This window comes from Equus asinus, chromosome 6, assembly GCF_041296235.1.
Source record: "Equus asinus isolate D_3611 breed Donkey chromosome 6, EquAss-T2T_v2, whole genome shotgun sequence".
In the NCBI taxonomy this organism is placed as follows: Eukaryota; Metazoa; Chordata; class Mammalia; order Perissodactyla; family Equidae; genus Equus; species Equus asinus.
The window spans coordinates 13,037,852-13,159,747 of NC_091795.1; the positions used below are offsets into that span (position 1 = coordinate 13,037,852).

General features: G+C 45.2%; 2 protein-coding genes across 2 annotated transcripts; both read left to right on the plus strand.

The window, feature by feature from the left end:
- The first annotated feature begins 4,932 nt into the window (after positions 1–4,932).
- On the plus strand, positions 4,933–63,384 carry RFX8 (regulatory factor X8). Its single transcript, XM_070511602.1, has 15 exons — positions 4,933–5,063; positions 11,160–11,283; positions 19,749–19,810; positions 21,375–21,461; positions 41,027–41,090; positions 45,306–45,416; positions 46,015–46,068; positions 48,418–48,531; positions 49,365–49,515; positions 51,235–51,293; positions 52,797–52,953; positions 54,263–54,357; positions 57,238–57,352; positions 59,242–59,555; positions 63,032–63,384. The coding sequence occupies exons 1-15, from the start codon at positions 4,990–4,992 to the stop codon at positions 63,206–63,208; spliced, it is 1,758 nt and encodes a 585-aa protein (XP_070367703.1). The 5' UTR covers positions 4,933–4,989; the 3' UTR covers positions 63,209–63,384.
- A 17,270-nt stretch (positions 63,385–80,654) lies between these two features.
- CREG2 (cellular repressor of E1A stimulated genes 2) lies at positions 80,655–121,209 on the plus strand. The gene is made up of 4 exons (XM_014854062.3): positions 80,655–81,372; positions 83,639–83,808; positions 112,790–112,903; positions 115,975–121,209. The coding sequence occupies exons 1-4, from the start codon at positions 80,956–80,958 to the stop codon at positions 116,120–116,122; spliced, it is 849 nt and encodes a 282-aa protein (XP_014709548.3). The 5' UTR covers positions 80,655–80,955; the 3' UTR covers positions 116,123–121,209.
- The last annotated feature ends 687 nt before the right edge of the window (positions 121,210–121,896 follow it).

Here is a 121,896-nt window from a genome sequence, read left to right on the forward strand (position 1 = left end):
TCTACAAAGTACAATTTACGAGCATTCTGTGATGCATGAAGGCTGTTCCTTCTCGTTCCACACATTCTTAGAGTTCCTCTGCAGATAATGCTGTTACACCACAGGCAGCCAGCCGTTCACGTGACCTCTGCACAAAGAGAAAAGGAAAACTGTGGGTCAGTGGGAAACAACTTCTACAGAAGTGGCATGTCTCTGAGGTGCTCCAAATCAGGGATTTCAGATCGAGAAATGGGAGAGACACACTTCGTGTGCAGTTGGGTTTTCCCATTACGCACACACCTGTGAATGTGTTGTTCCCATCAATTTCAACTAGACCATGAGCCAGACACTCAGAAAGTGAATCTAGACCAAGGAAAATGTTAATGTATGATAACGATTCAGAATCTCTCAAATAAGATTGCTTTGCTCCAGTGTAGTTTGAAAGTCTCCACGGCTTATTGGGTTAGAGCCCACTGATTTTAAGAGTCTCTTCCAGGCGAAAATGAAATATGACAGTTGTCTGCTCTCTGTAATGCTCGGTCCATGCAGATGGTAACTACATTCTACATTCTTGACCGAATCCATTATACTCATTACCTTTATTTAAAAATACATCTACTGCCTGAAGACAACTGGCACATCCACAGAAAATGAATAATTGTATGGGTTGAATGAAATTAAGCACCCCAAATTAGAGATGGTTTTGTGCAAGGATAAGGCACAGCTGGCGACCTTTTAGAAGGTGAAATGAGACTAACTGGATAATCTAGAAACCAATTAGACTGAAGTAGGCAAAAGAAATCACTGTTCAACTGAAAGAGCTATATTCTCTGGCAGAGGAAGAGAAAGCTTTGTGTGCATAAAAGGTGACATAAGGAATTGGAACTCTATTTGACATAAACTTTAGGATTTCTTTTCCCTTGTAATGGTACAGGACATTAAAGAGAAGATGCGGACCTGAGTTAGAGGGAGACTGGGCTTGTCAGGTATGAGACAGCATATACATAAGTCCGGCTGTCTCATCAGTGACTGCCACAAAACAAAGTTTTTTGTTATGTCAGTTGCAGTTAAACACTCTTTGAAAAGAAAATGAATTTTATACCTAATTCTACTTACCAGCCTATGTGGCTCTATGCTCAACCAAAATGAAAGCCTTAATTACGCTGCTAGTAAAACAGTCGTGTGCAGGAGTAAAGGTCCTTTGCACATTTAGCACATTAGGAAGGCATAAGCCTTGAATAAATCTAAGACTGTAAGTGTATTAGCACGTACCTACTCAGAGTCTGCCTCTGTGAGATGGCTGGGCAAACTAGGGACACCAGCTGTCACCTGTCACGGATGAAACTAACTGGTCCTTTGGGTGGAGGGTGTGAAATTGACCCCATGGCCTCATTTCTATAGTCTTCTCACTAACAGGCCTCAACAGCTCTGGAGCAAGGTGAGGTGATGTTTGCAGTGCATAGCATCTGATTTTTGATGCAGGAAACAGCAAAGAGACCACTGGTCAACCAGAGGGTCATGGTGTCCTGCTGTATTTCCAAGGTCTGTCCCAGTGCCTGCTACTGACTGGGGCTCAGTAAAAACGCAAACGTTATGTAATCAGCTGTGACATAATAAGGCCTCAAGTCAGCCCTAAATAACTCTAGGCTCTTCTCTTGGTTATTTCCAGTCTCTGTGGAAAAGGGTGTGCATCTTGGGAAGTTTCTGGGGTGGCAGGGAGCTGCTGCAGGACCAGCATGAGGGATGGAAGGAGCCATCCTCTTGGCTTCCACAGGCCACTGGGAAAGACCTGCACCGCTGTAGGAGGCCCAGGACATGAGCACGCAGGGCAAAGCAAAGCCGATGAAGGAGCCTCCCAGGCTCCTGCCCAAGCTCCTAAGGGACCTACCACCTCTTCTAGAAACAACCAGAGAAGGGCTGACCTCAAGAGAGCTGCCTTGGAGAACCTTCTAGATCCTTTCACCTTGTTGTCTCCCCCTGCTAATCCTCCATCACAGCTGCCATTCAGCTTTCCCCATTCAGCAGTCTCCTGGTTCTGCCTGAAACCAGCTGCTGCCAACCTGTTTCTTACCCACACATTGGCCTCCCATCTTTGCCAGGTCATGGAGTCTCTCCAGATGCCGCTTCCCTTGGATTCTGGCCTGAGAGGGGCTGATGTAGCATCAACTGTCCCCCACTGGATGGCTTTTTAAAGCTGCTAGCCCTGAACAAGGAAATTCAGCTGGGAAGATAAAGAGGGCAAATGGTGGCCCCCGTCACTTGTTGATTCTAAGTCCTTCTCATGTACCCGCGTGCCCCGCCCTACTCTCCCCTGAAAACCCTCCCCAAGCTTCAGGACCAGGCTGCTCCCTAGCACAGCTCACAGAGGAGAACCAGACGCCATCAGGGTTGGCTGCTGCGACCAGGTCCAACTTTAAGGCTCAGGCTCTTCAGTGAATCTCCTGCGATCTCTCCTCTGGAACTGCGCTTGGAGCCTTGTCCCTGATGCCCTGACAACGGTGTCCCCACTGGAGGGACAGCACCAGCCCTGGAGACCTCTGGTATGCCCCGACAACTATGTCCCGGTGCTGCTACGCGCAAGGCCGTCAACGCTGTTTGTTCAATGATCTCTGTCCAGCTTCCTAGTGGTTTTCTTCTTTTCTTTTTTTTTTTTTGACGCAAATTTTTTTTGTGTGGTGAAATATATATAACACAAAATTTACCATTGTAACCATTTTTAAGTGTACGACTCACTGCATCAAGTACATTTATATTGTGATGCAACAGTTCATACTGGCTCAACACAAAGTTGACCTAAGGGAAGCCATATTGTAGAAAACAAACCATATTGTAACTTTGAATGACCTCTGATTGACTAACCCAGACATGCTCTGTAGAGTTTATGGCTGCTCTCAGCTGCAATAAATTGACAACTTTGTTCTTGTGAGTCTTCAGGAATGTGATGACCCCCAGGCAGAGTCTATGCTGATAGACATCATCAATGACAACTGAAAGATCTGGGTATAGGGCATTACTCCAGTCTCTGATGCACATCCAGTAAAACAAAAGACTATCAGGAACTTAGACCAGATGTCTGCCCCACCTGGAGATCAGATGGATGCCCCCACCCGGAGACCAGCCCCCTATGTAACTGGCCTGTAGTCTTTGTTCTGTGAGACGGTTCTTTCGGACATTAGTCGGCCATCCTCCCCCTTGCTAGCAAGCTGTAATAAAGTCCCTTCTCTCCCACCACCTTGCCTCTCAACTATTGGCATGTCTTGCAGTGGGCAGACGCCCCCCTTCCCTTGGGTGGTAACACTATTGGGTATTAATCTTCTTCATCATCCCAAACTGAAACTCTGCACCCATTAAACAACAGCTCCCCATTCTCTCCTCCCCACAGGCCCTGCCAAACACTGTTCTTTCTGTCTCTGTGAGTTTGACTATCCCAGGTCTTCACACAAGTGGAGTCATCCTTTTGTATCTTGCTTATTTCACTTAGTATAATGTTTTCAAGGTTCATCCATGTGCAGCATAGATCAGAATTTCATTCCTTTTCAAGGCTGAATAATATTCTATTGGGTGTATACACCACATTTTGTTTATCTGTTCACCCATTGATGGACACTTGGGTTGCTTCCACCTTTAGGCTATTATGAATAATGCTGCTGTGAATATGGGGGTACAAATTACAAATATCTGTTCAAGTCCCTGTTTTCCTTTCTTTTGGGTACATACCCAGAAGTGGAAGTGATGGATCATATGGTAATTCTATTTTCAATTTTTTGAGAACTTCCTGTTTTCTATAGCAGCTGCATCATTTTATGTTACCACCAGTAATGAGCAAGTTTCTAATTTCTTTACATCCTCACCAACACTTATTTTCTTGTTTTTCTTTCTTTTTTTTTCAAAATAGCAACCCAGTGAGTGTGGAGTGGTATCTCATTGTGGTTTCGATTTTTATTTCCCTAACTACTAATCATGTTTAGCATCTTCTCATGTGCTTATTGGTCATTTGTATATCTTCTTTTGAAGAAGACATTCAAGTCCTTTGCCCATTTTTCAATTGGGCTGTTTCATTGTTGAGTTGTGAAATGTGTTTTTCATCTAGATGAAGAAATCCTCATGAGGGACTTTTAAGTCCTGACTCAGCTCTTACTCAGGCCACACACCCTACATTTATCAGCTCACTTAACAGTTACAACAACCACACCATTCCCGTGAGAGAAGAGGGGTTGGGAGAGAGCGAGCAGCTCAAGTCACACAGCGGAGACACTGACAGAAATGGCTCTCGACGGCAAGGACTGCCAGGGCCAGGCTGCAGATTAGGGGATCACTCTAGAGCAGCAGTCCTCAACCCATGCTGCCACTGGAGTCACCTGGGCCTGGCTCCCCCAAATTCCTGATGCCGCCGCCGGTCAAAACGCGCAGGACCAGCGGCTCTCAGCCCCAGGTGCACATTAGCATCACTAAACTCCGGGAAGCTCGAAAAGACTGGTTTGCCCAGGCGACCCCCCAGACCAATTACACCAGAACCTCTGGGGGCGGCGTTTGGGGGTCAATATTTTTGAGAGCTGCCCAAGCAATTCCAAAATGCAGTCCGGGTTGAAGACCACTGCTAATAAAACACTGTGACCTGATTTGAAATATATACATTGCTTTTTGTTTGTTTGATTGGTGGAAAGGTGGGAAGAGAGCCAGGTGTATTTCTGTCTTTGGATCTTTTGATCCAGGGGGAGGCGGTTCCTTCCCCGACCCCCAGCCTCACAGCAGGGTGCAGGCATGGCTCGAGCATCCTCAGCCCCCGCGCCCCGGGGGCTCCAGGCTGGCGGGCTCGGCTCCGGCGCCGCGTGCCCCCCGCGCGCACTCCGGGGCTCGGGGCCGGCGAGGTCGGCCCCGCGCCCCCCGCGCCCCCCGCGCTCCCGCGCCGCCGCGCGCCCCGCTCTAAAGTAAACACAGCGGAGCGGTGGCGGCCGGACGGGTGCAGCGCCGCCCGCTTGCCGCCTGGGCGCGGCGGCCCGGGGTTGCGCCATGGCTGAGGGCGCGCCGGCCTCACCATCGGGCGGCGCCGGCGGCCGGGGCCTGCACGGCGGCATCATCCAGTGGTGAGCGGCCGGGCGCCTGCCCACCGGGGCCGGGTTTCGAGGTCGGGGCTGGGGGCGCTCCGGGCTTGTAGGATGGAAGACGTGGGGCAAGGCAAGGGGCAAGAGTCGCTCCCTCCGCGGCCGCCCCCGGGACCTCGGGCCAATGCCAAGTGCGAGGAGCCACCGCCTGCGCCCCGGGGCCCGGATAAAGGTCTAAAAGGACAGCCGCTCACACCCAGGACCAGCGCCTTTTCATGCTGGCTCGCCCAAGCCGCGGACCGGACTGGACACACGCACACACACACTCACAGACCTGGAAAGGACTGGACACCCACCCGCCTGGAAAGGCCTCCGGGTCTGGAGTCGGCGATGGGCCGCTGTGGACTTTCCATCTGGGGGCTTCCCTGTGGGCCACACTTCCCGCGGGAAGTAATCCAGGCTGCCCCCCACCGGGGGGCTTGTTAGTGGACGGCGCTTACAGATACATCTAAAAGCACGTGGGCGTGGGCCCGGGGAGGAAATGTTTTCTCTTAGTGTGAGATGCAGACTAGGATGTTTTCTAACTTAAAGCAAAGCAATTTTTAGCTTTAACAATGCATTCCACATTGTTTGTGAAATTCACTTCTGGCTGTTTAAATAGAGGCAGAAAAAACTGGAAAGAAAAATACCCTTAGCCCTTGGGACTGATGAACTCATGGGTATGTAGCTCTTCATAAATAGGAAAATAATTGAAACCAGCCCTAAAGCCTTAGTTTATAAGGTGAATGGTAGATATCTGATGACTTTTTTTTTTAAATTTTAAGGAATATTTCTCAGGAAAGACTTTCTAAAAAAGTTAGGTGAGTGAGATAGAGAAATGAAGAGTGTGTTTGTGATTACAACCGAAAAAGGCCTAAATGATTACCCCTCCCCCCCACAAGAAAATGTTTGATATATTTTATCTTGCATAAGAGAAAAAATCAAAGGAATAAATATCAAAGCGCCCAGTCTTTCCAGAGTGTTACACAGCAGTGCACCGTTTGACTAACTTGGACCCCGCAGCATATGGGCTTCGTAGAAGAAACGACTCTGAGGATGCCTTTGTCGACTATTTCAGGTCACCATTTAGTAAATGAGAGTTTCTGGGGTTTGCATTATGCTGCAGAGACTTGAAAGAATGATTAGAGATTCAAAAAAATACCTGGACATCCTCCTAAGGTTGTTTGTGAACTGACAGAATGTAGGCTGCACAAAATGCAAGTGCCCTCAATCACTTAGGATGGTGTAGACCATTTTAACAGTGAGCCCAACAAAATGAAGTCCCATGCCAGGAATTCCTGCCCCTACACAGATCACTGACCCGCAGGGGTCATGCTCTTCAAGTTTGGGGCAGAGGGACAATGGAGGGTGAGGAGGGGCATCATTTCCTGTGGGAAGTGTTCAGTCTATGGAGCGGAATGTTGAACAGATCATTGGCACTGGTGGTTTTAACATTGGTGTTAAAACCACAGCTCCAACCAGTTCATACCCATTGGGATGGCCATTATTAAACAAACAGAAATAGAAAACAACAGGTGGTGTTGAGGATGTAGAGAAATTGGAACTCTTGTGCACTGTTGGTGGGAATGTAAAATGGTACCGTCACTGTGGAAAACAGTATGACGGTTCCTTGAAAACTTAAAAGTAGATTTACCAGGGCCAGCCCCAGTGGCCTAGTGGTTAAGTTGGGCATGCTCCGCTTTGGTGGCCCAGTTCAGTTCCTGGGCGCAGACTTACACCACTCCTCTGTCAGTGGCCATGCTGTCACGGTGACTCACATAACAAAAAGAGGAAGATTGGCAACAGATATTAGCTCAGGGCAAATCTTCCTCAGCAAAAAAATTCTGTATGATCCAGGAATTTCATTTCTGGGTATCTACCCAAAAGAATTGAAATCAGGGCCTTGAACACATATTTGTACACCAATGTTCATAGTAGCATCATGTACAATAGCCAAAAAGTGAGAGCAACCCAAGTGTTCATCAACAGGTAGATGGATAAACAAAATGTGATCTATACACGTAATAGAATATTATTCACCCTTAAAAAGGAATGAAATTTTGATACATACTACACACAGACGAAGCTTGAAAACATTATGCTAAATGAATAAGCCAGTTACAAAAGGACAAATACTGTATGATTCCACTTACATGAAGTTCCTAGAGTAGTCACATTCATAGAGGCAGAAAGTAGAATGGTGGTTGCCAGGGGCTGGGGGAGGGGCATAGAGAGTTAGTGCTCAATGGGAACAGAGCTTCAGTTTTGCAAGAGGAAAAGTCCTCTGCATGGATGGTGGTGATGCTTGCACAGCAATGTGAATGCACTTAATGCCTCTGAACTGTGTATTTTAAAATATATATAGATTTTTTACCACAACTTTAAAAATAAATAATTTTTTTAAAAACCACAACAGAGCCCCTCAGTTTGTAATCCAGAGCCTTGGCGTCCTGGAGGAATTTAGAAGATGCCCAAGGAGACCAGCTTCCTGGAAGAGGGGCAGAGGGTACTGCGTGCCAGTTTCCACAGGCTTCGAGTGAAAGACCAGGGAGGGCGCTGGTGGTTGTCTCATGGGAGAAGCACTCCTTTTTCGCATTGCTTCATTGTTTGACTTTCTGATCAGTCGCTTGATTGGTCCCCAATGTTTCTTAGAGACTTCAGGGCCATTGTCATCAGCATATGATAAAATCCTCCAAGGAAAAAGAAGGTCCTGCAGGAAGCTACACTGTCTTAAGGAGCAGCTGTAATAGAAGGTTCTGCTTCACGGATCGGAAGGGCTGCAAAAATGGCGAGAGAAGTGGTCAGACCTCTGGAAGCACAAAGGGATGAAGAGCAGCGGTCTGACTTCCCCTGCTGAGGGGTGCAGGCTCAACACGTCTGACTGGGTGGAACCCCAGGCTTCAGACCTCAGGCGAAACCCTAAGCATCGTGTAATCCCTCTGCATGCCGAGCCTGGCTATCTCTCGCCTATCGATATGACTTTTTCAAATTTCTGCAGACTCTTTGGAAATTCATAAAATGCCAATTTATTCTGAAAGGTATAGAATTCATAGTAGCTTTTGATCAGGCTGAATCAAAGGTACTATAATTCCCATTGTGCAGGGGTTCATTCCATTTTTCTTTACGACAAAAAGGAGCACTCAGAAAATGTGGGAACTGAAGGACCAGGTGTGTGTGCTCTGAAGCTGGCAATTTTCAGATTGTCCGCCACTTGAAATGAGAACATCGTGAATGTTCTCAAGATCTTAGCAATCGCCTTTGTCTGATAGTGAGACCTGGAAAATACTGTTATTATTCAGCTAAGCAAGGAATTTAGTGATCTGATCCACTCCAAACTCGGACAGGCTTTGTAATCGTGTATCACCAAAGGACATTTTGTTGGCACCGTGTAAAACCTTTGACTGGTGTCACCTGCAGGAAGTCTGCCCAGCACTGCTCCCTGCACGTTCCCCATTCAGCCTCTCCTTGGACACACATGTAGTTGTAAGTGAAGCTCAGGTACTTGGTACTCAGATATTTGGGTGCTTCTGTGCTGCTAGTCAGCCAGCATGGACGTTTTCCCTGCTTCCATTTAGGATTTGGTGGCGGATGTAAAACGGTAACAATAAGAGTTTCCATGTGCAGCCAGTGTTCTAGGCACATCAAGTACTCACTTTCTAGTCACAAAAACTCCTTGAGGCATCTCAGAGCCAGAATTTAAATCTGTGAGGTGCAAAGCCCTTGTTAATGGTCGTGATCATAATTTCCTACGCGTGTGGAGACGAAATGCTGAAGCAGCTACTGTTTGTGCTGAAGTAAAGGCATGACTCTGAACAGAGACGCTCCTGCAGGACGAACGACAGCCCGCTCTCCAGCTCTGCATCTGTGCAGTGAGTGGACGCTGACCGCCTGCCACAGGCCAGCCTCTGAGATCTGGCTGGGAACTTTGGGGAAACAATCAAGGGCACCTGGTCGGGAAGGGGGCAAATCTCCTAGAGAAGCCAGGACCAAAGCAACAAAGTCACCAAGCAGCCGCACAGGGCTCAAACCAGACGCGGCCCTTTCCTTATGCGTGTGGCAGAGAACAACCTCTTATCACAGACCTTTATTGTTATTCTTATTGATAATGTTATTTGGCCTTACATGTCCACCCGGATAAGAGTCAGACTCAGCAGTGTCATTTTGAAATAGGAGGACAACAGTTCACAGAGACCTCAAGCAAATGAATTTCTGTGACAAGGAAGAACAATTTACAAAAATTTAAACTAGAGTTCATTTTAAGGTGTATTTTGTACATTTCTTTCTGAAGGAGACTGAATCGGTAATAGAGATGAACATACAAACGTGTGTTTGAACTGAGGGTCTGTCACGTTTGCTGCAGCTCCCCAAGCTTAGCTGACACTTTTCTGTGACACTTCAGGTATAGGTTTTCATATATCAACAGGTGGCATCTTAACAAGAGAAGCACAGTGCTCACCTTGATGTGTGAATCTCCTCTTCCCCTCCATGGACATTACCCTGTAGTCAACCTGGAGCCCAGTGATCGGTCGCACAGGAGCTGTGTTTAAACCACTGTGAGGTGTCTGAAGTGTCAGGTCCCCACAGTGACATTGTGGTTGATGCTCAGAAAATCCCTTCCGTGGGCCTGTACTGGATTGAATAGTGTCCCTTCAAAATGCAGGTCCATCTAGGATCTCAGAATGTGACCTTACTTGGAAATAGGGTCTTTCCAGATGTCATCAGTTAAGATGGGATCACACTGGATTAGGGTGGGCCCTAAATCCACTTGCTGGTGTCCTTACAAGAAGAGGAGAGAGGACGCTCAGAGAGAAGGCCGAGTGAAGACGAGGCAGCTGTTGGAGTGATGCATCCACAAGCCAGGAATGTCGAAGGCTTCCGGCCATCACCGGAAGCTGGGAGAGAAGCTAGAGTAGACTCTTCCTCAGAGCTTCTGGAGGGACCCACCCTGCCAACACCTTCAGTTTGGACGTTCGGCTTCCAGAACTGTGAGAGAATAAATCTCTGTTGTTTAAGCCACTGGCCTGCGGTAGTTTGTTACCTTAGGAAACCAATCCAGGGCCGAGAGTCACCCCCCAACTCCATATGTTGATTTTTCCTGCTTCTAGAAGCCAGTGGGGTGAACAGTTGTTGACTGTGGTCTTCAGCTCTCAAGGAAAGTAAATTTAGGCCTCAGCATGCCTCATCCCAGAAAATAAACTGTGTATTATCAATAAGAAAGGAGAAGGTATATTGTTGGTAAATTCTCTGGTAAAAAAATTCTTCTATGATTAAAGATTATGCTGGCTTGCCTTACGTATTTCTTTAAAAGAATGAGGAGCAGTGTGACAGTCCATCCCCCACCACGAACGAGAAGGTTGTGATTGCGTGTCACTATAGACCACACGTTCTGACCCTTGTCACCCTCACTACTTGCCCCCACACACTCACACACCTCTTGCTGAAACAGGCACCTGGCTGTCCCCTTGAGACCGGCTGTGAGCAGTGAGCCACAGGCAGAGCCACTCGTTCCTTGCTAGGGGATCCCCACCTGCCCCAGGGCCCGGGAACATTGGGGCAGTTGGGCCCCTTAGCTCTGTACCCCACAGGAAATAAAGGAGTTGGGAAGAACTGGTCACGCATGCTCTGGGTCACAGGCACAGGGCGACTGGAAAGCTATGCTGGCTCCAGCAGTCACCTGCAGGGGTGAAAAACTCTGCGAGGGGGTATTGTCTTGTGTCTTAGTGAGTAAATACTTCCCCACTTTTTAGTTATAAAGAACTGGGCTGAAACCTTTGTAAAGGTACATGAAATAATATCTGCTGAGCCCAATAATTTGGGCTTCTTTTTAACACGCCTACACACCAAAGCCAAAACCAAAAGCAAAAGCAGAACATCCCACCATGTCAATCATCTAAAGGCCCACAATCAATATACTCGGCCCTGGGCTGAGAACAAAAGGTACATTATTGATGCTGACTGGTGAACCTTTGCATTCAATAAATTAAACATATGTCACTTAATTGGGTCCCACCCTTGTGTCTGACCATTGATCCTTACCCAAATGTCCTGCTCTAGTAAAACAGATGCCAATTTCCTCATCCTTGTCTTCCTCTCCCCCAGGTTGGTTGACAATTTCTGTATCTGCAAAGGGTACAGTGTGCCTCGCTGCCTCATGTATGAGATTTACATGGAGACCTGTGGGCAAAGTGCTCAGAACCAAGTCAAACCCGCCACGTTTGGGAAGGTAGGTTGTGAAAACGAAAATACGGTGTTCACTGAGCAAAAAAAGAGTGTGCAAGGTAATTGAGGAGAAAAGGTTAGAATTTATTTGGGCCTAGTAGGTTCTCAGTGGGTATAATTGGCTTCACGCTGAGAAAGCCAACCAGATGGTTAGCACACTTCTTCATCTCCATCGAAAGGCCATTCTGCCCTTTGTCCACACTTCATCCAGAGGGGCCAAGAAAGGTAAAGAATGGGGTGACACCCAAGAGAATGCAACTGGGGCAGCTGCAGATACTCCAGGTACTCAGCCAGGTGTGCTGCGCCGTGACTGCCCGCACAGAAAGGATGAAGCTCAGCACCATATAAGCTCGAAGAGCCACCTTGTCGTGTCAGACGACTGAGGTTTCCCACAACGTGGTTGTGCTCAGGGCACTCTGGCTCTTAAAGGTTTTCTCTGAAGGTTAAGAGCCCTGTCGGAATCTCTGCTTAGACCATGCAATATAAAGCAACGTTAGCACGAGGACCGTCTCTCTGAGACCCTCCACAGTCAGCAGATGTTCACTGAGCAGCGGCTGTGTGCCAGGCACTGTTTGAGATGCTGGGGATGCAACAACGAACAAGACAGACAAATTCCCGCCCTTATTGGACTTATGTTAGAGTCGAGAGAGACAGATAAATGAGATGAAATATGTAGTGTATTAGATGATATAAATGCTAAGGGGAAATATAGAGCAGAAGGACATCAGGGCTCTGAGTGTGTGTGTGTCTTAGGTTAGGGGAAGAGTTGTAATTTTAAGGAAGGCCTTCCTGAGGAGTAACAGTTGAGTCCAGACTCCAAGAGATGAGTCAGTGAGTATGTGATGTATAAACAAAGAGCAGTGCAGAAAGAGCCAATGCAAAGGCCCTGAGGCAGGAGGAAGCCCAAGCAGCATGGAGGCTGCAATGACTGGAAGAAGGAGATCGGAGATTTGACTAGGAGGTCAAATCAGGGAGGTGAGCAGAGCCCAGGCGTGCAGGAGGTGGACAGGGGTGTAACAGGAAATGTGGTGAGAAGGGGTTAAATTCTAGGTATATTTGGAAGACAGAGGCAATAGGATTTGTTGATGGAAAGAATTAATAGAATCAAGGGACTTAATTGTTATTAAAGTAACAATAATAATAACTTTCAATCATATAGTGCATTGAATTTATTTTCAAGGCACTTTTCCATCTGGTTTTCGGGAATAGACAGACAGCCACTCAAAAGAGGTTAAAAGGGGAATTTTTTAAAGGAAAAGGGATAGCTCATCTAGTCCAATTGCAGGAAGTTTGACGGGGCCTTATAGAATCTAGTCCAGGGCTGCCTAGTAGAAGTGTAAAAGGAGCCATAGATATAATTTTAAATATTCTAAGATGCTCACTTTTAAAGTTTTCAAAAGGTGAAACTAGTTTTTTATGATTTTTAAGTTTAATCCAGAATATTCAAAATATTATCATTTCAATATTAAATCATCAAGAATCAATCTTTAAAAATCAGTGAGTTATTTTTTCATTCTTTTCTTCATGCTAAATCTCCAAAATCCGGTGTGTATTTTGCACGTGTAGCCCATCTCAATCCTGACTAGCCACATTTGAGGTGCTCAATAGCCATGTGTGGCTGGTGGGTCCCATCTCAGACAGCCCGCGACTGGATTCTAAGTCACCAGCCTTCTCCTCTCTCTCCGTCCGATGTATCCTTAAACGACTGGGCTCCGCTTCCCTCCACTGGCCTGCTCCACGCCTCTTCCCAGAAGCCGGCTTCCTCCACGGCTTCCCGATGTCCCAATATGGCTGCTCATGTGGGGCTTCCCGTGAGGCTGTACCTGGCCTTTGCCCCGGTGCCCGACACTGTCACAGTCTGCCGGCAAGAGAGGCGCAGAGAAAGGATGTGTGGTTGGAGAGGAAACAGTTAGCATCTTTAATGCTTTGTCCTGTGTCACAGCCATTAGCTGAGGCGGTAGCATAGGAGTTAAGAAAACAAATGAGGAGTGATTAAGGTCAAGGATCCCACAGCTAGTTGCCGTGCGTGGTGGCAAATCCAGTCTCCTGAATTGTGGGTCAGACCTCTTTCTACTTGCTATTCCCTCAAAAAGATCCTTGAGTTCAAAGAGACCGTTGAGGTCACTGGTCCAACTCCACACCCAGTGCAAGATCCCTTGAAAGCACCCCTGGCTGGGAGCTTTCTAGGAGCACAAAATGCCCGCTCCGGGCAGACAGCCGAGGAGCTTAGAGCTGGGTGGGGGCAGCATGTTTCTGTGAGGAGGAAGCTGCTCGTCCTCTGGGCAAACACAGGCCCACCCCAGGATCTGTGGCTTGGCAAGCAGAGCACAGGCTGATGAAAACCCACTCGACTCCTCGTCAGGGGCCTTGGTGCAGCTCACAGCCTGCACAACCATACCCCATACCGCTCTGGGCCGCCGCCTGGCTTGGGCTGAAATGATGTGGGTGACAAGGGGCTTGCTCACCAGGCCACGATGCTGCCAATTCAATCCCCTCCTCCTTCTCTCCCTGGCTGCGTTCCTTCCCTTCCTTCTCCCTCTTTTCCAGTGGTCTTCAGGTAGACAGAATTGAGTTGGTTCGTGACCCACTCTCATCGTTGATCTGGGTGTGGCCTGATTCCGTCTGCTTATTTAGTTCTTTTTTAACAATGTGATAAATAGCTGCGAACCCACCACCCGAAATGAACCCCATTGCCAGTTCCCCCACGTCCCCTCCCTGCCGTCCTCCCTCGTGGGAACTGTCAACTGTTCATCATTTTCTTGCCTTTTTAAAAAGGGTTTTAGTCCATGTATTTGTATGCATTTCTTTCCCTTTCTTTTCTTTTTTTTTAATCTTTTGATCACCTTCCCCCATTTTGCCTACCCTCCACCTCTCGCAACCACCAATCTCTTCTCTGTGAGTTTGGGGTTTTTTGTTCTTTTGTTTTCTTTATTTTAGTTCCCACGTATAACTGAGATGATAGAGTATTTGGTTTTCTCTGACTTATTTCATATATGTATTTCAAAAAAGCATATTTTTAATTTTTGTGGCTTACTTTACAAAAAGATATCATGCTATTGTCTTCTTTGGGGACTTTTTCCACTTAACACTATATTACGATCATCTAAATTCATTTGATTGTTGCGTGATATTTCACAGTTTACTCACCCACTCTCCCGTTGATAAGCATTTGGGGCGTTTCCACTTCCTGCTGTGGTGAACTTTCGTGCGCGTGTCTCCTGCTGTGCACGTGAAGATGTGCTCTTGGGGGCGTGTCCAGGAATGAGCTTGTGGGCTGAGAAGCATGTGACTGATATCTGGGGATGGGGCCAAACTGGTTTCCAAAGTGGTTGCTCCACGTTTCCTCCCCACCAGCAAGTCTGTGGATTCCAATGTTGTTTCCAAAACACTGACGTTTTTAGATCCATTCCTCTAGCCAAAATCTTCATCCCTGAAACTTATGGCTGTTGGTGGAAGTTGTGCACTTTTGGTAATTATAAAATATGTAGTAGAAGCTTCTAATATGTCACCTGCTCAAATATTTAAAATAATTGTTTACATCTCCCTGTCTCCCCTTCTCCACTCTGAATACTCCTGGCTCCCAAATGTATACCTTCCTGCCCAGCTGTTTCATTATGACTTCAACTGATTGATGTTCCTCTCGAAAGGTAGGGGGTCCCAAAGGGACAGCCCACCTCCTCAGGAGTACTCAGGGGACAGGGGCTGTTACTTTCTGTAGTTTTGGCTACGGTTGGCTTTCATCCTTCCATGTCACTCTGTCGGTTTCATTTTAAACTTGTGGTCAACAAAAATAACCCTTAAGTATTTTTTCACATGAATCAAAATCAAGTTAAGCCTCCCAAAACTGCTTTGTAAACTATGAAATACTCCATGTGAATACAAAATATTGTTGTCGCGGTTGTCAGATTCTCGTCGTTATGCAGGTATGATTTGAACCCGACAGTGGCTACTCCCTTCCTCCTCTTGTAGTTCAGCCTCTTAGTCTTGAGTTGCAGTCTATCTATCACTGTCTCCTTGAATCTTAGGCAGGTCATCCAGTCTTCTCAACCCGGTGAAGCTCACATGCTTCAAAAGTGTGATCTCTTATCTTTTCATTCAATAAGTCACAAGCAAGATGGGCACATACAAGGCATCAGGCACGCCCTGGAGCTCACGAGGTGTCTCTGAGTAAGGTCTTCCAACCAGCCAGGAATCCCGGGCTATCTTATCATTCAGCCCACACTTGGCCATTTCGTCACTTGGCATATTAGGCCACTTCCTCAAAGGCTTTGCTGGGTTCTGGCTATCCTGCCGCCACAGCATTGTCCTTATCTACCTGCCTGGCAGCCTCATCAGATGGAAGTGGGGTCATTTTAGCTTGACGTGTTCTGCCTCTGTATGACCCCTGCTTCCTTTTCTAAGAAATCAGACTCTTTTCCAAAATCTTTTTTAGATTTCCTTGTAAGTTGTTTCACCCCTAGGGAGGAGGTTCCACTGCAGAGTGTTCCAAAGAAAAAGTTAAGAAGAGACTCCAGTGTGTGAAATGGACGTTTATTTAGCATTTTTATCTTAATCCTTCCCTTAGAATGCATTCCCCAGGACGCTAAAGTACCGCTTCAGTTCGCGTTGGGAATTCGCCTGAAGGACGGGCCAGTTCAGTGACGCTGATCTTGGGAAGGGAGCCTGTGCTGCCGAATTTGTGACCAAATGCAGAAGGGAGAGGAAGGGGAAAAGGATATGATCCCAAAGCATGTTTACAAGAGAAACAACAAAATACCCAATTCTCATTTCCTCCCTCCTCCCCTGGGAATGGATTGACTCCAGATCCCACACCAAGTTCCTGTGCAGATGTTGGACTGTTTCTTGCTCTTTGTGGCAGTCCTGGGCATGTGGTGGGTGATGCTCATTCCTGGTGCAAGTGACAGCTTACACGGGTTAGGGAGTTTCCGTACCACTGACTTCCTTTTTTAAAGTAGCAGTTGCTGATGTTTCTCTGATTGCAAAAGTAATATATTCCCTTTATACAAAATGTGGGAATTAGAGAAAAGTGTATAAAGAGAAGAAAATAAATACTGGCTATAGCCTCACTGTCCAGAGATATAGCCACCAGAGTTCATTTGCATTCTCGCACACACATGCACACACGTGTGACCAGCAGGAGCCAGGGGAGTAATCACACAGTCACTTCATCTTTGTTTCCCACGTCCCTTTGGACCTGCCCATGGGTGATTCTTTCTCTCCTGAATGAGCATTTGAGCAGGCAGCCTGGCCTGTCTAGAAATCCTTCAGTGATACGAAGCCCTGTTGTCACTCTAATTTACTCAACAGCATCAGTCTGATGCTTGAAATGTCCAGTCCCATATAATATCAAAACTCTGAACTGGGTTTAAAGTGGAATCTTTTCCCCATCTCCTCCACTATGGTTTCTCGCCAGCAGAGAACTGGTGTGGGGGACTCCCTCTTTCTCTCCCTCTCCCTCCTGCCCCCACCTCGCTAGGTGTTGCTTTGACCCCTCTGGGTGAGGATGGAGGTAACAGTGGCTGGAAAGTTCCTCCTGCACGTCTTCAAACTTTGGGAGCCAAGCTGACTCTTGTCTCTCGGTCCCTTTGGTGGCTTCTTTGGAGTAGCCCTTGGGAATATTCTAGTATGCATCCCTCGCTGTGGCGGATGCCTCTTTCCAAAGCCTGACTGCCCATCCTGGAGTCCTTGCTGGCAGAGTCTGGGCTCTCCCACACATCAGCTCTTTCTCACAGGTAGCCACTTCTGGCCATGGAAACTACTTAGTCATTTTGTCCTGAACAGACTGTGGGTGTGTGAGGGCAGAAGCCACTTTCCTCCGCTTGTTCGCCAAGGCCACTGGCCAGCCCGCCTCTCATCCACCAAGAGTCCTAGGCCGTAGCCAGACACTAACTGCAGGGGCCTCACGATAAGCTCCGAGTGAGTCTGTGAGCCCCCTTCTGCTGGGCCCAAGGTGACTGGACCACACCCTGTCCCACACACCCTTCACAGGCAAGGGGTGGTCTTGCCACAAGAAATCCCCTCACACTTCCTGCTCTCTCTACCTCACTATGCATGTCTTAAGTTAAGGGCTTTGGGGAGGTTTAAAACCAAATTTTAGCTCAATGCATGAGGGTGCAAGGCGCCTAGGGTGTGCCTCAAGTTCACTTTGCTCTCTGTCATCTGTTGTCTTCAAGCCTCGTCCTGTTGTGTAGACACTATGGGGATGGATGGACAGACAGGGGGGTGGACAGACAGACAGACAGATAGTGTACAGTATGATACTTTTTTAGCAGCACTAAGCCTGGACTCAGTTAATTAGGTTATAGCCTTGGGCAAGTTGTTTAACCTTTTTGGTCCTCAACTTCATCATCTGCAAAATAAGAATATTCATAATGTTAATAATAGTACCTACTTCATGAGATGCTTTTAGGGAATTAGTGAGAAAACACATGTAAAGAGAGAGTCAAACAGTTCTGGCGCATAGAAAGCACCCAAGAAACGTTAACTTTGATAATTACATGCCTGTTTTTACTTACAATATCATAAACATTTTCACATTAAAATATTTTAAATGCATGTCGTATAATGGTTGTGAAATATTCTTTGGATGTTCCAGAATTAATTTAACCATTTCCCTCATTGGAAATGTAAGGTAGAGTTTTTCTCTATTCTAAGTAATGTAAGTCTCCATCTGTATCTGTATCTGGTCCTTCCGTAGGAGACACTCTAGACAGGTGTAACCAATTCACATCTCATGATAGTTCTTGATGTTCTCATCCAAATCTATAATATTCTTAACCTGGAAAATTTGTTGCATAAGGACTATATTTAGCTGTTTCGCCTTGCACTTGTTGCTTGATCGGGGAGGTGAGCACTTTGGTGTGTTTCAGTCATGTGTGTCCTAAGTGTGCACACATTATCACCAGACCACTTTCGATTGGGGTTTTAACGTTTTTCCTATTAATTTGTGTGAGCTCTCTCTATATTAATTATACACATTTTTTACTTATTACACTTTTTGCAAATAATCATCTCAGTTGGTTTTTAAATTTTAACTGTGGTATAGTATACCTGATCGTAAAGTGAAATCACAGGATAGGTTGGGGTTGGAATCACTCAATAAAATAAAACGTGCAGATTATTATGCTGCCAGACAACTGGCAATTTGTTTCTGCTTCTCCCTCCAAAACACCAGGGTATTTCCCAGGGCCTTGGATCTGGGCCTGGTGCATGCTTTATGATAATTCCTTTAGGCACCTACTATTTGACAACTAGACATATAGGGAAGGTTTTAAGTGATTTTCTTCAGGAAGAGGAGAGGAAGGTGTCAGAATCTGTTGTTCAAAGTAGGAATTTCAGACTTCTAATTCTCCACTTAGACTTCTCTGATTTCTCCTTTTTCTCTTGTCCTTTCCTTTTCACCTGTACATTTCGGTTCTCCTTCTCTGAAGGAACCTCTCAATTTGGCCCCAGGACCGCGATGTTTAGTTTTGCAAGACTTGTCTTCCCTGTTCCTTCATTTTGCCTCCCCCACACCCAGGCTCGGGTGGCTTCCTGTAGGAAGAGCTGGGCCTGGAGCCAGACAAGAGAAAGGTTTCACGACACTGTCAAGTCTTGTGGCTTGGAAACTAAGAAAAAAATGAAAGAGGGATGTAGCAGGATACCAAGCAGAAGCGGGGCTGAATGGTTATGGAGGGGATCATAGAAAAACGGCAGAAACCATTACTCAACAGCTCGGGACACCAGGCGGCCCGTGCTCTGTACTTTTGTATTTCACCATGCTCCAGGATTTTCACTTTCAACAGACACGCACTTGGATACCATACAGGTCATGGACCTATTCTAATTGGGAAACTGGAACAGACTTCTATTTTTTCTTAATGTAATTGGTTCTAAACATAATATGGGTGGTATCTACTAAAACATACATCAGAAAGATAACTGGGAAATGAGAAGTTGAATCAGAAGTAGCTAGGTAATTCAAAATTTTAATAGCATTTGCTAACAAAACATTTAAAATGAAAAATTAGGTAAACGAATAATAAAAAGTGAAAATGACTATCACATTGGAAAAAGAGGAAAATAGTAAAATTATGACACACTTACACGATGGACTATTATGTAGCTGTTAAAAATCCCCGGCCTTCAGAGAATTCTTAATGACAAGAGGAAATGTTTATGGCACAATGTGGAGAGAAGAAAGTAGAAAACAAAACTACAGATATGCTAATAGTGTCATACGAATTATTTATATGTACACCCATAGAATAATACACATGTTGAGGCTTGAAAAAAAGACTGGAAGGAACCCCATTGAGGTTTAAACAGCAGTTTCCTCTGAGTGGTATGTTTTCTTCTGTATACTTGTCTGATTTTTCCAAATTTCATTTACATTTATTTTCTTTATAATCAGAAAAGAGGACCTAGAATTTAAACATTGTAAGAGAAGAAATTGGGAGTTTTATTATTAAATCTGGCTTATTCTTTTAGCTGGTGCGCTTGGTTTTTCCTGATCTTGGCACCCGGAGGTTAGGCACGAGAGGAAGTGCCAGGTAGGTTTATCATTTTTATTTTATTTTAAATGTTAGAAACAAAAAATTTTGAAAAATCATAAAATGGGTGACAAAAAAAATGCAAAACTAACCAAACTATAAATATCAACTCTTGCCAAAGAGTTACCATAATACAAATGAAATCCTAGTGCCTGAAGTAATTCACGTGGTGCGAGAACCAAATATTAGTTTCTATTTTCTTAGGGGTTTTGTTAAAATTCAAAGTCACAATACATTTTTTGTTTCAACACTTTAAATGTTTAGACATGTAAATGTCTAATTATTGAAACATTGAAATAATTACATGCATAGAATAATAGAATTGTTTTAATTACTCTTTGAACTAAAATTTCTAAGTATTCATCTAATTAGTATATTTGAATTTTGTACAGAAGACTAGTTACTCAGGCTATATATATTTTGTGTGTGTGTGAGGAAGACTGGCCCTTAGCTAATATCTGTGCCAGTCTTCCTCTATTTTATGTGGGATGCCACCACAGCATGGCCTGACAAGCGGTGCTAGGTTCGTGCCCGGGATCCCAACCTGCAAATCCCGGGCCTCTGAAGCGGAGTGCGAAAACTTAACCACTACACCACAGGGTTGGCCCCTCCCAGGCTATATTCTTAATACAAAAGGAAATTCCAGAATTATCGGGTGCGTCATGTCATAATTGTCACTCAATTATTATTGTTATTCATTGTTTGGTTTAAATCAAGAAAAATCAGGGGCCGGCCCAGTGGCGCAGCAGTTAAGTTTGCACGTTCCGCTTCTCGGCAGCCCAGGGTTCGCCGGTTCAGATCCCGAGTGCGGACATGGCACCATTTGGCAAGCCATGCTGTGGTAGGCGTCACACGTATAAAGTAGAGGAAGACGGGCATGGATGTTAGCTCAGGGCCAGTCTTCCTCAGCATAAAGAGGAGGATTGGAAGTAGTTAGCTCAGGGCTAATCTTCCTAAAAAAAAAAAAAATGAAAAAGAAAAATCAGTGAGAAGGGATGAAAGCCAAATTAGGACAGGGGCCTGCCGCCTATGAAGGAATTGAAGACAGTTGAAGCATTTGCCGAACTAAACATTAGTCAATAATTAATCTAAAAAAATTGTGTCTGCTGCTCTAAGCCTGGACAAGCTGCTGCAGTGTCCTGAGCTCAGCAGAGGAGGGGCCTGGGCTGCAGAGAAGGAACCCGCTTCCTCACTGGGTTTCTGAGAATCTGACTCCAGTTCTCAGTAGAAGGAATCTGGGTGTCGCCCCTCTTCACTACAGGTTAAGGGCAGCAGCCGCAGGAGGCTTCCCCTGTCGCATCTCTCTAAGATTAGCATGTCATAAACTGGGAAAGCAGAGGAGGACATTTGCAAGCCTGTTTCAAAGCTGATGCGTATAAAACGGTATGAAATTGTCTACTGAACGGAGCTTCATCAGGCTCAATGACTGATTAGCGTTTCCTAATCAATGGAGTCAATGATAAAGCCCGGAGAAGACCTTCATCCTCATTAGCTGGTCTGTTTTGTGTCTTCTATAAAGCATGTCAGTGATTTGACAATCTTTGAGACAAACTTTGTTTTTCAGGTATTATTATGATGGAATCTGTATCAAGAAAAGTTCTTTCTTCTATGCCCAGTATTGCTACCTTCTGGGTGAAAAAGAGTACCACAGGTTAGTATCTAACACTTGGGTATTTTGGTCATAGGTCACACCCTGATTAATATTAGGACAATTCAGAATTTAGTTGAATCTAACTGGCTTTTTGGCTGTTCTGCCATTACCTCTTCTCAAGGTTGGAAACACACACATCACATCACCACGCCTTTGACATGGGCAGTAATCAGCCTCCGACAACATCACTGGCCAGAGAAATGTGTTTCCAGTTCATTTCCTTGGATACTTTTCATTGTAATTATTATCTCAATTGCCAAAGCCACATTTCATTGAGGGAGTTTTCATTCTTCTCAACTTCTCTACAAAAGTTGATAGAATTGGCCACATCTTTCTTGAAACTTCCTTTAGCCCTCAGGACTCTGCGTCATCCAGTTCCTTCCCCAGAGTGACCCCTTCTCGGTGTCCTTCTCTCTCCCGTCCCCATTAAGTGCAGGCATTTCTGAGATCAACCCTTGATGATAATCACTGGTGCTCTTCCTACCGTTTGGCCCCAAGATACCTGATCCTTTTTAATCTTTCACCTGTGGCTCTCTCCTGTGGATGGATGACTTCTAAATCCTTTTTGCTGGTCCTTATCTCTCTCACCCCCTAGGCATTCCTCTCTGGCTATCTACTGGACATTTCCATTTGATGATCCACTGGTGCCTCACACTTAGTATGTAGAAATCTGAATTTATACTCTCCCTCCAAAGCATCCTGACACTTGACTTCCTTATTTCAATCTATGATACCAATAGACAGAATCAGTACCGAGTGTCATTGTAAAGCCAGCCCTGACTCCCTCGGGTCCCAAAGTCCTGTTAATTTTTCCTTTTCAGTTCTCCTAACTCATTCTTTTCGGTTACTGATATTTCCTTTAAGCCCTTGTCACCTTACACTGAGATTATTTCCATGGATCCCGTGTGGCCTCGCTCTCCTCAGCCTCACCCCTCTCTTAACACAGCCATGAGACCCTCCCTAAAGTTTTGCATTCACCCTGTCTCTTTCCTGCTCAGAAACACTCAGGTGCTTGCTCTCACCTCCTGGATACAGACTACTCCCAAGACCGGGGTTAGCTCTCCGGTGCCTCCCTGCTTCACTTTCCAACCATGTTGCCTGTTTCTCCCCAATATAAACCATCAATTTCAGTGCTATTCACTTTTCTCTAAATACATCAAATGCGGTTCTGTCTTTGCTCCCATCATCCTAAACTTCCGTGACGTCATTCCTTCTTTTCTCTGTCTAATTGGACCTTCCTGAATCCTTTCCTTTCCCTCCAGACACACCTCAGGGACCACCTGCTTGGTGGAACCGTTCCCAGCAATACCAGCTCTAGTCAAGGCTCCTTCCTCCACTCTTTCATGCTACTCATTGGCTATCTACACAGTCAGCATTTCCACTTAATTCATTAACTGTTCAATGAGCCGTCATTTGGCATAAATAGACCACCACATGTCCAAGTAGCCAAGGACAATTTTAGTTTTACTTGTAGCCCAGAATACTGACTGAGTGCCTCTTTCACTCTCAAAGGTGTTCTAGTTTGGACAATAAATCATAACAAATTATATGGTCACCTTTTATATAAGTTACTCTGTGTGTAAGGCAGCTGCCAATGTGGGCAATGAGAAGCCACCAATGTGGCTAAGACCTGGACCTTTACCTCTGATAGCTCACCAGGGGAGACAGACACTTAGCTCGATACCAAGTGTGACATGGTGGGTGTCAGAGCGTATGAAAGGTCCCATGAGAGCTCGGAGACAGAGCACACACGTCTTGGGCAGGGGATCATGAAGGGCCTGTGAGAGAGTCGTGCTCTGAGCTAGCTGTGAAAGACAGATTTGAATTTTGACAGGTGGAGAGGATGCTGTGGGAGAGGGAGGCAGGAGAGCAGAGGACGTCCAGGCTTGGGGAGGAGTATGAGCCTTATGTGATGGCAGAGGCTCCCTGCTGTGGGAGCGTGAGCAGCAATGGTGGAGGATGAAGTTGGAAGGCGAGTTCAGAGGGCCTTGAATACGAGGCTGGGGGCAGAGGTGTCTGCAAGCCTTTGGAGACCTCCTCCAAGAAATAGTCACTGTCGTCACTGGACCCTCCGCAAAGGCAGGGACCACAGAGTTTGGCTCGTTTCTACTCCCAGGATTGCCTAAAAGCATGGAATCAGCACTGAAACAGCTGTTGAAGAACTGAAAACTCCGAACTGGGATTTAAGGAGACTAGATGGGGCAGGAGAGATGGCCCGGAGATGGTTCTCATGCTGCCCCAGTCTTCAGACGAGCACCTGAACCAAAAGGGAGGAAGATCTGAAAGACCTCTGGAGGCAGCATCTTCAATTGGTTGAGTCAGTGTCAGCAGAAGGGAGCAGAGATGACGTAGCCCAGCCTGTCCCACCGAAACCTCAAACTCAACCTCAGATAAAGTCATTATGTCCCCTTCCAACCAGCTCTTCCTCTTAAAGCTCTTATTCATCCCTTAGTCACAAAGATGGAAAAATCACATCACCAAAAAGAGAGAAGTTAGGGGAAGGAGTGGATGGGATGAGAGATTTATTTCAGTTACAGTTAGAACTTTGCTTGTGCAAATGTGTGCTCTCGCTTGCTGACCCGCACGCTCCTGGAAGCCTGGGCCCACATCCTGCCTTTCTCTATTCATCCAGAGCACCCAGCAGTCGGTCACCAGCAGACAGTGTGGAGAGCCGTGCAGGCACTAGAAAATCACCGACAAGGCTGGCACCCGGCGACAGGCCATTAGTGTCCCGAGGTCTCTGGGTTGATGTCACAGACAAAGGGGCTGGAACTGGTCTTTGTGGGCAAGAAGAAATAAGCTTTGTCTTCAGCAAGGAAGAGGATGGCAGTCAGGGGACAAAGATAAGGACAAGGGTGACATTGGCTTATTCATGAGCGAAGCCCGGCAGCAGGTGATTTCTGGGTGCTCTGTGCTCCACACATTTGCTAAGTGATAAACTAAAGCCTTGGCCAATTAAGAGATGTTTTTAAAAGCGCTAAGACTTAAGGGAAACTTCCATATGGATTCCACACTTTAAGAAATACTAAATATATATTTTAGAAGGTAGAATGTAATAAATGTTATACTGTTGTTAATCATCTATGAGATATACTGATGAAAATGTTTTCTATTTCATTAAATGGTATCTTTTATATAAGGGCCTGTGTGACAAATTCCTCTTAAAAATTAGGTGTCAGGATAACAACTTCATTTCTCTAGTTTTCAGGTAATGAAAACTATATAACTCATCCATTTATTTATTTGTTTGTTCAACAAATATTTGAGTTCCTACAAGAAGTCCGGCCCTGTTCTAGCTACTGGTGATGAAGCAGTAAACAAGCCCCCCCACCCCCCGCATCTTGTCAGTTTTAGTGGGATAGAAAAACAATAAAAAAAGGAACAATAGCAATATTGATCTGAAGACAACCAAATGGAGTCCTGGGAAGACCTCCCTGAGAAGATGCCTTTTGAGCAGAAATGTGAAAAAAAGAGCCAGCCAAGTGAAGATCTGGGGATCAAGCATTCTAGGCAGAGGAAAGAGCAAGTGTAAAGGGCCTGAGGCAAGGATGAGTTCAAAGAATTGTAAGAAAGTCTGAGGGTGGAGGTTAGGTTGGTGAGTGAGGAGGATAGTGGGAGGAGGGGAATCTGAAGACACAGGCCTGGGACCTGTAAGTCTTGGGTTATTCTGAGTGTGATGGGGAACCACTGGGGAGTCTCTGTCTGGGCATGAAGCAGTCTGACGTGCATTTTCAGTGGAGATCCTCCTGGAAAGTGTGCTGAGACAGGACTGTACAAGACCATGGGACGGGAGGCAGAGGGTCAATTGGGAGGCTTCTGCAACAGCTGTGGCAGAGATGGCCCAGTGAGACTTCTCACTTAAACAAATTTACTTCTGTCAAAGAGGCAGTATAATACTATGCAATACTATATGTGGATAAGAGCAGAGGCTTTGGAACAGATTGCCTGGCTTCCCCACTAGCAAGCTGTGTGATCTTAGGCAAGTCACTCAACCTCTCTGTGTCTCCGTTTCCTCATCCATTAACAAGGATGATAATACCTACTTCAGAGGGCTGTTGTGAAGATTAAATGAATTAATGCAAAGAAAATGCTTAAACCAGCATCTGGCACATAGTAAACATTTAGGGACTCTTAAGTATATGCTCTTGGCTTTGGTGTATTTATTTTACCACACCTGCGTGATTTTTTCATGGTATTATGTATGAGATTTTTATTTTGGTTTCTGTATTATTAAGGTCTATCATTCCCATTTGGTTCTTTTGTATAACTTCTATTTCTTTGTGGAGGTTTTCTATTTTTTCATTTGTTTCAAGAGAATTCATAATTACTTGTTGGAGCATTTTTATAATGACTGCTTGAAAATCTTCGTCGGATAATTCCAACATCTGATTCATCTCAATATTGGCATTAATTGATTGTTTTTTCTCATGCAAATTGTGATTCACCTAACTCTTGGTATTATGGGTGATTTTCTTCCTTTTTTTTTAAATTCAGGTAAAATTGACATACATTGTATTAGTTTCAGGTGCACAACATAATTTCATATTTGTATATATTGCAGAATGATCACCACAATATGTCTAGCTATCATCCATCACCATACATAGTTTCAGAATGTTTTTTCTTGTGATGAGAACTTTTAAGATCTAATCTCTTAGCAACTTTCAAATATGCAACACAGTATTATTAGCTATAGCCGCCATGCTGTACCTTTCATCCCCATGGCTTATTTATTTTATAACTAGAAGTTTGTATCTTTCGATTCCCTTCACCCATTTTGCCTACCCCCTCAGACTCCCCTGGCAATCACCAATCTGTTCTCTGTATCTAGGAACTTGGTTATTTTAGATTCCACATATAAGTGAGATCATACGATATTTGTCTTTCTCTGTCTGACTTATTTCACTTAGCACAATGCCCTCACGGTCCATCCATGTTGTTGCAAGTGGCAAGATTTCATTCATTGTTATGGCTGAATAATATTTCATTGTGTTTGTGTATATATATACACCACATTTTCTTTACCCATTCATCTGTTGATGGATGCTTAGGTTGTTTCCATATCTTGGCTATTGTGAATAATGCTGCAGTAAACATGGGGGTGCATATAGCTTTTCAAGTTAGTGTTCTCATTTTCTTCAGATAAATACCCAGAAGTGGAATTGCTAGATCATATGGTAGTTCTATTTTCAAATTTTTGAGGAACTCCATACTGGCTGCACCAGTTTACATTCCCACCAACAGTGCATAAGGGTTCCCTTTTCTCCACATCTTCACCAGCATTTGTTACCTCTTGGGGGTTTTTTTGTTTTTGTTTTTTTTAAAGGTATGCTTTTTTTGGTGAGGAAGATTGGCCCTGAACTAACATCTGTTTCAATCTTCCTCTTTTTTTTTCCTCCCCAAAGCCCCGGGACATAATTGTATATCCTAGTTGTAAGTCATTCCAGTTCTTCTATGTGGGAGGCCTGCCACAGCATGGCTTGATGAGCAGTGCGTACGTCCACGTCCAGGATCCAAACCCGCAAACCCTGGGCCACCGAAGTAGAGCAGGAGAAATTAACCAGTCGGCCACGAAGCCGGTCCCTCTCTTGTTTTTTTATAATAGCCATTCTAACAGGTGTGACGTGATATCTCATTGTGGTTTTGATTTGCATTTCCCTGATGATTAGTGATGTTGAGCGTGTTTTCATGTACCTATTGGCCATCTGTCTGTCTTCTTTGGAAAAGCGTCTATTTAGATCCTCTGCCCATTTTTTAATTGGATTGTTTGTTTTTTGGCTATTGAATTGTATGAGTTTTTTATATATTTTGGATATTAACCCCTTATCAGATATATGATTTGCAAATATTTTCTCCCATTCAATAGGTTGCCTTCTCATTTTGTGGATGACCTTCTTTGCTGTGCAGAAGTTTTTTAGTTTCATGTAGTCCCACATGTTTTTGCTTTTCTTGCCTTTGCTTTTTGGTGTCAAATCCAAAAAATCACCACCAAGACTGATGTCAAGGAGCTTACCACCTATGTTTTCTTCTAGGAGTTTTATGGTTTCAGGTCTTACATTCAAGTCTTTAATGCATTTTGAGTTGAATTTCATGTGTGATGTAAGATAGAGGTCCAGTTTCATTCTTTTGCCTGTGGCTGTCCAGTTTTCCCAAGACCATTTATTGAAGAGACTGTCCTTTCCCCATTGTGTATTCTTGGCTCCTTTGTCATAAGCTAATTGACCATATATATGTGGGTTTATTTCTGGGCTTTCTATTCTGTTCCCTTGATCTATGTATCTTATGGGTGATTTTCTATCATATCCTGGGCATTTGGGTTATGATGTTGGGAGACGTTCAATCCTATTTAAATCTTCTACTTTAGCAGGGGGTAACCCTGTTTAGGTTTAGCATGTAGGTTCTGGCCTACTTTTATGGGCTGTAGTTCCAGTGAAAGCTTAGCTTTCTGAGCCCTTGCATGCTCTTCTGGTCTGCTTCATTCTTCTGGCACCACTGGGACTTCTGATCAGTTCCTTACTGGTGCCACAAGCAGGGGATGAACCCACTACCCTGGGGCACCTTCTGCAAGGAATAGGAAGAGCCAGAGTGGCTGGGTCCCTTGTGCCACGTGGTGTAGGACAGGGAGACACCAGGTTCTGCTGACACTGCCTGTCTGGGTAGAATGCCTGCCCTTCTGTGCCCCAAGCATAGATTGAGTCTTGAATTGGCCAGGGGCTTCATACTGTCCATGCAGGTGGATCAGCACACCCATCAGTGCCCCAGGTATGAAGTGGGGGTTGGTCAGCCCACCAGGACTTTGAAGCTGCCACTGTGGACCGATGGGGTCGCCAACCCACAGTTGTGGAGCAAGGGTTGCAGCCCCCTCTAAGTCTCTGTTGGGCTTCCCTTTCCTAGTCCTTTGGCCAAAGAGTGCACACTTTTCTGGGGATTTATGTCTAAGTCTGTTGACAGTTCCGGGTTACAGGTCTCTCCAGTGCCTGGTCCGGATATATATGGCAGATAAAGAGAAAACCCGAGGAACTCACCACATTGTCACTTCTCTAGTCCTGTCTTCCCTAGTCCGTCCACCTTCTTCTTCCCAAATTTCAGAGCCCTTTTATCCTGGTTTATTGGATAATTTCCAGGGTATTTATCTGCATTAGAGGGCAGGAGCAGGGAAAAGTGAGTCTATGCCATCTTGTTCTCTGTACGTAATGTGAGCTACCTCAGAAGCTTTTTGAAAGAAGATCATATTTACATTATAAATCCATGTTATCAGTGAGTGGGATGCTTAATTATATGTTTGTGCCTACTAAATTAAAATATGATGAGTTACGATGGTGGGGACTTTTGGTTGGGACAAGATGGCATAGACCCATTTCTTTCTGCTCCTTCCTGCTAAGCACAACTATAAACCCTGGAAATCATGCAAGAGGCAACCAAAAGAAAACTCTGAAAGTGGTAGGAAGAAAGCAAGCTGGTTGGGGACCCCAGGACTACACAGCCAGCACAGGGCAGGCCATCCTGCAAGCCCCCACCCACCCAGACCCAGTGTTCCCACCCCGTGAAGCTAGCAAGAGAAGGCATCTTGGGCAGACTCCTTCTTCTTTGAGTTCTTTTAACAACATGAGACAAGGGGGAGCAACAGGGAGTCCCACCAAAAATAAATAGCCAGGGGAAACTCTCTCCTTCCTCGCTGGGTCTGAGACATCCCTTTTCCACCAAGAGATATTGTGGAGTGTGAGCTATTCTGTCAAGGGAGACCCAGCTACAGCAAGTGGCCTGGTCCAGGAAGCCTCTTTGTCCCCCACCCCACCCAGAGGCAGCTAGGGAGCACCAGCAGAGGGAACCCCTCCCCCAAGGAGAGAAATCCCCCACCCAGATGGGAATAGGCCTCTATTCCCCTCAGGCAGCACCAGCAGAGAGCCCCAGTGGCACCAGATAAACCAGGCAGACCAAAATAATATATCTGTACCCAGGGCAATGATTTACTACAGAGACTTTAATAAAGATACATGTCAGATCATAAGGGAAAAAGAGGTAGAGTCTGGTAGAATCCATGTGCAGGCTTCCTCATGCTCTCACGAGAGGTCACACAGAGCACACTCCTCTGCAACAAGAATGCAGCAACGCATGAGGGATGCTTCGGCTCAGAGAAGCCCATTAGAGGCTCCACACCCAAAGTTTTTACTGGGTGCTGGTCACCTAAGAGTCTTCTTCCTAGCATGTGCCCAAACTATAGATTCCCAAAAAGAAAGCAGGTTATTCAGCATAAACTGTGTTATTTGCACAGTCTAGGCACGGTGAAGCACTCTTATCAGTTTGCTGTTGCCTGGGAACACTCGGGCACCAAGTCCCCAGACGCCAGCCAAGGGCCAGTCTCGCAAACGGGCCTTTCTACCGATAGCAGGCTCAGTGCTGCTGTGTTCTCTCTTCTCTGCACAATGGCGTGACCCTGTGAATATACTAAAAACACATTGAAAGGCACCCTTTAAATGGGTGAATTGTATGGTATGTGAATTATCTCTCAATGAAGCTGTTAAAAAAAAAATCCCAGCAAGTTTGTTTTGGAGACATAGACAAGTTTATTCTAAAAGTTTTATGGAAAGGCAGAGCCCTAAAATAGCTCAAACAACCTTGACAAAGAAGAACCAAGTGGGAGGAAACATTCTACCTGATATTAAGGCGCTCTGTGCAGCTACAGTAACCAGGACAGTGTGGTTTCGGTGGAGGCACAGACACATAGATCAATGGAATAGGGTGGAGAATCCAGAAATAGACCCACCCAAATATGCTCAACTGATTTTCACCAAGGTGCAAACGTCATTCAGTGGAACGGGACCAGCTTTCCACCAGTGGTGCTGGACCAACTAGACAGCCACGTGCAAAAAAATGAAGCTCACAATGGAACTTCACAACTCATACAAAAATTAACTCAAAATGGATCATAGATTTACATTTAAAACATAAAAATATTAAACTTAAAAAAAAATAGGAGAAAATCTTTGGGACCGAGACCTAGGCAAAAAGTTCTGAGATTTGACACCAAAACCACGATCTATAAAAGGAAAAACTAGTAAGTTGCACCTCATCAAAATTAAAATTTTGCTCTGTCAAAGACCCTGTGAAGAAGATGGGAAGACAAGGTACAGATGGGAGAAAGTATCTGCAAGCCATATATCAAGAAAAGGACTAGTGTCTACAACATATGAAGCACTCTCAAAACTCAACAGTGAAAAATCCAATTAGAAAATGGGCCAAAGGAATATATATAACCATCTCACTGAAGAGAATCTTCAGATGGCAAAACAGCTAAGCACATGAAAGGCTGTTCAGCATCATTAATCATTATGGAAGCGCAAATTAACGTCACAGTGAGATATAACTACACACCTATCAGATTGACTAAAATTAAAAATATGACAACACCAAATGCCAGTGAGGATGCAGAGAACCTGATCATCCATACATTGTTGGTGGGAATGCAATATGGTCCAACCACTCGGGAAAATAGTTTGACAGTTTCTTATAAAACTAAACATAAAATTACCATCTAATCCAGCACGTGCACTGTTGGATACTTATCGCAGAGAAATGAAAATTCATGTTCACAAAAACCCGTATACAAATGTTCTCAGCAGCTTTCTTTGTAAAAGCCAAAAACAGGAATCAGCCCTGATGACCTTCATTGGGCAAATGGTTAAACAAACTATGGTACATCCACACCATCGAATACTACGCAGCAAGAAAGAGGAACAAACTCCTGAAACAACAGCTTGGCTGAATCTCCAGGGCATTACGCTGAGTGAAAAAACTACTATCTCAAAAGGTCCCAAATACGACGCCATTTAGAAAATATTTTGAAATGACAAAATTTGAAATGGAGGACAGATTAGTCGTTGCAAGGGGTTAGGAACCTGAGGGGTGGGGAGCAAGAGATGGATGTGGTAATAGAGGGACAGCACAAGGGATCCTTATGATAATGAAAACATTGTGTCTTGTCTGTGGTGGTGGATACATGAATCTCCACAGGTCATGAAATTGTATAGGACTAAATATATACACACAAAAATGAGTTTAAGTAAAACTTGGGAAATTTGAGCGGGATCAATGAATTGTATCAATGCCAATATCCAGGTTGTGACATTGTACTGTGGTTTTGCAAAATGTTGTCATTGGGGGAAATTGGGCAGAGTGTAAAGAGGAGCTCTCTGAATGATTTCTTACGATTGCATGTAAATCTACAACAACCTCAACAAAATTTTCAGTTACAAGTAATAAATCAAGCCTAATCCTACAATCCAGGTAGAAACATGAGGGTGGATCCCACGAAGTATTCCCCAGTCTTCCCCCGCCCGTTTCTCAGGGCCGTATCTCCAGAGGTCTGTTTCTTCTGCTCACACCCATCCCCTCTTCTCACAGTTAGAGTTTGGTCTTCCCTCATCTCAAAGCCCTCTCCGGCACTCCCATCTGGGAGGCTGAAAGGGCAGCACAGCTGATCCTCCTCTGGAAACGCACCCATTCGTCCGTCCTCACCCAAACCGAGCGGCTCCCTAGCGGGCGGAGGCGGCACCGCGGGCGGGGCGGGAGGGGCCGCGCAGCCGCACACCTGGCAGTCGGCGACCCGCGGGCCTCCCCTGCGCGTGCTCGGGGCGCATGCTCAGAGGTGGTTAAGAGCATCCTCTCTCTAGCGTTGAGCACCCGGAGGGGACCCCCCCGGCAAACCACGGATGGCCAGTTTCGTGTTCCGCAAAGTGGAAGGCCCCAGGGAAGAAGGCATTTCCCTATTGTGCAGCAATTGAGGCTCAAGTTACACGTTTGCCTAAGGGAGGAATAGGAATTGAAGTTTTATTTTTGTTGTTGTTTGTTTCTTTTAAAAAGAGTATATCTTCTGACGAGCGTCTTAGAGTGGAACGCCCGCCTCTCCAACAGCAGTCCTCTGAGTCATGAAGCTGTGCATAGGCTGTTCAAGGGCATTTTGTTTGTCTTTTTTTCTCTGGACCTTGTGTTAAGGAAAAAAATGGAAAGACCCAAGGAGAGCATCAGCATAGAGAGATTTGGCCGGGAACCGGGGTTGGTGGCAAAGGGGTGGCTTCATGGGGCTTTGGGGAGCTTCGCTTCGTCCTCACCAGCACCACGCCCTGCAAAGAAGCATACGATCTAATTAAAATAGAGTCTCAAGCCCCTGTTTCCTCCAGGTGGCCCCTCCTAAGCCCCATCGTGTAGAAATTCTGATGCCCGGGTCTCTGACACCATCCCTCCCACCCCTTTCCTCCATGCCCACAGAAGCAGCAGGAGAACGTGATCCCGAGCCAGGGACCACTGCACTGGCCATCCTCCTTAATTGGACACCTGAACAGTTGGCCCAGGAGCAGATCAGAGTCCTGCCTGTCACACCATTGTTTTCCCTGGGGTGGGCTGTGTGATGGTGAATCTCACTAAAAACTGCTGAGGCATGTCTGCCCCGAACCAAAGAGAGACCAGGTTTGGTTTCTAAAATAAATGAAAAGCTTGTGGCCATTTTTTTTCTTCGAAGAAGGCAAAAGGCTATAAATATGTCGAGTGCACTGTATGAAAAGGACCCCTTCACAAAATCCAGACTCTTTCCCGCTCTGCTCCACTCTCCGGGGTAACATAATTTTACAGGGCCTAGGCCTCCCCGGATTCCTGCCTTGTTTAGCTGGCAGCCAGATTGAGATTTGGACCTGAGTATAATTGCTGACCTAGAAACTCACTGAAGAATTGAGGCCAAAGTATAAAATGCTTTATTATTGTCTGGGGAGAAGCGGGGAAAGGAGTGTGTGTGTGTGTGTGTGTTATTGTCACGTCTAGAGGAACAGCTCTGCTTAACTCACTTTTATTTTCCTCCTCTAAGACAAAATCCCTGGTTAATATGTTTCAGGGAAAACTTTTTGTCATTTTCCAAATAGATGAATCCCCATTCTATGCAATGTAAATTCTGAAATAACTGTACACAGTCTCATGTTTCTCTCAGGATATATGGTAACTAACCGTCATCCCTCCCCCAGCACACACACACTCTCTCAGCTTTTCCAACTTAGCTTATTAAAGACCTTTAAAAAGCTTCTACAATTGTGCCTTCCACATTCCCTGCCTTTGTTCTCCCGTTCCTTTGTTCTTTGGCCAGCTCATGAGCTCAGGGGGCTGCCTCAGGGCCCTGAGCCTGCTGAGTCCAGGGCCGTGGGTGCACAGCTGGCTGGTTGTGCTGACAAAGCAGAAAGGCAAAGGGCTCATCTTTGAGACCACACACCCTCGAAGAGAGCGAGTGCACAGGGAGCTGTCAGCCTGGCAGCTGTGGGCACCACAGACCTCCGAGTCAGAGCGAACACCTTCCGTGCCTTCCGAGGCTCTCCCCAGCCCCAAGAAGAGCTTCTCTTCCTTCTGCTTGTGCAGCTGTGGCACCCAGAGGGGCTGAGAGCAGGAGCGGAGCCTTCCTAGGGCCAGGCCCAGAGGGCCTCTCAGGTACTAATAAGGTGTCCACGTTGCAACCCGCTTTTGGCCCTGTCCACCCTATGGTTTTCAAGGCTGGTTAGAACTTGTTAATGTGAAGAAAAATATGCATTACCTGGTTGTTGTCTAGCCACTCAAAAAACAAACGTGTGGAGAATTGCACCCCAGACTTCACCCTTGCTTGGGAGAGGTTTGAAAAGCAGATAAGGCTCCTAAGCTCTCCCTCACACCTGCAACATTCTCATTTGTTCAGAGCATCCCTCACTTGCCCATCTGCAGCCCAGAGACGCCCACTACAATGCAGTGTGCTGCCCACCAGTGAAGCTTGACTTCCTGTTGCTGGGTTTTGCCTCAGAAAGGTGAATGTGAATGAGTTAGACTTTCAAGACTTCCAAGGGCGTCCCCCAGGTCATCATTTTACAATTAACTTGTTCATAAAATCTAATGGGTCAGGATACAGTTAAGTGGTATAAATGCAACAGCCCCCAGTGCAGAAAATGACAAATTCACAACATTCAGCAAAGCAAGTTTAACAATACAGTTGTTTGGGGCCAGCCCTGTGGCCCAGTGGTTAAGTTCAGCACACTCCACCACTTTGGCGGCCATTCCCAGGCAGGGACCTACACCATTGTCCGCAGCCATGCTGTGGCAGCGACCCACATACAAAACAGAGGAATTCTGCGAATTCTGTTTCTCTTTTCCCGTATGTAAAAGGGGGATGATAATGAATTCTTGTCTACTTACCTAATAGATTGTTGTGAGAATTCAGGTAACACAAGGAAAGCACTTAGCAAGTACTCAGTGTATTTCAATGATTAGTCCTGTTAGTATAATCAAAATTAGTTAAATAAAGCTTTTTGCAATCATAATGACATGTACTTATAAGAAACCATATATTTACTATTTTAAATTTAGATAGAAAAATATTCATCGAGTTAAGGGTATCTTTTAATCAAAACCTAAATAATTAATTCATGTGCATTGAGTCAGCATTGAAATGAGATTCTTTAATGATCGGAAGACGAGGCGACTTCACTCTGCAGTCTGACACAGAGCGAGTATGGGACATGAGTCAGGTTTTCTTACATTTTTACCCTCCTACATTGTAATTGCTTCAAGTTGTTTCTCTGCTGTTAGAGTGATTTGAGAGGGCAAATTACAATGCCAAAATGATGTAAATGGAAGTCTGGATTAATGACAAATGATGTCAAAACCTGAGAATGTGAATGCAAATTGTAGTTAGACTAAAGGAAAGTTAAATGCCAAAGGCGTATTAAGCTAACACTACATTTGAAAGGTTTTTATGGGGAAAAAAAAGAAAGATGAGTTGTGTGTCATATGATCATGTCCCAGTCCTCTTTACTCTGGACCCTTTTTTAACCAAATTGATCATAAAAGCTAATTGAAGTAGAATGTGGTTCTCGTGCTGTGTCTACACTGTGCTGCACCAAGGGGACAATTTGCAGGGCCCCAGAAGAGACCTTCCTCCGCTCTCCCTACCTGAGACCCAGAAAGATCTCTAACCATCGCGTAAGCCCTGGAGAGCTCTGAGTCCACGTGTTAGTGAAGATTACAGGCTCTGGGAGCTGGAGAAGGTCTTGGGAGTCATCAAATTCCATCCCCTCCCTTTATAGGGGTGGAAAATTAAGGGCCTCAAGGCTCAAGCGACGTGCATAAGGCCACATAGCGAGTTAGTGGCAGAGCTAGACAAGGGTGCCTGTTCTCTTGTGCTGAGGGAATCCTCAGCCTTCCTTCTTCCCCAGGTTTTCCTGTCTCTGCTCTCTCTCCCTCCACTCCCAGCTGGTCTTTTCCGGCCCCTCCTGACCCCTCTCTCTTTCCTCCAGTGGTTAACCCCAACACCCTGGGCCCAGCCTGGCTTGGTCCCTGTGGAGCAGCTGCTGAGGGCACAGCTCACAAGGAACTCAAGTGACTCCACTGGGCTGACTCGCCTCAGGGTCACTCCTGTGCCATGGGCTTCAGCCTTTTGCTCTGTCATCTTGTTTGGTGCCATTAAAGCCCCTCAGGCCATATTTTAGCAATGACTGTGCTTTTGATCACAACCTAATAAATGCCCCAAAGGACTGAATCAGAAACACACATGGGAAATGACGCAGCGGCAGCGACCCCCAGAACACTAGGCCGTCCCGATGGCACCCTGAGGGCTGAACCTGTCACCGCCAACACTCCTTTGGCCTCCTCACCCCCACCACCCCTGCTCTTGGGTGGTAGACCCCAGTGTGGAGAAGGGGGCGCCACTGGTGGAGAACCTGCCTACCACAGTCTCACATCCTCGCCCAGCCCAGCCTGGCCTGCGAGGTCAAGGCACAGCCAATGCCTGCAGTGTTCATTCGGCCGAGCTGGCCAGATCCTCTGGGTGCCGGTGCCCTTGACTTGGACCTGCACAAATCCCGCTCTTGTGGTAGGCTGGTCTCTGGCAGTGATTCTCTGTCCACTGCTTTGGAGCCTGCCTCTAACATTGCTTCCTACCTACCCTCTAATCAGGCACATGTTCATGGATCTTTGCTTGCATGGGGTCTCTGAGACTGGGTAATTTTTTAAATAGGTAAGATCTCATTAAGTGTACATGTTGACCCATGTTTAGGCCTTTAACTTGAATTAGGGTGTCCCAAAGGCAGGAAGAGACAGCCTCGCTCTTCTTTGTACAAGCGAGCTGTCATTGTCTGGCTAGGCAGAGATGGGGACTGTTTGCAGATGACGGTATCTCTCCACAAGGGTGACAAATTTTCTCTTTCTCGTTATTGTTGTTTCCGTGCATAAATCTCCCAATTAAATACTACAAAAATAACTTAGCTCCCCCATGAGATAGTGGGATTGTGTCCCCTTATCTGCCACACATAGGCCTCTGTACGATAGGGAGCTCCTTTTCAGGCTTCCTCCTAACAGTGAGGAGGGTAACACCACCCTCCTTTCAATGGCTGTTAAATTGAACTCATATTCTACATTGAGCACATGGCAGAAACTTGGGAGTTTCATTTGTAAATCCAAAATAATCTAGAGTGCCCCTCTCAACTGATTGGCCTGCAAAGCTACGGGAGTCAGGGTCGGGGGGAGGGGCTGAGCCACAAGGGGGAGGGTCTCCCTTGTTGCTCCTTTAAGTCAAGAACCAGACCTTCCAGCTCCCAGATCCCTGTTTCTGAGTATCCAAAAGAATGTCCCATGAAGACTTCTGTCATCATCACAAGCGTCTAATAAGTGCTAAGTAGGTGTGGTAGTAAGTACCAACCAAAGCAGGCTAAGCCATCACCAGTGAAGCTCTCCTGAGCTTATCAAGCTGCCAGTTTACAGGCATGTAAACTGTTGAACTAACAAGAGAATAGGATCGGCTCCCTGACACATGTTCCCCTAACACCCTATACTTCAGCTGTCATAACCCTCACTCAATGTCTTTGCCATTATTTGTGTAACATCTTTTCTCCTCTATAGCCTATAACCTCTGTGAGAGCAGACCTTGTCTGTCACCATCACAGCTATATCCACCAGGGCCCAGCACGATGCCTGATGTATATATAGTAGGCAGACAATAAATATTTGATGAAAGAATGAGAAATGGATGGATGGATGGAGCTGAATATATCCATACCATGGTCTTACATTCACTTTCCAAAGAAAATATGTTAGGAGTAGCATGTTAACACAATGTGGAAATTGCTCTCCTTCCAATTTAGTTAAAGAAAGCCTCACAGGTGATTTTTTAAGACTGATAACCACATTTAAAGGCTGATGACCACATTTTTCTATTTAAACTCCTTTTCTGTTAGCCCTATAGTCAGTGACCTTTTATTTCTGACATTTTCTTCTGTATTCTTTCATTCTAGGTTTTATTCATTGTTTGTTGTTTTTGTTGATATAATGTCCCAGAATCTGTGTGGCAATGGGTTGTTTATAAATTTTACCTGGAGAAACTCCATCATTGTCACACCTACCTGAGATATAATTGAGACATAACAAATAGAATTCCCAAAGTGTTTCAAAATTTTTTTAAAATAGATTTTATTTTTTAAAGCAGTTTTCGGGGGGCTGGCCCCGTGGCCGAGTGGTTAAGTTCGCGCGCTCCGCTGCAGGCGGCCCAGTGTTTCGTTGGTTCGAATCCTGGGCGCGGACATGGCACTGCTCATCAGACCACGCTGAGGCAGCGTCCCACATGCCACAACTAGAAGGACCCACAACGAAGAATACACAACTATGTACCGGGGGGCTTTGGGGAGAAAAAGGAAAAAATAAAATCTTTGAAAAAAAAATAAAATAAAATAAAGCAGTTTTCGGTTCACAGCAAAATTGAGAGAAAGTTACAGAGTTCCTCTATGCCACTCACCCAGACATGTGCTCGGCCTACCCCGCTATTAGCATCTTGAATTAGAGTGGTACATTTGTTAAAATAAATGAACCTACATGAACACATCATTATCACCCAAAGTCCGTAGTTTACGTTAGGGTTCACTTTTGATTTTTTTTTACATTCTGTGGGTTTTGACAAATGCATAATGGCATGTACCCACTACCAAAGTATCCTACATAGTGGTTTCACTGCCCTAAAAATCTTCTGCAAGTGCAACTATTTTAATAGCCACCAAAGAAGTAAGTGTATTGGCTTTCAGATAATAAGTAACAGACTTTGTTATTTTTAAAAATCTAGAATTCTATTTGATCAGTTTTTTGTGTTCTGTTAATGCTTTCAATACCTAAATTTATTATATGTAGTCATGTATATAACTCAATTTTTATTTTATTTAATTTTTTAATACTCTTTTTTGTGGTCATAATAGTTTACAACATTGTGAAATTTCAGTTGTACATTATTATTTGTCAGACACCACGTAATTGTGCCCCTTCACCCTTTGTGCCCACTCCCCACCCCCGTCCCCCTGGTAACCACTAAACTGTTTTCTTTGTCTGTAAATTTGTTTATGCTCCACAAATGAGTGAAATCATATGGCATTTGTCTTTCTCTGTCTGGCTTATTTCACTTAACATGATACCCTCAAAGTCCATCCATGTTGTTGCAAATGGGACCATTTTGTCCTTTTTTATGACTGAGTAGTATTCCACTGTATATATACCACATTTTCTTTATACAATCATCAGTTGGTGGGCAAAATTGCAAATTTTTTGCCTTGGCTCTTCCTTGCATCATCTGTCAGTCCATCGTCCTATGTGAAAGACATATATGTTCATATCTCCCCTCCAGCTTGAACAGATCCCGTGTCCTGGAACCCTCTTGCCACTGAGCAGTCCAAAGTACACTTCCTGTTTTGAAAAGAACTCTCACTGAAAGATGAAGAAAGTGGCTTTCCAGGGGGTTGGTATCCAGACCCTGAAACTATCTGCCCTATTTTGAAGTAGAGTATTACCAATATCCCCCTGCTATCCAAAAGAGGAGCGTTCTTATGAAAGCTTTTGTAAGCTGAAATGGTATAAAACAAAGCAATCACCATTAATTTATATGGGAAAAATTTTTCTGTTCCCAGACCCAAAAAAATAATCCACCAAGTCATACCAAATAACACATAAAACCTAAAATAACATGAAGCTATAGTAAAAGCAGGGATGATGTAATGAATACACAGCCTATAGAAAGTGGAAATGATGTCTGTACAGTGGAGTTTCACTTGCCGGAACCAGGAAGACAGCGAGCACACCGGAAGGCTGAGAGGGGGTGCTGGTGGTGATGTTGTGTTAGGCTGAGTCGTGGGAAGCCGGGATGGTGGGAAGTACAGAGGACTGGGATGTGGGAGACAGAGGAAGAGGGTCATCTGTCACCACCTCATCGCCATCTGGATGCATCAGGGCAGGCAGGTCACTAACCTTTACACCTCCCTCCGTGTCTGCCTGCCTGAGTCTTGAAGGTCGAGGTTTGTTGTCTTCTGTGGCTGATGTGGAAGGCTTCAAATACGACAGTGTGCTTGACTGCTTAGCCTCTTAAAACGGCTCTCTGCAAAACAAACGCTGAACGCTATTTTTGCTATTTGCCTTGTTTTGTAAAAGTGAAAACCCTCTTCGGATTTCTTTTGGTTAATGAAAACAGGTACTAAAACAGAAAACAGGTCTTCTGAAAAGTGAAGTGGTGTAAACTGAACTTTCGGATAGCGGGGGAAACCTGTAAGTGGAAACAAGGACCAGATGGGTATTAAGTATTCTGCTCAGTTTGCCAGGACTTGGATCAGAGGATGGACTGACACGAACCTTCAGAAGTGGGCTACTGGGGCTTTGGAGAGGCTGGGAAGGGATGTAGGATCTTCCTGTGGGAGATGAAAGCCATTGTCGTCCACCTCCCCTCCAACTCTCACCCCCTCCCAGGCCGTCCCTGCCTTGGAGACCGTTGCCTTGCTTCCAGAAGCAGAGCCCCAGTCTGCCGCCGCCTTCTCTTTGTGTGTTTACGTAGAGTTGAAATGATCCTGTGTGAGGACCTGGGTTGACTTGGGGTGGACAGCAGCCCCAGATCTGAGGATGGTGGGGAAACCAGGAAAGAGATGCTGCCACCTCTGGCATCTGGAGAACACACATTCCCTGTGCAAGTTGGGGGTCTCTGGGCTCCCAGTTTCTCAAATGCCTGCGATTAATGGCAAAATATGCCATATCACATGGATGGAACTGAATCTCTTCTCCGTGGCATGTCAATGTCTCCAGTATAATATATGAATCCAGGAGGCCTGGTAAAATGGAACTCACATCTCTAGTGTTAATTCTCTGTTTCCTCGCTCTGTGAAGGTTCTCTGCTATATCCATCAACTCAGAGGATATCATCGTTTCTGAACTGATCATTTTAAAAGCTGCAAATGAGAAAGTATAAGACTTCATTTCCATGATAATTTTCCCTTTCTCGCAGGAGCAAGTTCTACCCCTGATGACATCATATCCTTGCTTCTGAAGGGAATAAACCTTCAAAAATAAATACGTGGTTGTCCCAGTTACAGAAATGGATTTTTTTTAAAACTCCAAGCAGGTGATAGTCACCAGTTGTGGATAGAAATTTGGAGGAGGGTTTTGAAATAAAAGTTGTACCCCATACAAACAACCTCACTGCAAAAGAAACTTTGTTCTTGTGCTTAGAAACGGGGGGCTTACTAAAATTATTGCTGTTATCTGTTCTCTCACAGCGGAGACGTCATTGCCTTTGAAAAATCTACTAATTTTAACAACATTATCCAAGAAGAAGGAGCAGTGAGTGCTGAATAAAATAGATTTACTATAATAGACTCTGAAATATTTGGTAATTGCTTAATTAGGTGCAACTGTTTCCCCGTGTGTAATGTTCTTATTGTATGTAGCCCTGAATCACGCACCCACTTGACCAGGATTGTTGAGTGTCAGTGACCGTGTGCCACGCCCTGTGTTGGCACAGATGAAGTTTCTTCCCTCAAGTAGCATATTGTTATCTGCACTTCAGCTGTTTAACTGTGTCTCTTTCGCTGTAATTAAAAAGGATGTCTAGGTTGTTAGCAATAAATATAAGTGGAAGTATCTCTATATTACAGCTATAACGGTCTGAATTAAGAAACCAGAACTATTAATAGCTAATCTATGGCATAGCGAGTTGAATTTTACATAGGTAGGTTGAGACGACATGGTAGTACTTTGAAACTGTCTTGATGACAAGTGTCATTGAATGGACGACCTTTTAAAAACCTGTTTTGTGAGCAGCACTCTTGAGGGCTGATTGGGATGTGAAAAAAAGGAGAAACAAATGATAAAAAACCAAAACCATGCTCCCTACACTTGAATAGAATACAGTTTCACAGCTGGTGAGCTGAGACAGTCATGAAATGACTGATGTGCCGTTGAAGGAGTGGTCTGGGAATTCCAAAGTGGAGAGAGGGAGAGAGGTGTGGTGGGCCTTAGGGAACAGGGAAGGCTTCAGGGAAGAGGAAGCCTGTGTTCATTTCCTGTTGCTGCCGTAACAAAGTCAGCGGCCTGAAACAACACAAACTTATTCTCTTGCAGTTCTGGAGCTCACAAGCCCGACACGCTTCTCACCAGGCTAAGAATGAAGCGTTGGCAGGGCTGCATTCTTTCTGGAGGATTTGGGGAGAATCCCTTCCTTGCCTTTTCCAGCCTACAGAGGCTTGTGGTCCCTTCCTCAGCCTTCAAAGCCAGCAAAGGCCACTCAAAAGCATGAGTCCTTCTCATGCTGCCATCTCTTTGGTTCTCTGCATTTGGGGAAGGTCCTCTGCTTTTAAGGACCCTTGTGATTAGATTGGGGCCACCTGGATGATCCAAGATAATCTCAGGGTCCTTAACCTTAATCGCATCTGCAAGGTCCCTTTTGCCACATAAGGTTCTAGGGGTTAGGATGTGGACATCTTTGGGAGCCATTATTCTGCCTTCCACACTGCCCGTGAGCTGGTCCTGGAGGGATCACCTCCTCTTCTAGGAGATATTCATCTCAAGGGTGTAGCTTGCATACATTCTGAGAGCTGTGCAGGCAGTGAGGATCCAAAGGTGAGGATGTTGGGGAAGCAGTAGACACTGGGTGCGGTCCAGAGGGTGGACAGCTTGTCCATGCCGAGTTGAAGAATTTGGGTTTCACCCAAGAGACTGTAGGAAACACTGAGGCATCTTCAGAAGGAGAATGACAGGGTACATTTGCTTTCGGGGTGATAATTCTGGGAGCAGTGTCTTCAAGGATGAAGGAAGGACAAAAGGCATCCAAGAGAATTGATAGAGTAACTCAGGGCAGGCAGATGGTACCTGGAGGGGCAGGCAATGACAGGAGGGGTCTCCCATCATATCTCCAGGGGCTGACACGTAGTTTATGTTCATTAAAGGCTGGAGGAATAAATGAATGATAATAATCCCAATGCCATTTCTTAGATGGATTGAACTCCCAAACTGCATTTAATATACCTGGAGCATCTAGATAGAATTTCTCACCTTTTTCTTTGTCATTTTGTGGAATTATTTCTCTGGACTGGGAACCCCTCCAGTTCTTTCCTGAACGCCTTCTCCTGCAGAGTTCAAACTTTACTGGTTCTGTACCATATGTTCAGTTTAGATTTCCGACTGTTTATATTCTGAAGAAAAGATTTCAATTCATGATTTTTAAAGTATTTTTTTTTCTGAAAGATCAGTTCTTTTCACAGAAAGGGCCTTAAGGTTATTGACCTCAGGAATGCATGAATTTGCTTTTTATTATTATTTTTTGTAATAGCTTACATTTACATTCTTACAATACTACCTTTTCGGACAGCTTCTTGTGAACAGGTGAAACTGTAGTGTATCTGCCGTGTTGAAATGTAGAGGTTTCTACAGAGTTAGACACAGAATAGTCTGCCTGGAGCTGCATTTCCCCAGTTGCGTGTGCATAAGGCTCACTCGGGGAGCTGGTTAAAATGACTGATTTCTAGCCTCATGTGATTTACTAGGGCCCTAGGGATATGAATCTTAAGCACACCCAGGTTGTCTGATGTAGATGGTTTCAGGACCAAACCTGAGAAACACTGGCTTTGATCATCGCAGCTTCAGTGTCAGAACATTGATGAATACAGGAAGTCAGGGTGTGCTGTGGAGAAAACGGGTGCAGTTAGAACTTTGTGGTAAGGGGCACTGGCCCAGAGCTGGAATTGAGGATTCCCCAATTCTTCTCTAACAGAAGCACTGATGGTCAGACCAGTTAACTCCATGGAATGTCCCCATTCTTCTTTTTTTTTTAAGGTATGCTTCTTTTGGTGATGAAAATTGGCCCTGAGCTAACATCTGTTGCCAATCTTCCTCTTTTTTTTTTCTTCCCAAAGCCCCAGTATATAGTTGTATATCTTAGGTGTAAATCATTCTAGTTCTTCTGTGTGGGATGCCGCCATAGCCTGGCTTGATGAGCAGTGCATAGGTCCCTGCCCAGGATCCACACCAGTGAACCCCAGGCCACCTAAGCAGAGCGTGTGAACTTAACCACTTGGTCACGGGGCTGGTCTCTCCATCCTTTTTGATGACCAAGCTGAGCATCACCCACGCCCGCACACTAGAAGTACTGTCCCTCAGACAACTCCTAATGAAGCCAACTTTCTAAAGTGGTGGGAACCAAACAGCACCCAATGGAGGTGACACCCTTTGAGCTGTCACTTTTCTGTGCTAATACGTTATGTATTTATTTAGACATCTATACCCTTACCTCATTCCAAAAATATTAACAAGGGGAGTTTAACTTGGCATCTTCACAATATTAAGAGCATAGTATGCATTTTTCCAGGGAGAGCGTCACTTGCTTCCATCAGATTCTCAAAGGGGTTCAGGACCACAAAAGAGTAAAGCAGTACAGATTTCAGGACACTGAGAAGACTGTTGAGCATGATCCCTGAACTCCTCCGATCCTCGCTGTGATATTGGTTGATAATGAGGGAACATGAGAGAAGGAGGAAGCCAGTGGTGCCTGTTCTGGAGTGTGTACAGCGCTGTGAGGGATGGTAACTGGTGCCACTCCCACCCCTGGGCTGCTCTGCCCTCAGGTGGCTTGTAGACAGGAGCATACTGCAAACCCAAATAAATGATCTAGTAAGCAAGATAGAAGTGAGTAGCTCACAGTACGTAAGAACTGAGAAAGCTAAGGCTGAAATACTGACCCTGAACTGTGCTGTCACAGAGCGAGCCATTAGATTGGAGAGAGAATGAAGAGGAAACTCACGCAAGCTGCAATCCACGTAGCAGGCTTTGCGGCTCAATTTCTAACTCATAGGAGTGATTTCATCCTACTCTATTGAAATGGAAATTATTCAAAAGAAGTCCCGGAAAATCCTGAAGAAATCATTTAAAATAAAATCGATGTCCTTTATTCAGCCCAGGAGCTAGCAGGCCTTACCTTGCTAAGAGGGGAGAGCCACGTGGATGATACAAGGAAGGAGTGTTGAGTTTGCTTTGTCCTTAATGGAAATATTTTACCATTTCGCAATTTGTTCTTCTAAAGGAAAGTCTGTGCCCCTCATTTTCCTTATTAGTTAGGCCCTGGGATTTCTGATAAAGTTAATCATTTTTGTAATACGGTCATAGATGCCCCAGACAAGACATGGTTTTCTTTCAAGGAGGGACAATTGTATGGATGAGAGTTGTAGAAATGTATTTGTGGCATTAAATTATTCAGAGATAATATTTTTATTGTGCGTTACTGTACAGCATTTGTAATATGTGGCCACAGGAGTGAAGCATTTGGGTAATTCATTAAATCCTAACTTCCCCAATGACGGTAGTCATAGGCTAACAGAGGAAGATTGGTATCATTTGGAATGAAATAAGGGGGAAAGTTGCTGGAATCAATAAAGTGTCCAGAGGTGTGGATGAAAGGTCACATAGAACATTAACCTATAGTAGCAATGTGATTATTACGTGGTTTATATGCAAGAAAATGCATTTTATTAAAAAAATAATAATCCATGTGTAAATGGTTTCTAGTGTGAAAATCATTCACCAATAAAGACAGACCCAGTTGGATTGCCTTTGTCTGAATTCAGGAGATGTCCACTCTGGGAGCAAGAACTGGCAAAAAAGTACTCCTACAGAACGGTAGGGTTGCGCGCATGGGGAGACTAATTTGTCAGGTCTTTGAGGCCTGGAGCAGTAAATGTCTTATTTTACCTGTGATCATAGTTGTAGCAGATGGAGTAGTATTTGCCTTCTCCCAGACCTGTGAGGACCAACATTTCCTCCTGGCTTGGTGGTGGTCAGGAAATTCGTGTCTTCCCCCATGTCCTATAGAAAGGTTCCTCCTGGGACCACTTTGTCATCTTCTAGAGTGGGGGCCTCTCCAGGACAAAGAAGGCAACAGTTACGTGGATGTTCTAGAAACTGGGACTGGGGAATATGGAGGGGGAAAATTGGGGTTTAGGGGGGAAGATGTCAAAGATTGGTGACCTTTATAGAGAGTGGTACAGACCCTGGAAATATATGTTTTAACATCAAAATTGAAGCTACATCAGTTTCAGGCCAGTAAAGTATGCCTTACTCCACATAAATAAAAAGTGTGGTCCCAGGGAAGCGCTTAGCTACGGGCATATCGGAATTGTAACATGAGCAGTTTCTAAGGGCTTCAGAAATGTCTTTGAGGATGAGTTCATTCTGGAAGTGGCCTGCAAACTAAAACAATTTTCCTTATCCTTCCTAGATGGCCTTTCTTGCTGATGAATACTGCAACTATTGTCAAGACATTTTACAAAACGTGAGGAACCAAGAACTTGAGAGGGTAGGGTTTTGTCTATAAAAATACAAGCATTTATGATTCGTTGTTAACCACTTTACTTGAAAAGACCCCTCCAGGGATGTCTGGTGGTAATTCATTGCCCTGAAGTGCTTAGAAGGCAGCTGTTTGACAGTTAGTGTGTTCTTGAAGGTGATATTTTCATTCGGCTTAATCATTTGGAAATTTTCCAAGGTGCTAATCTAGATAACATTACACTTTAAATATAAACTCAGCTCTTCCTTTAGAATGTAATTCCAGCTGATTTTGAATAAATTATTGGTAATATTATTCACTCGGGAATTTTCAATAGTGCTGAAGGGCCATTTTATTGATAGATGCTAACTTCAAAAGGAGCAAGATTTTGAAGCAGGGTGATCCGACATGGATATTGTAATGAGTGGATTTTATTCTAGAACTGGCTGCGGAAAACGTGAATAAATCTTTTGCCCATTTTGAATTTTATCTTTTGCAATAGAAAATGGAAATCCAGGGAAACAAATTCACACTTAAACAAAAGGCTTTCTGATGCTTTGGTTGGTGATATTCATTCAGCAGGAGCATGGTTAGTACTTCCTCAGTAGAGAGCAGTACAGTGAGGGAGAGACCAGGATGTCTGCAGAATGGCCCCGGTCCTATTAATCCAATGTTGTAAATATCCACACACGTTGGATATATGATATAGTCCTTCCTTCCTTCATTCACTCATCAAATATTAACTTAATTCTTACCCTGTGACGAGCACCATTTCTGGAACTAGGAAGGTATTCTCCATAGGGCTTGAGAAGCGTAAAGTCTGGTACTGAAAGGAACAATATAAACCCAATTGATATGATACAATATGGCAAGTTGTAGACTAGCGGAATGATTAAGACTGTTCTGGGTGCCAGGAAGAAGAGGAACAGAGACAGCTGGAGAGTGCTCCCAAGAGGAAGCCATGTTGCTGCTGCCTCTGCTAGAAAAGCAGAGGTTCGACACACAAAATGGAGTAGGAAAGAGATTCCAAGGAGAATCAGTGATGCAGGCAATGGTCACAAGATATCCACAGGCATGACGTGACAAAAACATCACTATGGCTAGATTTTATCATCTCCACAGGAGAGAAGCTGGAGGGGAGGTAGGGAAGTAGGCTGGCCCTAGAAAGGGCCTCATATGCCCTGCAAAGAATTCCAATTTATTGAGAAGACACTGGGTTGCATCTCGGAGCAGAGAGAGTGGTGAGGAGGTTTTGTCATAGTCAAGGTGAGAAATGATGAGGGTCAGATCTGGAGCAGTGACAATGACATCAAAGAGAAAAAAGGACAAATTAGAGAGATATTTCTGAAGCAGACCAACAGGGTTTGATGACTTTGGACATGGTGGTGATGGAGTTAGCAGAGATGAGCCCGTGGGTGATGTTCCATTCAGACCCACCAGCTTCAAAAGGCCAAGCTCAAAAGTTACCTAGCTGAGAGTAACAGGATTACTAAATCCTGCTCAGCCCACTGTTGTGTTTTCTGTTAAATGCTCATGAGTCTCTCTGGAGACGTCTTCTCTAGAATTCCTGCCCCCATCACAGGATTTCAAATCAGGGCCCATCACCAGGTAATTCAAGAGTTGGCCCTAACTCCCTTGACAGCCTGCACAGGGGACTAGCTCCCTGCCTGGAGTCATTGGCAGGTGCTGGTTTCAGAGCTGCGATGCCTCAGAACATTTGAGCACGCAGAAACCCCAAAAAGCAAGAATCCTATTAGCTGACTACTCTGATTGGCCACCTGGCTCCATAATGGAACCTGAAAAGTTCACATGGGGAAAAATAGAGAAAAGGAAGGAAGCTGCCATTTTGTTCACCTGCAAACGTTGTCCACCTCTGAGGAACCACACTGGTCCCCTTCTGCTTGCACAATCCTTAGGTGAATTCTAACTTGATGTCAAGGAGGAAGCATCCTTGATTCCATAGTTACACCTCTTTCTGAGCTGAGAAATAATTGAGGAGGTCAATCAGTCAGTGAACACTTATTCTAAACTATGGTCTGTGCCCCTGTGGCCTGATTCCCACTCTATTCTAATCAACAGGAGCCCCCTTGTGGTCAGAAATAGCCTTCCTTCCTCAAAAGTTCCTCATGAAAATTGGGTTCCATGTTATCCCATCCAACTGGAAGGCGCTCCCTGATGCGCTGCTGGGAAGACCACTTCTAAAATACAGCTTGGAAAAGCTGATAGGCCAAGCTTTACGTTAATTGGAATGAAATTCACCCCATTATCATTTGAGGCTGATTAAGTCTGTATGGGGGATTAGTCTCACCAGGCACAAAATGAGTTTTCAGAGATATGTTCTATTCCTTACATCAGGTGGAGGACTTGCTTACTTCCTTCTGGAAATCTCTGCAGCAAGACACAGTCATGCTGATGTCATTGCCTGACATGTGCCAGCTCTTTAAATCCTACGACGTACAGCTGTACAAGGTAGGAAGACATCCGTTTGAGTTGCTGGCTTGCACCCTTTCCAGAAATTGATACCAAATCCAAATGCTGGGCTTACTGCAGCCCTCCCTCTCTGCCGTCTCCTCTGGCCCACGATCCTTTTTAATCTTTCCCTAAAACTTAGCTTTTCTTTTTGAATTCAGTGAGAGTCTGAGTGACCTCATGTAAAGAAAAAGCCAAAGCACGTGGTGAGCTAGGTTTCCAGTGACCGGTGAACCCAGAGTTGAGTCAAAGTTCCTCCTCTGGTGATTTCAACAGAAGACTTTTTTAAATGAGTGATTGGAATAATTGCTGTGGAATATACATAATGCCAGGGCTTTTTGGTTTTGGAGTTTTTTTAATCTCTTGCTCTAGAGTGATTACTGTGGTTTGGGGGTCAGTTATATTTTCACTACAGTGTCTGTGGCGAAAATGTGTTCTCTTTAAGCTGATCATGAACCCTTACCTTTTATTTTATTATTTTTTAGGAAACAATGCAGTGCTTCTAAGTTTTTAGCACAAAGGTTGAAAACTGGAGGCTGGGTTCAGCCCTTAAATATTTTGTTTTGACCTACCTATCATTGGCCAAAAAACACAGTATAGTGTTTTTTAAAATTTTGAATGAGTTATTGCTATTTTAAATTTTTTGAAAAAATTCAAATTGCTGCCTCACCAGCCTGATGTCCTGCCCAGTGAGCAGTGGTGAGGGCTGTGTGGCGCCTGCCCCCTCGGACCTCCTCTCTCTGAGTTTGTGGCACCCGTGACCCTTGGCCACTGGTAACTAACGGACGCCTGCACTGGCTGGCGGTCACGGTGTCTTGACACTTTCGTTGTAGGGAATTGAGGACATTCTCCTTCATGACTTTTTGGAAGATGTCTCGATTCAGTACCTGAAATCTGTCCGGTTATTTAGTAAGAAATTTAAGCTGTGGCTACTTAATGCTTTGGAAGGTTTCCCAGCCCTCCTACAGATCTCCAAGCTCAAAGGTAGGTTTCTATGAAAGGAGGAAAGGAATTCTGGGAGAGTGGATGAAGTCTCTTGCTTTCAGACTGGGGTGCGACGTCTCAGCTGTTGTGTCCCTCTTTTTCCCCTCATGCACTAAACTACAGTCCACAGGCCTGACCTCCTCAGATCTTCTGGCTTTTTCTTTAGTGCTGAGGATGGATTCTCATGCTGGTCCATCCATACCCTTTTACCTATTCCCCCTTTTGAATAATGGCATGGACGTTTGGGAGGTCCAAGGGGTTAGAGATGTAGGAAAGATGCGCTGACTGTCGTAAAGGCGAGGGATAAGCTGGCGTGCCTTCCACCGCACCTGGCTCCCTCCTTCTGAAACCAGCTTCCCAGGGCAGCCAGCAGTTCCGGCTCCTTGCTCACTGAAGGCCGGCTGACTAGGGCAATAGCCTTCTGCCTCTTTGTGCTCTGTGTAGCCTCACACTGGGAATTTGATCCCAGTTTGAGCCACTTGGAAACTTTCACATGGCCACACTGGGCCCACAGGCCTGTGTGGTTGCCAGTCAGGAAGGCGGCAGGGAGGCCGTGCTGCAGAGAGAAAGGGAGTCTGCGACTTGCTGTGAAAGGGGGTCCTTGAAAGGGGCAGACGAAGGCGCGCTCCGGTTTTCCGTGGCCACTTCCACACCTGTCCTAACTAAGCCCTCCGTCTCTCTCTCTCCCTCCTCTGGGCTACTTCAGTGGCTTCCTAGTTGATCATCTTGCCTCAACTGCCTCAGTCATGCTCTCCTTCCACACCCAGTGATCATTCTAAAACAGTGATTTGATCAGTTAACAAGCTTCCGTGGCCTTGATGCCCAGGGTCCGTCCCCTTTACTCACCATGCAAAGTTGTCCACTGCTTGGCCTCTAGCCCCATCCCTGGCTTCATCCCCTGAGGGACCCCCACTGCTCTCCCACCAAGACAAGACTAGTTGTCCCCCCAGAAAGGCCCTTATTCCTGCTGCTGTGTGTGCCTAGACTGCCTCCCCCACCCCCATCCCCCAGACTAACTCCTACTTACGCGTTAAAGCCCATCTTCTAAGTGAAGCTGTCCCTGACGCCTCCTCCCAGGCAGGCCTCTCCCTCCCCTGAACCCCTCACCTTCTTCTTCCCTGTGCTCTCACCTTGCCAGGGAGCACTCACCTGCAGTTGGGAAGTCGTTTGCATATCAGTGACCCATCCTCCGAGGGTGGGCCCCTGGGGGTGGTGGGTGTCCTCCTCTATTCAACTCTGCAGACACCCAGCCGACACTGCTGGAGCGAACGCGGCCTGAGTGTGTCCTGTGACTATTTGTCAAATGCACAAATGAGAGCACCTCGCCTCTTTATGCTTCCTCTTTGCATCCTTCCTTTGCCACTGAGTGTTTCAGAGGAGAGCACTGTAGAGAGGAGAAAGGTGGGGGGACTCAGGGTTCCTGGGCACACCCCTAAACTCCTTTGAGCAGGCGTGTCCGATCCTGGGATTACATGATCTTTCTGGCTGGTGGGGTGGATTTTAGCCAAGTGGCCCCAGAACCTCCTCACCATTTGTGAGAGGGCCAGTGGGCAGTGGAAAGACCAGTATGCGCGGAGGCCTCACTGTGGAGGGCAGTGTGGAAGCTGCGCCTTCCTAGGCAAATGTGAGCGCCTTCTGTATGCGCCTCCCCCTCCCTGCTCCATTCATAGAACTTGAGGTTATAGTACCAATAACGGCCATGTGTATTGCTCTCAACAGAAGTTACCGTGTTTGTCAAAAGACTGAGAAGAAAGACATACCTTTCCAACATGGCAAAGGTAGGTTTCAGCCGGCCAGACAGGCAGGAACACAGCAGGTCTCGCACTGAAGCACGAAGGCTGCAAGTGTCCCCTCAGAGCGGGCGGCAGCTCCCCTGGCAGGGAGGCCGTGTCCAGCCCCGGGAGGGCAGAGGGCAGACATGACAACCTTGCTGGCCACTGGCTGGGAAGGCCTGGTAGGCCTGAGGCTCTCAGCTAGAAGCCCATCCCTTCCTTCCTCCTCGGAAAGGTTCCAACCCCCAGGGCTGGCCCCGGGAAGGACAGAAAGCAAGGCGAGCAGGTCAACGTTGTACGGTTCCAGAGGGAGGCCCCACGAGGTGCCCACCTGGCCCAGCCAGTGTTGGAGGTGAAGGGGAATCATAACAGAGCCTGGGACAGACAGGCAGACAAACCCCTCACCCTGTTTGTGACCCTGTGAACTCCGTGTGTCGGGGCCGCCAGATTCCCCAGCTCTGACATTCTCACTCCTGGGGGGACCGACCATGTACCGTCAGTGTTAGAGGAAGGTAGAGAGGGGCTGAAAAAAAGGTTCTATAAGGCTGGCGCGTGGGCCACCAAGGAGTCACCAGATCGGGATGGAGCTGTGACCTCTGCTCAAATCAGTCCCAGCCCAGGGAGCCTCAGCCAGACTTCCATTTCCCCATCTCATCCTCCCGGCACAGACCTCTCCCTAGACTCCGAGCTCCCGAGGCAGTTTCTAGCGTATGCGCTCATGGCGCGTCTGGTTTCCCAGTGCTTTCCCATTCCTGGCTGGGTCAGCCAGTGATGCTCTGCAGCAAGACCCTCACACAACCCAACTCAAGTAGTAGGCTCCGGGTCTAGAGCTGGCCCTTGCTCTGAATTGTGTCTTCACACTTATTGTCACTTGAGAAAGTTCACTGACCGCCAAGTGTCCTCAGCCTCCTCCTCTGGAAAATGGAGGTGGCGTAGCACCTAGTCCTAGGGCTGGTGTGAGGACGACCACTGCTCATCCTATGGACTCTGAAAATGGAAGGCATTGAATTGGCCCCATTGGACAGCTGAGGAAATCAGCTCCCAGAGGCTAAATTCGTTGCCCAGGGCTCCCAAGAGGAAAGGACAGAGACATCTTCTGAATCCCCGCAGCCACCCTCCAGAACTGGCCAGCACTGTGGCTTCCTCAGAGCCACGCTCTTTCTGCAGAGCTGGGTCACCCACTGCTTTCCTCTCGAGCGTAGTTGAGGCTCACTGAGTGGGGCACAGAGAATGAGAGACAGGGAGAGGAAGAGCTGTAGTGCCCAAGAGCCCCAGACGTCTGCCTGTGATCAGAAGCGCTCGAAATGCTGATTTTCGGAGAGGCAGTTTTACAACGCATGAAATTCGAACATGTTAATGTCACTTAGGAGTCCATTTTAATGGGTAATACTCAATCCGCTTTTCTTTCTCCTCAACGACAAAGAAGTCTTGGTAATTCGGAGAGGGAGGATTAGGCAAAAGTAAAAGGACAAGATTTAACTAAAGATTATACTTCCGCGTTATCTTTAGACTATGAGAACGGTGTTGAAAAATAACCAGAGGGTCCACATCCTGAAGTCAGACGTACGTGCCATCATTAGTCAAGGGCTTCCGGATATTTCTAAGAAAGCCCTGCCGAGTAACCTGAGCTGCGTGGACGAGCTGGAGAAGAACACGGAGATGAAATGTAATCTTCCTTCTGCCGCTTACTTTACCCTAGTGTTTGGGATAGATTTGGGGCTGGCATGGCCATCACTAATTTACAAATTTCTTAATAGAGGTAGAAGGTGATTTACTCTTTGATATTATAATTTATCTGCTCACACATCTCTTCCTGCGGGGCGAGGAATGCCCCAGGGAACGCTTTTCCAAGGCCTACCCAAGTGTCTGGGGGGCTGCGAGTGCTAATACATGTTTGTTGAGTGAATGAATGAACAGATGAGTGTGGTTGCTGCCTGACAACGTTTCTTTCTGGAGATCAGCCTGGCGTGTCTCCTTTGGAAAAAAACTTCTGCATCCATCTTCTACATGCACGTTCAACAGTGTCTCTTCTATCCTGTCTGAATTGGATTGAGTTAGCTCTCCACCTTGCAGACCCTTGCCCCTCCCAGGCCACTGGCTCCCCCAGAAATGCCCAAGCCCGCTCATGCCCCTAGCCCAAGCCCAGGGAAATCCCAGATGACATGAGGCTCTCCTAGGGGTCTGCCAGGCCGCTCCAGCCTGCCCAGGGCTCCTGTACTCCTGTTAGCATCCTTGTGTGCCCTTCCAAGAGGGCACAGGCCGGCAGGGAGACTGCATGTGGTAGCCACTGCTGACACTGGCAGGCAAATGCTTGAGGGGTACCTGGAAGATCCTCCAGATGCACGCTGACCAGCCTCGGCCAGGGCCACGGCACCTCAGTTTTCTAAACTCTGCTTGGTACGTGGCGGCACTCAGAGAGGGAAGCGGCCAAAAGCTGGTCTCTTCCTCTCTGTGCTGTCTGTGGAGGTGGAGGCCCCATGGCCCTCGGGCACACATGCCCGGGCTCCACCCCCCAGGTCTGTACACACTGAGTCTATAACACCAGGCAAGGCGCTCGGCCTCCCTCAGCGGCTTTGATGTTCACCATCGGCTAAAGGACATTAATAAACCACCTCTTTTGTGAAAACGGCAAGGACGGGTGAGGTCACGTCTGCATTGTGTGTTGAGCTCATCTGAGGCCAGGTTCAGTGTAATTACAAGGTGCAGTTATTATTTCAAAATATCTCTTCCCATTTCAACAAGTGGCAAAGGTGGTTCCTAAGAGGCCAGCCCCTATGACTCTGCACTAGATGACCACAGGGGTGACAAATCCAGCCGTAGAATGCATCCTTTGTGTTCAAAATGAGCGCCAGGCCGCAGGGAATTCCTTTGAACTGCTGTTCAGATGTCACCCCTAGGGCACCTAGCATACAAATACCTACAGAAAAATTCTGCTACGGTGCTCCCAATCTTTGTGTGTGTGTGTGTTTTTATAGGTTTAAGCAGTTTGATTTCTTTGCTGGGGACGTCAACAGACCTCAATGTATTCCTGAATTGTGTGTCTTCAAATCTCCAAGCAATTGTCTTCCAGGTACAAAACCGTGATTTTTTTTAAAGGGAAGAAATGGGTGTTGATCATTTGAGCTATATTATAGCACCAAGCGTGCATGACCTGGAGCAATGAAAAAGAGTTCTCTTGGCCAGAAATGTGTCAAGGCTGGTGGGGGTGTTAATGACAGGGAAGTCGTGCGTCACTCCTGTAGCAAGGCAGGAATCAGAGGCTGGTGCATCATGCAGATGTGCGCTTGTGGGTGGGCGAATGTGTGCATGGGTGAGCAGTGCTCAGGAGAGTGTGTGTGTGCAAGTGAGCATGGATAAGCATGTGTGTAGTTGTGCACAGGTGAGTGTGTGCGTGCATAAAGAGAGACTGGATAGGAGGAAGCTTGACTGTGTGCAGGGAAGAGTGGTTGCCTGGGTATTTGCAGAAATGGCCCAGTAAAGAGTCAGGCTTGATTTCGCAAAATCAAAAAATGAATTGATTTTGGATGTGGGTGAATTTGGTCCTTCTGGTCAACATATCACTTGGGAGTTACGTCAGTACGGTCCTTGGCTTGATTGTCATCATCTTCTGCATCAGCTCTCACGCTTCACAGGCTGAGAGTGCTATCAGAGACAGCCACAGCACCCTTGCCCCAGTGGGCCCACAGTGCATGGATGGGTGGAAAGCCATGCATTAAAACTTAGACCAAAGCAAGGCAGCCCAGCACCTCCCACCCTTGAGGCACCGTCCTCTGAAGGCTGAGACCATTAGGAAAGGCCTTGATGAGGAAGGTAGGACTTAAACTGGGTGGATAGGATTAAAATAAGCTGAGAAAGGGAGACAGTGTTCACGAGAGAGAATGGCATGAGCAGAGTGAGCATATGGGAAAATGGAGGACCTATTTAGGGAAGAAGAAACAGACATCTCTGGAGTGGAGAGCAAAGACGTGGAGGGCTGATCCCAGAACGCAACTTGGGGCGCTCTCCTTTAAGCCTCCGGTCACATTTCTTTCTCTCCTTCTTCCTCCTCACCTGGCCTTGTCCGTATGCCTGTCCTCACAGTCAAGAAAGGGCAGAAATAACAACCGAGTCCACAAAGACCGGAGGGAGCACTGGGGTCTTGAACCTCATAGAGAGGAACCAGAAAACTCCTCAGGAAGGAGCTTGGAAGCTGGTTCCAACCCTTGGCAGGTGTCTGTTTCCATTCTTTCCTTCTTGGAAATAATCGTTTCGGATTCTGTATGGTTTTTATTCCTCCTCGTTGGTCTTCGGCAAAGCTTATTGATAACAGTGGAACGTGCTTAGAGCTGCATTGCGGAGACGTTAATTCATCTGATAGGACGTCACTGATAGAAGCTTTCAATCCTCTGTTCTTTTTTGTGGACACTCGCTCAGCCTCTAACTGACCAAGATGAGCCCAGTGAGACCACTGATACCAACCCTGCCGTGAGCAGCCCGGCAGGCGCATCCCACGTTTTAGACCACGTTAACGCTACCTGCTTCCCAGGTCTCTATCATCATGTCTTCAGCCTTCACAAATGAGGCATGTTAGAAAAACGGAACTGCATGCCTTTGAAGGGCTTGTTTTTGTAAAACAGCTTGGCTGATTAAAAAACAGACCATTGTCAATAAAACACTCAGACGGTTAAAATCTAAACCCTCGGGCTTGTCCGAGATGACTAATGGCTCCAGCTGCCGGCACCTGGCGTCACGCTGGCTGGCACAGGGCAATGTTCATCCGTGTCATGGGTTTCGTTCTCCTGGTCCTTGTGCGGTTCAGGCCCAGAGTAATTTCTAAATGTAGGAAGCTGAAGTGCCACACTGGGGGCAGCGGAGGAATGCTCAGTACTGTGTATGGTTCACATCTGAACATTCGCGCAGAGAGCGCTGATGGCCCAGACCTACTTCTCGCGATGCTTTGAGAAAGTGTCCCTGTGTTTGGCGAACACCAGGGTTCCTCCTGAGAGCGCCCTTTCAGGTGGTCAGAAACACCAGCCCAGGAGGTCACAAGTCGTGGGGGGAGGATTCTGCGACTGAGGGGAGTTCCCCAGCACCGAAAGCCCAGGGCGACCCTTTGGTACCCGGAGGGCTTTCGATGGGAGCAGAAGGGCAGAGAAGCAAAGGTGAGAAAGGGCATTTCCTCGTCTAGCTAGTCTCTCCATCTCTTCCTCAGAGACTTGCGGTTGAGCTGGTGGGTGGTCCAACGGGATATGACAAGACTTAGGAGGGGCTTCAGGGCCATTCATTCCAACATGTGCATGTGAAATTCATGAGACTCCATTGGTTTGCAATTCATTTAAGTGTGGTCCAAGGCTATGCTCAATCTAGATGGATGGTTTCTTAGTCTGCATGTAAAGGCATCTCACCAGTACCCAGTTTAGTGCCACTCAGGCTGTCAGATGACCTCAGCTCCGCTGGACAGACAGGCGGGACCTTGCGGTCCTCAGATAATTTGCGTGGCACAGTGGCCAGCTTTGAGCTTTTCAAAATCAGCACCACCACTTGTCATTATTATGGGATTCTGTCCCACTTTTTCACAATATCCGACTTGGCAAGTGTAGAGCAGCCGCTGACCCTGTCGATAGCGGCTGCCGGGGGCCGTCAGGAGGGCTCCCCTGCAGGGTTTCTCTGCCGCGCTTCACAAGCGACCTCCTTTTTAAAATTGTGTGGGATTATAAAAAGAGGTAGGCCAGTTTCCCGCCTCCTTCCTTCTCTCCATCAGCTTCAAAGGGTTCTGCTCTGGAATCACCTCCCCAGGAGACGGAGCAAGATGGGAAATAGGCTCATGTGCCACTGCCTCCGTCATTTCCCCTTCCTCTTCTCTTTGGCCACTTGAAAATGTCCCTGCTCACAAATGTGTGCATTTGTAAACGTGCTGTTCTGGTTTTTGTCATGAACCTCGGCATTTTTTTTTTTCACAAAAATGTAATAGCCAAGCAGAAGCAAAGAGGAGTTTATCGAATTGGCCGCCAGCTTCCAGCTAAGATGGAATTTTCTTCTCACCGCTGTGAGCAAAGCCATGACCCTCTGCCACAGAGACAGTTTCGGTAAGTCAGAGAATACAAAACATTTTGCATTCTACCTTTTAAAAATGTTATCATAGCTTAAGGATTTTCCATATTTCTATGTAGAATCTAGTCAGCTTCTTTTAACCTTTTTATGTAAAATACAACACAGACACGGAAAACCACAATCATCTTTCTCTTTTCTTTTTTCATTTTTTTTCTTTTTTGGTGAGGAAGATTGTCCCTGAGCAAACATCTGTGCCAATCTTACTCTATTCTGTATGTGGGTCACCACAACGGTATAGCTTGAGGAGCAGTGTGTAGGTCCACACCTGGGATCCGAACCCAGAAACCATGGGCCACCAAAGCGGAACATGTGAACTTAACCATACGCCACCAGGCTGGCCCCATAATAATATTTTTTTAATGGCAACATGATAACCCATCAAACAGTTGGACGGTGCTTCACTTTCCCGTTCCGTCATTGTCAGATGTGTAGGAAGCCTCCAACGCATCTGTTTTTGGATTGTGTGCATTGGGACATTTTGAGAACAGCACCGAGGGAGACAACTGAGATGGACAAAAAATGGGTTCTGTGGGGCTCCCATGCTTACCTGTCAGGAGCAACAATTGAGAAAGTCGCCATGGTATGCAGGTGGTGGAAAGAGTGAGGTAGTATCCATTTTGCAAACGTTCTGGTCAGATAGGTGGTCCTTCTCTGTGGGACAGAGTCCCATCTGTCACGTCTGTGCCACGGATGCAGCGTAGGAGAGTATAGAAAGGGCAGTTCACCACTGAGCCCTCAGCCCCATGGAAGGGATTGTTCATTTCAACAGATCTTTACCGTGTCCCTACGTAGTCTCAGGCACCTTCCTGGGCATTGGGCATACAGCAGTGGACAGACAGACAGTCTCCACCCCTCTGAGCTTACACGCTAATGAGTGTGAGTATTCCCTGCTCCAGAGGGCTGCCAGACACCCTCACAGCAGGTAGGCAGAAGATGGAAGAGAAGACAAGCTCTATTCTAGATCAGTTTTGCAAATACTCTGGAGCTCTTTTGAGGTTGCTGCTGTAAGCTAGGTATAGGCAACACCCATTTCTAATGAGGTCCTCCCTTTCATGAAGTCCAAAATGGCTCTGCTTTATGCCACTGCTCTTCCAGAGCAAAGTGATAGAGCAGAGTTCATGTGCAATTGCAGAAAGAAATCCAGCCCTGTAGTGGTTGCTGCCCACCCCGACGCCCCTAATCCCTCTGCCTCTACCCTCTTTGGACCTCCATACGAAGTCAGAGTATTCATACCAGCACTTTTTCCTGTTGACGTGAACCATGGTTTCACAAGGTTAAATAGGCCAGGAGTGTCCAGCTGAGTCACGTGCCCTTCTGTCTCCCATGCACAATCTCCCTAGTGACAGTCCTTGCATGCCCACGTGAGAGAAAGTCTCTGAGTGCTGAGCACCAGCCAGCCTCCCTGCCCCACCTCCCTCCCCAGGAGATGCAGCGGCACAGACAGTGACAGGGGAAAGGCTGTCCGCACTTGGCCTCCGCGTCTCCTCCCAGCCTCTCCCTTACTCTCCGCCTGCCAACCCCGGGAGGCTGAGGGCACACGCTCCAGCTCTGCGAGGCACCCATTTTTCTGTAGGGTTTGCTTTCTCCCATCTCACACTAGATGAGTTCTAAGTTCCCTTTCCTGGCTCTGGCTATTTCGCTCTCTGTGCTTTCTGTCCAGAAGCTGCCTCTGGACAGGGCTCTCTGGGTCTGGAACGCCGCATGGTGATGGGCCCTGCCCAGGACGCCCCAGGAGCAGCTGGAGAAGTGCGGCTCTCATACACAGGAGTTAAAAGCCCCAGAAAAGTTGTTCGCTTCGCAGTGATCTGTTTGTCCATCTGTCTATCTATCTAATTATTCCTTTCTGGTTGTTATTTAAATGTAGGCTCCTGGCATCTGTTTCATTTGCTGCTTCTGGAATATGTGATCCATATTCTCCAGTCGTGCATAGAAGAGGAAGAGGAGGACAACGTGGAAAACTTTAAGGAAATGCTCCCAGATGACCAGCCTCTCGTCCAGCCAGATGAGGCAATTGTCCACCCTCCAGATTCTTTACCAACTCAAGACTATGAAAGTCCAAGTGTGGATCCACCCTGGGTGTCGCTGAAACACGTGAGCCAGAGCCGAAGTCCCGTGGGTGTGAGCAGTGTGGCTCTCAGTGTCCTGGGCTTCCTGGTCGACACTGCCACGGGCAATAAGGTACAGACACGGGGGCCCCAGCTTCTGTCTGCACAGCTTTTAAAGGGCAATAAGAACTACCAGGTGGTTGGGAAGCCCATAGAGATCACATGGTCCAAACAGTGATACAGGATTCTGGGTTCATCTTTGCTCTAGGTGATTTTTCCAGAAGTGATGATAGTAGCTTATCTGTTGACCGCTGATTGGCTCAGGTTTGTGGTGCACTGACATATGCCTGGCATGGTTAGAGATGGGGAATATTTGGATGGCCTGGGTCTGGCCTTCCCAGAGCTTACCTGGCGCGGTTAGACTCACTGAACATAGATCACCACAAGCCACTAAATGGAGTGGTATGCACGGAAAATGCCTCTGGCATTCAAAAAAGAAACGTTGAATAGTCTGAATAAAAAGGATTTTTAAAAGATAGAATCGGGGTACATCTTGAAAGATATAAAAATAGGAATTGCTATTTATCTATCACACTACTATATAGCCTTTATATACATTATCTTGAAACCATACAATCCTGCAGAGTACCCGTTCTCATCGTTTTCATGCCATGGATAAGGAAACTGAGGCTCAGAGAAGCTATGTGACTTGCACTAAGTCACACAGCAAGTAAATAGTGGAACAGAGACTAGAGCCCTGGGCTGCTTGATCTCAAGTCCATTTTTCTCCTGCAACACTAGATCAGAGGAGGGTGGTCCGTGCCCCGCCGAGGGAAGCAGGACACAAGAGGGCAGAGATGGGGCCTTGAACGCCGGGAAGAGGAGTGAGACTGATGCAGGAAGGAACTGAAACTCCTTGGTGATGCAGACGGGGGGGAGTGGGCTGGCTTAAAAAAAATCTTGACAACAATTGTCTTAGTACCAATTTCTAGAACTTGTATATGCATGTTCGGAAGTCTAGCCACTATGTAAGCGCAGTATTTCTTTTGTACCCACGAGTCCCCCTATTGAGTAGATGAGGAGCTGTGCTTAGCAGGGGACCATTAAAAGCAGGGGCATTGCTCTCGCCTTGTGTTCATAGTGGTCCTGCCCATGGGAATGAGTCACAGCCTGAACTGTTCATGGCCTACAATCCTCAAAATTACCAGAACTTTCCGGGGACCTTTCCTTCTCGAACAAACCCTCATTCCAAGTTCTCCAGAGCGCAGAGAACCTGGCCAATGAGGCACGAAATAGTGAAATACTGGCCCCAAATCAGGAGCCCAATGGGGCAAGGGTGGGGGAACTGGGACACCTTAGAAGAGGAGCAGCTGGGGCAGCACAGGCACCATTCACAAGCTGGTGTTTCAGGGCTGATGGCCCTCAGGGCCGAAGGCCCAGTCAGATCTGAAAAAAGGACTGGTTGGCCAGGCTGTGCCCAGGAGAGTGTCTGTCCCTGCTCCCTGACCCTCTGGAGAGAATACCCCATCCTGACAACAGGGCCCTGCAAGGGCTGTCCCGTGGGGAGCTCACCTGAGCACAGTCTGGAGCACGCCGTGGAGCCCTAACAGGACAAGCGTCTGTGCTGGACGCTCAGCTCAGCTCCAGGTGTGCAGATCTCTCCACTCTCTGGTGGGGCGAGAGCTAGGACTGTGGACAAGTGGACATGCCCCTTGGTCACCAAGTTAACCAGGAGTAAACTTCTGCCTCTTCAGCCACCGTTGGAAGCAGGTGGAGAGCAGACACTGACGGGCTCCCTGTGCTGGGCATTTAAATGCGTCATTTCAGCAACCCAGTGAGATGGTGTTCTCATTGCCCCTGTTTCACAGAGGGAATAACTGAGGCTGATGAGGGGTTGAGTAATGTTCCCGAGGTCACCTTGCTGATACTTGGCAGAGCAGGGATTCAAACCTCCTAGACCTCCTTCCAAGACTGTCCTTTCCCAGCACCCTGTCTCTCCCAGAGGGTACTACCATGTGCTTTAATTCCAAAAGTGGCGAGTGGGGAGTAAATTAAAAATACCTTCCACTCTGATGACTTGGGGAAATAAATGGGCAGTTCTGGCACATGAGTTCCTGGGTTCAGATTCCACACCTCCCACTTCTTAGCTGAGAACCTTGGGCAAGTTGCTGGATTTATCTGTTCCTCAGTTTCCTTATCTACAAAAGGGGAATAATAATCTCCAATTTCATAGCATTGTTATGCAGTTTAAATAAGTTAATTGTTGTAAAATTCTTAGAACATAGTAAGTACCCATAGCCACCAGTCAGCGTCGTTATTTCTCCCACAAAACCTCCTAATCTGAGCGCTTTCCTGTAAATTCTCCACACGAGCCCCTGCCAACTCTGAAGTTCATTGTAACGGGGCTTGACCTGTGTTTCACTGGTGGAAACAGTAGAGAAGATATTAAATACTTAATTGGACTACATAACAAAGCAATACAAGCAGAAGAATATCAGATAATCCAAGGTAATATGCCTTGGAGATTAATTAACCTGCCTCTGCTCGTGCGTGCCTGCTGAATTAGCTATAATGGCTTCAACAGCCCAGCACCGAAGGTGATGCGCATCTGATTCCCCTCGCATTCATTATTGAGCATTTGTGCGCATCATCAACAAAAAGCCAGCCCCTCTGTGGCCCATCTGCATTCCTCTGCCCCCAGTTACCGCCCCATTCAGCTGCACACCTGTGTCAGCCTCCTCTGAACAATTTTGCACCGCCCTGCACCTACCGTAACCACTGAGGTCAGCATTCGGAGTTGTCTCCATCTGTAGCTCTCCTGCCCTCTAGCAACACTCAAATAGGAAGACGCCAAGGCGTGTTGAAGAATTAAGTAAAAAATTATACTGATGTGAAAGAATATGCTTTTAAAAATTATGCTGCGCAGTTTTCACTTTAGGCCGTGTACTCAAGGATTAAAGCATAGCAAGATGATTAAAAACTGACTGACTCTTCAGCTTTAGGGTAAAGGTGAAGACAGTTTTTTTGAGAGAAGAAAAACATGTTTTCATTGAGTCGAATTTAGAGAGAAAGGGTGAGAAACGTACTTTAGTTATTCTTGCATTTGAGGTTACCTTGTGCACATCTTTGTCAAAGCATATTAGCTTGTGGGGAGTTTTTTGATGAAATCAGACCCAGAAAATAGATCTCTATCAGTTTGAAAGTAATCGTGTCCAAGGATTTGCCAATCTCCCGAGTACCCTGGGAGCTAAGGGAAGAATGGCATGTTATCCGTGTTTCTCTGGTAGGAAGACTTGCTTAGACAAGTCAGATGCCTTACCTCAGACCTGGCGCTTAAGCTAACATCAGAATCTGTGAATCTCTCAAAGTTATTCCTACTCAGTCAAGTGTCAGTTCAACCAGTGACTGTGTTCATAGATTTTCCCTCCTTATCTACTGGTCTGTTTGATGGATGGTGGAGGGGGGTTTTTGTAAGAACTTGAGCCAACGATGTCAGCTCAGAACTGAAGAATTAGAAGAACGAGCAGAATTCATGTGGTAGGTCCTGCAACAGGGAATAGTACAACTTGTTCTTTTTCTCTTTTCCTTTTCAACGTTCCTCCCTTGCAGCTCATCCAGGTGTCATTGGAAGACAGAGCCACCGAGAGCACGGTCAAACTCAGCCTTCCTCTGGGACAGGAGGCCCTTGTGACCCTGGAAGATGGACAAAAATTTGTGATTCAGATATCAGATGTACCCCAAAGCTCTGAACATATTTCTTTCGGGGAAAGCAATGCTGATATGTAAGATTATTTGAATAGGACATGGGAAAGTATAGATTTTCATTCTTAAAAATATATTAAATGCTAAAGCTTTTGTATTCAGAAGAAAGATTTTATGTACATAATAGATGTAGCCTTGTCTATTTTATGTTTAGATATATTTCAAGGAGTTGGTTTTGATGAAACGTATAAACTGATTTGAAGAATAATTTTTGCCTCTGTTGCTTTTCTTTGGGGCTTTCCAAGAATTTCTCTTTGGGGACTTAAAGAGCAATTTGAGATAGCTCGTTGGGAGTAAAGAAACGGATAAATCTCCAGAGAAAGATAAAGTTTGAAGAATACAAACTGGTACTAGCAGGAAAAGGCCAATGGTGATATTTTTCTTCCCCTTGGTGGTACCCCAATCAAAACAGAATTTGTAGAAAGATCCCCTCAGGCAGTGAGGAGCAGAAAGAAATTCAATTTGATGGCGCTGTTGGACGTGCTCACGGATCCATTAAGCATCCCCACTTTCTCTGGTTTGCCACCACAGCTCTCTGAAAGCGAGCTTGAATTTTGAATCCCACAGTGTCTGCGACAAATGAGGATGTCCTTCTTTGAATTCCTTTTTATTCCTCCCTTTGTAGGAAAATCCCAAAAAAATATTGAAACTAAGAATAGATCATTGTTAAACCAGATTCATTTTTATGTAACTGGTTATAATATTTAAAAGGAATTTAACAATTCATGCTTAGCATGATTTCTGGTCTAAGTAGAAATGTTAGAGCATACTTTATTGAGCTCCTATTACATAAGAAATGAATTAAATTTTCCTAAATGCTTGGAAATTTTAAAGAAACATAAGAACTGTGTGTCACGAGATTCATTAAGAATTATTCATTTTTCTGGTTAAAAAAGTAGTCCTATTTTAGAGCCCTGTACCTCTACATTTAGTATGCTATTTCATTTTGTAAGCTGTCTGGGAGTAGCTATTTGTCAAAGAATAAATCAGAGATGTTCCTTTGCTCACGGTTAGGTGACTTTGCGAATGATTTGTTGGCTCACATGTAAGTGGACAGATGGGGGCCTGAGTCAAGGAACAAAGACAGCAACAAGATTTCTCAGTCTGGGAACAGTGACATTTTGTTTGCATATTTTGGGGTAAGCTGATTCTTTGAGAGCTGGCAGAGGGCATTCTGTCCTGGCAAAGGCCAACCAGGTTGGTCAAAGAAAACGATTCAATTGTTTATCTGTAGGTTAGAAGTTAGGACAGGGGATGAGGGTGGGTGTAACAGAGAGGAGAGGAAGGGGCTTCTGGGACCCTCGTGGTGTTCAGGGTTCTTGGTCTGGGGGTGGCCATACAGTGTGTTCACCTTGTGAAAATGTGTCACAAAGTTTACAACATGATTTGATTGCTTTTCTGCATATGTCATGTATGAAGTGCATTTTAAAGAATAGAAGGCATCACACACATTATGGGGATTGTGTTGGAGGTTCTGGTGGAAGAGGGCTAAGAAGCACACGGAAGGAGGCCAGAGGAGGCGAGCCGGGTTTGAAAAGCCACCGGGGCCACTGAGCACTAGTGTAGGAAGGGAACTGCACCTGCCACAGGCGTCTTTGTTTGTCCCTCCTGCTTGGCTCCAACTGCCTGATGAGGCTGGGCAAGGAGACAGAGACTCCAACCGCATCCTCCTCCCCACCACCATTCTCAGCCAGCAGAGGGGAGAACCTTCTATCTTTGATAAAGTTTTGACGTTTTGATTGTTACACCGGACTGGGCATCCTAATTACTTAACAGAGATGGTTCTTACACTTGAAAGTAACTGGTGGTGAACATTAACGTGAACATGGACACGAACAAGAACTCACTCTAGCCCTCCCCCAAACTTGGGATTTTTATCCAGGAGCCAGAAATAATCCACAGAGCAGGTGGCAAAGATTGTTTTCTGCTTACATCATCTATCAATCCACAATTGCAGCATAACAAACTAATCCTTCATGGCTTAAAACAGCTGCAATTCATATATTATTCCTCACCAGTCCACAGGCTGCTTGGATGGTTCCGCTGATCTGGGCTGGACTTGGCGAGCCTCAGCTGGGCTCGCTCAGCCATCTGCTGCCCCTGACAAGCTCGCTGGGGGCTGGCTGGTCTAGGATGGCCTCCACCGGGATCACTCAGCTCTTCTCTGTGCATCTTCCACATCCCTCCAGCATGCAAGCTGTGCATGTTCTCATGGCAGAAGTGGGGTCCAAGACAGCAGAAGTGGAAACACCCAAGCACGTTTTCACACCTCTGCTTGCATCAGCACGTTCCTGTCGCATTGGACAAAGCAAAGTAGAGAAGACGCTAGTAAAGGATGTGGACGCAGAGAGGTGTCAAACAACTGGAGTCATTGATTTCAATCTCCCTTGCCAAGTTCAACTCAATATCAGGTCTAAATCATGATCCCAAATGCTCTGTTAGGGGGACAGTCTTCCAGTGGAAATACCTGCTCAAGGTCATCCAGGCGTCAGTGAGGCCCTGATCGTCAGGACAGATTCCACAGTCACCCCCATGACATCCTCAATTGTGACATTATTAGGCCACTGCCCTCCACGAGACCTAAGCTGAACACAACATAAACATTTGGTCCTCAAGTATGCATAGAGGCAATAGCATTTTCTGAAACAGTGATTTGAAATAGGAATAATAATGAGACCTGTTCAGACAGAAGTCTCCCCAGGGCACATCACTGCTTGTCAATGTGGTGCTTACAGAAAGAGAAGCACATCAGATTTGTCTTCGCGGTAATAATAGTTACACCCACAGAGATCTTGGAACGTAAATTTTCACTCATGATGATAAGTTGGAAGCCCACTAACATTCTGGCAGCAGACAGATTTGCCAAAAACACATATTTGATCTAAAATGTTCAGCGATGTGTTCTGAAATTAAGTATTTGTCGTGTAATTATTTTTTACCAGGTACTCTTTAAGCGTTGGGGATAATCAACTAACAAAATGGCAAATCCTTGCTCTTAAGGAGCTTATATTTCTGGTAGAAGACAGACACTGAACTTATCAAAAAATAAAAGCATAGTATCTTCGGCTTTGTAGTTACTATTACGAAGTGTAATAACACGATAACACAACAAGGGAGCCGGAGAGCAATGGGATGAGGATGTTACTTACAGGGTTTCACACCAGGGTCTCCCTCACAAGGTGTAATGGGAAAAGAGATCTGAAGAAAGTAGGAAAAAAGAAAGATGTGAGAGTCTTCCAGACGGGTGGGAGAATGGATCAGAGAAGTGGAGCAGTATTACCAGGCAGCCCTTATGCCCCCTTGAAGGTAATGACCATGAATTTAAAATGATTAAGGTAGTTTAGGTGGAGCTGGTTTAGTTGAACCAACTCATCAGGAGAAAACAGCTATACGTGTTGGAAAAAATATAAAACGTCTTAAAAGCATCACCGAGCTGAAAGATAAAAAAAAACCCTCCAGGTCAAAACCTAAAAGAAAGTGGTATATAATGAGATAAGCTAAGCACCAAGGTGCCTTTTTCCAATCCAGCGAACTCTGAGCTTCAGGTTTGATGACTTCTGAGGGTGAAGAGGGCAGTAGTGAACACCAGACCCCGCCCCGTCGGGTGTCTAAGGGCAGACCTCACGAATCAGAACATCCAAAGGGCTACACGCTCCAGGTGAGAGGCATCAGGAGTAAACCTGCCCCCGCCCTGCCCTCCCCTCCACCTGCAGGAGATGACAGAGTAGGGGAAAGCTGTCCTGAGAAATTATAACCGAAAGCCTGCCCCAGAGCAGATTAAAAAAAAAAAAAAAAAAAGATTTTTCAAGATATAACAGATATACACACCATAAAATTCTCTAATTTAAAATGTACAATTCAATGATTTTTAGCATATTTAGACAATTGCACAACCATCACCCTGATCTAATTTTAGAAGATTTTCATCACCCCAAGAAGTCCCATATACACTAGCAGTCATTCACTCCTCCCCTTCTCTCTGCCTCCAGAAGCCGCTCCTTTCACTGACAAATGATAGTCTATTGTATGGATCTACTTCATTTTATTTATCCATTCATCTTTGATGGACATTCAGGTTGTTTTCACTTAATGGAAAACGTGAATAATGTCACTTCCACTTGAATAATGCCTCTATAAACACTTGTGTACGAGTTTTTGTGTGGTCATGTGTTTTCATTTCTCTTGGGTACATACACCCAGGAGTGAAATTGCTGGTCCACATGGTAACTGTATGTTTAAACTTTTCAAGAACTGGCAAACTGTTTTCCAAAGATAAAACCATCTCATCTTCCCGTCAGAATGTGTTGTTAACCTGCAAGAACAGAAACCAGTTTAAGAGGCAATCGAAGAATTGCAATTCAGGGAGCACAGATTTAGGTAGAAGCCCAAATGGTGTCCCACTAGGGAGTAAAAGTCAGGGGCTTTTAAAGGCAAAGAAGGGAGGTTGTATTACAGAGAATTTTAATTGGAGTTGGAGGCAGAGAGCTAGTGTTGGCCCAACATTGATTGACTATTGATGTGTACCTTCAGAAGGTCCATGATCCTCAGTCTTTGTGATCAGGATGTCCGGTCTCCTGCTGACTTCTCAAAAAATGGTTTATAAAACAATTGCTGGTTTGGCCCAGTCCAAAGGTTTGGCCCAGTTCAAGGTTCAAGACAGCAAGGCAGTTTCTCTGGAAAGGCACCTCCGACTCCATTTTAAAATGGCTCCACTAAAGTCAATTTTGACAGTGTGAAGGTTCCACGTTTTCACCAGTATTTCTCACCTGCCTTTTTGATTGCAGCCATCCTGGTGGGTGTGAAGTGGTACCTCTGTGGTTTTGATCTACCTTTCTCAAATGACTAATAATGTCAAGCACCTTTTCCTGTGCTTGTTGGCCATTCGCATATCTTCTCTGGAGAAATGTTTATTCAAATCCTGTGCACGTTTTTAATCGGGTTATTTATTTCTTAGTTATTGAGTGGTAAATGTTCTTTCATTTCCAGACCCTTGTCAGATACATGATTTGCAAATATTCTAACAGTAAATACTTCAGTATGTCTCTGTGGCAGAATTTTTAACCTAACCAAAACTCCTTTATGACAGCTAATAAAAGTAACAATGTTCTCTCATATCATCTAATACTTCGCCCGTGTTCAGATTTCTCCACTTACTTCAATAGTGACTTTGAACAGTTGGTCCATACATTGCACTTTGTGTTATGTTTTCTAAGTCTTTTCATATCTATCGCCTTACACCCCTATTTTTTTCATGCCACTTATTTGTTGAAGAAACGGAGTTACTTATACTCTGGAGTGTTCCATATTCTTAATCATATAACTCGTTCCATTGTATTCTGTATTTCTGTAAACTAGAAGTTAAATCTAGAGGCTTGGGGAGATTCAGGCTGGATTTTTTTTTTTTTTTTTTGTAAAACACTTCACAGATAGGGCTGTGCATTTCCTACCACATTCTACTACAACACATCGGGACATACCCAACGTCACTGCAGTGGGCTGAATGTTTGTGTCCCCCCAGTTCATACGTTGAAGCCTGAGGCCCTGGTGTGAAGGCCTGCGGAGGTGCAGCCTTCGGGAGGCGGTTAGGATTAGATGTAGTCGTGAGGGTGGGGCTCTCACGATAGGACTAGGCCCTCAGAAAACAAGGAAAAGGGGAGGTCATGTGACGAGGCTGTCTGTAAGCCGAGAGAGAGTCCTCGCCTGACGTCAAATCTGTCGGCACCTTCATCTTGGACTTCCCCACTTTCAGAACCGTGAGAATAATGTCTGCTGTTTAAACCCCTTAGTCTACAGTATTTTGTTATAGCAGCCTGAAATGGACTAAGTCCTTTGTCCCACTTTTGGTGAAAGTAAGAATTAAGATTGATCCCTGGGCTCAGGTATTGCCGGGCTGATACATCCATTATAAGAATCTGCATCGGTATTTCTTTCTTTTTTCTTTTTTTGAAGATTGGCCCTGAGCTAACATCTGTTGCCAATCTTCTTGTTTCTTTTTCTTCTTCTTCCCAAAGCCCCCCAGTACATAGTTGTATATTCTAGTCATAGATCCTTCTAGCTGTGCTGTGTGGGACGCAGCCTCAGCATGGCTTGATGAGTGGTGCTAGGTCCACACCCAGGATCTAAACCGGCAAAACCCTGGGCCACAGAAGCAGAGCGCGTGAACTTAACCACTCAGCCACGCGGCTGGCACCTGCATCAGTTTTCACTTAGTAATTTTACATATTGATTATTGTTGTCTATATTGATTGTTTCATTAGGGGTTGCAAAATGATGATTATTCCAATTTTATAATTCCTACTGGACATCGTGGGTGGAATTCATCCAGAAAGCAAATCTTTCCCTCATCAACAGTTTGGTTACCTTGAAATATAATTCATAAAGGAAAGGCAAGATAAATGCTTGAATTATTTTGCTTTAAAAGAAATAAATTTTTAGAATAAATTGGATGCCCTAACAACTCGCATTGATGACTAATGAGGATTTGTTTTTAGTTTTTGCTTAATCATTATTAACGCAGAGACCCTTTACCCAATTTCCCCTAATATCTCACATAGTTATAGTACACTATCAAAAGTAGGAATTGGACATTGATGCAACGCGTGTGGATGGTTCTAACATTTTATCATGTGTAGATCTGTGTAACTACCACCACAGTCAAGATACGGCACTAGTCCACCACCACAGAGATCTCCCTCATGCTGCCCCTTTGTAGTCACACACCCCACACACCATCAGCAACCCTTCGCAACCGCTCACCTATTTTCTAGCTCTATAATTTTGGCATTTGAGAACATTATATACATGAAATCATACACGTGACCTTTTGAGACTGGCTTTTTTTCACTCAGCCTAATGATCTTAAGAGCCACCCAAGCTGTTGCATATGTCAATAGTCTGTTTCATTTTATTGCTGAGTAGTACTCCATGGTATGGACGTACCACAGTTTCTTAAACTGTTCAAATATTGAGGGACATTTGGGTTGTTTCCAGTTTGGGGCTATTATAAACAGAGCTGCTGTGAACAATGGTGTACAGGTGCTTGTGGGGGGACCTTTATTTGTATTTCTCTGGGATAATTGCCCAGGAGTGCCGTTGCTGGGGAGTACAGTAAATGTATTTTCAGTTTTCTAAGAAACTGCGATCATTATTCCTTTTGATGCTTAAATTGTTCCATGTCTTCCCAGTGGAAGACCTTTCAAGTCTCCTGTGTTCTTTGACGTGACCCATTAGTCTATTCTAGCTTTGTTTTGGTTTTTTTTTCCTGACTCGGGAAGACATCCCAGGGTCCTCTTGTACATTTCCAACCCCAGACTTAAAATTGTTCTTTCTTACCTTTCTTTGTGCCTCTCGTTGTCCCGGACCAAGTATTTGTGAGCGAGAAGTAACGGGCAAGCAGCAGTTCTGCAACCCATTTTCTCTCAGTACTAATTAGGTCTTTCTGTAAATATACCAATGACCAATCTCTTGCAACCAAACTTGATGGTATTTGCTAGCAGGCGAGTCTTTTTCTACAGCAGCACATAGCTGATGATTCAGGATTGCGTACGGTAAACAAATCTGAAATCTATGGAAAATGTTACTAAACCAAACGACTGAAATCCTACTCAAAATAGCTCCTACTGCATAAGTGATATGACCTCATGCATCATTTAGAGACCTCATGTGTTACTCATCTATCGCTAGTAGGAGTGTAAAATGATAAAAACAATTTTGGAAAACAATGTGACAGTGTCTCAGACTGCTTGGGGTGCCATAACAAAATACCATAAACTGGGGAGCTTAAACAACAGACTTTTATTTCTCACAGTTCTGGAGGCTGGAGGTCCAAGATCAAGGTGCCGGCCAATTCTGTTCCTGGTGAAGGCTCTCTTCTTGCTTTGCCGATGTCTGCCCTCTCGCTGTGTCCTTACAGAGCCTCTCCTCGGTGGGGGAGGGCGGGGGACTCTCTTTCTCTTTTTAAAAGGCTATTAGTCCCATCATGAGGGCCCCACCCTCATGACCTAGTCTAACCATAATTACTTCCTTAAAGCCCCATCTCCAAATACCATCTCATTGGGGGTTAGAGCCTCAACATGTGAATTTGGGGGAGACACAAGCATTCAGTCTATAATAGTTTTATATAAACTTAAACATACACCCTACTCTATGACCCAGTGATTCTATTCCTAGGTACTTACCCAAAAGAAAGAAATCTTACATTCTCAAAAAATACTTGTCCAGGGTATTTACAGCAGCTTTATTCAAAATAGACAAAAACTGGAAACAGCAATAATATCCATCAATAGGATGAAGAATAAGCCAATTTTATTATATCCACTGTGCTCATCGTCTTGGGCAGCCATAACAAAATACCACAGATTGTGTGGCTTAGCGAGCGGAAATGTATTTTCTCACAGTTTTAGAGGCTGGGAAGTCCTAAATCAAGGTCCCAGCCAGTTTGGTTCCTGGTGAGAACTCTCTCGCTGGCTTGCCGATGGCTGCCTTCTCGCAGTTATCACATGGCTTGTCCTCAGCATGTGTGCTCAGAGAGGGGGAGTTCCCGGTGTCTCTTCTTATAAGGGCACTGATCCTATCAGATTAAGGGCCCATCCTTTTGATGTCATTTAACTTTAATTATTTCATTGTGTTACTGGCTACAAATATAGGTTCCCTACCTGCCACACAACAGGGGCCAAATAAAAACTGGAACACCAGGCTTATGGGAAGGAAAGTGTTTTTATTTCAGATGACATCAGCCAGGAGATGCGAGTGAGCCCTCAAATTCGTCTTGTCTCTTCTCGTCTCCCTGAAAGATCAGGGGCAAGGGGTTTTTCAAGGTTGCAAGGAATGTTTCTGCTTGTGAGGGGTTGGGGGGAGTCTGTGGCCTTGCTGGTTGGAGCTTTCCCACCAGCCTGTGTTCTGCCTTGGGAGGCTGCTTACAGGGAGGAGGATAATAAGGGAATTTGTAGGTGGAAAACCTTGACTGTCTGTCTCCATGGCGGATAGTGGATTCTGGAACCAGGGAGCCAGGGAGTAAGCAGGGAATGAGTGCTTTGGTTTTAACCCCATATATGCTGGGTTTAATGTGGAGAAACCGATGTCAGGGCTAATTAGAGGCCTATTCCTAAATACAGCCCTACTCAGGTTAGAGCTCAAACATGTGAATTTGGGGAGCACACAAACATTCAGTACATAACAATAAATTATCTAAAATATAGCACAAAGAGACTACACATATGAAAGACAGGTTAGAGACATTAATCAGAGAGAGAGTCTTAAGAATGGGAAAGAGGCAATATTTAAGGAGGTAGTTGTTGAGAATTTTCCAGAACTGATGAAAGACACCCAACAAATTCCAGGAATAATAAAAGGAAAGAAAGAAGGAAGGAAGAAACTCACACCTAGACACATACCAAAGGCATAGAGAAGAGTTTAAAAGCCACAAGAGAAATAAAGAGAGGTTATCTTCAAAGGAGTGACAGTGAGACTGAAATCTGCCTTCTCGATCTTGACAGTGGAAACCAAAGTGGGACGATAGCCCTAACGTGTTGAAAACATACCTACTAGCCTAAAATTCTACACTCAGCAGACATATTTTCTATGAATGAAAGAGAAATACATTTCAGGCAAACAAAAGAGAGTCTGCCACTAGTAGATGCTCATTAAAGGAAATTCTAAAGAATGTACTTCAGGAAGAAAGAAAGTGATCCTAAATGGAATGTCTGAGATGCAAGGAAGGATGAAGAGTAAGGAAACTGGAAAATATATAGCTAAATCTAAATAAACGTGGATTGGATAAAATAATAACAATATCTTGTTGGAGTAAGAAAAATAAAGCATTTTAAAAAAACAACAACATGTATGTCAGGAGAAGGCACAGTGTTTTCAACAAAGAGTGATGAATTGATTTGATATCTGTATAGTCAAAATGAACCTCAAATATATACAAAAATTATCTTTAAATGGATTATAGACCTAAACGTAAGAGATAAAACCTTGAAACTTCTAGAATAAAACATCAAAAATATTTTTCATGAGCTTAGATCAGGCAAAGATTTCTTAGAAAAGATACAGAAAGCACAAACCACAAAAGAAAGAAATTGATAATTTAAATATCATCAAAATTTTTAATGTTTGCTCTTCAAAGGACACTGTTAAGAAAATGAAAATAAAAGCCACAGACTGGGAGAAAATATTTGCAAAATATATACCTGATAAAGGACTGGTATGGAGAATATATAAAATAACTCTCACAACTCAATGATAAGACGTACAGCCAGATTTTTAAATGAGCAAATATTTAAACTGACACTTCACCAAAGAAGATATACAAAAAGTCAGTATGTGAAAAGCTGTTCAACTTAATAGACATTAGGGAAATGTAAATTAAAACTACAGTGAAATATCACTACACACCCACTAGAATGGCTAAAATTTAAAAGCCACAAAATACCAAGTGTTGACAAGGATTTGGAGCAACAGGAACCGTCGTATAGTGTCAGTGGGCATATAAAATGGTATATCCACTTTGGAAAAAAAGCTTGACGATTCATTACAATGAGAAACATATAGTTATCCTACAACCCAGCAATCCTACTCTTTAGTATTTACCCAAGATAAATGAAAACGCGTCCCCACAAAGACTTGTATGTGAATATTATTAGCTGCTTTATTCATAATAGCCACAAAAAAGGGGAGACAATCCAAATATCCATCAACTGATGAATAAATAGACAAATGTGGTATATCCACACAAGGGAATATTATTCACCAATAAAAAGGGGAAACACTAGTGATACACGGAACAACATGGATCGATCTCAATAGTATGCTAAGTAAAAGAAGCCAGACACAGGGAACTAATCTGAAAAAGGCAAAACTATAGTGAAATGAAGCCGACTGAGGCCAAGGGGTGGTGAATGGGATAGGCTGCAAAGGGACCTGCGAGAACTTTTTGGGATGATAAAAATATTCTATGGTTTGACTACGGAGGTGATTACACAACTGCACATTTTGTCAAAGCATATCAAACAATGAACTTAAAACTGGTGGATTTTATGGTGTGCAAATTATTCTTTGGTAAAGTTGCCTATTGAAAAGTCATTTATATTTTTATATATCAGCAACAATCTTTTATAACATGGAATTTTAGAAGGTGCCATTTATAATGATATCAAAAAATCTGAGGTGCTTGGAAATTAACAAAATACATTAAAGAATTCTATGAGAAAAGTATACATATTGAGAAACACTGAAGAATATCTAAATAAATGAGGCAACATTTCATATTTATATTTTACATTTATATTCCATGCAACAGGTTCTTTTTTAAAGTGTTGAAATGCAAAGACTCAAGAAGTAGAATTCACGCGGGCAGGGCATGGCCTAGCGGATATAAAGACTTGCTATAAAGCCTTTGTAACTAAGATGATATAGTGTTAGTGATGAGATAGGTAGACTAATGGAACATGATAGAGAGAGCAGAAACGAACAGAAACAGAACCAAACATATATGACATTTGACATATGAAAGAAGTGACACTGCAGAGCCGTGGGGAAAAGATGAACTTTTCAATAAACGGTGCTGCCACAATTGAGTATCTTCATGGGGAAGAAGTGAAATTGGATCTCTACCTCATACGGTACAACAAAATTAATTCAATGTATGTTGAAGACCTAAATATGAAAGGTAAAACTATAAGATAATCTTTTAGAAAATCTTAACAAGACCCCCAAAAAACTAACTTAAATGAAAAGTCTGATAAATTGGATTATATTAAACTTAAGACCCTATTAAGAGAGTAAAACAGACAAGTGAATCAGTCGGGGTTCTCCAGAGAAACAGAACCAATAGGATACACATAGAAATACAGAAACAGATCTATTACAAGGGATTAGCTCACGTGATTACGGAGGCTGAGAAGTCCCGCAATCTGCCATCCGCAAGTTACAGGTCCAGGAAAGCCAGTGGTGTAGTTTAGACCAAACTTGAAGGCCTGAGAACCAGGGGTAGCAATGGTGTAAGCTTCAGTCCAGCCCGAAGGTCTGAGACCAGGAGTGCTGATGTCAGAAGGCAGGAGAAGATGGACATCCCAGCTCAGGCAGAGAGAAAATTCGTCCCTCCTCTGCCTTTTTGCTCTATTCAGGCCCTCAAGGGTTGGATGATGCCCACCTGCATTGATGAGGGTGATCTTCTTTACTCAGTCTGATTCAAATGCTAATCTCTTCCAGAAACACCCTCACAGACACAACCAGAAATAATGTTTTACCGGCTATCAGGGTACCCCTTAGCCCAGTCAAACTGACACATAAAATTAACCATCACAACAAGCCGAAGACAACTTGTGAACACATGAGAACACCAAAAGACTGGAATATAGATAATAAAATTAATTCTTACAAATCAACACAAAAAAACACAGACAACTCAATATAAGTCGGCAAAAGACATTATTAGGCATTTCACAAAAGGGAATATCCCACTGGCCAATAAATGTATGAAAAGACGATCAATCACATTAGTCATTAAAATGAAAATGAGATAACATTACTCATCCACCACATTAGGGGGGGAAAATAAAAAACAGAAAACCCAACAACAATCTGTGTGTTGACGAGAATGTGGAGCAATCGGAACTCTCATATGCTGATAGCAGCAATATAAATTGGTACAATCATTTTGGTTACCAGTTTGACCTTATGTAATAAAATTAAGCATTGTCATATTCTAGAACCAGCAACTCCACTACAAGGTATACAGGACTCTAGAGGAACTCTTGGGTGTGTGTGCCAGTGCCTTAGCTTAGGTGCCTCCAGAGAGTGGAGCCTGAGACAAGGACTTGCACACAGGTGGTTTACTCTGGGATATAGTCCTAAAGAACAGGAGTGGGGGCCTAGAATGATTGGAACATGGAGGAAGGAAAGCCATTCTAAGGGTGCATCATGAGTCGGTTACCAGTGTGAACACCCGAGGCTCAATCCTGTTGGACACTCACTGAGGAACTGCGTAGAGTCATCTTCAGAATTGTCTGCTTGTGACTTGGAAGTGAGGAGCATTTATCCTCTGGCTCCTGTCCCCACTGGTCAAAGCTGTCCCAGTGGGTATGAATGTTCTGCACTCCTAGTTTTCAGATGGCTTGAGTGGAACCCAAAAGATGTCCACACAGCAATTGGCCAAGAGGTCTTGTGGCAGAAAGTGAGGGCTACGCAGGACAGCTGAGGTGACCTGCCATCAGTCCACACCCACGTGTAGTCAGCAACAACTGGAGAAAACAGACGGGCTGAGAGGAAGTGAGATAGGGCATAAAAGATGCAACACACCAGAATACAACAATGTTCATAGCAGGGTTGTTTGTACCGGCAAGAACCTCGAAACCCAGGCGTCCACTGTATGTTAATGTTTCTAGCTTCTGTAACGTGATGCTGTAACATCTGCCCTGCGTGCGCATGCCGCACACGCCTCCTTCTGGACAACCTGGTAGCATGCTCGAGTCTTCCCACCGTGGCCTCCTCGTCACTGCCCATCCTCAGGAGGAGTGCTCCCAGGAGTCCTCCTGCGGATGCACTTCTGAAATACAAACCTAACAACCCAGAGCCCACACCACTCCCACTGCCTCCTTTATGGTTCTCACACTCCAGGCCACTATCCACCTGCCCTAATCACCCCAGGCCCAGGTACCAGACAGCCAGGGACAGCCCTGTGTCCCAAAGCCCTGATATTATTCAAACTAGCCAACCCTGAGCCTGCTCAGCCCTCCTCTCCTATTCCTTCCCGCAGAAACCGTGATAAAGGCGCTTGCCCGTAGCGCCCCCTCTCCGTCTGCATCCCAGCTGACCCTGTGCTCCCTCATGAGGCCTCCGGTGACATGACATGTGCTCCCTCTCTTGGGATCTACGTACAAAGAGAATAAATTACCTTTTCAATGGCAGTCATCTCCTGATCTGTTGGCCTCACCATATCTGAATAATAAAACCTATTAAAACACCCACTGACAATAGAACAGTGGAAAAATTAGTCACTCAGCCACACAATGGAATACATACAGCCGTAGATACACAGTATTCACAAACAACAAAGCGAGGATGATTCTCACAAACGTAATTTTGACTGAAAGTAGAAAGACACAAAAAATATGTAAAGTGTCATTTCACTGATATAAAGTTCAAATAGATAAAACTAATCTATAATAGTTAGGGATGCATACATAGGAGGTAAAACTATAAAGAAAAGCAAAGAAATGTCTCTCACAAATGTCAGGATAGTAATTATCTCTGGGGGAGGAGGCGGGGACGGTGATGAGAGGCATATAGAGCACTTCCAGTGAGCTGTACCATGTTAACATGGGTTTTCTGTTTAGCGATTCTTTAAATTGTACATATATGTTTTATGCATTTTCTGCATATGTCAACTCTCTCAGTTAAAATGTGTTAAAATGATTATCATGGAGATTGATGAACAGATAGAGAGATAGATACATAGATAGAGAGGGGCAATACAAATACAGCAAAATGTTCATTGCAGAGCCCGTCCGGCGGCCGTGGATGCTCACCGTCTGTGGACCACGAAGAGGCCAGCATCACTGCGGCAGAGTCTGCGAGGGAGGGCCAGTGGCGAGAGACGGAAAGAGAGAGAAAAGCAGGGGCCAGGTTACAAAGGACCTGTATGTTGGGTTAAGGATCTTGGACTTTATCCTGTTGGCAATGAGAAGCCATTGAAGGATTTATAGCAAGGGAATGATGAGAAATCCAATGAGACATTATGAGGGATTGAGCCAAGTTAGTGAGAGAAAGCAAGGAAAGAAGTGAACAGATGTTAAGAGATTTAAAATATTAAAGAGATAAAATACTCAGGTCATGGTGAAAGATTAGGCAAGATTATGTCTGTTTCAAACACAAGGTGACACCTAGGTTTCTGCTTTGAGTGACGGTGTCCACAACAGACACTGAGGCCGTACACTGAGGTGTAACCCAGGGGGAGCAGTGACTTTGGAAGGAGAACATGTTGATGTCAAGTCCAAAACTGAAGGGGCTGAGAGTTTCCCTTATGTGCAAACTAAACATTAGCCTGCCACGAGTGCATCTGTGTGTGCATGTGTCTGTCTGTCTGTACTTACAGAAGAATTCAAGATTCCTGGGTCAGAGAAATGGCCCATTTATTACTCAAAGAAAAAGACAACAGCCAGAGCAATATCTTACATCGCTTCCCCACATCCCAGTCTTCACAGGATGATACAATGAAGGTCAGATGCCACCCGTATGTGCACCTGTCGGTGGAGAGGCACTCTGAAATTATGAGACTCAGCTTTTGTCAGGGCTGCTGGTGACACCCCGCAATGGAAGCAAATCTTCTGGAAAGGTGGGGAAGCAGTCTTTAGGTTTATCACCCTGAAGAGTAAGCAAGTGTCTCTGGGGAGAGGAAGGAAGGGCTTTATCTTTACCACCTGAGATGTCTCTGGGGAAATAGGCCTCTAACTCTCTCCAGAAGGATACACCACCTCTAGCTTGTCAAGAGTATTAAGCAGGCCTGGACCCTGTTGGAACACAAGAAATCCACAGAGAATTGTCTCCCGAAAGCTGAGTGTGAAACACCTGTTAGATATTCAGGGGCAAATGGCCAGAAGGCAGATCCCAGTGACTACCATTTTCTGAGCATTTACCCTGTCCTGGCATGTGTTACGTGATGGAGTTTGAGAGTGACTTTTGTTCACCCTCTTAAATCCCTTTTGACTTTGGATCTAATTGGGAAATAAAACACAGGAATCAGAAAGCTTAATAGAGAAAAAGATAGTCGGGACAATTTTGACCAACTAGGACTCCAATTAGGTTCTGCCAGCAAACTTACTCCCTCAGTCATAGAGAGAACAGGGCAGCCACACACCTGCTCCAGGGGCAGCCCAGCTCAGACATGGCAGAAGAGAAGAGTGGACAGACTATTCAAAAGAGCAAAGAATAACCCTGCTGAGGCTGAGACAGCATGTTGAGTTCCTCTTCCCAAACTCATCCACCAGATGAGGAGCCTGGAGTAAGAGGATAGTCAAAAGCCTGCAATATTCCTCCATATTTTCCCTTTCCAGGGATTAGACTGTACATTCCATCTCTCCTGTGCAAATATAAAGGGTGGATGATATTCATCCCCCATCAGAAAGTACTTCACACCTGATACCCCATGTGGTAATCACAACCACCTGGTGAGGTAGACCGCACTGTCTTCATTTTGCAGACCCAGCTAGTAGGTGATAGAGCAGGGTTTGGATTCACTTGAATCCAGAGCCCATGTTTTAATGACTTGTTATGTGCATCTCCATGGCTGCAAGACATATCATTCCAGGGATGGGGAGAGAGAAAGTGAGCAAGAGCACTAAGCAGGAAATTTTCGTTGTCAAGTCAGCAGCATAAAAGGATGGCGGAAGCCACCAGAGTAGATGAGATCACTCAGAGTACAGAGAAGAAAAGGCTAGAGACAGAAGTCCTCTTAGAATGTCAATGTGCAGCGGTGGACAGAGTAGGGGATCTGTGAAGGAGACTGAGAAAGAGCAGCCAGAGAGGTAAGAAGAGACCCCAAGGAGGAGAGAGGGGTCAGCTGCACAGAAGGCTGCAGGGAGCTCCAGTAGACAAAGCCAGAAAGAGGGCACCCTGAAAGGTGACCAGGGTGGGACCGGGAGCCAGCTTGGAGGGCACTGAGGAGATTAAGTAGAATTTAAGAAAAATGGCTTGAATGGTAAACAGTGGATCCTCTAGTTACTGCAGAATGTAACATTTATCAAAATGTCTTTAAAAATCCTAGTGCTGGTGCAAGTTATTTTCATCCATAACAAATTTGAAGGAGGGTTGTTAGACGCTAGGTAGAAAATCTATAGCAGAAAATGCCTCCTAGGGAGCCTGTTATGGGTACCATAAGCAGAGGTTTAAAAAGTGTGAAAAATTCTAAATTATTTTGATATCTATAAAACTTTATTACTGAAAACAACCCGAATTTCCATCAATAAGAGAATGTTTTAAATCGTGGGACACAGAATTCTCTGCCCACTCCATCCCAGCCCCGTTCTCTCTGGGCGCTGACCTTTATTTTAGGTTATGTGTAGACACCTTGATTTTGCTTTTAGAAGAACTGGAGGCAGTGCCCTCCTGTCATAACAAAGCATATGACCATCATTGTCCTTACAGAGCTTTGGCATGAGAGGGACTTGATGCTAATCTTACCTTCACTGTTCACTCAGTTCCTCTTCTATAAGATGATGATAAAAATCCCTACCTTTGTCTTTTTAACAAAATGTAATGCTTTCTCCCTGCCACGCACTGTTCTAAGCCTTTCCAAATATTAATTCATTTAATCCTCCCCTCCCTCACCCCTATGACACTATTTTCTTCGTTCTCTAATGAGGGAACTGGGGCACAGAAAGGTTAAGTGACTCAGCAGGGTCACACAGCTCGGTGAGTGGAGGAGTGTATTGAGCCAGGATTTGAACGCCCACCATCTGACGGCAGAGCCTGTGCCAATCCAGCAGGAAACGAGCCCACGCCCGGACCTGGCACGCGATGAGGACTCTGCACACGGCGACTGCAGTCTGTGCCGCGTTGGAGTGGAATCTGGTCTTCCGGGAGCCTCGACTTCTCGGCGTGGCACGCGGCGGCGCGGGCATCCCCAGCTGGGCGGGGGACCTCCCCCACCGGGCATCCTGCGGGGGTCGGAAGCTCGTGCCAGCGCCCGCATCCGCCGCAGGGGGGCGCTGCCGCCCTCGCAGGCCGCTGGCGCGCTGCTGGCGGTCCCCGCGGCAGGACGCGCCGCCTGCAAGATGACCGTGCGCCGCGGAGAGCGGCCGGCGCGGCCCGGGACCCGCCTCTCCTGGCTGCTGTGCTGCAGCGCCCTGCTGTCCCCGGCCGCGGGCTACGTGATCGTGAGCTCGGTGTCCTGGGCCGTCACCAATGAGGTGGACGAGGAGCTGGACAGCGCCTCCACCGAGGAGGCACTGCCCGCGCTGCTGGAGGACTCGGGCAGCATCTGGCAGCAGAGCTTCCCGGCCTCGGCGCACAAGGAGGACGCGCACCTGCCGCCCCCGGCGGGCGCCGCCCGCGCCAGACCGCCGCCCGCGCCGCCCGGGATGTTCTCCTACCCGCGCGAGAGCGGCCCGAGGCTGCGCCCGGGCACCGCCCGCTTCCTGGCCCACGCCAGCGCCTGGGGCTGTCTGGCCACCGTGTCCGCCCACGAGAAGGTAAGCCGCCCGGCCGCAGCGCGGGGCAGGTGCATGCCTCGCAGTGGTCTGGCGCTCAGGCGGCGCGCCCAGGGGCCAGGGAGTTGCTAGCGACCGCTCACGTACTCGAATTCAGGTCTAACAGACGTGCCAGTGGGCTGGTTTGGACCGTGGACACTGTGTAAATAATGGAACCACACCATGCTTGGGTTAGCCTGGGAAAGTGGTGGTGGTGGTGGTGGTGGTGGTGGGCGGGGGCGCGGAGCGGGGGAGGAGAGTGGCTGACAACCAGGCTTCCTGCCAGGTGGATGGGGACTGAAGCGTAGTCTTGAGATGCTCAGTCAGAGACGTACAAATAACCAGCTCTTTACCAGAGACCTGGACAGAAACAGCCAGAGCAGCCTTTGGAATCACTGAGTAGGCGCGCACAGCCCCTCCCAGCCCACAGCACCCGCCAGTAACCTGAACTTTCCCGTCACCTGCTGACACCGAACCCAAGCGGGACTGGGAGAAAGACGCTACCCCGGGCTTTGGTGGAAGTTTACATTTTAAAAAATGGAACTCAAGAACTTTTCTGGGAAGGAGGCTTATTGTGCAAAAATCTGGAATGAGCTGTTATCAGTGGCAATCTTTATGGTTCAGTTCACACATGTTTTACTCGTCTGTTAGACGCGATTCCACCTTAAGCCAGAGTGACATAGATAAATGATGAGGATGTCACATCCATAAGTACACCCTCCAGAAAGCTTTTGGGGCTGTTAAGATCAATGTAAGGATTTTATTACAGGGCAATAATGTGAACTCCTACTTATTTCATATAAAAAAATTAATATTTTATGGAATGTATAGGTCCTTGGCCAGGGGGCAGGTTCCTGCCCCAGCTCTGGGTCTCACGTGCTCTGAGACTGTGGCCCAGTCACTGGGTTCTCCACTTTGCTTTCCTCATCTATGAAATTAAGTGGCTGACTAGGAATAGGTAGTTTTGAAGGTCCTTGGTTGCTTAAAAAAGAGATCAAAATCACAACTTTATTCCAATTATGGCAATGATCTTAACTTCTTTCACAGCATCCACATAGTTTTCAGTTATATATTATGCTCCTAAGACACACCTTAAGAAGATATGAAGCTTAAATATGAAGATCATCTTGGTTTAAAACACGGATTGTTGCAAGCAGTTAAAAGTCTAATGCCAATGTACTAAAGATATTTTGACTTTCGACATCCCTTTTCTTAGCTTCGTTAGTAGTGCCCTTTTCCAATATTGACATTTAATCTAAACTCAATAAATTCAGAGAGCATTTGCCACATGCCTGCCCCGGGTGCAAAGCATGAGTCTAGGCAGCTTAGGACAAGCTGGAAAACAGAATCTTGTGAATGGGCTTGTATTACCATTTTCGAGGACTGCTTAACATCGTGTTTTCTTGAAAGATTAAAGCCATCCCTTATCACAATTCTACACACCGTTGTCATGCAACACTTCAAAGACAAAGACAGCCTCTGAGTTGTGAGCTAAGTAATGACGAGGAACACTCTATAAAGGGTAAAGCTCATGAAGATTGAGATGCTGGACCCAGCAGGGTTTGGGAAAACCAAAGAAATATATGTGGATGTGTCTGAGAATTTCACCCATCGACTAGATGATCGTGAACAAAAATTGGCGTAGCATTTTTCTGTGGTTTCCTTTAAGCTAAAAGGGTGAGAAAACCAATTTCCCATAAGTTCCTGCATTCTATAATGAAATATTGTTGATTACAAGAAAAAATGTGACTAATAAGTAAAAGTGGTGTGGCCCTAAAAGAAACAGTAATAGAATGTTCCTGGAGTCCAAAGGTCAGGTAAGATGTTAAAGTTAAGACTTAAAGTCTATCCCCAAATCTGCCAAAACCTTCGGGGAGGCGGTGGAAGCAGTGGGCTCCCAGGGCCAGCTCGTGGGAGCGGTTTTAGCGCCCCTCCGTGAATTTCATTGCCGCTCCCCCAAACAACTTCACATTTAATAAGGTGAGTGTGTTTGCTAGGTAAGTGCAGCTTCAAGAATAATCTCCTAACCATCCCTTCCGAACAGAATGCCACTGCTAAGCTCCTCTCTAGAAATTCTGGAGCCATCACTGGGTGAATTGGGCACATTGGGAACCTCGGTGCCTCAGTGTCCTGCCTGTGAAAACCCTGGTGGTGCCGTGCTTCCTCACATCCCCGGGGCTGTATTTCTTGGCCAGAGACACAAGCTAAGCTCCCAGCTCAGGTCAGCCCACAACTGTACATTGAAAAACCCTTTTTTGGTGTCTGTCAGATCCCAGGACTGCCATTTGGGAACTGCCTGCCCATCAGCGACGGCCCCTTGAACAACAGCACTGGGACTCCTTTCTTCTATGTGACGCCCAAGGACCCCGTGGTGGCCGACCTGATGAAGAACCCCATGGCCTCCCTCCTGCTGCCGGAATCGGAAGGAGAGTTCTGCAGGTAGATGAGGGTTTGGCCTCACCACAGAGGTCCTCTGCTTAAAGCAGAGCGGCTGGGGGATGCGGTGGGGGGCTCGTCTCTGGGTCGCATGACTTTAACAGCGCCCTGAGATGCAAAATGATGTCTTCACCAGCCTGAAGTGGAAAGAGTATACCCTTGGAATCAGATAACTAGGATTCCAGCACTCACCAAGCTGTGTGAACTGGGGCAAGTTACTTAGCCTTTGGGAGCCTCAGTTTCCTCATCTGCAAGATAGGAATAATAATTTCTACCTGATAGGGTTATTGAGAGGGTTGCAAATAATTGCAGGGTATCTTGTGCAGTCAGTCCTGGGTGGGTAAATGGTGGCTCTTGTTATGGTGGGAGTAGGGGGAGGTTGGTGAAGGAAGAGCCACTAGTTTGTCTCCAAGGCACGTGCAGCATAGTCTATTTACTATTTACAAATTAATTTCTATCCCCCTTGGAGAGAAGTGTGTGATAAAGACCCAGAATCCTTTAGTACGCTTTCTCCAAAGCTCTCTAAAAGAAAAGACGCTTAAGCACGAAGGGAACGCTGAAACATCACCTTTGTCTGCATTCAAAATGTAAGCTTGAAATCAGACCCTTCCAGAGAGATGTGGCATGGAGCTTGTGTGGGGGCTGCCTGTGGGGGGCACTCGTGAGGGGCGGCAGACACAGCAGGCGGCCTCTGGCGAGTCCCTTACCCCCAGGGCCTCGGTTGCTTGACCTGTAAAATGTACTGACACTTTAGGAACTCAGATAAGATTCATTCCAGCTTCAAAATTCTATTATTCTTTACACAAAGCATGAAAAATATATTCCATTTATTGGCTCTTTGGGGGAGGGGCTGGTAATAATCAGAGCAACAATCCTTTGTAAAATGCAGCCTGGATAAGACCCTGGCGCTCACCCTCGGGACGCTGACAGGGAGACACTCCGTGGGGCTGGAGACAGTTCAGCTGATCCGGCTCCCTATCAGGTATGGCAAGAAGCCAGGAAAAGGAATGTTTCCTTTTCCATGGACTATGCTCTCTGTTCTGGCTAGTCAAGCTTGCTGTTATTAGAATTATATTCCCAGGATACCTTTAGAAACGTCTGAGGCGTTCCTAATTCAGGCATCCTAAAAGCAGTCATGCTGGAGCTTGTTGACCCCAGAACCCGGAGCACACCTGCTCTTGGAGACAGAACATAGAGCAGCGAACCAATCTGCCTCAGCACTCGGCTGTGGAAGGAATTTTCTACTGGAAGGGCCCAGGCAGATGCCAGCAGGAGCTGAAAGCTGGGAGCCGTGAGAAGTCCAGCTCAGAGAGGTCCTCCCTGGGGGATCCAGATCTGTGAGAACTGAGCATACTTCCCTGCGCAGCCTGGAGCCATGTAGGCAGACTGTCTTCATGGCAGGCCACACACAGCAAGTGCAGACATCTGTGCAGCACGCTGGGGTAACCGGACAAGGCCACTCATGGCCAGAGGTGACCACCCAGGCCCCGCTTGGCCACCCCAGGGTATGTCAGCAGACTTGGACCTCTGGCCTGGAGGAGGAGGGGTGAGCACCACCCGTTGGTACCCTCATGTCTAGAAGCTCATGTGAAACTGCTTCTCAGAACTGCTGCCTCCTCGCACTGCGTAGGCTTCTGAGGTATTAAAATATAACTTAAATAAATACCCACAAAATTAAATTAGCATTAGTAAGCATTACGCCTCAAAGCAAAGGTTACGAGACAATGGGGCTTAGCGTCCACTGCTTCCGGGAGCTGCTCGAGGCCACGTGTGATTCATCTGTGTGAGGCTCACATTCCAGGTTCAGCCTTACATTTTAGCTTTTGCCTCCAGAATCTTGGCAACGTTGAGCACAGAGACTTCATAAGTCAAAGACAGTCTAACACCAGAGTCCAGAAGAAACAAGCCAAGCAGGAGCTCTGGGGCTCCGAGCATGACGAGCCATCACGTAGGGATGTCCGTGGCTAAGAAGGCCCCGACGAGCACCTGCATGAAGTTCAAGGGATGGCCTCACAAGGCCACAACAGGCGGCCGCTCCTGCCTGATCCCAGGCCTGGAGAGATGGCCAGAGACCAGGGTTCATGGTCAAGCACTTCAAAGCATTTCCCACAGAGCAGGGGGATTCAGAAAAATGCCCATTTCTCAAGATGATGATGGTAAAGCAAGGCCACCGGCTCCTTTCACCTTTGGGAGCAGCTCCTCCTCAGAAAAATGAAAATTGCCTCCTTTCTATGAAGCAGGTGTCCTTGTGAATTGAAAACGAGCAACAGCATTTTTACCATCACATTTCGTGCATTGCGTGTGCTCACATTCCTCTGCTGGTCTGCGCGACTCAGGAGGGAGTAGATTTTCCGTTTCATTCTAAGTGGGAAGACAAAGCCAGACCAGGCCTCTCCACGTGATGCATCCCAGGGCTCCTGTGGGCCTGGAGGACCATGTCAGGGCTGAGGAGCCCCCAGAAACAGAACCATAAACCAAGGTCAGACAGGGAGGAAGCAACATGGCTGCTGATGCTCTGAGGAGGAAAGGGGGTGCCTTCTCAGCCGCTTCCTGCGTTGCCCACTGGGCATTTCAGCTGCAAGCCTGCCTCTGCATTCATCAGCTTAGCCCTGGCTCCTGCGAAGTCTGCCCTGGGACAGGCTGGGGAGCTCTCCCTCCTCCAACAGGACACAGCCCAAGAGAAGGAAGCCATCCAACAAACAGGCCAAACACAATTCAGGCCTAAGGGTGAAAGGAGTGCCAGTCTAATGCTACAGCAGGGGCTGAACCGGCCCTCTGTACTTTTGGAGCTTCATTTAGTGTAGAAGATAATGGCATGTATAATGTGTCTGTGATTAAGAAGCGGATAGTTAGATTGCAGACAGGTGGACAGGTAGATTTATGTGTGCATGTATATACTTCATACATTCAACTGTTGCCTATCCTGAGAACACATACAGTTGCATCCACTGGTCCCTGTTGTCCACTCTCTACCACCTTGACTCCAGCCTCAGTCCAGCAGCTGAAGTAGTCTTGAAGCCGAATCGGATCCTGGGGTCCCCCTGCTTAAACCCTTTCATTAGGAAAAACAACCAAATCCTTAATATGGGTGGGAAGGCCCTGCACAGCAGGGCACCTGCCTCCCTCTCAAAATCAGATGATGGTGCCTGATCCTTTGCTCATTGACTTAACATTTGATTTATATCCTAGTTTTGCTACGTTGAGGGCTTTAACCTGACAGCTTGTTGTAATCAAAGCTGATACATGTGCTTGGCATGTAGCTCAGAGATGCTTTTTTATTGCAATGTTACTGACCTATAACTATAACTGTGTAAGTTTAAGGGGTACAACGTGTTGATTCGATGCGTTTATATATTGCAATGTGATCGCCATCACAGCGTTAGCCAACACCTCCATCACGTCACTTCATCATCGTGTCTTTCTTGTTTTGAGAACGTGTAAGATCCAGTCTCTTAGCAACTTTGAAGTATATAACACAGGAATGTGGGCTATAATCACTATGCTGTGCATTAGATCTCCAGAACTTATTCATCTTCTAATTGCAAGTTTGTACCTTTAACAACATCTTCCCACTTCCCCACACCCAGGCTCTGGTAACCACCATTCTCCTCTCTGTTTCTACAAGTTCGGCTTTTTCAGATTCCACATAAAAATGAGATATACAATATTTGTCTTTCCCTATCTGACTTATCTCCCTTGGCACCATGCCCTCAAGGCCTATCCATGTTGTTGCAAATGGCAAGATTTCCTTCTTTCTCGTGGCTGAATAGTATTCCATTGTATATATAAGAAATGCTTTTCACTCAGTAACCCCCACATGTATGTCTCCCAAAAATGATACTTGGATGTGTTAACTGGTCTGTATGTTAGAGAGAGTTAGAGCTAAACTGACATGGGTGGAGGACGTTGAGTCTCCAAAAATCTCAGGAAGGTTAATCATGAAGAAATACACAGCGGATGTCATTTGCTTAACTGAAGCTGGGAGAGTCCAGTATCTTGAGAATAATGAAAGGAACAAATATTTCTTCATATTTTATAAGTTTATAGGGACCTTAAATAGTTTTTAATGGAATCTATAAAATTCAACCTGGGACACTCCATCCCATCTAGTTATGGATTTTTCCCCAAACTTTTCATCTCCCTGATCCTCTAGTCCCTGAACTGTCCCTAAAATGTCACAATAAAGTTACTGGGTTTAACTGGACACAGTTGTCCTGACTCCTACCCCCGGGAATATTGAATTGAGTGCCGTTACTCTTCCCTTCTTCCTGGAGGAGATCGTTTGGAAAATGAATCTGACCAGGTAATAAGTAGGAGGTGACTTTCTGGACTGAAGAAGGATTGGGTTGGTGGTTTCCACGGGACAGAGCAGCCAAGGAGTAGAACGAAGTGTCTTATCCGCTCAACACCTCGCCTTTGCTGCTGGTGGACTGGGCAGGGACGGGGAAGGTGTCTGAGATCCTTCCGGCTCCATAGTTTACTGGAGGCAGGATACTCCAAGGATGATAAAAGGCAGAGTAGCACATCTACCACATCTAGATTGCCGCGAGAATGTTACAAAGTATGGACTCCCACAAATTTAGAGTGGCTTGACTTTGGATTGAGCGGAAACAGGATGAGAGGGATGTATGGTAATGACCTGGACAGTCTTGTCTTCTCCCAGCACAAGGACCAGAACCTCTTAGGGCGCAAGCATTCATAGTTTGAAGGAGATCCAGACTGATTCTGACACGCTTTAGGACATTGAGGACATTGGGTGGGTCTTTATACCTTTCCTGGGGTTCCAGGAAAGGTCTGCTGAGAACTGTAATTTAGCCCCAGGATGGCTTGTGTCATCTGTAAAATGAGGTCCAGATTATAGTCTGAGAAACGCAGAACGGGAAGTGGCTTTTCCACCTCATCGGACTTGCATCCATCCAAACCAGAACCTACAAACGTGTCTTGCCTAATTATTGTTCATTTATTTAAAGTCTGTTTCATTCAATTATTCTGTTTATGCCTTGGTGCTGGGATTTCTTCATTTAATTAATTAGATGAATTAGGGATGGGGATCTATTTCTAGCTCAGGTTAAGATGACAAATTGAGAATAAGATTCCAGTTTACAAGATTTGCCAGCAACCAGCAACCCCCTCCTCTCTTCCTTTTCCTCTCCCCTCAACACACATCAGCATGTACAGATGCTCCTGCAACTCAGTGAATTCATGCTCAGACCGGAGACCCAGTTGTATGGAAATTCAGTAAATATGGATTGAGAAAGAAAGCTCACCCAGGAAATTTCTCTCCCACTGAAACATCTTTCTTTATGGAGCATGCAGGCTTGAACGCCACAGGTTTTAGGTTTTACGTCGTCTTAGTGAGCCAAGGTGAGAGCAAGCACACCGGAGCAGGCAGGGCTTGCTCTGCTTGATGGTGTTGGATCAACTTTCATTTTGAAGATCTGGAAATAAATGGAACCAAAAAAGCCTCATCAGAGGGTTTTCCTGAAATGAAAGAATTTCAATTGATAGTTTGGACAAATGCTGAGTTTCAAGGTAGATCTAGATGATTATCAAGAAAAGAGGATCCAGAAGCACTTTTTCCCTCTTCCTCAAAAGGCCTTTAATGAAAGATTGTCATCAACGTTGCCACTAGTCACAGCCCCTTTCACTCACCGTGGCTGACAGCGTCCTGGCCGAAACGGTGAACAGCAGCTCTTGTCTGAGCTCTTTAATTGATCAGGCTTCAGTGTGGTTTGGCATCAGAAGAGATGCTAAGGTTCTAGTTGGCAAAAGAATCTAGTTTCTGAAGGGGAAGTGCCAGACCCTGGATGGATCAAAGCCCAGTGGATCTATAAAACATAGGATGGAAGCCTTTCATGATGACCTCTCAGAATGACTTGCTTGGAGGGGTACATATTGCAGAGGCAATTCAACCCTGAAGAATACACATCAAAAAGGTATTGGTCACATAGAGAGTGTAGGAAAATGTGCTTGGACATAGACTCCTGCCCTACCCTGTGAGCAGCCCCTGCATGTTATAGGCACATTGGCAGGAGAGAAACTCCTTTGGTGAAACAAGATAATGAAGGGGAGGGTGTTGGTGGGAGGGTTGATTTGCCTTCATGCCATGAGTACAGGATAAACGCTTAGTGAGCACAAACAAGTAAATTAGGATGTACTAAGTTTAATCATTTCTTCGGTGCAGAAAATAAAAAAAGATTCCAGAAATATAAATGCCCCTTAGCCACTCATCTCCCCACCTCCAACTTTTTAACTGTTCTTGTAAGAGGCAAAGATGCTGTTGAATGCTAGATGAAAACCTCAGCCCAGCCTAATTCTACACGCAGGCTCCGAGATTTGTTCTGCTAGAACTGTGCATAGAAGGCACTCTGTTCAATCCTTCTCTGGATGAGCTTGATCTAGTGAACACACAGAACGAGCACATGCTTGCAGCAGCTTGCTTGCTAATGGCCATGACATATCTCCGTTTGTGGTCTGTCCACCGGAAACATGATGTGCATTTCAAAGTACAGGGTGCCGCCCTAATCAGATAAAGAAGCAGAATTCAGTTTGTCTTCACTGAATTTTGAAGGCAACATATAAATCTTCTAAATAAATTGCTCTTTGTTCAGACTCGTGTTACCTCTTCTCTTTTGCCCACATATTCCTGTAATCCTGAAGCTAGCATTAACCTGAATAACTTTTAAAAGAGCTGTCTGGGAAGAGTCAGAGGACTCTGCAGAGAGGAAGCTTGATGAGCAGGTGTTTGAGTATTCTCTCCATCTTCCACTCATTTCTCTGTCCAGCTCTCATAGCAACCTGCAGCCCCTTCTCTCTCCCTAATTTTGTTTCAGCTCCATAAAGTTTTGTTCCTGTGGTTCCCAGGGGATCCATTTCATGAATCCACTGATGATTCCAGTTCCTCTGTCCTTATATTACCCCTTTCTTGCATCTTCCAACTACCTGTCCCCATCCAGTTCACAAATGTTTTACTCATCTGTTAGTCATGATTCCATGTTGGGCTGAAATGACATGAATTAGTGGTGAGGATGTAACGCCCATAAATATGCACCCTCCAGAAAGCTTTTAGGGTTGTTAAGACAGATATAAGGGTTTTATTACAAGGCCCTTAGCCTCCGGCGATCACTAATCTATCTTCTGCATCTATGGATTTGCCTATTCTGGACATTCATGTAAATGGGATTATACAATGTGTGGCTTTGTGACTGGTTTCTTTCACTTAGCACAATGCTTTCAAGTTTCATCATGTTGTAGCAAGTATCATTACGTCATTCCTTTTTATGGCCAAATACTATTCTGTTGCATGAGTATGCCACATTTCATTTGTCCTTTGTTATTATCCATTCATCAGTTGATGGACATTTGCTTCCATGTTTTGGCTATTATGAGTAATGCTGCTGTGAGTATTCACGTACAAGTTTTTGTATGGACATATGTTTTCGGGTCTCTTTGGTATACACTTAGGAGTGGAATTGTTGGGTCATATGGTAACTATGTATTATCTTTTTGAGGAACTAACTGTTTTCTTCAGTGGCCATGCCATTTATATTCCCATCAGCAATATATGAGGATTCCAATTCCTCCACGTCCTCACCAACACTTGCTATTGCCTGCCTTTTTTGTTATAACCATCTGAATGGGGGTGAAGTGGTATCTCATTGTGGTTTTGATATGCGTTTGCCTAAGAACTAAAGATGTTGAGCATTTTTTCTTGTGCTTGCTGGATATCTGTATATCTTCTTTGGAGAACTGTCTATTCTATACCTTTACCCATTTTTAATTGCATTATTTCTCTTTTTATTGTTGAGTTGCCAGAGTTCTTTTTATTTTTTATTTTTTGAGGGGAAGATTTGCCTTAAGGTAACATCTGTTGCCAATATTCCTCCAGTTTTTTCCTTTTTCCCCTCCTAAAGCCCCAGGACATAGTTGTGTAGAGTTGTAAGTTCTTCTGGTTCTTCTCTGTGAGCTGCTGCCACAGCATGGCTACTGACAGATGAGTAATGTGGTTCTGTGCCAGGGAACCGGGCCTGGGCCGCTGAAGCAGAGCACGCTGAACTTTAACCACTGGGCTGTCAGGGCCAGCTCCAGAGTTCTTTATATATTCTGGATAGGATCCTTATCAGATATGTAATTTGCAAATGGTTTCCTAATTCATTTTTATCTAATTTTCTCTTCTTTTGTCACTGGAAGAAACAGAAAAACTAAAGATGCAATTTTGACATTTCAATCGTATATATTCTTGGTCGATGTCCTTTTGCTTTTATAAGTTGGGCCTCCCCCATCAGAAAAGCACATAACTGAAGTAACTTTCCTAAGATAACACAGAAGTGTACCTAAATTATCTAGGGTGTAGAAATGGTAAGAAAATGTCTGACCAAGAAAAAAATATTTTAATTAATTGGATTACAAAGGAATTTGGGAAGGAAAGCTGTTATTCTAATAATGTAAGACAAGTGAGGAGATAGTGATAAAAAATTCAATTAAACATGAATTTACGTAAGCATACTGTGTACAAAGGGACATACTAAATATTGTGATGAAAATAAGAATTTTTTTCCTTCAAATGATATTTATTGAGTACTCACTATATGCCAGGCCTGCATAGTTAAGACTTAAAGGCAAAGGCTTTTCTCTGCTTATTTGTCACCAGTCGTGTGGCCCGAGACAGCAAGACCTGACACACGAGCATATGTCTAAGGGCCCCTGACTGTTAAAACCTTGCCTCTCCACAAGAGGGGAGATGAGTAGGATTCCCCATTGTGGCTGTGATTTCCACCTTCTCAGCATCTTCAGTTCTCAACTGTCTATCCATCCACCAATCCATCATTTCCATCTCATCCAACTCGACCTGACCTGTCCTTCAAAAATAAGACACTAACCTGAAATTTCCTTCCTTTCTCCACCCTTTTGTTCCCATGTTAAGGCTGTGTTCAGATTTTCTAGTCCCAGTAATTACCAGTTTGTTCCCTAGGATGCATTTCGTCTTCTGTCTGCCCAGGTCTCAGCCCCCTGGGACTGCACAGTCCCAGGCCTCTCCCTCTGAGAAGCCCGCTGGTCCCCCTGGTCTGTCAGGACAGTGGGGTGTTTGCATGCTCCCCACTTGGTGATCCTGGTTCACTCGCCACTTCTTTCTGCCCTTTTCTCTTTGAGGTCTCTACCGAGCAGGCGTAGCTGCGGCTAACTGGACCGCAGGCAAATGTGATTCACGAAGCAGCAAAGCTTTACCTTAAAATGTGACAAGACTCCAGTGTCCTTAGAAGTACCTACAGGCTGGAAGGGTCCTGGCCATCCACTCCAGGCTTCCATTTTATAGATTAGGGAAAGGAGGGGCTGAGAACAGGAAGAGAAAAATGGATAGTCTCGTATTTGGTCTCCATAACTATCCACTCTCCACAGCATGGTCTCTGCAGACAGCTCTGACCCCTCTGGCCTCTGCGCTCCCTGTAGCTACGTTCTTTCCCCCCCAGTGAATGAAGCGTTGGAGGGCCAGGCAGCTTCCCTTTTTAATTCATTGTTTGCTGCACATCTCTAAGCAAGGTAAACAGTGGGATTTTGGAAGGGACAACTGAATATGCAATGCAGGGATGGTGTCACTAGATAAAGTGTGTGTTACATATTAGACTAGAGAGACAACTCCCAGATCCATGTAATGCAGGATAAGGAAGAAAGCAAGGGATGCTCTGAGCGCTCCTTTGGTCCATGTCTGCCTCTAAAGGGAGCTGCTGTCCTATTTTTGACATATATCATTCAGGCTGAGGTGAGGGAGCTGTGGTGGATCTAGAAGCACGGGGGCCAGAGCTGAGCAGCAAGCCCTACCTGCGAGGACAGCATCCTGGTAATGCCAGCCGAGGGCAGAGGGGGCTTGAATGGAGTCTTGGAAGTAGTTTGGGGGCAGCATCAAGTCAGAGGCCAGCACTGCAGGCGAGGAGCGGCCAGAGCACCCCACCAGCCCCCATCCCAGAAGATCACCAGATCGGGGGGTTATAAGCCAGGAGGACTCCAGAGTGACCCTGTGGCCTCACAGCCCCAATCTGGCTGCCATCTCTGGGCCTGGGAACATGACCGAGGTTTGATTCCAGAACCCTCTGGTGGGCCACAGTGTGACTAAGTCATTCCTGGGGAGCCGCCTGAGACCAGGAGAGCCACCAGGTTTGCTTGTCAAATGCAGACTCCTGGGCTCCAGCAGTCTCTGAAGATAGGGGGCTTGGAACCTGCATTGCCAAGGAACAATCTCAGAATTCGTAAAGCACACATAAATTTGAGAACTATTATGTTAGAGGAAAGAGGTTCTGATTTGCAGGTCATCGATTTGAATCCTCAGCCCACCAATTAATATCTGCCTGGCCTTGCACCACTTGCTTAACTTGTCTGAGCTTCAGTTCCCTTACCCTAAGATGGAATAATAGCACTCACCAGCGTGCTGTGGGAGTGAAATGTTTCAGTGTGTGTAAAGTTCCCAGCACACGATCAGTACTAATAAGTGGAAGCTGTTGTCATGAACAGGTGTTTCCTTTGTGCAGAACTGGAGGAGGTAGACACAGGAAAAGGAGGGGAAAGTGGCAGTGCCCTGTCTACACTGTATGCCTCGCAAGTCTAACAGCAATCATTTATCTACCTCTTCTTTTGTGCTGAGCAGTGTTCTAAGCAATTGACATATATAACCCGTGTGGCCGTTCCAAGAGCCTCATGAGAGAGGTACTATTGTACATCCCCAACCACCTTCCAGAGAGAACTGATGCGGAAGCTGCCAAACCTGCAAAACACAGAAATATTTTTAAGTTGTTTCAAGTGGTTCGAATACAATTTCCATTGTATGAGTTGCACTGCAATAGAGGCAGAGCAGGAAGCTTGTTTTAAATGCATTCGGACAGATACATGTAGGCAGCCTATTGCAGCAAGGCATTCCCTTCAACAGGTAGTGACTGAGCCTCTGCTGTGTGAGTAACCATGCCAAGCACTGCAGGGGTAAAGGTGAAAGATGACAGTATTTCCCTTTGAGAAGAGGAAAAGGACGTAAGACACACACGGAAATACTTGTATTACAAGCTGAGCGTGTTAAACCTCTGGGAGACATTGGCCTGGAGACAGCTGGTGGAGGGGGAGAAACTCTCATGCATGAGCCTGTGCATCTCCTCCTTTTATATACTCTTCCCTCTCTATCTCATCCACTCCCGAGTACTGCTGTGTGCCAGGGACTCCCAAACTTGTCTTCCCAGCTGACAGCTCTCATCTGAGCTCCAGACCCCAAATCCAGCTGACATCTCTAATTGAACATCTCAAGGATTCCTCAAGCTCGCCTCTTCCTCCTCTTCCAGAGGGCTCCTCTTCCTGGGCCTTTTGGAGCAGACCCTTGGGTGCCACCCTCGGCTCCTTCTCCCTCACACCTCACAATCAGGCAGCAAGGTTCAACTGGTCTGCCTCCCAAACCTCTCCCTCAGCTGGTGACTTCTCTCCAGCTTGCTCCTCCCCGCCGCCTGGCCCAGGCTCCCACTGTTGCACACCGGTGCTCTTTAAAGACTCCTGACCAGTCTCCCTGGATTCCTGCCTGCCCCTTTCCAACCCACTCTCCGTCCTACAGCCAGAGAGATCTTTTCAAAATGCACATCTCATCATTCCACTACCCTGCTTAGCATTCTTCAGTGCTTTCCCATTGTTCTTAGGATGAAATCTGAGAATCTTCCCATGGCCATACAAGGTCTCCGTGGTCCACTCCTTGGCAGTTCTGGTCTCTCTGACATTAACCCCCAACATACCTTTGTCCTGCTCCCAGTGGTCTTTTGTTTTTTTTCTGCCTGGGGACCTTCATTCTTGCTGTCCCTTCTGTCTAGAATACCTTCCCTGCCCCCTCTTTACCTAATTCCCACTCGTTTCCACATTTCAGCCTTTCCTGACTCTCAGAACATAGGCAGGCTTCTATGTCAGAATATCAAGTGGATACAGCACTAACTGTACAGCCAGCTGTCTGACATCTGCCTCCCCTGCTGGACTGCAAGCTCCCTGGGGCCAGGACTGTGTCCTCCCGATCTCCACCAGCCCCAGTGACTAGCAGAGTCTTCAATGTGGTATGGGGCTAAAGATTTATTGGTGGAATACGTGGAGTTTTTGAGTTGGGCCGTGAGGGAGGGTATATTAGTTTTCTATTGCTGCTGTAACAAATTGCCACAAATTTTGTGGCTTAGAACAGCACAAATTTATTCTGTTACTCTTCTGGAGGTCAGAAGTCTGAAATGACTACAAGGTGTTGGCAGGGCTGGTTCCTTCTGGAGGCTCTGAGAGGAGAATTTATTTCCTTGCCTTTTTCAGCTCCTAGAGGCCACTTGTATTCCTTGGCACATGGCCCCTTCCTTACATCACTCTAACCTGTCGCTTCCATTGTCCTATATCCTTCTGCTCTGACCTCCTGCCTCCCTCCACAAGGACACTTGGGATTACATTGGACCCACCAGATAATCCAGGCTAATCTTCCCATCTCAAGCTCCTTAATTTAATCACATCTGCAAAGTCCCTTTTGCCGTAGAAGGTAGCATTCACACGCTCTGGGGATTAGGACGTGGACATCTTTGGGCGTTATTCAACCAACCACAGATGGATGTACCAGTTTAAATGCATTTGCAAGTGTAGATAGAAACCTTGTAATTTATTCCAATATATACCAAAGCTCTCTTTGGTATTTTGGGGGAGTCGTGATTGTACTTATTTTTAATATAGTTGTTTTTAAAATATAGATATTAAAATGGCTCAAATACGTGAGATTCAATTGATAAATATAAATTTTAATATATTGGCAGTGTATCAAAATGATAGAGAACTGTGAAAACCGCAGAGAAAAGGGTTCTAAATTGACCTGTCCTGCTAAATGATGGCGTGGCTGTGAGTGTGGACTGTTGTTAGCATCCCTGCCCTTCTGCTGCCTGAAAGCGGACCGACTTTCCCTGTCCCTTTGTGCGTGGTCGGCTGGGCTCACAAGACTTGACACTGCGTGAGAGAAAAGTAATGGCGCATTCTTTCCTTTAAATACGTGTGGCCAAGGCTTCTGAACCACACAAGTTTCATTCCAAGAAACTCAGAGACTCCACAGATAAGAACATAGATCTGAGGAGGAGTGGAAAAGGCACCAACAGCGTGAAAATGGACAAATTTGTTCAGAGTCTGAAAAAACGGAGGCTTGGAAGGTCTGTAGATGAACACAAATAACTTTCGTAGTTATTCTGAAACAGACTGTTTAAAACATGTTGTATGCCCCTTAAAATAGGAAGAAGTGAGCACCTACAGGCAATGTTGGGTGGGGAGGATGGCATGTCCAAAAGTCCGTCCTTTCTTTGGTAGATTTACTAAGGTGATAAATCGGGAAACTTGTCTTCTCACTGTAGGTGGATTTCCCTAAGGCTTTTGAGAGAAAGCCTGTGATGTCCTCATCGACAAGGTAGAATAATATATAATATGACCCAAGGGATGGTAATGCTGGGTAGATTTATATCTGTTTGTTTCTCTTACACCTAATTTCACAAAGAATGTGAAACTGCGGATGGATGAACAATTGGTTGAATGCCCAAAAGGGGTTGATTAGTAGGGTGATGTTTAATCTGAATGCTAAGTAGGATGTTTCTGGTTCCTTGACCATTCACCATCTCCTGGAAAGTGCTGGGAACCTGGGAGCCAGTGGAAGGGTTCTGAGGGTGAACAGATTTGGAGCTTGATGTAATGAATCCTGCTTGGGAGACATAGAAAAATTGTCAAGAGAAACCAAAGCCATAACCAGGAAAATGGTGCCAAGAAGGAAGGACAAAACTGGGAAAAAATTAATTGGGATAGTACGAGGCGTTATACTGGTATGCCATAAAGTAAAATTAAATTTAAAATAAAATTTAAAATGACATGAAATGAAAAAAATGTAACAGAGCATAACATGCATGCTTCCCTAGAAAGATGGAGTACAGGATGATGAACGTGACGTACTTCTTCCACTTTGCGTACCTTCTGCCGGAACAGTGAGGTCCTCTCTGGATACCATAGATATCAGGGATATTGACAAACTAGGACGTCTAAAAGCAGCCAGACTGGGGGAAAAAACCACAGCCTCAAGTGCTTCCTGCAGCTGTCTGAAAGGCTAGCCCAGAGAAGGGGAGCCTGCTCTGGGCTTTCCCTGGAGGACAGTAGTAAAACTGGCAAGTGGAAGCTACAGAGGTCTCCCCGTTTTCCTCTCTGCTGCTACCCTCTCCTTCTTACCGTCAGCATCGTGTGGATGGCCCATCCTACACACGAGCTCCTCCAGCCACATTTTCACCACCCACTTCCACGGTCACACCCCAGATTTAGTAGCATATGTGCCACATCCGAATCTCCATTCTCGGCATCCTGCCTCATCCCCTTCTTGCCTGAGCAACCCCTCTGCGAGATGCGTGGATCACAGGAGCTCACCAACCCTTTGCCCCCATCATTGTCTCACCACCCGTCAGCACCTCCTGGCTCTTTCTCTTTGCCCAGGTTAGACTCCATGGTCTATCTTTATAATCACCCCAAGACTCCCGGCACCTCTTCTGCTCCTCTCTCTCTGGAGCTCCTCCCTGGCTACACCCAACCCTATTAAACCCTGTTTCCTACTCTTCTGATCCTGCACCCAGACAGCTCAGCACTGCAGGGACAAACCACATGGCCAGGCTGACACTTCCACTTTAAATTCTGGAGCAAAATCCTCCCATGCTAGAAATCCTTCATTTCCCCAGGAAGGTCTCTTTCCCACCCTCAGGGTCCTGCCTACTCCCTTTTTTTTCAGGCCAAACCTACTCATCCCCCTCCACTCTCTCTCAGCTGCAGATGACACCCACATTTCTTAAATCAAGTATGAAACCATACAGGGAACTCTCTCCTCTCCCTCCACCAAGCCTGTAAATTTACCTATGTCTGCACCACTGGGTCTCAAAGGGAAGGTGGGAGAACGCCTGCCCCAGAGACATTTGGCAATACCTGGAGACATTTTTGGTTATTACAACTTGGGGCAGGGGTGCCACTGCAATCTCACGGGTAGAGCTTGGGGATGCTGCTAAATATCTACAGTGCACAGGAAAGCTCCCATCACAAAGGATTATCCAGCCTCAAGTGTCAATAGTGCCGAGGTTAAGAAACTCTCATCTACACTGACTGGCCTTCATTCACTACCTGGTGGATGCATCAGAGAGATGAAGCTAGTAGCATGGCTCAGTGGGGTCTGTTGGCATTTTGGGTGGGACCACTCATTGTGCAAGACAGTCCCATGCATTGCAGGACATTTAGAAGTCCTGGCCCCTGCCCCGTAAATGCAAGTAGAGCACCCAGTCCAGTTGCTGTGACAACTGAAAAATGCTCCATAGATTTCCGATTACCTTTTATGGGGAAGAAACCTCTCCTGGTTGAGAACCACTGTACACGGATGGGGATTTCGCCCATCACAGGACTGGGCGGTCCAGTGTGTGGAAATTGTATCCCTGTCACTCAGGGATTGCATGAAACAAATTTTTTTCTATATTTTAAAGAATCAAACTAAAGTTGAACAAATATTTTAATGTCATTTGCTTGGTATGTATGTATATTGGCTTAACTTCCTAAATCCTAAAAGAACATAATGTATTCTTTTCTCTAACATTTTTCTTTACCTCTGAATGCAAATGCATAAAAATAGGACAGACCTTTAAATATACCAACCAACAAGACGTAAAGTGTTCGGGAAGGTTGCATGTATGTTTATTAGAAAAATGCATCCCTTGTGAAGCTCTTAGAAAACTGTAGCTCATAAAAATGTGGCTATAAAAGAAATAGTAGCAAAGAGGATTGCTTATCTCAAGGGAGGTTAAATATTTGGAAGGCAGTCTTCTCATTTAATTGGAAATAATTTGAGGGCACAATCACTGTCTTAGTGTTTCCATTATAACTGGCCCAGGTCATCGAATCCACTTTTTTACACACAAAGTGCTATAGCTGACCATTATCCTTATTTAGCAGCATTCTAGAACCCCAATATAATGGGGTCCAGGCCTCAGGACAGTACTGCCTCATGGGTCCATGCCTGTGGGCATGAAGCCTACTCCCCAAGAACAGACCCTTTTAACATTTTGGTCCCTGATTCCCCTGGCTTAAACTGCCACATACCATATTAGACTGTGTTATAGGAAAAATTAAGATGAAAGGTTGAAAAGAAGTTCCAGGCTGGGTGTGCCAGCATTCACCCCACAGAGCAACACAGACAGCAGTGGTGAGATGTAATGAATGCAGCCGGGGACCAGGAGGGCGGAGGGTGGTTCCAGGACAGCTCCCGCCACTCTCTGCCAGGGTCCTCAAGCAGGTGAATCATCCTCTGGGTTCTCCAGGTGGCCATCTGAGCAAATCTGTTCTGGTCCTGTCCTTAAGACTGGAGTCCTCTTGGGTCACTGGCAGGGCACAGGTGGCAGGTCCCAAGGACAGGTGGAAAGGGAGAAGTACCCAAAAGAAGGTCCCCTGACCTGAAAGAGAGATGGAAACAGTGCAGCCCAGGCTCTCAGTCCCTAGGGTCATCCTGTCCAGCAATACATGAATAAAATAACTAAGCGCTCAGCATCTGCGGGAGGCAGCAAGCCCGCCCAAACCTTTCCAAGGATTCCCAGAAAGAGATTCTGCTTCGGGTGGCGACTGTCACCCCTGCCTCTCCCTCCCCCTCTTCTCAGTCACCTCTGGATGTCTTATCACCACATCTGGCGACTCCTCTCCTCTGCCACACAGGGACCCTGGCTGTAACAGACTTTTACTAGGGCCAGGGATAATCGTAGGGAGGGCGTACAGCTAGAGTTGTCAGATAAAACACGGGGTGTCCAGTTAAATCTGAATTTCAGATAAGCAAATACTCTTTTAGTGTAAGTATGTCCCAAATATTGTCTGGGACATATTATACTGAAAAAAAGAGTTGTTGTTTATCTAAAAGTCACATTTAACTGAGCATCCTGTATTTTTATCTACTAAATCTGGCAACTCCTGGAACAGCATAGGACACAAACCACATCATGTGACATCCCGACCCCAGCCACTGGCCACTCCTCATTTCAGGGATGGAGGGCACCTCGTTCCCTATTTCCAGCCTCCTGCCAGCCTGCTGGGCATCTCCCCTACACTCCACGTCTCCTCCCTCTGCCTTTCTTCCCTGAGTCTCAGCAACCTCCCCAAACAAACAAAACCATTCTGTGTCCGGAACGCAGTAAGATCGAGGAGGAACCATTTGCAGTACTGCACACACTTAACTCCCTTCCTCTCCTCCCAAACACTGGCCTGGTGCCCTGGGGAGGGCCTGTGCCTTCATAATCAGGACTCCTTAAAGTGCTTTCCTAAACAGAAGAGCAGCTTTTCCTGAGATGAATTTGCTGCCACCACTGCCACCACCTCTACCCTAATCACGTACAGATGCGCAAATTCAAAAACAGCTGCAGTCAGTTATTGTTCCTGTAATACTGATTTTTTTTTTCTTGCTCCATCAAGAGCCAAGGAATGGAGTTCAGCTAGAGTCAAAGGTCAGGAAATAGCAGATGATGTGTCAGACCAGGGGGCCTGTGCAGAGTGCTAAATGGGAAGGAGAGGAACACGGAGGGACCCAGGGGAGGTGCAAGTGGGTGAACAGGGAATTCCTTTTGTGTCAGTCCTGCCCACCTTCCCAGGCTGGGGGTGGACCAGAAAGGCCCTGGACTAATCCAGAGAGAGCAATGCCACCAATGGATTCCAAACTGCACCGGCAAGGTGTCTTTTCATCATTTTGCTTTATAATTCATGTCATAAGAAACATTTTTGTCTAAAAAACAGATAACACTTGAAAATAATTTATTCCTCTATTTTTATTACTCAAAGATATGTAAAAATGCAAATCAGAGCTTCTGATCAGCATAATTATTTTCGCCTCACTGATTCCAAAGTGATCCAATTCTAGCCAAAAGTAAAGAAATTTAATGTTTTTACATGGTGTTGAGAACTGTGAGAAAAATGTAAGATTTTCCTTGTTTGCAAACGTTAGCCTTGTTAGTTCTAACTAACCGGTCAGCCTGCTGCAGAAAACACAAGACTCCTGGGTCAGAGACAAAGGACTTTGTAACTCATGGCAATAGCAGGAGCCAGAGGATCTGCATCTTGTGGCAGGGTTCCCTCGAGCCCTGATTCCCCCATGGCGATGCCAGGAAGCAAGCCTGCCTGCCTCCAGAGGGAGACAGTGTCTTCACCCTACTGGATAGTAAACAACCTGCCGTTGGCCCCAGAGAGAGACACTCTCTCTATCTTCCAAGGCTGTTTGGGAAAAGTTGGTCCAGAACAAAGGGAGCTAGTCCTCTACTCACAAGGTGTTCAGGAACACAAGAGACCCATGGAAAACTGCTTCCAGGTAAATGGTGGAGGTAGTCTTACCTCAAGGAAATGTATACATTTGTGAATATTTTTTAAATACAGGTCATCTTTGCTTTGCATGATACTGGGTTAATGGAAACACATGCATATGGGAACCATGTCCTCACTTTACATAGCTCCATCATGACTTTACTGCCTGCATTAGAATATTTTGTGGATCACTATTAATACCATCCAACATGAGGTGGGCATGCCGTGATCCATTCTGAGCAGAGACAGAAACTGGAAGCTCTTCTGGTAGTGAGGAACCTCTCAGTTGCAAGAAAAAGAAAATAAGCTCAGATGTGCTTAGAGAGTTAAAGAAACTTGTTCACATATTTGAATTCCAGTGGTGGGCTTTTCTTAGGGGCTCTGCAATGTCAGCCAAAATGTGGTTTTCCCGTCTTTCCTCCCTGCCTTCTCCGTGTCTGCTTCATCTTAAGAACAGCCCTGCTTGTGAGCCTTGTGGTGCCGGCGACTTCCAGGTACACATGCTCCCTGTTTATGTCCAGCAAAAGCGAGCATCTCTCCAGTAGACTCCAAAGGTTGCCATTTGAGAAGTGCCCAGCAAGTAGCTCCTTAGGCTTTCATGACCAAACTTGCTCTTGTGCCAATCCCTGAATCCTTCACTGTGGTCGGGGGATAGAATGTGCTGGTTGGTGTAGCAGTCCCAGCCCTCAAGATCTGGGGATGGACTAAGGTTCCCTGAAGCTGAGTGAGGGGGAAGTGGATGCCTAAACAATATGCAAAGTACATCGCCAAGAGGAGGGAGAATGTCTTTTACAGGCCCTGCTCATCAAAGTAGGCTCTCATAAATTGAAAGCCATCAGTCAGGGTCCCCAGGGTACACGGTATCCTCCTTCCTGGTCAGCAGCGAATTTGCTGACCATGTCGGGAGCAGCAGCTGCCAATAACCTCAGTGCCTCGCACTCACGTGACTAAGGATGGGATTGCAGGCAACCTTCCTTCAGATGGTACAGTAGTTTCCCCTTGCTACTGTAACGAATTACCACGACTCAGTGGTCTAAAACAATGCAAGTGTATTATGTTATAGTTCTGGAGGTCAGACATCCCAAACAGGAGTCACTGGGCTAAAACCAAGGTGGAGGCGGACTGGGTTCCTTTCCAGAGGCTCCAGGGGAAAAACCAGGTTCTTGCCTTTTCCAGCTTCTAGAGGCTGCCTGCATTCCTTGGCTCATGCTCCCTTTCATATTCAAAGCTTGCTATGGCCAGTTGACTCTTTCTCACATCACATCACTCCAATACTCTCTTTTGCCTCCCTCTGCCACTTGTAAGACCCCGTGATTGCATTGGGCCCAACTGGATAATCCAGGGTAATCTCTATGTGCAAAGTTAGCTGATTAGCAGTCTTATTTCCTCCTCGCCATGTGAGGTAACACAGTCACATGTTCCAGCAATTAGCACGGGGACATCTTTCGGGGGCCATTATCCCACCTACCACAGGTGAGAAGGAAGTTATACTGAGTTTAGCTGGGTTGCCCACTGTGTAAATGGAAAGTTTTTTATTGACCTATTTAAATGTATAATCTCCTTTCTAGTCTACATAATAACCACCAGTGGAGAAGCAAAACGCTCCTGATTTAAATGTAATGTGTTGTTCTATAACGACTTACGTATGAGTGCTGATTTCATTGCTTTCGTGTCAGAGCAGTTTTGTGAAGAAATTAGCTTTAATAGTGAACAAGTAAATTGGGTACAACTGATGACAGTCTCCTCCAGTATATGTAAATTTAGTTCCTGTTTACTATCTTTACTTCTTTTCTCCTATCCCCTTCAGATTATTTTACAAAATTCAATATAGACTTAGTTTTTATAATTATTATGTAGATTGCACCCCATGAGTCTTTCATCTGAGCCCATAAGAAAAATTCACAATTCAGCAACTACACTTTTGCAGTGTCAAAAAAAAACAACCTATTATAACACTTTCAAATGGTACACAATGTTCTCACATGAAACGATTTACCTGAATATGTGGGCATGTCCACTATTTCTCTTGTTACGACTCACCAGGATGTGTAATAAGGAAAAACTTCTGGGCAGGTGAAAACAAGTTCCTTAGGTCTAAGCAAAACATGTTTTGCTTAACAAATGTACCTTTCTCAAGATTTTAATGTAATAATGGATGAGAATGAGTTTTAATGAATCATGCCTCCAAGCAGCCATTTTATGATATATACCATCTGTGAAAAGAGGATCTGCCAGAATTTGCTTGGCCAGCCCAAGACCACCCTCAGGCTCAGTGATTCGCTGGAAGGACTCACAGGACTCAGGAGCTCATGGCTTATTACAGTGACAGGATACAGATCAAGATTATCAAAGGGAAAAGGTGCATGGGGCAAAGTCCAAGAGAAACCAGGCAGAAGCTTCCGGATGTCCCCTCCCAGTGCAACTGAATGAGGACACACTTAATTCTCCCTGCAACATTGTGTGACAACACATGCAAAGTATTGCCAACCAAAGAAGCTCACCTGAGCCTTGGTTTCCAGAGTTTTTACTGTGATTCAGTCACATGGGCACTCCAGTGTCCACATGACTGATCTTAGCCACTCAGCCCCTGGGCCCCAAGAGGTCAAGTTGATTCAGTGTGGCCCAGGGCCTCAGGCATACAAAAACACTCTTAGGAAGCAGGGTATTTCAAGGGTTCAGAGGTTATCTTCCTGGAGCCAGTCAAGGGCCAGCCCTCCTGAAAACAGGCGTTTCTTTGGAATGTGCAGGGTTTGAGCAACCCAGGTCTGCTGAGTTATGCCTTCACTGCACACCAGGAGATAATGGTGTGTGACGCACATCACAGGGATGCTACAAGGATTAAATAAGTCAGATGCCTTAAAATATGGGAAGATATATAAATGTTAAATAATCATAGCTGATTTCAAAAAGGAAAAAAATTATACATTTTCTCAAGCAAAAATCAAATTATGAAACTAAACAAATGAATAGATAGCTAGCTAGGCAGATTTGAAATGACTTGCACAGCCCACCCAGAAACTGTCAAAGTCTGCTTACAGTGGGGCCAGCTCTTACCATAATGCTGGTGGAGATCATATTATTAGAATGGTAAAAATATGCAATGCATCTGGAAACCAGATAGAGTGCGTCTTTCCCACAATTTCTGGGCTCCTTAGATGCTACAGCTCCCAATACAGGAAGAGGATCTGCCATAAACATAGTCTCCATTTTAAGCCTGAAAAAAAACACTTTCAAGATTTTATAAACTAACTCCCCACTACATTATGTAATACCCACTACCCTCCTAACTTAATCCCTTCCACCACCATAGCACCGATCTCTGCAGCAAACTTAGCCAGAGAGGCGGGGGAGGCTTTTGACGCTCGCCTTTTCAGAATCACCATTCAGTCCTGCCTGTCTTTGTGATAGCTCGGCTGCCGTAACAAAAGGCGGCAGACCAGGGGGATGAAACAACAGAAATTTATTTTCTCAACATTCTGGAGGCCAGAAGTCCAGGACTAAGGGTCAGCAGGGTTGGTTTCTCTTGAGGCCTCTCTCCTTGGTCTGCAGATGGCCTCCGCCTTGCTGTGTCTCGCACGGCCTCTCCGCTGTGCATCCTTCCCTGCTGTCCCTCTCTTCTTATACACCAGTCCTACTGGGTTAGGACACCACCCTTATGACCTCGTTGACCTTAGTTAATTAACCTTAATTACTTCTCTAAGGACTCTGTCTCCCAATACAGTCACAATGGCAGTTAGCGCTTCAGCATTTGAATTTGAGGGGTGCACAATTCAGTCCATAACGATCTTTTTGATGTTTCATGATGGATACCACCACCAGTTGAGACTGTAAAATCCCAGAACTCTCCAGCCACTCCACCCTTCCAGGCCCCCATAACAATTCAGCAGCAGCAGCAACAGCATCACTATATGAGCGCTTGCTATGTGCCAGGCACTGCTCTCATCACTTTATGTGAATTCGTGCATGTAATCCTCATGTAGAGCTCAAGAGGGCCCAATGAACAGCATCCTTCTTCCAGTTCCACGATCTAAACCAGGGGCTGGCAAATTTTTTCTGTAAAGGACAGATTGTCAATTTTTTAGGTGCTGTAGGCCATACAGTTTCTGTCACAACTACTCAACTCTGCCTTCGTAGCTCTATAGACAATGTGCTAATAAATGAATGTGGCTGTGTTCCAATAAAAGTTTATTTATGCACACTGAAATTTGAACTTCATATAGTTTTCACTTGTCATAATTCTTTTGATTTTTCTCAACCATTTAAAAGTGTAAACTCCATTCTGGCATCTCAGGCCAAAGAAAAGCAGGTGGCAGGCCCCATTTGGCCATCAGGCCATAGTCTGCCTGATATACCATCTGAGAAATAAAAGAAAAGAGTAAAGCAGAGGAAATGGCAAATATCACCTTTAACGTTGATAAAGCCAACATGGAGAGTGTAGACAAGGAAACTCCAGAATTAGACAGGCCTGCACACTGGTCCCGGGCAGCAGTGCACCCTAGGCCTCCCTGAGCTGTGCCAGGCCTCTTTTTAATTCCTGGGGGGAAGACTAGAATAGACTGTACTCCCTGCTGGGAGATGGGACTAAGCTACACGCGTCCAGTGTCTTCTTCCTAATTCAGCGATTAATTTAAGCCTTCGTAGTGGAAAGAGTCAAGAGTATTAGGCTAGTGGAGCCCCCCTCATCAGCAGGGGCAAGAAGTCTCCCCCACACCCCCCACCAGCACCAACCAATGAGGCAGGACCTATTTGTGTCTGTTTTTTACGCATGAGGACACTGAGGCTCAGAGAGGTCGAGTCACAGCCAGGATTCAAATCCAGGAGGCTGACTCAGAGCCCATAATCTTAACCCCCACACTACGTGCCTTTCACGTCCTTCCGCACCTACCAGTATCCATATATCAGAATGCTCAGCTATATGGATTATGCAGAGCCATATTCCTGACTAGAACTGGCCTCTAGCAAAAGAGAAATGCAAGAGCCTTCTCTCCTCTGCTGCTGGCAAACAATCCATCATAAAGCTTTCTCCCCTAGCCTCAGATAATGAAATGCCGTGCCAGAAAAACCCTTCAAGGCAAGAGACTGAAAGAGGAGAGAAACATTCAGTCTACTTCAAGAAAAGCGCTTCTCTGTCTCTAACCTGCTCACGTTAACGTACTGTAATTTCACGAAGGCCTGCAGGTTAGAACAGAAGCTTTACACATAAAATAACACCGTTCATGACTTCTTTATGAGGTTCAGAGCGCTTTTCCATACATGTGAACTTTGAAGAAGGCAGGCAGGAGATTAACACCCTCAGTTTACAGGTGAGGAAACTGAGGCTCCGGCATTCGGGTCTCAGGTCACTTGGTAACAGTGGCACTGGGACTGGACACTTGCTCTTCCCGTTGCCCAGCCACTCAGCACAGCTCTCAAAAATACAAAGTAAAACGACTCAACATCAGAGCCCAGCTTTCAGGCCGCTTCCATATACTGAGTGCTCAGGAAGGGTAGAAAAATGTTTGAGTGGAGCTGCAGCTGAGAATTTTGTCCATAAACAGATTTCAAAACGTATACTTCTCAATATAAAATATTCGCAATTGTATTATTAAGTGGAAAAAATAAGATAAAAATTCTAAATATGCTATATTCCAAGTTTATTAAAAAACACTCATTTTTCTTTGCTAATGTATATTTTTATAGTCTCCAAATCTTCTACATGGAAATTGACTATGTTTATAATCTAAAAACAGAAAAAAACTCATTGTTTAAAGTTTAAAATGGACTTCATCAATCTAAAAAACAATAGGAAGATAAACGTTCTTTTCAATGCATGCTCATAGGACACAAAAGGAAATCCCCAGGGGTCAGGAATGAAGATGAAGCGAAAAACCAGAACCAGGCCTTCTCTAGTGGGATTTCTCAGTCTGGGACAATTAGAGGCTTGGATCTTCGTACAAGGAGGAAAAAGAAACAGTATCTTGGGCTGAGTGAGGTGAAGAGTTAGAGGTAAGATCCCCATATAAAACAGACCCCCGAAGAGCTACACTCTCGTTAAAGATTGAGAGACCTTATTCATTTTAGATATTTTTATCTTATAATCAATTAGATATATGTCTTGGGCATCTATTTCTGATATTTGCTCTTTCTACTGGCTCTTGCTTCTTCCTGTGAATTTTGGACTGAGATCATCTTTAACAGGCTTTGTCTGAATTTCCCCAGAGATACTGAACAGCCCAGGAGGAAAAAACATACAGATACCAATAGTTAAGGGTCCCTAAACAAAACCACCAAGCCTGACCACCCTACGGTGAAGTCCACGGGTCAAAAGCCATACCTATGCCATCAGAATTCCCAGTCAGCTTTGGGGTGCCACATTTTAACTATGATAGCCAAGGAGAACCAATCCTTCGAGAAAGTCTCTCCCATGCAAAACAAACAGATAAAAGTAACTCAGGGAGACCTAAAACAAGACAGAGAAAAGGAAGTAATTTTTCAGGACAGAAGACAGTATATTGCAGAAGGATAGGCTTTAAAATAAAAACACTCAGGATGGAAAAAGAGCTCTTAAAAATTAAAAATATGATAGCAGAAATAAAAAACTCAAAGCATTAGAAGGTAGATTTGAAGTAATTTCCCAAAAAGTAGGATAAAAAAAAAAAACAGATGAAACATACGAGAGAAACAATAAGAAAATTAAAGGGCTGATCCAAAAGGTCCAACAGTCAAGTAACATAATTCCAGAAAAAGTGAATTGAGAAAATGAAAGGAAAAAATTATCAAAGATATAATTGAAGAAAAATTCCCCAGAACCAAAAGACATGAGTCTCCAGGTTGAAGACAACCCAAAACCCAAAACAATGGATTTTTTTTTTAAAGATTTTATTTTTTTCCTTTTTCTCCCCAAAGCCCCCTGGTACATAGTTGTATATTCTTCATTGTGGGTCCTTCTAGTTGTGGCATGTGGGATGCTGCCTCCACGTGGTTTGATGAGCAGTGCCATGTCCGTGCCCAGGATTCGAACTGACGAAACACTGGGCCGCCTGCAGCAGAGTGCGCAAACTTAACCACTCGGCCACGGGGCCAGCCCCTGGATTTTTTTTTAAAGCCTGTATCAAAGCACATTATCATGAAATTTCAGGAAATCGTAGGTAAAGATTAGTTTATGAAAGTTTTCAGAGGGGCAAAGGGAAGTTCCCATACAAAAGAGCAAAGAAGAGAATTGCAGCGCATTTCGACTGTTCAGGGGCAACACTGGCATCAAGCAATGCCGTCAACAGTGTTTGTGGAAATCATTTCAAACATAGCATTCAATACCCAGCCAAACTCTCACACAAGAATGAGGGTAAACCAGTCATATCCTCAGACATAAAACCTCAAGGAATTTTATTTCCCATCTACCTCTCCTCTGGAAACATGTATGTTTTTGGCAGAACTACCTTACCAAAATGAGGAGGAAAGAGAAAGATACAGGCCCCAGGAAAGAAGTGATGCAGCACAGGACTAAGGAAATTCCCAGATGATGGTAAAGGAGGTTTTCCATATGACAGTCCTGTCAATATGTGTCAGGGTTGACAACTCTTTAGACCATATGAACAGTCTTTTCCATAAGATCAAATTCTGAGACCCTGAAACAAAATTTCAGAAAGGTCCCCTTTCACTCATCTCTGCCACCAAGGAGGCACCTTCTTGGGGGCACCATGGGCTAGTTTATGCTTTCTTTTTCTTTGAATAATGGAATTAGTACAAAAATCATTGTATTATTCCAAGACTATAGAAGCATATAAAATAAAAAGGGACTCCTCACCCCACACCTAAATCCCCATAAATCCCTTTCTCCTGATAGAACCAGAGTTATAGCCTTGGGCTATATCCTTCCAGAACTTTTTCTAAGCATGTATAAACATATCTGAAGTTTTAGGGTTTTTTGTGTTTTTTACTGAGGAAGTTTCACCCTGAGCTAACATCTGTGCCAGTCTTCCTCTATTTTGTATGTGAGGTGCTGCCACAGTGTGGCTGACAAGTGACGTAGTCTGCACCCAGGAACCGAACCCAAGCCACTAAAGCAGAGTGCACCAAACTTAACCGCTAGACCCTGGGGCTGGCCTTTAGGGTTGTTTTTAATGGGATCATACTGCACATATTGCTTTTCAGCTAACTATTTTTACTGATATCTTTTTTTTAACACTTTATTTTTTTGAGCAGTTTAAGGTTTACGATAAAATGGAGAGGAAGGTACAGAGATTTCCCATATACCACCTAAGCCCCCACATGCATAGCCTCCCCCATTATGAACATTGCTCACCAGCATGGTACCTTTGTTTACCAAGGATAAACCTACAGTGACTCATCATAATCACCCAAAGTCCACAGTTTACCTAAGGGTTCCCTCGTGGTGTCGTACATTTAATGGGTTTGGACAAATGTTTGATGACATGTATCCATCATTATAGTATCGCACAGTGTTTTCACTGCGCTAAAAATTCTCTCTGCTCTGCCCAGTCTTCTCTCCCAGCAGCACCCACACACGCACACACACTCCTGGCAACCACTGATCTTTTTATTGTCTCCATAGTCTTGCCTTTTCCAGAATGACATATATTTGGAATCTTACATTATGTAGCCTTTTCAGATTGGCTTCTTTCACTTAGTAATATGCATTTAAGTTTCCTCCCTGTCTTTTCATAGCTTGATAGCTCATTCCTTTTTAGCACTGAACAATATTGCATTGTCTAGATTTACGACAGTGTATTTATCCATTCACCTACTGAAGGACACCTTGGTTGCTTCCAGTTTTGGCAATTATGAATAAAGCTGATATAAACATCTGTGTGCACGTTTTTGTGTGGACATAGTTTTCAACTCCTTTGGGTAAGTACCAAGGAGCACGATTGCTGGATCGTATAGTAAGAGTGTGTTTAGTTTGTAAGAAACAGCTAGACTGCTTTTCAACGTGGCTGAACCGTTTTGCATTCCCATGAACAATGAATGAGAGTTCCTGTTGCTCCACATCCTTGCCAGCATTTGGTGTTGCCAGTGTTCTGGATTTTTTCCATGCTAATAGGTGTATCGTGGAGTCTCATTGTTTTAATTTGCCTTTCCATCATGACCTTTGGTGTGGAGCAGCTTTTCATACGCTTGTTTGCCACCTGTATATCTTCGTTGGTGAGGTGTCTGTTAAAGTCTTTGCTCCATTGTTTAATTGGGTTATTTTTACTTATATCTTTATCACAGACACCTTTAACTATATCTCATTCTTTTTAAAGGTTGTATTTCTTAGTATTGATAAAACTTGTGTTCCCCCACTGCTAAGCATTTGGTTACTTCCAATTTTTGCCATCACAAACAATGCTGTAACAAATATCTTTACACGTGCTCTTTTTTCCCATGTGCCAGCATTTTTTTTTTTTTTTTACCCCCAAGGCAAGGTTTTGAGAAAATGTTCTGGGTATGATATTAAAAAGTCCACAATTAGATAATAAGACAGAGAGTCCATAAACCTTGAGGACCCATGGGATCTGGGAGCTGAAGGAGAGGGTAAGTCTGGGATGTGCCCAGATACATGTGACAGGTTGAAAGGCAGCTTGCCTTCCTGCTTGAGACCAGAGGCCCTGGGTCCGACAGGCCTGGTTGCTTCCCTGCCATCTCCATGGCCCTGGGCAAGTCAGTTAACCCATCTGGGTCTCGTTTCCCTTATCTCCAAAATGAGGTTAATAATAACACCTACCTCCCAGGGTTGTCATGAAGATCACACAAAATGAGGTACTGTCCAAAGGCGCTTTGGATAAAAGTTAACAAATCCAATTATAGCAGCGAATGACACTATATGAATGCAAGTGACTAGCATTATCATTGTGTTGTCCCCGTCTTTGAACCACCTTCCCAAACACTTACGGAGAGAGCTTGCAAAATGCACCAGCTGTGACCAAGGAGTGTTTTCTTTTGGCACTTTAGATGAAGCCACCATCTGAACATCTGAAGAATCAGATTCTCCTGTTTATGCTTCTTCCAGAAACAGGTAGCCTCACATGATTAGAGGTAGGGGAGACCTTAAAGCTCCCTTTCCCACACCCCCACTGCCAGGCAACTCTTACAATGAAAGCAAGTCTTAGAAGAATTCTGCGACCATGGAAGCACTTATTAGCAAGCAGTCACAAATACCGTCACACTACTGTTCTTATTTCTAACATTCTTTATGTTAAGTAAGGAACCTCCATATTCTGATGGTGATATCTGAAAGCCTTTATCTCGGTCACCACTGGATCCAGGCAGATGCATTGCATTACTCCAGGCGTACCATTCCTATTGTCTTGAAGTGAGTGGTGCCCTCTGGAGGTGTGCAGAGCAGCAACATGATTGTGGACAGTGGCTCCTGACTGGGGTCTTGCTAGCTAGCCCTGGCATTTGCAGTCTTGACTGAGGTGCTTCAGATGCTGTCCACTGCCCCGAGGATGCAGACTGACATCAAACTTACCCGGACACACCTCTCACACTGCCCATGTCAAAGGATTTTAACGTAATTACAGACAGTGTAAAAATCTGAATGATATAACCAGCAATGTGACTGCTATTTTTAATTTTTAATAAAATCCTCCCTATTTCAGGCTGATGTTCCGTAGTCATTTAATATATGAAAAATGTTCTTTGAATGCAGAAAAAATATCGTTGACCCAGAAGATCCCCGATGTGCCCGGTTAACGCTCACTGGCCAGATGATCGCAGTGTCTCCAGAAGAAGTAGAATTTGCCAAGCAAGCCATGTTTTCAAGGTTTGTATGTGTTTTCGAGTTGGTTTGCCCAGAAATATACAGTAATGAAAGGCAGAGGTCAGGGCTGTGTCATTTTGATGCCTCTGAGGTGATGACAGTAAGGGTCTGGGTGGCAGCACTGCCAACCTCTTACTAGCTGTCTTGGCTGCTCGAGGTGGCAGCAGAGGCCAGGCAAATGGCTGACACCATCTTGGAGAGCACCCCACATTGAGGGGCTCCAGGCACTACTCCTTGCATGCTTCCAACCTTTCACAGTGCCCTGCCTTGAAACGGAATACACAACAAATACTTTCCAGTGTCCACTCTAAGCAGAGCACAGAGCCAGGAGTGAAAGGGCAGACTCAGTGGGGTCCTCTCACCCCTGCATCTGAACCACTTAGGATGCATGCGCAGACATGGCTGTCTGGGCGCACCCGTGACCTGCTTACTGAATCGAATTCTCTGAAGATAAGACAGTTTAAATCTTAACAGCATGTCCCAGGAACTTAGCATGCATGCTAAAGTTTAAAAATCACTGCTGTAGAGGTCAGAAGGAGTGAGAGGATGGCGCACTGTGGGGGTCGGAGCTGGCACAGGTGAGGGGGGTGTGCATGGAGGGGTGGTCTTTCAGGGGTGTTAGCGTCTGTCTCCGTGGATGAGGAGGGTGTCCATTCAGGGGGCAGCCTGGAGGGGAAGGTCAGAGCTGGGGCAAGGAGTGGTGGGTATCCTCACAGGAAAGCAAGTAGGTTGACACTTGTCTAGATTAGTGGAGCCAGCCCTGGGGGTCTAGTGTTTACGATTCGGCGCTCTCACCACGGCAGCCTGGGTTCAGTCCCAGTCAGGGAACCACACCACCCATCTGTCAGTTGTCATACCGTGGCAGCTGCGTGTTGCTATGATGCTGAAAGCCCTGCCACTGGTATTTCAAACACCAGCAGGGTCACCCATGGTGGACAGGTTTCAGCAGAGCCTCCAGACTGAGACAGACCAGGAAAAGGGACCTGGCCACCCACTTCTGAAAAAATTGTCCATGAAAACCCTGTGAATGGCAGTGGAGTGTCTGATAGAGATCCGGAAGGGGAGCAGATGGCGCCAGAAGACCAGGCAGGGTCCCGCTCTGCTGTCCACAGGGGCGCTAGAAGTCGGAATCCACTTGACAGCACCAACAACAAAAGTTAGTGTAAGAGTAAGACAAAAGCAGGTGATGAGTTGGTGGGGCCACCACAACCCCACGGAGATGGGAAGATTTTACAAGGGAGGGAAGAATCATCAAAACCGGAAGCAGGAAGGAAAGGGGAAGGCTGGTTTCCCACTGCATGGAGGAGGGTTACAAAGGGAGAGGCTAGAATGCGTCAGGGGTTGGATCGGGATGGGGTGGATCAGCATGGACTCACGGTTTTCCATACATAGATAAGTAAACATAGAGTGTGTGTGTACGGGTGTGCGCACGTGTGTGCGCAAACTCAGCCATCATTCTTTAGTTCCAGCTGCTCCTCTCGTAGGATAGGCAGTGAGAAGAGGCCCAACTCTTAGGCAGACCACTGGGTTCATTAAATTCATTTCCCATTTTCCAGATCACTGATGGCAACGGTGTTGTCAAACTTTCCACCTCGCTGCAACGAGGGTCCCTTTACCACCCTGATAATAACCTTCCAGTAACCTGATCTTTACCTTCTTTCAAACCCTCGCTGTCAGTCTCCTCAAGGTCCTTCCAGCTTCCACTCCCCCCTGGACCTGAAGCCGGTGTCCTGTGGATTAGGATTTGTTACACCTGCACCCCCCCCCCTTGCAGGTGCCAAAATCTTTGCCCATTTTAGTACAAAACTGGTTTGCTTAAAACAACAACAATTATTTTATTATCTTGGCTTGCAGGAGCATTTGGAGTGTGGGGGCATCAGATCAGCAACTCACTTTCAAATGGTTTAGGAAAAAATAGTCCTTTATACTGTACTTTCAGCTTCTCTGTATTTATGATTATTTTTAAATAAATTCTTTTTTTTTTTTTTGAGTAAGATTAACCCTTAGCTAACTATTGCCAGTCCTCCTCTTTTTGCTGAGGAAGACTGGCCCTGAGCTAACATCTGTGCCCATCTTCCTCTACTTTATATGTGGGACGCCTACCACAGCATGGCATGCCAAGCAGTGCCATGTCCACACCCGGGATCCGAACCTGCAAACCCTGGGCCACTGAGAAGCGGAACGTGCGCACTTAACCGACGCACCACTGGGCCAGCCCCAATAAATTCTTTTTTTAAAAAAGGTCATTAACCTATTATTGCATTTGCATTGTTGCAAATATTTTTCCCAGTTTGCACTTGATTTTTTGAATTTTGTTTATAGCATTTTTAGATATAAATAAAATTTTTATTTTTATGAAGTTTTAAAAAGGTGATCCACAGCCGCCAGCATCAAGGGTAACGCACATATTTAGGGCTATGCCTGGGGGAGAAGGCCAATCAGCAAACAGCAGAAGGGGGACGGTGAGGGACCTTCCCTGTCCACTCCGGCTGGCTCTCGACTTGGCCCAACAGTTCGAAGCCTGCTGCAGGAATGGAAATCTTCCCACGAACACATTTGTCTCACAGGCCCACATTTCTTTCAACATTTCATACAGAGATGCATAAAGCCTTTCTTTATGTTTCCCGGTAACGATAACCGGCGCTCACTGAGCACTTGCTCTGTGCGGGTGCTGTGTGTGTGCTCGAGCGTTTGCTCCCCATGCAGCCCTGGCATCTGAGCACCACCACTGTCATCTCCCATGACAGTAAGGGGACCCAGCTTGAGAGGGCAAATGGCCCAGGAGGCATCACAGACCATCAGCAGTGGAACTGAGGAGCCTGACTCAAGACTTGAGCTGTTCCCCACACTGTGGGGACCACAGTTTCCTGCCTTCCTAAGGCTGCCCCAGACCCCACCCCTGGCTCCCTGGCTTTGGCCTCTGGCTGGTTTGAGCACATCTCAGTCCAAATGAGGCCTGGAGTCTGGAGGGTAGTACGACCTGGCAAAGGCTACATGGAGCCTGACCTGTGCCCTGGGAGGCCGCACCCTCTGATAAGAACAGCTCTATAGTGACCCCTCCTTTGTTTCTGCAGACACCCGGTTATGAGGAAGTGGCCTCGGCAGTATGAATGGTTCTTTATGAAGATGAGGATAGAACATATCTGGCTTCAGAAATGGTATGGAGGAGTATCTGACATTTCAAGGGAGGAATATTTCAAAGCAGTTCCAAGAAAGGCCTGATGGACTAAGAAGAATGTCCTCGGTGCTTGCGTAAAATGAAAACCTTTTAAGTGAAGCTGCCAGCCAGCTATTGACTGCTGTCTCTTTGTTGAAGGGTTGAGGGCAGCCCTGTCATCCTTATAGCAGCACGAAAGAGGGTGACCAGGGAACCCTGCACTAGACCAGAAATTCAAGTGGTCGTTTGCAAATCCCCAGCTCATCCAGGTACTTCACATACATAGTCTCTGTTGACGTTGTATTCGGTCCAGACTCACCTATTTGGGAATCATTGTTGGTTGTCAAAGTGAGATGTTGAGACAGTTACTGTTCCATTCTTTAAGACAAAAAAAAATTATGCTTGTATGTACAATGTGATTGCTTTGTATTGTGAGAGTATTTTTGTTGCTTACTGTGCCAAAGGCAGTGTCTTGGTTCTCAGCTCATTGCAACCACAACGGAACTAAATATGCATCCCACAGCCCCCATGTGGTGTTTAGGGGGCGGGCAGAGGATTGTTTGCCTGCGGATTACTCATCATGCCACTGGAATTCGCGTGCATTATTGTCACCTTTGCTGGAGTGTATTGGTCACTTCTGAAGCTTTTTTCCCACTGTACCATGACAAACAGCATGATGCCCCCCAGCACTGTGCATAGCCCTGTTCTGTGTAGCAGGCCATGGCAGTACCTTGAAGAGGAGAAACAGCTTCAGCATCAAGCTCCCAGATCCCACTGCTAACGCTTCTGACAGAGGGCTCCCTTCTCCTAGCCATGAGGAGTGGCCCAAAGTAAGGTGCACCTACTTCTGTGGTGTGTAGAGAGGAGAGGGGAGAGGGCAAGCCCGGGAAGGAAGCACAGGCAACAGATAGGAGAAAGAAGGAAAGAAGTCAGTAACTGAGGTCGCACTCCCTGCCCAGCCTTGGGCCGGGCCCTTCACGGGATCACCTCATTTAAGCTGTACCACCAAGACACATATCATCATTGCTACTCACAGGCAGGAAAACTGAGGCTCAGAGAGGCTAAGTCAACGTCTGACTCCAGAACTCACTGCACACAATGAGCAGAGTGGTGCCTGCAAGATTTCTAGCTTTAAGATCAAGACAAAGAGTTACTGAAATGCACAGGTGGTCGTTGAACCAGGAACTTCAGGAAAGTGATAACTAACCTGCCTGTGGATGATTTGCCACTGCTTCCTACCAAAACAAAAGAAGTCTCTGCGATTGGATTCTTACTACAGACTTAAAATTTTCTACAGTTTTTATGCAGGAGCTCCTCACGTTTGCAAGAAACTACATTGTACCTGTGTACACACCAAGGCCTGCAAGGACCCATGTGTACACATAGCCCAGGCCTCTTATACTGAGTCTGTAGAGGATCTAGTACTCAGTTTTTTGTCTTTTTATAAAGGCTATAAACTCTCTTTGGTGGGTTAGGTGTGTTGTATAAGATAAAAACACAACACTATATATAGGAAACATACATTTTTAAAATAAATAAAAGCGTTATTAATGGTGTTATTTTTGTTTAAAAAATTAAGACATGAAGGGAGTCTGAGTTGTCAATATATTTTTTTAAGTGTCTGTTACTAAAAGCATAGTAAGATGCATAGAATTCCTTATTTATCAAAAGTCAGTTCTGAAAAGAGCTTCTAACAATAGAAATTTCTAATACATAAGAATAAGGTAACTTTGAGGATATTTCATATTTTCAGAGTTTAAAATTATTGGTACCCCCAATTTAGAGGTAAGAGGGGAAAATTGGAAGAACAAACAGCATACTCCAGAAGTCAAACTGAAACCTAAATTCTGTGAGCATCACTGCCTCCTGGTGCTGCCTTACGGACAATGTTCCTGTGCTTGGTTTGCTTTTATAATCAGGTTCCACTTAGCTCATTAAAGGTCACTCTGCTGCTTCAAGGGGCTTTGCAGTATAGGTGCCATTTGTAAACACCGATGAATGTTATCATCATCAGTTATTTATCTAAATTACAGGAAATGAAAACTAAACAGGTTGGATATTAGAAGAGTATTGAAAATGCATCTTTTTGAGAATGATGGGCCCCATTCAGGCCAGTAAGTTTCAGCAAATGTCTGGAAATTTGATTAAAATTTTAAAGTCTGTACTGGAAGTTATTGACATGGCAATAAGGCAAGAAAAAGAAATAAAATACATATGATTGGAAAGAAAGAAAGAAATGTATCCCTATTTACAAGTGACGTGATTGTCTGCATAGAAAATTCCAAAGAATATATTTTGAAAAAAAAGCTCCTAAAACTAGTAAGGGAGTTCAGCAAGGTCTCAGGATACAGGATCAGCACACAAAATTTAATCACATTTCTGTATATTAATAATGAACAAAGTGGAAACCAAAATTAAAAACACAATACCATTTAAATCACTTCAAAGAAATACTTAGGTATAAATTTAACAAAACATACAGGATCTAAAGGCTTAAAATTAAAAGATTCTAATGAAAGAAATCAAAGACCTACACAAACGAAGAGACATAGCATGTTCATGAATTGGAAGACACAAAATAGTAAAGATGTTAATTCTCCCCAGATTCATCTATAGGTTTAATGCAGTTTCTATCAAAATCCCAGCAAGGTTTTTGTAGACATATTCAAGCTTATTCTAAACGTTCCGAGGCAGAGGCCTTGGAACAGCTAAAGCAATCTTGTAAAAGAAGAGCAAGTAGGAGAAATCACTCTATCCAATAGAAAGATTTATTATGCAGCTACGGTAATCAAGACAGTGTGGTATTGATGGAGGCATAGGCTCATAGATCAATGGAATAGCATAGAGAAGCTAGAAATAGAGCCAGGCAAACATGCTCAACTGATCTTTCATAAAGGTACAAAAGCAATTCAGGGGAAGCAGGATAGACCTTTCAATAAATGTGCTGCAGGAATTGGATAGCCATAGGCAAATAAAAAGCACCTCAACCTAAACTTCATACCTTGTACAAAAATTAACTCCAAATAGATCATAACCCTAAACATAAAATGTAAAACTATAAAACATTTTTTTAAAAATAGAAAATCTCTGGGACCCAAGGCTAAGCAAAGAGTTCTTAGACTTGACACCAAAAGCACAATCCATAAAAGGAAAGTTTGATAAATTAGACTTTATCAAAATTTTAAACTTTTGCTCTACAAAAGATCATGTGAAGAGAATGAAAAGACAGGCTACATACTGGGAAAAAATATTTGCAAACCACACATCTGACAAAGGACTGGTATCTAGAATGGATGGAGAACTCTCAAAGCTCAACAGTTGTTTTAAAAACCCAATTAGAAAATGAAGACCATGAACAAACATTTCACTGGAGAGGATATACAAATGGCAAATAAGCACATGGAAAGATGGTCGACATCATTAGTCATTAGGGAACTGCAAATTAAAACCACAATGAAATACCACTATGCACCCACCAAAATTGCTAAAATATAGTAACAACACCAAACATTGGCAAGAACGCAGAGCAACTGGATCAGTCATATATAGCTAGTGGGAATGCAAAATGGAACAGCCACTCTGGAAAACCATTTGGCAGTTTCTTATAAAACTAAACATGCAACTGCCATACCACTCAGCAATTACACTGTTGGGCATTTATCCCAGAGAAATTAAAAGTTATGTTCACACAAACACTTGTACATGAATGTTCATAGCAGCTTTATTCATAATATTCAAAAACTGTAAACAGTCAGATGTCCTTTAATGGGTGGCTGGGGAAACAAACTGTGATACATCCATGCCATGGAATACTACTCAGCAATAAAAATAATTTCTGATACAAGCCACAACTTGGATGAATCTCCAGAGAATTGTGCTGAGTGGAAAAGCCAATGCCAAAAGGATACATATTGCATAATACCATTTATATAACATTTTGAAATGCAAAATCCTAGAAATGGAGAACAGAGTCAGGGATCCCAAGGAGGAAAATAGAGAAAGAGAGAGGTGCGTGTGATTATAAAAGGGTAACGGAAGGGATCCTTGTGATGATGGAAATGTTCCATATCTGGACCACATCGATGTCAAAATCCAGGTTGTGATACTGTACTATAGTTTTGCAAGATGTTACCATTGGGGGAAACTGGGTAAAAGTCACCTAGGATCTCATTGTACTGTTTCTTACAGTTGCATGTGAATCTACAATTATCTGCAATTATCTCAGCATCTACAATTATCTCAGAATAAAAAATTTAATATAAACAAAATTTAAGGCTTAGCTTAAATAAGGCATTTACGCTCTCTCTCTTGTTGGTCCCTAATGAAATGAAGAACTGAACTATGTGCCAAAACCTAGCAGAAAAGACAACAACAGTTCTCTTTTGTTAACCATTAATATATGCATTTGCGGAAGAGAGAGAAGATTTCTTTAAAAGTTTTCTAAATGTATTCAATTTAATATTGAATACAAATTAATAAGAATTCAACACATCTGCTGTATAGATCTTGGGTGGGACACTTAGAAGGGGAGGATATTTTCAAGTTTCCGACACAGACATGTTGAGTAAGCTACGCGTGTGTGTGGGTATCTGTCTACACATAATGATGCTCCACTGATCTTTATAGCAAAGAACCATATTTCCAGTAATCTTCCTCTAAGTAGTCTGGGAAAGAATTCTTCTTTTGTTTCTGAGAATAAGTTATATCCTGACCCCCATTTTATTATTTACAGCGATTGTACATGTCCATGACGTTGACATAGAAAGTGTAATTCTTTTTTTTTTAGTGTAATTCTGATGTTACTAGTTTCACTATGTCTTGTATATATTGATTCACCAAAAGAGTTGGTTCTTTTGGTTGAAAGGTATTTCTGCAATTTTTCCAGAAAGTCTGTATTTCATTTTTAATAATTTAACCATCAAATACTGTTCAGAAAATAAAACTTCCCTAGAATAATTTGTTGATGCTTATTTGGTTGCTATAACAGTAACTCAGTTATTATAAGATTTGAATTGTAATGAAGCTTGGTTTGTGCTATGTAATGCATGTGGAGTGTCAAATCTATTTTCAAAACTAGATGTGTTTATTTAACCAAAGACTATTTCATTCATGATATGATTTCCATGCTTGATTAAATAAAATTATGATATTTATATATAGTCCTTTTGCGTAATATGACAACTTGACATTATTAGGTTTCTAAGAAAATAGACGCTGCTTCAATAAATCAGCAGTTAAATTTCCAATAGAAAGAAAAAAAAGAATTAGCCAGGTGACTTTTGTTGATAGGATTTTTTAAGGCTCTCAGTACAATGCACTTAATTTGCTGACATGACAATGCTGATGGAGCCACACTTCAGTGTTCCCACTCTTGGAAGTATTTGCCATTTTTAGCATAGTTGTTATTCCTAGAGTTCAGGGCTACGAAAAGCTCCCTTTCACTAATGAGAAAACATGCCCAAGGGGTCACACATGGAGTGTGGCAAAAAATGACACGGTGCCCACAAGAGTGATCAGTCAGTCCCGCAGCTTCCCAAGACCACACACCAACTCTCCGGCTTCTCAGAGGTGTTCTCATCCTCCACGGAGGGTGACCAATTGGCCCATAGTCCCCTGACGCAGGGTTCCCAGGACATGGGACTTTCAGTGCTGAACTCAGGAGAGTCCTGGGTGAACTGAGATGAACTGGTCCCCCTACCTCCACTCCACCTCAGGCCCCATGTCCTGAGCAGCTCATCCGGAACTGACTGGCCGCGGAAACCGTGCACTCAGACGTCTCCCTCAACCCCACCCACTCTCCTTCCAGCCCTCTTTCCTGCTGCCAGAGCCCTGACTGGAT

Coding starts and splice junctions, on each gene's coding strand:
- RFX8 (XM_070511602.1), top strand. CDS start 4,990: ATGGCTGAGGGCGCGCCGGCCTCACCATCGGGCGGCGCCGGCGGCCGG. Junction 21,462..41,026: donor GGTGAAAAAGAGTACCACAG/GTTAGTATCTAA, acceptor GTTCTCTCACAG/CGGAGACGTCATTGCCTTTG. Junction 59,556..63,031: donor ACACTGCCACGGGCAATAAG/GTACAGACACGG, acceptor CCTCCCTTGCAG/CTCATCCAGGTGTCATTGGA.
- CREG2 (XM_014854062.3), top strand. CDS start 80,956: ATGACCGTGCGCCGCGGAGAGCGGCCGGCGCGGCCCGGGACCCGCCTC. Junction 81,373..83,638: donor CCGTGTCCGCCCACGAGAAG/GTAAGCCGCCCG, acceptor GGTGTCTGTCAG/ATCCCAGGACTGCCATTTGG. Junction 112,904..115,974: donor AAGCAAGCCATGTTTTCAAG/GTTTGTATGTGT, acceptor TTGTTTCTGCAG/ACACCCGGTTATGAGGAAGT.